Source organism: Drosophila novamexicana, unplaced genomic scaffold (assembly GCF_003285875.2).
Source record: "Drosophila novamexicana strain 15010-1031.04,08,12 unplaced genomic scaffold, DnovRS2.1 tig00002019-arrow-arrow-pilon, whole genome shotgun sequence".
Taxonomy (NCBI): domain Eukaryota; kingdom Metazoa; phylum Arthropoda; class Insecta; order Diptera; family Drosophilidae; genus Drosophila; species Drosophila novamexicana.
This window is the reverse complement of record NW_020824926.1, coordinates 1-140445: the sequence shown is the minus strand read 5'-3', so window position 1 is coordinate 140445 and position 140445 is coordinate 1. Positions and strand designations below refer to the sequence as shown.

The window sequence follows — 140445 nt, the reverse complement described above, 5'->3', positions numbered from 1 at the left end:
GGTGACCAATTCAATCGAAATCAGTTGAAAATGCCTGCCGAGCAGCTGTTTCAGGTTTGTTTTCCTCGCTTTGTAAAACTTTTCTTTTTGTTTCTCAGCATTTCTTCGTCAATGTGGCCCGAATCCGTGCATCAAATCACTTAACAATTGAAAAGCTATTCAAAACAAAGCCAAAACAATTTGTTTCATTTGGCTAGCTGTGTTATTAGCCGAGTTACATTGGGTTAGTTGTTCCAAGCCGGGTCTTGAAAACAGTTTTGGGGCCGCATCATCGCCAAGAAATGGCCAAATGGAGCTGAGTGCTTTTAGTTTTGCGTCTTTTCTTTTTATACGAAAAGCAAAATAAATAAATAATAAAAAGCAAATCAAATGCAAAATTACAAAATAAAATATAAAATAACAACAATGCAAAAACAGCCAGCGTTAGCAAACCAAAAACAAATGCAGCCCAAGAAAGAGACAGCAAAAGCGGTGACGGCGACGGCGACGGCGGCCGCGACAGCGACGCAAGCGAAAACACAAAACGCACGGCACATAAATGCTGTTGCTGTTGCTTCTGCTGCTGCTGCTCTGCTGTCGCCTTTGTTGTTGTAAATAGCACACACACACACACACACACACTCACAAACACACACGCACACAAGCCCAGCAGCGACAGCGACGCGGGCAGCGACCACTGCGCTGCTGCTTCTATGCGCGCATATGTGTGTGCGTAAGTGTTTGCTTCTGCCGCTGCTGCTTCGGCTGCGGCAGCGGCTGCGGCTGCTGCTGCCAGAATGCCGCATGCACGTCGGTCATTTGTATTTGGAAACACAATTCCGTTCCGTCATTTGTATTTGGAACGCCGTAGCAGAAAGAAGGACACGAGCGAATAAGCGACGAAGCGTGCGAACGGAGTGGAGCGGCTATTTTAGCTTTTAGCGCCCTTTTTTGTTTCATTTTCTTTGTACATGTAAAATATAAAAAATACAACATACGGCAAAAATCAACAACATTTTTGGCAACATTTTCGGCAAAATACCCAAAAACTATTTCGGACTTAAACACAAAAAAAAAAAAAAAAAAAAAAAAAACAAACGAAAATTTTAAAACTAAAAAACGAGAAAATTTTAAATGAAAAACACTAAACTAAAGTTTTAACAATTAATAACCGCGTTTTGTATTGTTTTCCATTGTGTTCGTAAACATTTTTTTCTGTTGTTACAAAACCGACTACAAAAAAAAAAACAAAAAACAAATCTAACAAAAAGTGATCTTGGTGTGAACATAATGTTAATGTAACCAAAAAGTATGAATATCCAAAAGCTAAAGGAAAACGCTCGAAAAAACTAACCGGCGAACAGCAGGCGAAAGCGAAACGAAATTGTTTTCGCGCTCGCAAAATCAAAATTCTAAATTCGAACACACGCAAAAAAAAAACACTTATCCCAACAATTCTTCGTTTCGGTTATTTTTTTTATGTTATTATTCTTCAGTTGTTTTGTGTTTCGGTGAAGTTGAAAAAGAAGAAGAAGAATAAGCAGACGAGAGAGCAGCAAGCCGCTAAACACAATAACTGCACAAAGCAAAGGCGCAGATAAGTAAGCAAAAGCAATAACAAGATCAACAGCGACGAAGATGGCGATGGACAGACATAATGTTGATGATCATTAACCACCACCATCATCATCATCATCATCGTCGTCGTCGTCGTTTTTGCCAATCAAATTCATAATTGTTATGTAGTTGTATATACACATATATACATATTTTTTTTCAAGTGTGTGTGTGCGTGCATGTGTGTGAATGCAAAACTATACGAACACTATGAACACAAAGAAATGTGAAAGCAACCGCTGCAAGAAGAGCAAACGCAGCCGCAGCTGCATTTCTAAGAGAGCGCAATGTTAACGCGAAAAAAATGTTAAATAACTCTCAGCACATGTAACTTTGGCATGCCTTGTATTTGTTTTTTTTTTTTTTTTTTTTTTTATGAACAGTGATAAGGAAAAGCTGCAGCTGCGACTGCGACTGCGTTGATTTCTGCTGCCGTTGATACTCTTAAGTGATCAGCATGCACGCGTTTTTTCTCTCTCTCTCTCTCGCCCGTGCACAAAACAAAGAGAGTGACCGTCTTTTTGTTTTGTGAACTAAAGAACATGCAAAAAATGCCAAGAGGCGTACCGTTAGCTGAGAGCGCAAGCAGTGTGTGTATGCGTGTGTGTGTGTGTGTTAGTTAATTAAACGTTTAAATTAATTGAAATGAGAATTAATAATAAAATTACATCAACATTTTTGCAGTACAAATACCAAATACATAAAAACAAAAGCAAAACTAAACCAAACGAACGGCAAACAAGCCAACGAAAAAAAAAATAACAACAAACAACAACAACAACAACAACAACAAAACAGCAACAACAACAAATAAAACAAGAGCAGCTGCAGCAGCAGCAACAAGAACAACAACAACAGCTAGCAACAATTAACAAGCGAGCCACATGAGCAGCAGCGCGACGCCAACGCCGACGCAGACGCCAACGCCGACGACTTATGTAGCGTTACATGGCGAGCATAAAAAGTGAAATGCCGCCACTGCACGCGGCAGAGGCGCTAGCCGCCAGCAGCAGCAGCAGCAGCGCAACGGATAGCGGCGGCGGCGGCGGCGGCAGCACAGCAGCAACAGCAGCAGCATCAGCAACAACAGCATCAGCAGCAACAACAGTTGCTGCTGCCGCAGCTGCTGGCTCTGGCGGCAGCGCGCCCGCAACGCCGAATGCCAATGCAACAATCAGCGCCGCTGCCGACTCCAGTGATAATCAGCCGGGCACGCCGCAGCCAACAACACAGCAGCAACAGCAACAGTCGCTAATGGCTGCCGAGGCACAGCAGCAACAGCAGCAACAACAACAACAGCAGCAGCAGCAGACGTCGGGCATAACGCATCAACCCTATGCGACCCATCACATGTACCCAGCGCAGCAGCAGCAGCCGCCGCCGCAGCAGCAGCAGGTCTATGGCAGCATCTATGCCAGCGACATGCAGCAGCAACAGCAGCAGCAGCAGCAGAGCTACGCCGCCAGCAGCTACATCAACAGCTACGAGCAATTCTATCAGCAACAACAGCAGCAGCAGCAGAGCGTTGTCGACTATGGCAGCGCGTACATTGACTACACGAAAGCCGTGCGCTATCATCCGTATTTGCAGCAGCCGACCTCCGTGCTGCCAGCATCGGCAGCAGCTGCCGCCACAGCAGCAACAGTTGCCGCCGTCGAGGATGCCGCCGCGGTGGCAGCAGCAGTGACAACAACTGCGGCAGCAGCGGGCGCTGCGATGAGTCCGCGCGTGGTCAGCAGCAGCAGCCCCACCTCCACCTCGTCGCATCTGCAGCTGAGCAGCGCCACGCCCAGTTCGCCAGGAGGCGGCTGCAAGCTGCAGTGCAAGAAATGCGGCATACTCAACACCAACGAGTCCGAGTTGCAGGAGCACATCGCCAATGTGCACGGCGAGTCGCCGTACGGCAGCAGTGGCTACGCCAGCTCGCCGTACATCAAGGAGGAGATGCCGATGCCGACGCCGACAGCGGTGGCAGCAGCAGCAGCTGCGGCGGCGGCGGCCAGCGGCGAGCTGCTCGACTTGGACTCCCAGAAGATGGTCTATCATCAGCAACTGTTGCAGCAGCAACAGCAGCAGCAACAACAACAGCAGCAACAGCTGCAGCAGCAGCAGCAACACGATGCCGTTGTCTCCGGGCTGCCGTTGGCTCTGCCAGATCCGCTGCACTCGATGCAGTCGATGCAGCAGCGCGCACTGCACAGCTGGGAGCAACAGGCGCCGCCAGCGGAGGCGGGCCTGCCCGCGTACATGCAGCCGCTGCTGGACAAGTCGCCGCATTATTACGGCTCGCCAAAGCAGTCGCCGTATCCGGCGACGGGCGGCATCAAGCAGGAATATGCGCTGATCAAATCCGAGTATGCCGACTCGCAGCACTATGTGGACAAATCGTTTGATCCGACCGCCGCGGAGGTGACCACCAGTCCCGCCGAGTTTCCCAGCACCACGACAGGCGGCGGCGGGCCACAGGATGGCGTCGGCGTTGGCAATGCGTCCGGCAATGCGGCGCCGCCTTATCGCGGCTTCGAGCCGCCCAGCTCCAGCTCGGTGCTGCCAGCCAACAGTCTGACCGCCAAGGCGGCCACCTGGAAGTCGAACGAGGCGCGTCGCCCGAAGACCTACAATTGCACCGCGTGCAACAAGTGGTTCACCAGCTCGGGCCATCTGAAGCGGCATTACAACACGACGCTGCACAAGAATGCGGTCAAGTCGAGTGGCCAGCCCGATCCGGCCACGCTGCCCATATCTGCTCATCATCATCCCGCACGCGATCCCGTCACGAAGACCAGTCGACGCGGCAATGCTGCCGCTGCAGCAGCAGCAGCAGCCGCAGCAGCAGCAGCAGCGGCTGCCACACAACAGGAGCCGCCAGCGCCGGAGCCGCCCAGAAGTCCGCCCGATTATGGGGGCGGCGGTGTTTGTGGTGCGACGGGCGTGCAGGTGGGCGCCGCCATGTCGCAGTACTCGGCCTCGCCGTCGCCCACCGCCCAGCAGCAGCAGCAGCATCAATTGGTTGCCAGCAATGGTTATGCCAGCAATGGGCATGGTCACGCCCACTATCATGGCCACTACAACATGCAGCAGCAGCAGCAACAAGTGCAATCGACGACAAACGCTTCACCACAGCATGCTAACAGCAGCAGCAGCAGCAGCAACAGCGGCAACAACAACAACAGCGGCAGCAGCAGCAACAACAATCACAACTCCGTTTTAAACGGTCACCCAAACGGGCTAGCAGGTCCCTCCGCCCCAATCAACAACAACAACAACAACAACACACAAATGCCGTCCTCCCAAATGAGGGGCCTGCTGAACAAAACAACAATCAACAACACAACAACAACATCAACAACAACAACAACAATAGCCACAGACACAACTATAAAGATCGAACAAATGGAGGACAGCAACTCAGCAATGGTCATGGAGGAGCAGCAACACCAGCTGGAGGAGGACCACCAGCAGCAGCAGCAACACGTGTTGCAGCAGCAACATCACCCACTGGAGCAGCAACAGGTCAGCTATCTGCTGTCGCGGCCATATCACAGCAGCAACAGCAGCAACAACAGCAGCAACAGCACCTCGCCGCTTACTATTTACCACCACCAGCACCAGCAACAGCTGCCGCTGCAGCAGCAGCAGCTGCAGCCGCCGCCGCTGCAGCAGCAGTTGGAGCTGGACCAGCAGCAGGAGCTGCTGCAGCAGCAACAGCAGCAGCAGCAGCACCACCACCACCACCAACTGTTGCAGGCAATGGATTTCTCGCGCACCCAGCCGCTGCTGCCGCCGCCGCCTATGGCAGCGCTGCTGCCGCCTATAACAATGGACTACAACATGCTGGCTTTGGATATGCAGCAGCAGCACAGCAATATGCTGCAGTGCAGCAGCATCAGCACGCAGCAGCAGCCGTCGCTGCCGGTCACTATTACCACCACGCACACGCCCACCCTCACGCACACGCCCATCCACACGCGCACGCCCACCACCACGCGCACGCCCACGCCCATGCACACGCACATCAATATGGACATGGGATGCACCACTATGCAGGCGCAGCATTACCTGGCACCACAGCCGCTGTCGCCGCCGCAGCAGCAGCAGCAGCAACTGTTGCTGGCGGACAACAACAGCAGCAGCAGTACGGCCAGCAGCCATACGCCCAACAGCATCAGCAGCAGCAGCAGCAACATCAGCAACAACATCATCAGCAGCTCAGCAGCAGCAACAGCGTCGCCTCCGCCGCCGCAGCAGCAGCAGCAGCAGCCGCCGCCGCCGCACATCATCACCAGCAGCAGCAGCAGCAGCAGCAACAACATCACCAGCAGCAACATCACCAGCAGCAACCACACCAACAGCAACAGCAGCAACATCTCCAGCAGCAGCAGCAGCAACAACAGCAGCAGCAACACCCTGCCATGCTATCAGCAACTGCCGCCGGTGCTGGAGCACACAATGAGCTATCACACTATTATTGGTAACGAGCCGGGCGCCTATGATGCCTACACCAGCGATGGCCATCAGATATTGCAGCTGATGCCCGCCTCGCTGTTCGCGCCATATGCCCCACTCTCGCCCTATTCGGTGGCCGCACAGCGTTCGCCGCAGGAGGGCGACTTGCCGCCGGTTCATACGCTGACCAATGCGTTGCAGGCACAGCAGGAGGCGCAGCAGCAACAGCATCAACACCAGCAACAGCACCAGCAGCATACGACTTTAACGCTGCTGGCCACGCCCACACCGTATTCGCCCACAGTAAGCAGCTCGCGTGCAACACCAGCCCTTGAGCTGGACATGGTGTCGCTGATGGCACAACAGCAGCAGCAGCAGCAACAGCAGCAGGAATATGAGCAATATCAGCTGCAGCAGCAGCAACTTGAACAGCAGCAGCATCAGCTCGAGCAGCAACAACTCGAACAGCTGCAGCAGCAACAGCAGCAGCAGCTGCAACAAACTGTTGCCGTGCTGCCCAAAAAGCGACGTGCTGCTGCCGCACTGTCAACAACAACAGCATCAGGAATAGGAGCAACACAGCCGGCGAGCAAGAGACGTCGCAACAGCAGCATCGGTTCGACATCGCCGCACTCGACAACATTGCCATCGGGTCGCATCAAGTGCCTGGAATGCGACAAGGAGTTCACCAAGAACTGTTATCTCACACAGCACAACAAGAGCTTCCACTCCGGTGAGTATCCATATCGTTGCCAGAAGTGCGGCAAGCGTTTCCAGTGCGAGGAGATCTACACCACGCACCTGGGCAGGCATCGCACCCAAGACAAGCCGCACAAGTGCGAGCTGTGCCCCAAGCAATTCCATCACAAGACCGACTTGCGGCGCCACGTGGAGGCCATCCACACGGGCCTCAAGCAGCACATGTGCGATATATGCGAGAAGGGCTTCTGTCGCAAGGATCATCTGCGCAAGCATCTCGAAACGCACAATCGCCCGCGTGTTGTTGGCAAAAAGGCGGCAGCTGTTGCCGCCGCAAAGGCTACGGCAGCGGCGGCGGCAGCAACAGCCGCCGCAGCAGCTGCAGCAGCAGCAGCAGCAACAACAACAATAATTAGTTGCATGCAACCAGACAATAATAAGCTGGACGATGTGGCCGCTGACGATGATAGTTTGCTAGACGACGATGACGATGACGATAATGATGCACAGCAGCAGCAGCAGCAGCAACTGTTGCTGAGCGGGGAGCATCATTTGATCAAGAACGAATTTGTTGATATTAAGCATGAGTACGAGGAGGAGTTTACGGAGGACTTTCAAATTATTGAAAAGGACATTGAAATGTATTGAACGCAGGGGGGCACGGGCTGGGGCATAGCTATATAGAGCAGGGCTGGGTAGGGGGGGGGGTGGGTGGGGCTTTGGATGGGTCTTGGGTCTTAGAAGGGCTGGGGCTTGTCTGCAAATGCTCGAGGCTTTGATAGGCTTATTTCATTTCATTTCATGTCCTAGCACAAAACTTTTGGTAACAACTTTTTATTGCACCAGCTGCAATAAATTGTTATTAATTTGTTTTTATTTTGTGACATTTTTGAAAGTTTCTTACTTTACTTGTGTTGTAACAAATTTGTATTGCACTTGCAGCAATAAATTGTTGTTCGCCTTTTTTTTTCTTTTTTTTTTTTGCATTATTTCATAATCAAAGCCTTTAGCCTTTGCAGACACGCCCACTCAGCACAGCTGTAATTAACAAAACTTTTGCCATATATGAGAAGGAAAAACAAAAAAAAAAAAAAAACACTGAAATATTCAACTATATAAATATATATAGATATATATATATATCTATTTTTTGTATTCGAAATTCCTAATTGTTGTAGCAGCAAATTTAATTTAATGACAAACAAATTTATGTTAAATTGTATTATTATTATTAATTATGAATTAATTATTGTATTATTTCTTGTCTTAGTATATTTTGTATTTTTTTTTTTTTTTGTTTCTATAATTAAGTTTTAAGGCCGCGCATACCTCAAAGACGAGTAGAGAAAAGAAAAGAATCGAAAAGAAAAAACGCTTAAAGAATGCAACACGAAAACACAAATCAGGGCAGAACCATATATCTATATGTCTATATATCACTCTCTCTCTCTCTCTCTATATATATATATATATGTATATGATAACTGTAACATTTTAGGCAACTATCGTATGTCGATCTACAGAGATCTGTTAGCGCACAATTTAGTTGATTGTTTTTTTTTTTTTTTTTTTTTTAATTAATTAAATTAAATTAGTTGCTGTTTTTCTGTCAGCCTGTAAACCATAAACACACGAATGCCATATATAAATATGTAATGCCAATTGATATAAAGCTATATCCTATATATATATATATATATACAAACATAGGTAACACTAGCCTACAAAACGCCAAATTGTCAGCAGAAAGAGAAAACAAAACAAAAACGCAAATATCAGGGATAATATTTACACTTAACAGTTACAATTCTTATATAGACACAGACGTACATATATATATATATATATATATATATATATTACTTGACTATATATATATATAAATATATATATGTAGAAATTGCGTATTATATATATTTATTATGATTAATTTTTAATTTATGCATTTCTTTTGTAAGCCACAAAAATAAACGAAAAATAATCCATTTATATTTATAATTTTTTTCGTTTTAATTTGTTCATAAGTTAAAAAATTGATAATGTTTTATAATTTGCTTTAACGTAATACTCAAAAAAAAAAAAAAAAACAAACAAACAAAACAAAACAAAAAGAAATACAAAATTTGCCATTAGCTTTATGTTTTCATGTTGAAACCCAATTTTTTATGCACAAAACAAAAAACTTCCTTAAAATGTGCTCCATATTTTTATATAGTTTATACACATACATTATTTCTTATTATGAAATTTATATAAATATATCTTTTTTTTTTTGTGTGTGTATGTGTGTGTGTGTAACTAGCGCAACCAATTTTTTAACTATATATATATATTTAGATATTATAATTAAAAAGAGCGCAAAACAAAACAAAACAAAAAAGACAAAGAAAAAAGGAATGCGCGAAGAGGCAGAACGGAAGAAAGAAGCAGACGCGTACCAAACCAAGATCTATAAAAAAGCAAAATAAATTATTGAAAATGTTTCAAACCAAAAAAAAAAATTAAACTTGATTATTTTTCTTATTTCCTTTGTTTATTTCTTATATATTATTTTGTTTCAGTTAATTATAAATATTGTTTGTGATTTTTATTTACAGTTTTTGGGTTTTATTTCTAAAGGAACAGAACAAGTCCCCATTTATCAAAGTTTCAAGTTCAAGTGTGCCGTCTTTATATATATATATATATATATATATATATATGGAAGAAAATCATGTTAAGCTAGAGAAAAGAATTATGTTAACAAGCCGAAACTTTTAGATATTAGCCAGATTTATTAAAGGGCTTTTAGATAAGTATAACTGGCCGATTCGGCTGAGCTACAAAACGAAAGCTCTATATATATTTATATAGCTATAGATATGGTATATATGTATTGGTCGAGATATAGATATATATACAAAGGTGTATATATATGTATAGGCATATACTTATATAGTTTATATAGTAAGTTGTATATATATGTCTATATGTAGGCGAAGGTATAGCTATATATATATGTAGCTACACACATATATGTGCCTGTATCTATATATAGATATATGCACACACTTGTGTAGAAAGTAAGGGCATTTAAAAGTCGCTCAGCTGCGCATCGTGCGCTGAACTTCTTGTTAATTTTGTTAATTATTTTTGTGGAAATTTATTTTTGCTTTTTGGTTGTTGCTGCTGCTAGTTCCACAGAAACTACGTGCGTGTGTTTAAATATTATTTTATTTTTTTTTTTTTTTTGCTTTTTGTTTTTTTCTCGAGTGAAGAGGCCGCATATGAAAGTCGAGACGCAGGCAAATTGTGGCAAGCCGAATTTTAGCGACGCGCCGTTGATTGTGTCCAAGAGAAAGACATGTGCACGTGTAAGCACACATACACACATGTGTGTTTGTGTGTGTGCATTTATAGATAGTTATATATATATGTATATATGCCTATATATATGGCGAATTCGGTTCCGACAACAACAACATGGGGCATAAGACAGCTGCAGCCAAAAGCTTGAGATAGTTTGCTAGCTAGGCTCTAGATCATAAACATATATCTATATATATATATATATATATATCTTTTTGTACATCTCTGGTAACTGGCCGTGCGCTTTATGGCGACATCTAAGTGCCTCGGCAACAAATCATAAGCAGCAAGCAAAGTATCTATGTATCTGTATCTGGCAAATGCCAAAAAAAGAAAGAAAGAAATGAAATGAAAAAACATGAAAACCAAAGACAACGCCAGCAACATAACACGCACACATGTTGCCAGCTGCCTGTCTGTGTGTGTGTGTGTGTGTGTGCAGGAACAGCAGTAAATAGCCAAAAAAAAGTATATACACACACACACAGGCGCAGCAAAGACAAAGTAGAAGAGACAAACGAAAAGTGCGCGCCACAGCAAGCGGCAGCAGAAGCAGCAGCACGAAGCACGCTGCGAGCAGCGAGTGTATCTCAAAGATACGCAAACGCAAACAGCCAAACGACGCGACGCGACGCGACGCCGAAGTTGAAGTTGAAGTTGCGCGCCTGCGCAGCAGCGACGGCAGCAGCAACAACGTCTCCGACTATGGCTATGTCATCATAACATACGACGTCGTCGTTGTCGTTTGTACACTGCGCGAAAGAATCTACCACATAGTATTTACTTTCATTTAGCTGGGCTAGAAGGCTAGAACGACGTTTTAAATTTTACCAAGAACTAATCTGACTGGCAAATCTGTATATAAGCCCTCCAACATATTTAGTTTTATCTTTGAGCAAGGAATAAGCAAACAGTACCCAGAAGTTCGAACCTTGTCCTTTGCTCTATGCTGGCACACTCGCCTCTCTTATATTCATTTATCTATTCAAGAACTAGGCTAACTATCATATCTATATAAAACATTTAAATAGCACATAGTTAATATGATCTTAAAGCAATCAAGCATAGGGGTTCGAACCCTATCTTTCCCTCGATTCTCTTATATCCATTTATCTATTATTACCAGCAACTAATCATATCTATATAAATCCTTTAAATCTTGCGGCTTGAACCGCGGCTTTCGCTCTATGCTAGCACAATCTGTTTCCATATAGAGCTCATGTTCACAAACAATCAATATATCTGTATCTATATATCTATATCTATACATATATGTATATATCCATATCCATATAAACCCTTTAAATAGCACAGATTTAGCTTGGTTTCCACAGCGAAGGGTCTCGAACTCCGCCTTTCGTTTATCTCCTGCCCTACTAACACTTCTTTGACCAAGTGCCACAAATTTCGTTCAGTGTATTCGTATCTGTGAATTTCTACTTGCTGCTGACGCTGCTTCTGCCCTTTGGCTGTTGTTGTTGTTGCCGCGTTTGTTCTCGCTGTGCGTTTTTCTTACGCGGTTTGTTTGTTGAACATCAAACTGGTTTCCTGTACATATGCTCATCCAGCAACAACAACAACAACCATCTGTAATTTTAATTTTTCGGCAAGGCAGAGATTTCGATCGACGACGACGTCGCTGCCCAGGTAGAAATTGTGTACCTTTATATTGTTTGCTTGCGCTGCGAGTGTGTGTGTGTGTGTGTGTGTATCTTGTAGATAGCTCGAAGACAGTAGACACACACACACACACACTCATGTGCTGCTCTCTTTGTTGTGCTTGTTTATGTGTGCGTGTGTGTGTGTGCGTAATCCTTGCTGCCTTTTTCATGTCTTTCTTGTGTTTCGTCGTCTTCTGCTTATGTGTTGCAACAACAACAACAACAACACGAGCAGTTACCATGATTCATAGTTGTTGCCGCTGCCGCTGCCTCATGTATATATATATATATATCTACACATACATGTAGACCGGCTATGTATCTGCAGCTCCTTTCAATGCGTGCCAACAAATTCCGATATATATATATATATATATCTATATACATATATGTATATGTATATATGTATAGAAAATCTTGCATTGCTCGGAGCCAAAAACTCTCTGCACAATAGCTGCCTGTCAAGGCTTTTGTTTGCGTATCTGTATCTTTGCACATGTATGTATCTGTATCTGTAGCTGCGCCTATGTGTGTGTGTGCAAATATCTGTGGCATACATTCTCATAGAACAGCCGTCGCATGTTTTCCTTTTCTTTCTTCGCCTTTTATTTGATGATCGTTGCGCAAATTCTGGACAGGATTCGCGTTTTAGCTGCTGCCCCAGTCCCAGTTTCAGTTCCAGTTGCCGGTTGAATTTGTTGTAGTTATAACCAACTGATGCGCACCGCCTCTTCTTGCCACGCCTCGCCTCTGGGCACATGTGTTTGGCTTCCATCTGAGCTGTTGCTTCGCTCTTTGCTTTCCTTTTGGTTGTTTCGCGGTTTTTGCTTTTGTTTTGCAGCTGAATCCTTGCCGCCCCGCCCCGCCCCTATCATAACTGTTTTACTGTGCTCAGGCAACCTTTTGCCTTGATTCGCCCCATATTAATAAATAATATACACATATATATATATATATCTATATATTATATGGTATATTAGATATCTGTTCTAAATATTGTAATTTATTTTTGTGCCCGCTGTCTGACACTTGATTGACTTTCTTATTAACCCATGTTGCGCCGCGCATTACTGTATTTGAACCAAAAAAAAAAAAAATAGAATGCACAGCAAAAAGGTTAAAATTTGCCTAATTCCAAAGGGTCGGGTCGAGCTCGAGCTCGAGCTTGACATCTAACACAAAAACTCAATCAAATTAGCGGCAAATGTGAATTATGTCAAGACCCACAAACCAACCCCCTCCCCTTCCCACCAACCACGCCCCACCCACCAGCAGAGAGCGACGCATTTTCACATTTTCCACGAAACTGTTAACTGTCTTTTCCATTTGACTTTTCCTCCGAGCCGCATTTTTGGTCTTCTTTTTTACTTTTTGTGTGTGTGTGTGTTTTTTTTTTAATTACCAAACATTTGACAGCATCCTGATGCTTATATTGTGTTGTCTATAAAGTGTAGATACACACACACACACACACACACACACAGAGAAAGAGATTGTCTTAACCTTTTTTGGTTTTTGGCTTTTTAGAGAGAAAAATGTTGCGTGTGAGCGTATTGCTAGAAAAATCAACCCCCGAAATAGCGTTAGATATTTGATTTTTACAAAATTCAATGCCAGCAATAACTAGAAGAAGCAGATAAAGCAGAAGCAGCAGCAGCAGCAGAGCATAGCAATGCCGCCATGCTGCATCATCAACATCATTATCATCATTATCATCATCATCATCATGATCAGCAACAACATCTTGAGCTCGAATCTTGAGCATCTGCCAATGCTGCCTCTGCCTCATGCTCTTCCCCTAATTTCTATCTATCCGCCCGAACTGTGATATACAATTGCCAATAATGGGTAGTTAGAAGGTTGAACGCGTTTCAAATACGAAACAAAAAAATGTTTTTCCTCTCCTTTTTTATTCTCTAGTCTGTTATATAGGGCTTTTACATATACAAGACAATATGATATATATATATTATATCAATAATAATATCAGTTAGGTGTCTGGCACTGGAAATCGAGTCTAAGTTCACAAATCATATCCATGATTCGATCTGAACTTTTATTTATCCACAATTCTTAAGCCAAGCACGTACTTAAGCCCAGACTTGGCCTTAGCTTGTCATATATTGTCCGGCATAATAGAAAATATCTACATTTGATATTTACTCAAAAGTTGGCATATACTGAATGTGGTTAGACAAATGTATGACAGCATATTGGCATATAGAAAAATATGCTTAGATAAGTGTAACGTGGGGGGGATACATTGTCATACACGAACTATATTTAGATAAATGTTAAGCCTCGAAGCTAGATCAAAAGTTTGCACTTTGAATCGAAACATTATTGCAAATTATATCTATCAGCTTTTGGTTCGTCTATTTCTGAAAATGTTTTGGCTTAGGACTTGCTTCAGATTTACAAAAATAAATTGTAATTTCGCGCTGGAGTTGATTTTGAATAGACAAACTCTTTGTATATAGTTCAATGCTGCGAGGTTTGCATGTTGCTTTTGAATTAGTTAAGATTAGAATGTTTATTGATTGCGACACAACAAACTCTTAAGCTCACAATTAAATATAGCTAGAAGGCTTGACTTGACGATCTGTTATTGATATATTTGTATTATATATATATTGAAGCTAAGATATCAAATCATTCAAATAGACTTTTTGTTAATGTGCTCCCCAAACAAATCCTGCTCTTCGGAGTATATAGTAAAAAGCAAGTCATGCTCTTCACACAAGGAGCAGCTCTTTGCTTGGCTCATGATATCACAAACAAAAAAAAAGAAGACAAGAAAAGAAACTTGCAACATTCTTGAACAGTTGCCGTGCATTGTTTTTAGCCTGTTTTTTGATGGCCCAACAATTCCCACACATACTTAGCATATTTATGTGTGTGTGTGTGTGTGTGTGTGTGTATGTGCATATGTTTGTTTAATTATTATTAATTGTTGCAATCAATTCGCAAGAAGAAACCACCCACAAATGCAAATGCGCACACACACACACACACACACGTACACGCGCGCTGTCAGCTGGCAAACAAAAGACTTAGGCAACGAACTTGGCCTTAGCAGCTTCCTCTCAAAACGAAGCGCCAAAAAAAACTGGAGAAAAAACTCAAATAAAATTTTGCAAATAATACAAAAAATAAAGCACACAGGCTGCCAGGCTTGGAGGCTTTATATACGCAACTATAATAAAAATTTATATGTGGCATATGCACACACACGCACATGTGTGTGTGTGTGTGTGTGTGTGAGTGTGTGTGGCTAAGAAGGAGCGTCAAATGGCGCACAGCTGCGCGAAGCCAAGCCAAGCAACATTTGTTGTTGCTCACAAATTGTTGCTACATTTTTGCTGCTTGTTGTTGTTGTTGTTGTTGTTGTTGTTGTTATTATTTCATGTGTGTCCTAATTCCAATTCAACAGAAATTTTTGTCTCACAATCAGAAAAAACAACAACAACAACACCAAAAAAAAAACAAATTTATATATAAAGTAATGCGAAATAAATCTTAGAGCCGAGAGGCAAGCAAAACGAGTTGAAATTAAGAGAAAAAAAATCTACAAAAAAAAGCTTAGGCTAAAGTTTTGTGTAGTTGTTGTTGTTGCTGCTGTTGTTGCTGTCGGCGCTTTATCCGATTTTGTGCTGTGCGCTGCTTGTTGTTTTTTATGACGAGTTTCCGCTAATTGCTGATGCGCTGCAGATTAAATGAAGCAGCGACAACTACAGCAACAACAACAGCAGCTCTGCTCCAATGGGGAGCACGCCCAGCGCTTCGAGACGCAAAATGTCACAAAAAAAAAATAAGAAAACAAAATAGTTATATATCTAAATATGTTAAGCCAAGTAAGAGTACGCTAGTCGGGAGTGCACGACTAGGACTTACCCTGCAGCTAGGACTTGCCCAGGCACATCGGGTCATAAATATGCATCAGGAAGTCGCAGATACTTGCGCCTGCCTGTTGCATACATTTGCACAAAACTAACACACCCTTTCTATACATTTGCTAAGGATTCAGGGCATAAAAACGAATATTAGAACATTTTGACTTGGCAATAGATTTGTTAAGTATATTCACAATACAGATAATACTAGGAATATGTTCCATTAAAAGGCATAATTTCTCAAGCTATGCTAGAGGGAAAAGGTGGAGGAGGTGGAGGTGGACCAGCTTGCAGCATGCATGTATGTATTACAGTAAGGCCCCGAGCAACTGGGCCGATTGCCAGTGAAGCGTGTGTCGTGCTTGTCAGTCAATGTTCTGTCTTATCGACAACCGCATGCGCTGCAGCTAACCATGCATAGCCTATCGATGGGCATTAGACATAGCTGTAGAGGTAAATCTGTGTCTGTGTGTGTGTGTGCGCGTTAATGGCAGCAGCTGCTGTAACAAGTGTTCACTGTATGCGCAGCGCATGTAAGGGTCGTTTTGGTCGAAGCCAAACCCTTGCTGCGGTTGCTCTTTAACGCCGCGGCTGTGGCTGAGTATTTTCCTGAAGCCTTACACTGCGCGAAACGACGGGTGATTAACAAAACGAAAAACATTCCTTAGCCATGGTTATAAGTTCAGTTTTTAATAAAAAGGCTTAGACATAACAGTGGCGTATTATGTTAAGCTGCTGTTATTAACATTATTTGCATTGCATAACATATAGCAGCTGTGAGTACCTGCCACTGTTGGTAACAGTGCTTAACAGTCTTAGCATATGTTAAGCAGCTCAGCGCAATATGCCTTAAAGCAGAATCCATAGGTTGAATATGGACATCGACTTAACATGTTACATGTTTTGTATTGTACTGCATTTAACAGTTGTGAATACCTAGCACGATTCTGAACAGCTATGTTATTAGCTTAACAGTCTAAGCTTATGTTAAACAGATGTAAGCGCATAACTGTTGCCTGTGGCAATGTCAAGTAGAGGCAAGGCGACTTTTAAGCTGAATGTTGTTATGATTGAATTGAACTGCCTTTTTTGCTGCAGTGTATGGCCTGTCAAACACACACACACACACACGCACACACAGTGAAGAAGGGGCAAACCGAAATTAGAAAAGAAAAAAAAGGCGTATCGCCGTGCTTGTTGCCTCAACTCTGGTTGTTGTTGCTGTTGTTGTAGCGCTTAGATTGTGGGCCAGAATGAACGAGAAAAACAACGAAAATAAAAAGCAGTGAATTATACGAATTATAAGAATTACGCTGAAACTGAAGAGAAAGACATCTTATAGATATCAGATTATGGTGCTGCGTTAGCCTAAGCTAATAATGCTAGCACACCTTGTGTGTGTGTGTGTGTGTGTGTGTGCTGGTGTGTTGGTGTGTTGGTGTGTGCATATGAGCATAATGAGCTATAATTGGATTAAAGATTTATTTATTGTATTTCGTTTCGTACAACAATTTTACATTCGCCTGCGCCAGCTGGGCGCTGCCAACAACCGGGCCAACAATCGACAACTGAGAGCTGAGAACTGAGAATTGAAAGGCGAGATCTGAGCTCTCGGGCTGAGAGATCGGGCTCTGGGTATCGACATTGACTAATTAGCGGGTCTCTCTGGATAATTATTATTACTGGCAAAACACATTTGCATTAATCTCGCATCTCCCTTCCTCTCGGCTTCTGCTTCATCACTTATTGTTATTATTGCTCTCCTCTTGTTGCAGCTACCGCCGCATCCAGCAGCCGGCGGCCGACAGTGAAGCGCCAATATCAGCTCCAAGGCGAGGGCCAATACCAGGCGCAGAACCCAAACCAGATGAGGAGTTACAATGCCCAGAAACGGCTCAAAATTTAAAGTAAATTGATTATTTCGGCAAGTCCGGGGCGACGAAGTTTAGTATTATAATTATACCAACTATCTAAATTACGTATGTATTGTACGATTATGTATCGAATAGTTTTAATCTATCCAAAACCCAATCACGATCCCAACCCGAAGACCTCACTCCAAAAGTGTGCGTCTAAAATGTGCCAGGAAGTGCTAAATTCTTCCATCAAAGTTGGCATCGATGTTACGCAACATTTTATGTAGTATTTTTAAAGCACAGCCTTTTGCTGAGCAGCACAATTTAGTACATGTACTAAATTTAGTACAGCAGCTAACCAAACGATTCGGCAGGGTAGCTTTGTGGTTGCTCTAAATTTAGAACACATCCACGCAGCTGTACTAAAAGGTGACAAATAGTCTATTTAGTACATTGTTTTGAAATGTGTACTAAATATAGTACACAACAAAACTAACCAAACGAAGTGTTTGTCATTTAACGCACGCACACGTTATTGTACTAAAATAGACTAAACTGTACTAAAACGCAGTAGTGCGGCAGGTCCAAATATTTTTTTGAGATTTAAAGAAAGCTGTACTAAATATTGAGGTGTCGCAGGTTATGAAACAACTACATGAAAGCGTTCTAAAAGCCGTAGCCAATTTAGTACATGTACTAAATGTACAATAAAAATAAAGGTTCACTTTCAGCAAACTCAATGTAAATGTACTAAATCTCGGTGTACTAAAACAGTGCTAAAATGAATGGAACACGTACATAAGTCAATAATAGCTAGAAATGCATTGTACATATAAAATGTGTATGTGTTATTACGATTATAGTTTCTGATCTAAATTAGTTCACTCGTTTTTTTTTTTTTTGTTTTTTTTTTTTGAAGATAAGCTCCTACATATACATATACTTATATCAACAATGTGCATATCATTTTTTGGGCAAGTTAATACAATAATTAAGCTTAAATAGCAAAGGTTTACTAAAAATAAAAATAAAAAAAAAGAAGGACAACAGCACAAGGCAATAATTTTAGTTCAATTGATTTCGATTGGAATTTTGATTTCAACATGTTTCAACTGTGCAATACAAACAAAAACAAAACAAAGGTTAAAACTAAATTTAATATACATATATATGTATATATATATATACATTTTTTTTTTTATACATACATACATATATGCATATATATATATATATATATGTTCATATATGCATGTATGGCAAATCCTAGTGTAAGCGCGAATACCTCAGCCGATTCTATTTATAGAAAGATATAGCAAAAATAACTGAATAACCATAAATGTAACAAATGATCAACTGCAGCTCAGGCAACTACCTCGTTAACAATAAAGGAAACAAAACTGAAGGAAACAACAAATAAATTTAACAAAACTCTGGCAAGAATATATATCAATTATATAGTATATATATATATATATATATATATTAATCCATATATATATATATATATATATATCTCAAAAATACGTAAAACTTAAACAAATAACAATTTATACGAATTGCAAACATGTTAAATTAAATGTACATTAAATTTAAATTGTTTATATATATAAAACAAATTATATATATACACATATATATATATATACTTATACATATATATTTAGCGCAGCCGCCCCCCGCCCCGCCCACACTTCCGCGTCAGCGAATTTTTTTCCATGTTGTCATCAGTTTAAATTTGAATATTTACAAAAAAACAAAAAACAAACACATTTTGGCCAAATCACAATTTGTTGCACACATGACAACAGGCGTGTCTCACTGGGCGTGGCCGTGGCTGACGCAAGGCGTGGCACTGCCGCCCACTAACCCTTAAAAACAAAACAAAACAAAAAAAAAACAAAATCGAAATCGAAAAAATGTTTCTCATCCTTAAATGTAGTTGTAGTTGTGCATCTATTTCAACAACGAAAACGAATTGAAAATTATTTAAAATAAAAAATATATATATATAAAAGAAAAAAACAAAATTAACGAAAAAAAAACAAACACAATGTTTTAAGCGATCTTTTCATTTATTTTATTTGTATTATTTCCTCTTCAATTTTGAAACTTGAAGCAATACACGAAACAGGCATTTTTTTTGTTTCATTTCTCAAATTGACTTTAAAGCGAAACATATTTAAATTATGTAGCAACTACATGTTAAATTTTAGCAATTAATTAATTAAAAATAACGAAAAAAAGAAGAAAAGAAAACTATGAAAATGTTGCCAAGTAAATGTATCTGAAGGCCGGCAAAATCAGGACAAGGCAAATGGAAATTTTCAAAGCGAACTAAATCAATTTTGAAGGCACAAAAAAGTGACACGAAGCAAAACTGTTAAGCTCGGCCAGCCGAAGTTCAAATACCCTTGCAGACCTAACCTCAAATACGTTATAGCAATCCGTCTGATCCGATATTATCTAACATTGCAACTGTTCTTCCATCAGCCCCAAGACAGCTCTTCCGACTCGTTAAACCTAATGCTGAGTATCTTAATCGAGATGCTTTTTCCGGCAATTAAGGCTATCCGATGCTTATCCCAATAAAAGCTCAACTTGCGATCGATCTATAGATTTATATATATATAAAGATATAGCTATATAGATTCCCATATAAGTCACATCTGCAGCGATTAGAGTTTCTCGTTACAAATTAAGATGGACAGACAAATTGACACTGTTTAACTTGCATACTCGATTGCAGCCGAAATGTTAGGGTATATCCGCTGCAAGCTAGCCGACTTTAAAGCCCTATGCTTCTAAGTAGTATTAAATATCCAGAGCTCAATAACAAATACTAACAATAAATAGACAAAGGAACCGTGTACCTCTCAACACCTGGCTAAGGGCAATTCGAATTTACGATTCCGATTTCAGCTTCGGCGTAATGGTGTGCATGTGTGTGTGAGTGCGTGAGTGTGTGTGTGAGTGTGTGTATTTGTACATTTTTACATACTCAAAGGGAAAAGCCAAGTAATACAATATACAGTAACAATTTTTTGATAGCGCAGCGTTAGAAGGTGCACCCCATAAGATTTTAATGGTATTATAACAAAAGGCGAGAAAATTCATGAAAAAAAAAAAACATAACTAAATGTTCGGTTGGTTTTGCCATTTCGCATACGTATATCAATTTTACTTAAACTATATAAATGTATTTCAAATAAATGGTAATGTGTAGTAAACGGCAAACCGCTCCAAAAAAAAAAAGAAAAAGAAAAATCGAAAAAAAAAATATACATATATAAACGAAATTTGGGGCAACATTCTCAGCAGCAACATGAATTTATGACAACCAGATAAGCAAGGAACTTATATACCAAACATATATATATATATATATACACAAAGCGAGGCATACGTATGCGTGTGCCACATATAAGAAAGTACACTCAAGTACGACTTAGGAGCAGGCATATGTAATACCAAGTACCACAAAGCACACTGAGTACGATCCTGAGAATGTGAGCAAAAACTAATACAAAATTGTCAAAAACCAAGCCAAAACAAATAGTGTGAAAACAAATTATATATATACATATATATAAAAACCAAAAAAAAACAAAAAACAAAAAAACAAAAAGAGAACCGATTTTTTTTGAGCCGAAATAAAGCATAAAGCAATGTAAACTACAAAAAAAAAAGAAAAAAAGAAAGCTCTTGTATTATTTAACTTGGGTGTACTTTGGGCAAGATTTAGTAACAATTATATACATATATATTTATATTTTATGTATATATTTTTTGATATTTTTAATACTAGTTTATTTCAGCTCAACTTAAGGCTGTCAGAAGCCTGAATCGAGATCCAATTAGTGCTCCCCTTAAACATGATCTGTTAAGGATCGGATCAGCCGTAGCCTCGTAGTATTGGACTCTCTCCTACTTAGACTTGGACTCTTCTGAAACAGCCTAGGGTCACATGGATAATATTGGATGTTTACGAATTATTTGTGGGCAATTTCGGCTGCTTACCTGCGAGCTTTGCTTGTTTATTGATGGGGTATTTCGAGCTTGTCAAGACCCCATAAAGTCTCTAGATTAGCTTCAGGAGTAGAGTTGATATAGCCATATTCGTTCGTCCGTCCATCCATCCCTCCATCCCTCCGTCCGTCTGACCATCCATTCGTCTGTCCATGCATCCCTCCGTCTGTCTGTCCATCTAGCATTCCATCCCTCCAAACAAACCATCCATGCATCGATCCATCTGTCCGCCCGTCTGTTTCTATGCGAACTAGTCTCTCAGTCTTAAAGCTATCGTCCTCGGACTTTGCATAGGTCCTTCCTTCTGTTGCAGGTGGTACATACAGATATCGAAATCGGTCGAATGGGACTATTTCGATCAAAATATAGATGCTAATATGACTAACTTTTTGGTTTTATATGCAAAATCTTATCAACATCGGACAACTATATCATATAGCTGCCATAGAAACGATCGGTCGGGGAGTAGGTTCTTGTATGGCTTATTTTACCACATCTACAAAAGCGAAATGTCTAAAAGGGTATCAAATATTCGACGTGCCGTATATAACTTTACAATTTTGGTTAATTTTTAGCAATTATAAAGTACATTGATTATTTAATCTATCGGCAACTTTAGGCGTCTATAGACTTTTAGCAGACACCGTGCATACCCTGAACATACACACTCTCAGCTAAAATAACAGTAGAACCCGCTCCGGGGAATACTCTTTGAAGTAGATGGATATTATGATTGAAAGATAATAATGATGATGTTGAACTTGAAACTCGCTTTCACAAATGACGTAATAGACTACAAAAATAGTTAAGTACACGACTATCAAGCATATGTATGCACTCAAACACACACACACGCACACTGAGGCACTTGTGTGCGCCTCGGGTGGGGGGCAATAGCCGCAAGCAAAGTCAAAGGCAAGGGCAAGGGCAAGGGCAAGGGCGAGTGCCAGAGGCAAGAGGGGAGAGGGGAGAGGCAAAAGGCCGAGGCGCAATCACGCAGACCGTGTCCAATTAAAAGGCGCCGTACATCATTTCGAATGCAGCACCAGCAAAATGGAAAAATCTACAGGTGGTGGCGGCAGCGCAGGCGACGGCGGCGGCGGCGGCGGCGGCGGCGACGGCGACGGCAACATTTCAGATTTGAGTTTCCTGCACGGCGAAAAGAAAATTGAAGAAAGAGACCAAAAAGTAGGCGGCTATCGCCTGCAGCAGCAGACAGGATAGCCAGTATATGGCGACAGCAGAGCGAAAGAGTGCGAGGCAATAGAAAATAGTTGAAAACAGACGGCATTTGCATTGTCAGCTAAACAACAGGTTGCACGCACACGCATGCATGCACGCACATGCTGCTCTTGCTCTGCCCCTCTCTCTCTCTCGCTCTCTTTGACACAGAGTGCGCGTGAGAGCGGGCGAGCAGCGCCAGGACAGCGCAGCGATCGTTTTTGTTTTTTCTTTCATTTCTTTCAATTTCGTTTCGTTGCCGTCTGTCCCGCCGTCTCGCTGTTTCCCCCTACCGTTTTGGGTATGTCAAATTATTGTAATTTATTATTGCATGCCAAGTTAATGAGTCCTGTGTGCGCGCTCTCTCGCTCGCTCTCGCTCGCTCTCAGCAATTTCGCTCTGCCAACTGCTGCTGCATGAACAATGAAAATCGAAAATGGTTTTTCGAAATGCCGAGCGAGCAGTCCGAAGAAGAAGAAGAAGTCGAAGAAGAAGCAGAAGCAGACGATAAAGGAGAACAAAAAGATATTTCAGTGCACACCTTCCTGCATTTAATCCAGTGGAAAATCAAGAAAAATAATGCGACACGCAGGTAGAAAACTGTTCAAGTCCATGTTCTTTGATTGCCTTTTCTTTCAGCTAAGAGTGTGCGTGTGCATGTGTGCGTGTTGGTGTGTGAGTGTGCGCGTCTGCATTGATTGAACAAAGTTGATTTTGTTGTTGTTTCTGATTGCACTCTCCTACGAAATGGAAAGCTAATCAAATTGAGGCTGGTCAAGAGAGCAAGACGAGGGGAGAATTCATTTAAGTTGGATAATAACTGTGTTTTCAGCGGAAAGCTGTGCTCGGATCTTCATTTGCCATTCGCTCTCACACTCACACTCACACACTCACTCGCTAAGCAGCTAATTGAACTGCCCGCCAGGGGGCGCATTTGCAGGCATATGTTAGCCGCTGTTTAGTCCCTTGTTGTTGTCCAACCCCCCTCCCTCCCGCCCCTTCACTCCACCCACACTCTGTCCCCCTACGCTATTGAATCGGAAAACCTTTTAAAGCGCTTTGCGCTGTAAGCAGCGCCTAAAAGCAGCTTACAGTTACACTTACCCACACACACGGGCAAGCACACAAACACTCAAACGCGTGTGGGTGTGCGTGGATGAAAAATTTGTGCATAGCAAAAAAGCAAAAGCAAAAGCAAAAGCAAAAGCAAAAACAAACACAAACACAGTACAGCAGTTGCCCCAGAGAGGAAAGTTTTCTGCACGATTGCGATGCCCTCTCAATGAGTCCGAGACCGAGCCCTATTTACATGCACGCCCAAGGGCAGGAAGCTGGAATAGTCGCCCTCGCCGCCGCCCCCCCCCCCCCCCCCCCCCCCCCCCCCCCCCCTCCCCACACACACTCCGTACATAATCCCATAACTTATCATTGTGCAAGTAATTCGTGTGTGTGTGAGTATGTGACAATTGGTATGTGTGGGTGTGAAAACTACTAGAACTAGTTAGACCAGGCGTTGATTTTGCTAGAGTCGGCAGTCCTGACTAGGCCCAGTGGACTTTGCGAATGCCATACATATGTATGTAAGAACTCCGAATACCATACACAGCTGTATAATTCACTGTCAGGCATACAGATATTTTCTACACTTAATTCATTATACCTAAGCTCTTCTACAGAAGTCTACACTGGTGTAGACCAGGCCCATGTTGCTGTACTCTACATAAATATAACTCTGCATCACTTTTACGAAGTTCTTGGCTATTCTACACAAATTATATACATTTAAGTACTCTTCATTTCACAATACCTTATTGAATATATTTCTACACGTATCTATACTGGTTTTATTCAAACTACACTACTCTACACTAATTGACATTACATCTATACACCTTCCAGCTACTCAACGCGAACTTTACTTGTTCTACACTATATGTAAATTGCCCAACACTACTCAATATAAAACTGTCATACTATTAAATTGGTCTACACAACACCAATGTACTTAATACCAACACCGTACGACTAATACATAGCTCTACGCAACTCTACACTGGTCTCCACTAGTCTACACCAGTCCAATACTGCTTCATATTGTTCAGTTGCAATGTAAAGAGCTTTTGCATAAGTCTACATGACTTTGTAAAGTCTCCACTCAACTCTACATTAGAGCCAAATCTATTTTACCTTCCATCAGCTGGCTCTACTTAAACGATTCGACCAACTGACCGCACAAACGACCATTGCTCAACACTGATTTATGCCTACTTGCCAGCGTAGCGCACCGCGATAACAACAACAACAAGACAAAGAAGAAGAAGAACAACAACAACATCAACATATTGATTCAATACAATAGTATATGTAAATTTTTCATAGATTAAATATATTTACATATACGCACAAGACCTTGAAAGCCGCTCAACGCACATCACTCCGCCTGCTTTTACTCTTCCAACCAACCACCCTCCCATCACCCCCCTCTCCCCACCACCCACCCTGCTCCATGTCAGTGACAGGCAGAGAGTCGACATCCTGGTCTCTGTGCTGTGTCCTGCGTCCAGGAGCTCTGCTTCTGTTTGAATAAAACGCATTTTTCAAAGCTTGAGCTAAAAATGCCAATGTATGTGTGTGCGTGTGTGTGTGTGTGTGTGCATGAATAATGTACATATGTGTTCGTATATATACAAATACAATTTACATATGCGTGTGTGTGTGCGTACGTTTTAGGCGTTTTGGCCAGTTGGCAAACAGAACGTTTGCCGACGAGGCTCAGGGGCGGCCCCAGGGCTCGGCTCAGTGCCAGTCAAACGCCAGCCCTCCGCCCCTCCTCCTCTATATAAACAGCCCCAACTCTGTGCCAATATTGAAACTTTCAACTACACACACACACATGCACGGGTGTGTGTGTGTGTGTGTGTGTCTGTTGGCGTGTGTGTGGACCACTTTCATTTTTCACCCACACAGAGCGAGGCCCGGCTAACTGCCGGCTGGCCTCCTGGTCGAGACGATAAAAAAGCTTAGGCTTATGCTTTCGCACATTTTAAGCCACCCTCCCCCCCCCCCCCCCCCCTGGCCGCCCACCGAAGAGTGCGGCCACTACAAGAACATAAGGAGCGTCTAGTGCATGGCATGCGAAATTTTTGGCGCGTGGGAGGGGGAGGGGACTGCTGTATGCGTATGTGTAAAGGGGGTAGGCGGCAGCAGGCTGAGACAAGTACAGTAAAAGCTCTGCCAAGCGAAACTGTTAAACATTTTGCTTTTAATTGTGCTTATATCTCATGATTAATAACAGTATTTGTTTATATAATTTAAATATGTTCAAGATGCCAAAGCCCGCGATTTCAATGCTGTTGCGTTGGGCAAGTCCGTACTGTATTGCGTTGCAGCGTGTGCGTACGCCTTTGGCTGTTTTCACTGTACATGCGACAGCGCGCACATGTGCCCATGACGTACTCCCGTGCCACATGCACCCTCTACGGCCCCGCACCCTTCGCCAATGGCGCAGCCTGCGGCTAAGCTGTCCGGCAACGAATTGCGTTTTGATTTTGCATGGACTTTTAGCTAAAATATATATAAAAAAAATAACTGTATATGTTGTTTAAAATGTAAAGCACGCATGTGTGTGCACGAGTGTGCATGTGTGTGCGTGTGTGTGTGTGTAGCTGATTTGATTTAAAAATAAATAGGGTTGACTTTAAGTTTTTGGCTAGCAGACTTAGGAAAACGCAATAAATAACGGCAAATTCATTGGTCTTATGCTCATGAGCATTCGCCGCGGAACAACTGAACACGGCCCAAAGGATATGCCGGATATGTGATGTTTTTCATGTATGCAAAACTATATGCATGCTAATATATATGCAAACACACTATGAGCACACAAGTTTGGTAATTAATCGTTTGGCAGTCGACACATTTGCTTTTGATCATAAAAAAGGCATGTTTTCCTGTTGAATAGCATTTAAATTTGCCGCCATTTGTCAACGAAGAAACAGCCTTGCCAACTTAAAGTTTGTGCGTTGCCAACCATGTGTTAGCTCTCAATGCGTATTTGCTAGTTCAATTGCAAAGAGTTGGTTTAGCTCATGAACCAAAAAGGCTTATACGTTTTCTTATAAAATGCATCATATTACAATTATTTGTACGCCGCAGCTCCATAAAAAATAAAAGTATAATATTGTGTTGAAGAGTACACACTCGCAACACAAAATATAAAAATATATAAATAAAATACCAAATTTATTTATACATAATAATGCAATAACTTGTTCAGTTGCATTAAATAAATGGTTGTACAATTTAATAGCAATTGAAATATATTTGTTTTTGGTCTATCTAGACTATTTAAGCTAGGCGGTAAAAATACTGAAATCGAACAACACGCTCATAATTGTAGGCCCAAGGTTCAGCTCATTTGAACCAGTTCCGCTGCATAGTTCTATCGATACAAAGCTAGCGCCAAGCGAAAACAACGTTCGAAAAAAACTGCTCTGCTCTGCTCTGCTCTGCTGGCAATATAAATCGAAAGCTGCAGTTAATAAAAATAAATAAAAAGCGTCAGGGAATTCGCGACCATGACTACGATTCGCGGTCACAGCGCTGGCCACACAAATAGCAACAGCATCAACAACAACAACAGCAACAACAACCAGAATGGCGACTCGCCGCTGCAGGCTGCGCTGCCAGCGCAGGACGCGGCGCTTGCGCAGGCAATTGGGTATGTGCGGGAATTTAGCAGCCAGGCGGCGGCTTATCATCAGCTCAAGACGGAGGAGTCGCTGGTGCATCTGCTGCGCAGCATCGCGCTGCTGGGCACAAAGGTGCCGCCGCATTGCTATGCGCCCGCGCCTGGTAATCTGGAGCTGGCCAAGTTCTTTGTGGACCTGCATGCGCTGATGAGCGCCCTGGACGGCGACAGCGATGCCCTATGGAGCTGCGTCACGTTGCTGCAGCACTGCAGTCGCAATCTGGAGGCGCGCAGCGCCATTGTGCAGAAATATTGCTTTGTGCCGCTGCTGGGCTACCTGCTGAAGCGGACGGTGCGGCCGGAGCGTGTGCAGCGGCTGTTGCTGCTGCTGCAGGATCTGACATACGGCATACGCATTGGCTGGGAGGAGCCGTATCTGGTGGTACTGCTGGAGCATCTGGTCGAACTGGTGCACAGTGTGGAGGACTGCGATCCGAATGCCACGGACGTGGACAGCACACAGGCACAGCTGGCGCTCTCCATACTGGTCAATCTGTGCTACAAGAACTTCGTGGTGCTCTTTCTCTTTCTGCGCAGCGTCAACATATCCAGCTTCAGCCGGCGCATACAGAACTACGGCCTGCTGGCCTACAAGATGCTCATCATCCTCTCCGAGGATGTGCACACATTCGAACAGCGCGAACTGCACACATTTCTGCGAACCGCCTTCGCCGGCATGGAGGACTGCCTGAAGCAGTGGCATGTGCCCCAGCTGCGACACATTGTCGACTTCCTGCTGGACGCCCAGTGCCATGCGGGCCTGCAGCGGGCCATGCTCAGCTATGCCCACTACTGCGAGGACATTGAGCGGCTGCTGAATGTGAGTTTGTGCCCGTACACGTATTTAGGCTGACAACTAATTGCCTTATCCCCTTATCATTTGCAGCAAATAGAGGCGCGTCGCCACATGGACGACTCCTCCAGTGAGGACACGCGCAAGCAGCAGCATTGCTGCATGGAGCTGATCTTCTGCCTGATTAGCCATGTGCTGCAGCTGTCCGAGAACAACAGTGTGATTAGCCTGGATGCCATAACAGCGCGCCTCTATGAGCTAATCTGCGACTGGCTCGAGTCCGAGCTGTGCGGCGTGGCGGCCATCGAGTTGCTCAGCGTGCTGCTGCGCCTGGGCAAGCGCGGCGCCGTCTCGCAGCTGATAGCACGCGAGCCCGCCAACGTGGTGAAGCTGGTTAACAGCGCCGAGCGCAGCGATACAAAGCCCGCCCATGTGACAGCCATTCTGCGGCTGCTGCTGACACTGCTGCGCGAGTCTAAGACGGAGAAGCTGGTGCTGTCCAAAATATCCGAGTCCTATTTCGATAAGATTCTGGCAGCGCCGCTGAGCTTGCTGCCGCAAATGCTTAGCACACAGACGCTCGCCCAGTCGGAGGTGGAGAAGGCCATCTACTGCCTGCTGCTGCTCATCAATTTCGCCAGCATCGCAAAGAAGGCCTATTGGGACAAGTGCTGTGCTCTGCTGGAGCTGCCGCAGCTGCAATATGCCCTGGCACGCGCCATGCTCAGCGGCAATGAGCAGCTGGTGGCCGCCATGCTGCAGATAGCACAATTCGAGCACTTTCCCAAGGCAGCCGTGGCCAAGGTAAGAGCAGCTGAGGTGCAACTTTCCACTTTGCCACTTACCTTCTGCTTGCCGCTTTCAGTTTGTCTCCAGCATTGGCAGCAATAACAGGCAGGCGAATCCCAGCCCTGAGCAGGCGGAGCAGTGGCGCAATTTGAGCGCAATACTGAAGAGCCATCGCACCTTTATAGACAAGGAGCTGGCGCAGCGCGTGAATGCGCTAATCGAGAGCATCGGGCAGACAATGCGTCGCAATGAGCTGCACTCGGCGCCCGTGTCGCAGGTGATCGAATTGTATAACCATCGCATCGATAGCCTCAACTGTGCCGCGCAAAACATGCAGCAGCGCCTGGAGCAGGCCAGCGTTCAGCTGTGCCACAGCACGCAGCTGACCAATGTACAAAACGCAGAGCTGGAACGCTTTCAGACCAAAAACTTTGAGCTGCTCATCAGCCAGGAGCGGTAGGTACTCGCCAGAGCAACAAGTGGAAACTGCAGCTAATCCTTTACTGTCTTTTTGTACAACAGACTGCAAACGCAGTGCAAAGATCTAAAGGCCCAGGCGGGGCAACTGAAGACAAACCTTAGCGATCTACTCAAACGATGGTCGGAAACCTCCGAGCAGCTGCAGGCCAGCGAGCGCCGTCTCTCGGTCAAGCAGTCGGAAATTGCGGGCCTGCAAAGAGATTGCGAGGAGCTGCGCGGCAATCTCAGTGCCAAGAGCGAGGAGCTATCCAAACTTGAAGCGCTGAGCAAAGATAATGTTAGCAAAAGCAACTTTTAGCAGTCGACCCTCAATATGATTTACTAACACCCGGTCTCTGTTTGCAGTGCACACGCATCGAGAAGCTGAAGAAATCGGTGACTGCCTATGAGCAGGACATCAAGGAGAAGCTGCGCACCATTGAGGAGCGCACCACAGAGCTGGCCAAAACGCATAAGGCGCTCGAGGAGCAGCGTGAGGCGCGCAAAAAATCCGAGGATTTGGTTAGCGTGCTGGAGACGCAGCTGCAGGAAAAGAAAGAGCAAATCGAGAATCTCGAAATGGAGCAAAAGGAAACCGAAGATCTGCGCAAGACAATCATGAGCCTAATGGAAAGCAAAAAGCCCAAACGCAAAGCATAATCCATTGTTTTAATCATTTATTTATTTCTACAATATTGACTTAGTTGTGTGTTTAGAAACAAATAGGCCTGGTAATACAACACAATCACAATCTTACAATTTTAATTATACAGCTAGCGTTTTTTTTTTTTTTCCATTAGCAACTAAATATACAAATTATACAAAATTGCATGACTGAGCCTACGGCAAACAGAATCGATCGAAAAATTGTTAACTTTTATCAATGTGGTTTTCCCGTTTGAGTTTTCATTTGTAAAAATTAAAAGCCTGCAAATTTATTACACAACTGAAAGCCAGCCAAACATTTCTTTTATTGCTGGCATACAAATTAACTATTCGTTTTATTGCCGGCAATAAGTTACAAAATTAAAAAGTTGTAAACAAAAATGTTGCCCATTTAAGCGATAAAAAGTATTATTTATAAACTATGAATCAAGCTGGGTTCCAATAGGGTTCCGAGACAGCTGCACATACTAAAAGAAGCAGCTATGACTAACGCCCAATAATTTAATGTATATTAAAAATCTATTAAGCTCGAATTCTGGTTAGTACAGTGGTCGCTCGTATATCCTGCAGAGTTGAGAAAAGACTAGAGATTAGAATTGATCTTGCCAATAAATTCGACGCTTCGCATTTAAAAGTTGTATTTATTGTTTTCAGTTTTGCACTACAATAAAAGCCATACAATTTTCATTTATATAAATTTATTAATTATGCCTGTGTTATATAGAAAAATATGCCTCAAGTAATGCACAGGCTTGCCAGCTAGAAACGTCTGTGCGAGGGACCACTGTATTGAATTATTGTACTATAGTGTGTTTAAAATTCACATAGAAGCCAAAAGCCTCTGGCCCCGCTCTGTATTCAAATAAAAAATCGTTCCCTTTTTTTTTTTTTTTTTTTTTTTTTTGTATATACATTTTAATGCAAGCATTAACAATACAATGCGATTGATTGTTGCTGAAGTGCAAATGAAAAAAAAATATACATTGTATTGTACAAATTCCAATTTAACCGAAAACAAATGTATATGGGGTGGGGGAACAAAAATAATATATTAAATATAAATTACAAGATTACAAGTGCATATACATGGGAGTTGCGTGTGTGTGTGTGTGTGTGTGTGTGTGTATATATAGATTTACTAAATGTTCGCTAATTATTTAATTCGATCAATCGACGATAGGCTCTTAAATAACTAACACCAGCTTCTTTACTCGAACAGGATAATTGAGGAAAACTACTTGAAGTGAAAATCTCAAGAGTGGAAAGCGCGCAGCAGAAAGAACAAAATTACAAAAGTCCGAATGAAGATTAAAACCAGGGTAAATCAAAAATGAATGTCACGAAACTAAAAGATATATGCAATCATATGTATATATATATATATATAAGTGTATATAGAGCACTATGTACAGCATTTACGTGGGAATGGAGTCGCAAGTGAAGCAGGGGCTTTAACAACAACAAATTGGCAAACTTGAACTAAGACTGTGTAGATTTCGATTAGGTATAAGAGTGTAGGTATTCAAAGTGTGTAGTTTGCAGTGTGCGTCTGTGTGTGTGTGTGTGTGTGCCCCATGTGGCGACTGCGGCTCTTACGAACCGAAGTGCTCCTTGTCCTGGTCGATGGGCTCGAACTCATAGCTGCCACGGCCATCGAATTGCAGATAGTAATCGTGATGGACCCAAAGCGATTTCCGATGAGATACAGTGAACAGAGTGATGCCCACCTCGCGGCAATAGCTATACATCTTGCCCTCGACATCCACGGAGACGGCGCTGGTGCACTCGTCCAGAATGGCGAACTGCGGCTTGTGATAGAAGAGACGGGCCATGGCGATGCGCTGCTTCTCGCCGCCGGACAGCACATCGATCCAGTCCTCGATCGCATCGAGGCCATTCTCGCGCTGCTCCAGATATGTCAGCTGGACAATGTCCAGGAAGTGCAACAGATCCTCATCCGATTTACCCAGGCGGCGCATATCGTCGCGCGTGTGCGGATAGATGATCTGCAGAGCGAGAAAGCAAATGTTTTAATACGCTTCAGTGTGAACGAGAGAGCAGGACGAGGGATTACAGCAAGCGGACGAACATCACAGCTTTTTATAATGAAAGCTTTAAGCTCAGACAGGCTTTCGATTAATCGAGCAATTAATTGGATGGAAGGGAATAGCAATTGATGCCTTATGCACAAACAGCACAGGTTAGAGTGAAAGAGAGAATATACGAGAATACATTTTATATAGTTTAATGTGCTTTCAATTAAATAGAGAATAGAAAGAATAGATGCCTTTTGCATTTATGTAATTTAAAGAACTTAGAGCAGATAAAGAATTAAATTAGACCAAGACTGAAAGAACAAAATTAATCCAGTTTAGAGCTTTAATAAACTTTCAAGCAATGACAAAAGAGGAAGAGAGAGAGAGAGTGAGAGAGAGTGTGAGAGAGAGAGAGGGAGAGATGGAGAAGTGACAGAGCTGGCCTAAAGCTTTCACGTGTGCTTTCAACCAAACAAGCCATTAAAGAATACCGGAAATCTGGCTTAAAGCTTTCATAAGCTTTCAAACAAATGATGGTATGTAACATAAAAATGCAGCAATAGATGTCAAAATATGAACATCGTTCGGAAAGAAGCAATAAATCTGAATAGAGCTTTAATGAGCTTTGCGACAAAGTGAAGCAACACTAGGAAAAGGGAGAGACAAAAAGGGGGAGAGTTACGGATTTTGTGTGTTTTGCTTAAAGCTTTTCGAATGGAAGAATGATAAATTAATGAAATATTAGCTTTAAGCTTTTACCTGATCACGCAAGCTGCCCAATGTCATATAGGGGCGCTGGGGAATGTAGAAGAGCTTGCCACGCGATGGCTTTGTCACCTTGCCGCCCCACGTGGGCCACAGCTCGCCGAGAATGCGGAACAGCGAGGACTTGCCACAGCCATTGGGACCGCAGACCAGAACATTGGTGCCAGATCTGCGAGAACAATAATCAATGAGATGCTGCGTAACAGGCGCAAGACACAGAAACTCACTTGACTTCAAAGGTCAGCTCCTTGAGCAGGACATCGCCGTTGGGCGTCACCAGAGGCACCTGCTCGAACCGTATGATATTATCCTCGAAGCACATGACGCCCTTGTTGGGGCCAAAGCTGCTGGCGTTCGCATCGTTGCCGCCATTCTGGGCGATGCTGTTGCCATTGACCATGGTGCGCTCGTAGGTGCCCTTGTTGAGATCGCTCAGCACCTTGATCAGCTCGGTCATGCGCGCCGTGAAGCCGGCCAGCCGGGACATCTCGCGTCCGGCCAGCACCAGACGGCCAATGGCCTCCGCCAGCTTGACCAGCATCCGTCCGTACGTGTAATAGGCCTGCAGACGCTGCCCGCTGTTCTCGCCGGACAGCAGCGGATGGTTCTCGGAGAAGAAGGGCAGCGAGACCGCGTAGAAGCCCACAATCGAGGCGAAATCTGCAAACGAAATCAATTCAATTTTGCAATTAAGCGCAAAACAACTGCAAAACGTAAAAAGCCATCTTCTATTTCTATGGGCGCTATATGATACAGATCTGTCCGATGTCTGTCGCCGAAGTTTGAATACCCTTGTGAAGCAAATGGCAAACGAAATTTGAGGAGAATTCTAAGTTTGCTGAAGATATCTCGTAAAACAGAATACTGAACCGATGCGACGGGCAACAAGTTAGCAAGATACAAAAATAAACAGACAGACAGACAGGGCTTGGACCTGATCGTGAATATATATATGAACATATATATACAATATGGGATCAAAGATGTCGACTCGGCTGGCTTTACTGATTGGGAATATAAATATATAAATATCATATAAATACTTCGAGGTCGAACACTGTCTCCGATGCGTTAAAGATTTTGAGCAGCGGATATTATAAATTGTTCATGAAATATGGAAAGGAAACATCAAATATGGAAAGGAAACATCTCCAATCCCATAAGGTATATTTATGCTAGATCAGCATCCGCAGTCATGTCCGTCCGTTCGCCCGTCCGTCCGTCCGTCTGTCTCTCAGTCAATCGAGAACCTATCCACCTAAACGACACTCACATTTGCCGACAATGTTGTCGATGATGCCCATGCTGACACGGAACTCGAGGAACTTGCGCAGATGGGAGCGCAGCTTGGAGTAGCTGGCGAGCAAGGTTAGCTTCTCGCGCACGTTGCCCTGGTAGAAGGCGACCTCCTCGGAGTTTGTGATCAGCCGGCTGTTCACGTAGCGGAATTCGCCCTCCAGCTTCTGCTCCTCGACGGTCAGACGGCCGGTGGGGCGACGCAGTCGGGTCAGAAAGACGCCCGCAAAGAGCAGATAGAGCATCAATATCGACGGCGTCTTGCCGCCCAGATTCACGGTCAGCCTATACACATAGATGAATATGTCCAGCACCGGTTTGCTAATGTTCGAATACAGATCCGTAGCGCTCTCGCAGAACTTGTCAATGTCCGTGGTCAGCAGCTGATCCGCGTTCGCTATTCGGTTGTCCAGATTCGACATTTTGTAGTACGTGTAGCCACTGGAAGAGCGAGAGGAAAAACAAATGTAAAAACATGTCGATTTTTGTGGTATTTCATGGAGATATGAGATCTAAAATATGCATTTCATAACAATTGGTGAAGTCGCTGGCTCGAACCAACCACCTTTCAAATGCTTTAACCTAGATTGCGGTTCAAATCTTGGCTAACTTCTCATATACTATATATAACTTTATATATGTCCATTTTCAAGGATTTCTTGCACCTATAATATGCATTATGCTGCTGCAAACAATCAAAAGTGAAGTTGCTGGTTTGAACCAGCTACGTGCCTTTGATTTCATTGAGTTCTTGAACCGGGTTTTCCAACTCCTTGTACCTAGATTGTGGTTCAAATCTTGGCTACATTTGATATTTTTAGCTGCCCATTCTACTGAAAATATTGGAAGTTTTATATATATTTTCATAGAGAAATTGCGGGCTAGATTTGTTATCCACCCAAAGTTGGCATTTACCAAATGTGCTTTAATAAATTCAATGTTTGGGGTCCAAGTTATTGCTACTCCAAAAGTGAAAAGTTTTGGAATGTAGGACGAAATATTTTTGAGAAGCATTTGCTTACGTTGGTTTCTAGTGAAAAAAAACGGTTCAAACCCAGTTTGCAGGTTTCATTAGAGTTCGTTTATAGTAAAAACAAGCATTGGGTTTGAACCCGTTTTTGGGTCAAACCCAGTTTGGAGTCCTAATTAGTGCATTTATTTTTGGAATAACATATCGCATCGCTTTTCTTATGAACAAAAATTTGTTTCATGCTAAAAAGAGAATTGGGTTTGAACTGGTTTTGGTTCAAACCCAGTTTGCAGCTATGATTAGCGCATATTATTTTCGAAAATAACATATCGAATCGCTTTTCTTATGATCAAAACTTTGCAATCAGACTGAAATATGTTTGTGCTCGTTGGAATCTATATGTTTTAATAAAGCTCGAATAGAACTAAGCTTGAACTGTTGAATCATTAGTGTAACTACATGAAAGTATAGTTGATATTGTGCAAAAAAGCTGAATATAATCATACAGAGATTAGTAAGACGGTGCACACTAGAGCCCAGCTCTGGCTCTGCCAGTCAAGCACTCTCCACTCGAGAGTCAGCCTTAATAATATGATAATGAAAACGTTTCGATTGGAAACTATTTATTGCAACGTTTAAGCATTCATTTGTCATGGGCATTGTTTAAAGAGCTGTTAAACAGGTATTATATTATACAGGTATTCGATTTATAATTGGGGTCTACTTACTTGAGGTACTGACTGTACAGATGATGCGTTAGGTTTGTGCGGAAGCGCAGCTTCAGCTCGCCCAGACTCCACTTGAGCACATTGGTGACCACCGAAATCTGTGCACGAGAAGAGGGTTAGCACACACCTGGACACGCCCACACGAAGGCAGAAACTTACGGCTGGTAGAGCAGCGAGATATTTAAGCAGCGCCGTCTTGAACTTGGCCCGGTTCATATGTATTATGGTGCTCTCGACAACGGTCGCATTCTGTATCATCCAAATGTCGCTGACGGATCGGCCGATCAGGGAGCCGGCGATCAGCAGCAGGAGGCCCGTCTCGATGCACCAGAATCTGGGTATAAGTATGGCTGTTGGCATAACGAACATACATTAAGCAGACGAATCTATACTCTATATATTTATATATATATATATATCTAGGGTTCACTTACGCAGCAGCTGTCGCAGCTGTTTAAAGAATACTGAATTCACGTGCGCCTTGCTCGACTTTTTGTCCTTCTTCTCCGATATGGTATACTGAATTTTATCCTCATAGCCCGATTTCCTGCAAAAACAAATTCCATCAATTGTTTAATCTCTCAGCAATTGTTCATAAATATTTTACTTCGATATCTGCTCTAACTTTCGAAATATCGATAAAAATCGATTGTCAAATATCGTTTTTCAGGCACAACTCGAGAAATATAGAAGCTGGATACAACAAACTTGGGAGGTAAGCTCTCGTCTAGTATTTATAGATTGAAAGCTTTTCACTTTTTGTATACCTTGGCCCAATTTCGCATAAATTGAAGAAAAACTCATACTTTTAGGCAGAGTCTATCGTTAAGCTCTCAAAATTTCATAGTAATCGGACTCTAAGTGCCGAAGTTAAATAAGAATACAATACATGCCAAACATGGGAATCCCACAGATATATATGAGTGTATATATATGTATATGTATATGTATGTGTGTAAGTAGAGAATGTTTACTTAGGGTATCTGCTAGTCGGGTCGCTGTCTCTAGAGCTTCCCCGTTTGAAATGATGTTACAAATCAGAGATGGAACGCCGCACAGATATCGAAGCATCGATTTTTCAGCGAAGTCCTGTACAGTTGCACCAGATCAAGAAAGGTTCTCACCTCGTATATTATCGTAGGGTATCTCCACAAATTCCATCTCCCAAACCTATTTAACGCTCTTTATCAGTTGAAACATCGAAATGCGGAAGTCTGAAACAATGAACGATTTTGGAACTTGTTCACAGATTTGATTGATGTTCTGTGCGCAGCCTATCAATTAGTCTTTAATAATTTGTACTTAAGGAAGTCATTTGGCAGCAAAAGTGAAAGCTCGTTTTAGCCGGTTCAGAAGAACTGATAAATCATGAGTGAGATTTAACTAAGAACTGGTTCGGAACCAGTAAAATGGGAGTATGCAAAAAATTGGCCCCAAATAACCTAGTCTTTTTTAGGGGCTATAACTAATTTCTTTCAAGAACACTTTGCTTTAAAGACCAGTGTTGATAAGGTTATTGGCTACAATTGCAGCAAAAGACCAGTGTTGTTAAGTTTTTTAGCTGCAATTGTAGCGAAGAGAAAACAATTGGAGTATATAGACCCTAATTAGCCTAGTCTTTTTACGTGCCAATAATTTGCTCTTTCTGCACTTTACTTTAAAGACCAGTGTTGATAAGGTGTTTAGCTTCAATTGTAGCAATTAAAGACTAGTGATGATAAGGTTTTAAGTAGCAATTGTGGCGAATGCAAAGTCTAAAACACATTTGTTAACTACTTTTGAAATAGATTTTACCCACTTAAAAGCGCAGTTGTAATTCCCATTAAAATGAGACATGAGTCGGCTTTGATTGCAATTTAATTGTCGCGTGTACCGGAAACTCAAGCAACGAACGACAGCATAATGAGGTAGGTCCATGTGTATATCTATATATGTATATATATATATCTATATCTAATCCGATGCATCATTAGCGCAGCACTTAATCAATATTGAAGTGCGGCATCTTCGACTTTGCAACCTTTGCTTGGCCTTAATTGCTTTGCCCGGATGCGGATGCACTGCAGCCGATCAATAGGGCAAACCGTTTCAAATTTCATAGACCGCCGCCTCCGGTTGCTTATCATGCGGGTCGTGGTATTCGTGGACTGTGGATTGTCGTCTTGTGGGTGGCAGTCAGGGCAAAGTGCAAAGTGCTCGCCCATCCGTCCGTCCGTCCGTCCGTGTGCTTATCAAATGGCCGGAGCCGTAGCCGAGGCGGAGGCCGAGGCGGAGGTGTCGCCTGCCGCCGGCTGCCAAATTGCGGCTGGTTTCATAAAATTTTGATGATTGGCGATGACTTGCACTATTTGCTCATATATTCTTCTTCTTGACAGGTTATTGTTGTTTTCTTTTCTTTTTTTTCTCTCTCTCTTCATTTATTTTTAGTGGTCGTCGAGTTTTTATTGTTGATTTGCTCACTTCTATCAATTCCAACGGATTTACACACACGCCCAAACATATGTATTGTGTTTATATTAAGGCTGCTAGTATGTGTAAGTGTGTGTATGTGTGAGGGGGAGGGGGGTAACGTGTAACACGTGTTCGGGTCCGTAGGTCGGTCAATCGCATTTGATGATCAACGATGCGCCGTCGCCAATGCTAGAGATGTGCATGTGAGATCGTGAGCGGGCACGAAGGCATTTAACAACACTATAATTGATTCCAATTGGAAACCCCTGGGCTCTAAGTCTTGGACTTTTCGTGCTGTAATTGAAACACAATTCAACTCTTACTTTCTCCTTGGCTACAAATTTAAAGCAAAACTAATTTTGAAACCATTTAATATATGTTTCAATGAGTTTTTGTTGATTTTAATCAATTCGTTTCGGCGAATTGAGCGCTAGAAAATCCAACGAAATGCCATATTGCTTCACTTTGCTGTGTCTGGTTTTATCATAGTGCGTTTGTCGTTGTTGTTGTATGTTTTATCGTGTTCTGATTGGGAACGAACAGCTGCGCTTGCGCCCATCTCTAATCGATACTTTGGTCTGATTGGAAATTTTCGCTTTTGCTATCAGCTGCTTTTCCTGCTGCTAATCGCCGTGATTAATCGACTTAAGCAAACGCTGCAGCACACATGGAGTACAGCATAGTGCAAAGGGCCTTGCAAACGCGGCAGCAACAATTTGTTATGCGCTTGGCAAGGCAATTAAGAGCAGGGTAAATTTGATATGTTAATTTGGTCAGCATTAACCAATAGGAAGGCAGAGAGAGAGAGAGAGAGAGAGCGAAAGAGAGAAAAAACAGTGTTGCATAGTTAAAATATATGTTCACACACATTTGCATAGGTGCGTGCGTGTGTGTGTGCATGTCCATAGGGGCAAATGCGACGATCGCGTTTTCGGTTTTCGTCTATTTTGCCACTTGAAGTTTGGCCAAGCAAATTTGTTGATTAACACAACAACAAAACAGCTAGAGCTAAAGAGAAATAGACGACGACGTCAGAGACACAGACACACACATGTACACAATAAAGGTGCATGTATGTATTGCTGCCGGTATTTTATTAACAACGCCGCGTTGTTGGGCCAGCAACAAGACAGACAAGTTAACACACACATGTTAACATACACATATACGTATGTATATATTCATATATGGGTGCATGTGTGAAAAATGAACAGATTCGTAACGGCAACTTTTGCCGTGGGTGCAAAGTTCAATATCATTTCGAATGTCTCATCAATATACATTGGCATATATAAATACATATGTATATAAAAATGTAGTCAGACAGATGCTTTAAACTAAACCACTTGATAAAATGTTCGTTAGCTTAAAGCAAGCTGCTTCTTCTTTCTACTTGCACTATGCCAACCGTTTGAATGTGTGTGTGTGTGTGTGTGTGTGTGTGTGTGTGTGTGTGTGTGTGTATGTATGCATGCATGCGAGACAGGCTGCATATAAATATATATTTAATTCATTGAAATGTGCTGTTCATTTCACGCCCAAGCCAATTTAACGTTAATGTCAAATTTGACTGTTCCAGCAGCAGGTGCATGTGTCAGGCGCTTTGAATTACGCAAATTTAAATGCATATATTCGGGGCAGCAACAGTTCCACACACACACACACATACTCGCAGGAGCAAACAATGCAGTTTAACAGCAGCAATCACTGTTAAACGCGAATCTGTCAACTAATGCTGCACTCTTATACGCATCGATATGCATGTACATACATATGTATGTAGATGAGTTGATGTACAATTTGTATGTTTGCCGTGAACGGGCGTTTTTGTTGTTGTTTTCTTTTACCGTTTACTATTGCCGCAATATTGTTAACATTCATGCATGCATGTATGTTTAATACGCTGAAACATTGCGCAACAACCGGCGACGCAAAAAATGTTATGTACCTGTAGAATGCCAGGCGAAGATAAACAAAAATTAACATTCATTCTGGCGAGTGTGTGAAATCCAAAGGCGGAACAGCCGAAGGTGCCCGGCAACAATATAAACTGAAAACCTATCATAAAAAACAACAACAACAACAACAATACACATATGTATGTATGTATGTATATGCGTACATTCATATGCCGAAATATGAAGGTATATTAATGTTAACTTGATTCTTATAAGCAAACGATTTCAATAAACAAAACAACAAAATGTACACATTTATTTGTTACTCTCTATCTATTTACCTTATATCAAGTACAGATTTGTTACAATTCGACTGCAGTGGCAACTCTTGTGTGCGAACCAAATCGAATGAACTTACTAAATTGGAATTCACATATATACATATGCATGTATGTATGTCTGGCAACGCTTTAACAGTCTTTTCGGCTATGTTACACACATACGCACACATGTGCATACAGCCATCTGTAACAGCGCAAGAGATGCACAAGCATACTCACCCACGCACACGCACACACGCACACTCGCATGCAAATTGAGAAATGTAAACAAAGCAAAGCGCCGGCAAGTGTCTGTGAACTGTTTGCATGCACATATGTATGTACATTTATGTATGCATGTGTGTCTGTTTATATTCATTTCGATTGCATTTTAGCTTCAGCCGCCACCGCCGCCACCACCGTAGACGATGCCTCATGTCAAAGTTGTTGCACTTTGCAACACTGATTTGCATAAAAGGCCTTTTATCACCTCCCGCTACGAGGCGAGTACACGAAATTGACAATGCAAATCGATGTGCAAAGGCCGCGAAAGGGGAATAGACAGCAAAGTAACCCGATTTGCCAACAGGTTGACATTGTTAATTAAACAGTAAGTGCTATCAAACCGAATCGACTTGAATTAAATCTGTTTATTTCTAGTGTAACCAAATTCGAACAGTTTACAACACTTAGTTTAGTTAAACAAAGTGTGTTCCCCTGTATTCACACTTGATTTTTTAGCCCAAAAGTAAAAGTATACTCAAATGATTTGATATTTCGTACCAAAAATGTTCACAAGTAAATAGTCTTCTTGCCTGTGTTATGACTCAACGTTTAGATAAGAACCCCCATACATAAAACGATCCAATGTTATTGCACATTTTATGGCCCAAGAAATGTGTCAATAGGTAAACGGAAAATAATTCAGCAAATGCATATATACAAACATATCTATCACATATCGTCGATGCACGAGTGAAATATAGTCTATATAGTCCCAACCCCAACAAAGCAACTACTTAGTCTAATTGTGAACGTCATGCAAACAAAATTTGATCGCAATTTCAATTAATTAGACCAAATGCTTTACATACACGCAGCTATATCTATGCGGATGTCTATATATACATATATGCATATATAGATATATGTATGTGTGTGTACAATCGCAGCTAGATAACAACATTTTAGGGACAACGTGCACAAGTTAAGCGCTAAAACATTTAACAACAGCCACTCAGACGGCTGAGTGTTGAGTTTCGGCACCCGCCGATTAGATATCGGGTTTATGGCAAAAAAAAAAAAAACAAAGAAGAAAAAAAGCGACCTTTCCACTTGTCGGCACGTGAACTCCAAATAGAGTGAATTATTAGCAGCTGCATGGAGAGCTTTTACCGACTGGCACGGGCCTCGAATTACGTGTACCTCAAACAGGGCTAGCAAGCAATTAAGCCACAAACGAATTAAGACTTTCTACAAAAAAAAAAAACCCTAAAATACCGATAATTTTGGTAAGCTAAGGACAACATGACCCGGAGGATCAAGTTCCATTGGGATGTCCCTGACTCTACAAACGAATAGATCTAATAGATCCATAGATACAAGTATCCAGATCAGGAATATCTATATATATATATGTGCAGCTACACGTCATGGAATAAGTGTTGGCTAACCAATTTCCTAAGGCTAAAGGTTATAAAAACCATTAAACAGGCTGGTCACATTAACTGGACGACCCCTTTTTAAATGAATGTGATAAGAAAAGAGAGAGAAGAAGACAAACACAAAAGGGAACGCCAACTGCGCGCACTCGATCAGCTGGGGAACAATCACGCTCGATATTACGGTTGTTGCAGCTCTTGTCGTCCTTGGACGGCAGAGCTGCAAAATGGGCCAAAGAAAATGAAAAAAAAAAACCAGTTGGGAGCACAAGCGACGCATCGTACGATCCACATTCACACAGACACACACACGCAATAAACACACGCACACGCACACGACACGCACAAGCATACCGCAATACAAGCGAACGCGCTGGCCTGTGCTGCCATGTTGGCCATTTTCTAGCTGGTGCTAGCCCTTTTTAAAGACAATATGCTTTTAGCCTGGAAAACGGTTTATTTTAAACTATGTTACGAAATGAACAGTAAAGAATGCAGGTTAGGACATTGCGTTCTATTTGAAGCATCGCTTATTTACACCTGGTTTTTAAAGTGCGATAAATATGAATAATATACAAATATTAACCTAGTGGAATATCACATTTTTGATTTGTATTTCCTTAAGAAACCAAACACACTCTCAAAATATTTTGCCTTTATTTTAGGCTATTTTAGTTTTTTTTTACGCTTCAGATTCTCGCAACACTGCGCATACAAATAAAACATCAAATTCAAAGTTTTCAATGTCAGGAACTTTCGTAATGCAGCCAAGACCTTGCCCAATATGTGTAGGGGCTGTTCAAGGGGGGTACTCACCTCTTGTTATTGGATAGTTTGCCATATGCGATTATCCATAGAGCTGCCGTCATGCCAGCCGCGCCGACAATGGCGCTCTGGTTTTGCGCTAATTTGCTCAGAGCCGGAGCCATTTTGCACTCTTTCGCACACACACACACACGCACGCACGCAGGCACCGACGCGCTCGCTCGCACTCACGTGGGTGAAAGCAGTAAAAACAAAAACAAAACAAAAAAACAAAAAAAAAAGAAGTGCGTTTGTTGTTGCCTTTCTGTTATTTATCCTGTGTGACAGCCCTGCGCTTTCGCTCGCCCAACAGCCCTGTCTCCAGTAAGTAACTCTATCGCAGTGTATACGTGTGTGTTTGTGTTTGCGTGCGCGTGTTAGTCGGAAATTAAAACTTTCGCAGACCTGGCGTTGCACTATTATTTACATAGGCATTAAATACTAAGCATCGCCTTTGGCCAGCAAATGCACTTGGTTGTTGTGTCCGATTTGATTTATATTTTTTGAATTGAATATTTGTTTGAACGCACAACGGAACTGGCCAAGTGGAAGAGTCAATCGAGTGAGCTCTTGTACAATACAACTGATGAACAATTAACAACAGTTAGTTATATTAATATGCTAGACTTGATAAAAAGAATTTCGTTTTTTTTTTCGACGCTCCACATCCGCATTTAAACGAATACACGTTCGAACTCCGGCGAAACAACAACAAATGCGAGCATTTGAGATGTGCGCAATTAACTATTGATGAGCGGAGTGTAAAAGGCACAGACCGAATGCCAATTTATCGACAAGTCTGGAGTGTTGACAAACAGCAAATGGCCGCTGTTGAACAACACTGGCGCAAGAGACTCTGCCAGCTGATTTCTGGTAGCGCTTGTTATCGATATGTTGTCGCTGCTGCTGTCAAACAGCTGATCGCACAATTCCCCATAGTTGCATGCAAATTCAAAACATTGGAGCACACTGGCGCTATTTTGTTTGCCAAAGCTAAGCGTCACACACACACACACACATAGGCAGACAGTTACTGCTACTTAGGCGACAAACACCTTGGCGAATTTATTTACGAAACTTTTTGTGTATAGGGTATGTATATGCATAAATGTGCGCAGATGGGTTTATTAATAATTTTTTCGTTTGCATGTGTGGTTTACACACACACGCACGCGCACATACATGTGTGTATGTAATCAATTTGATTGCTCGCTCGGACCGAACGCAAAAATCACAACAAACAAACGGATTGAACATCAGCGCCAGTTGACATCCACACACAACAGCAGCCGCAGCCGCAGCCGCAGCCGCAGCCACCGCAGTTGCTACCACGTTAGATAATCGAGCAACGACCCCCCTCTGCCCGCTTACCCGACGGCCGGTCGTGACAGCGTTTAATTGACCAGGTGCGTAGAATTTGAGCCCAAAACAAATTGCAGAATGCAAAAATCGATTTTATGCCAAGTGGACACACTGTGCGGCCTGTTCTTAAACTATTTACACACACACACACACACACACACGCAGCACTTACGCGAGAGCAATTGGCTCCGCAATCTCCACAAAAAAAAAAAAAAACTAGAAGAGGAGAAAAAAAAGGCCGCTTGGGGTTAAGTGCGAGCGGCTAACGAAAATATAATGTGCGTTAAATAGTCATAAATTGTCGCTTCTGATTTTGTTTACCGTTTTGCGTGTCGTCGTCAATTGAATTGCGTGCGAAACACCGCAATTCGCACCAATTTTCCCAATCAGCCGAGCAGCTAAACAACGAAGGCAACAATTCCAATTAGATTTGCTGATGTGTCAGCTGGAATTGGCGCCAGCCTTGCTTTCCCAGCTAAATATTAGTTTTGGCATTTAAGTTGTCTTTTTCCTTTCGCAGTGCTGCGTTTTGATTTGTTTATGTTGCTTTTTTTTATTTTATGCATTTCACTTTTATCTTATCTGAGGCGCATGCCTTTTGCATAGCGCACAGTCTTATTGGAATAATGCAATTGCCGCAGCGTCCATTGCGTAACCTGTTGTCCACAGTCCAATCTGAACAGTCAACAAACATGAATTAAATAATATATTTGATTAAATACAGCTCAATATACACGCATGCTAGCATATAAATCTATTAACGCTTTATTGACGCTCCCTTTAGCACCTGGAGAAGCTTTGATATCGGCATATTGATTATTTCTTAGTTGTTGTTTATTTTGACACACACACACACACACACACACACACACACACACACACACACACACACACACACACACACACATGCATGTATTTGCCTGGCTAACATTTCATATATGCTTAGATACACAGAGAGAAATTTAAATCAAAAAGTCACAACATTTATTACATGAGAAAAGCTTTTTTTATGTTATGTCTTAGGCCGTCTGAAATTTCTGACTCAATATGAGTTTTATTTAAAAACTAGTGATAATAGCAAAAGCTTTTGCCTTTTTTCACCCAAAATATTGCAAGTAAATAATATTAAACTGAGCTTTTGCCCGAAAGCGATACTTGAATAATTGAAATCAACAAAAATGTTGCTACTTTCATATATATTAAAGCTTTAATCAACTTTTTTAATTTCAATGTTTAAAGCTTAATTGAGTTTTTCGCTTTAATATGCTTGCTTAAAGCTTGCTCCATCTTAAAAGCGAGTTTTTTTTTGTATCATAAAAAGTAGAGCTTTAAAAGCACCTGAAAGCTTAAACCACTCCATATACATAATTTATTGCTCTAATAAAAAGTGCGTTTTAAAATATATAAAAATTAAAGCTTGAAACATAACTGCACTTTTTGAGAGCTTAAAGCTCCGCAGCTGCTTAAAATTCAGCTGTAAGCTTTTACTCTTCTTTCTTGTTTTGTTTAAGTTGACGTTCTAGTCCATTGTCCAAGTAAGGAGCTTTACTTGAGTTATTCAACGTATTCAATGTATTTCTGTTGCTTCGAATTCCCAAATAGTTTTTGCATTTCGGCTCTTTTCTTTTTTTGTTTTGTGTAACAAATATTTCTATATGTATACTGCGTATCATTTATACCGCTTATTGTCATGTATTTCAGTATTGTGTGTATGAATTTTGGCAAACACTTTCGTTTCATAGAACTGTTCTATTGCGCAATTGCGATTCCAAAGTACACTTTATTGCCAACAATACCTTGTTCTACATCTGAGAATATATATATGTATATGTATATAGAAAGAATATATATATAAGGAATCTATAGCATAAGCTGAGATCTGCCGCTGCGGCTGGGACGTCACTGATAAGGCTGAAAGTCAAAAGTACATGAATTTTGATAGCAGCATCTAATAGCACGTGTGTATATAGCACACATAAGCCCATTAAATCATATGTGCACATAATCCGTCTTCTATCTAAATGGCCCCAACTAAGTCTTCGAGGAGCAACTGAAAGAAAATAACAAACAACACGATAAGCCAACAACAGGTGTTATCTAAACAGACACAGACAGAGTCAGACGCAGACTGTCAAAATATTCCTTAGATTTGTTTTGAGAAGAAGGCAAAAAAATGTTATTCAAATTCTTATTGATGATCGCATTTATCGATACTATCGCAATTGGTCAAGCGGCGAGCATGCCAAATGAATAACAGTGTGACCATGCTCTGGCATTAGCAAAATGCCTTCAGAGCACTTTGTCCGTTACAAAGCTCTAAAGGATTTGGATCATTCAATTTATAATTAGCTTTAACCAAGCAATTGCGTCTTGGCAACACAAACGACATACGAGCTGAAAAACCGGTTAATTGTTATTTATATAATTGAAACGCTTGATTGTAAATAAGTTAGTATGTGTGTGTGTGTATACACAGGCTATACAATTATTTTCTTATCGTGTGTGTTTGATAACAGGCCCTCAATAACCCAAAATAAAAATACATATGTACATATATAACATAAAAAATATCTCACACCAATGGCAAGGTCGATAGCAATACCAATCCGGCTGGTTTGCTTCTTCAACTCTTATAAATCAAGCTTAAGCGCACGCTCTTATACGCATTCAAGTCGGGCGTGTGTAGGTATGTATATGTATTGGTGCTGGTGCTGCTGCCGCGTCGATTTTTGCACTGGACATTTATTCATACCGTTTTTTATTTCTCTCTCTCTTTCTCTCATTCTGTTTGGCAGTGTGCTTGCAACAACAGCGCTTTAGCTAAATATTAAATAGGGATACCAAATTAACTGTTAAAGATGAGTCGTCAATTGTTAAGGAATCCGTCAACGCTGCAGCGTGCCGCTAATGTGGTTGCGATGCCAGCCAGAGGAGCAGCTGGCCTGCTGCCGCATCTGGAGCGTAACAGCAGCCAGCTGCAGCAACAATGTAAACTAACGGCAAGTGTTGTCATTCGCCGCTGGAAATCGCTTCTACATAACAATAACAGCGCTCAAAAGCTACGGACGACGGCTACAGTCACAACGACAGCGACGCAGCGTCGCAGTCAAGCTGAAGCATTGAACGCGCGTGGTAGCCATTCACCGTTTGACGCTCCTGCTCGGTTAGTAGCCTCATCATATACATTTTTTTTTGTATATTTTATTTTGTTTCGTTTCGTGTTTTGTGTTGGCGATTTGAATGTTATTGTGTTTCATGTGGCATCAAAACAAAGCCAAAACCAATTTGCATTTAACATTAACATTTAATTAAGTTTGCTTTCTGTGAACTTGAACAGCGCGTAATCAATTTTTGATTTCCTTTTCTGTTAACACACACTTTTTGCAGCTGCATGTCCACCAAAGCCCAAATCATGAACGTCTTGCAATTGAACAACATCAATGCCAACTATGTGTCCATGGAGTATGCGGTACGTGGCCCGATCGTCATACGGGCCGGCGAAATAGAGAAGGAACTGTTAAAGGTAAGCCCGCTAAACCCCTTTCAGCCCGCCAACAACAACAACAGCAACAATAACATACACGCACGCACAGAGCGCTCTGCCAATTTACGTTGCGTGCTCAGCCATCACGCCATCTAGTGTGCGCTGCTGTGTACTATTCGGTCTTCACGCCGTTATTTTATTTTTTATTCCTCTTCTCTTTTCTAAAGTGTTTCGGTGTTTTTTTTTTTTATTCGTTCTCACCACGGTTAGCAAATTATTTACATTTCGCGCACCTGTTTTACCTCGAACATTGCGTCTGTATGTAAACCTTCTCAATATTTGTGTTTGCTTGGAATCTGCTTAAGAAGTTCTTTTTTTTATCTATTTATCTAGTTTTAAAGAAGATTTTAGGATGTCTTTTTACTCAAAAGCTAATAAGTTTAACAATTTTTATGGGCATATTCGAATCTCTTATGAGGTTCCATATTCCAAATTTCGTATTAAAGAAAATGTTCCTTTGTCCCTTAAATAGCAAAGATCTGATGCTTTCTTCTAGGGGCTTTCTAAATTTGAATATCCGGATATATTCTTAAAATTCAGCTCACGAAAATATCCTTATATAAAAAGAGTACCGTTATGGAATCCTACCATGCATATATGTATGTACATACATTATGTGTACACACTAATTATTATAGCTGTACTCGAAGTATTGCCGATTTAAAACTTATCTGGAATGCGATAAGCTCTTGCTATTGTTCTACTGCAAAACTTGACTGAACAAACCGGCTTGTCCATAAAAAAACACTTTTTATCAAATTGTTTGTTATAGGCTTTAATTATTGCCCCCGGGTCTTTGACTCTCGCTTTGTTTGTTCTAGCACTGAGTTTAATTCTCTGTTATTGGGGTCACACTTTTTCAATTATCTGCTCTTCAAATTCAATTCAGCGCTCGGCTTAAGCTCTAAATTCTGTTCATCTATTTATTTTCCCCTCCCTTCCTTCTTCTCCTCCTCCTCTTGCTGTTTCGGTCTCAAGGCCCGAATCTGGTTTCCAAGTTCGCTGAACGTCCTTCAAAACACCGGCAGCATCTGCTGCCGCTCTACAGGGGCCTTTCTTTTCGATTATATAAGTCAAACCTGCTTGCTCTTGGGCAAGGGGGGGTGGTGAGGGGGGGGGGGGGCGTATGGATGCTATTGGGGGCGTTGTTATCAAACAAACAAACAACAACAATCACAACAAACATGCGCATGAGCTGTGGCTCTCTCTCGCACACACACACACACACACACACACGTACATATGCATAGTACAGTGGTCACTTGATAAGTGGAACCTGCGGTAATTGAAATTGTTTCTAAGTTTTTGCTTACTTAACCTTTGACAAAAATTCATAAATGGGTATTTCATAATTTTGGTAAAAGTGTAAAAAAAAGTTTTTATCTTTTTGAAAAGTTGTTATTCGCATTTATTACAACGGGCAAGTTTATGGAATAATCGCCCCATTAGCAAATTAGTTATATGTTTATAAAATGGAAAACAATAATTAAATGCCTAGCTATATCTTTGCAACAACTGCAAATCTTTATTTATAACTATCCTTATTATAAATACATATTTTTTTTTTTTTTTGGATTTTTGTGCATTTATACATTTTATATATTTTTTACGCCAGTTCCAATCGCCCGTGGAATCGTTGCGTTCTTGGCAGCGAGGGACTACTGTACAGTTCCATATTGATATATGTACATGTTGTGCTCTTTGTTGTTGTTACTTTTCACGTTTGCCTTTTTGCAGTGCTATGCAAAACAATATTCTCTTCGAATTTGATGGCAGTGCGATTACCTCTCCGCCCCTCGTCACGCACACTAAACTGCATAATGCTAATGTGTGCGTGTGTGTGTGTGTGTGTGTGTGTGTATTGCATCAATTCATTCATTGTTTGGCTGACATTTTAGCTCTTTATGACTTTATACATTTTCCCCTGCCTACTGTTGCTGACAGTTGCCCCTTCACCTGCAGCCGTCCCCCTCATCAGCATTATGGCTCATTTCCTCATTCGCATCACTTATACTTTCGCTTCTTCTTCCTCTTGCTCATTGTTGTTGCTTTTGCGTTCTATCAAACGCGTTCAGCATCAGCTCTCCAGCTCTTGCTGTTGCTTTGTGCTTATGATAAACTTGGCAGCCATTTGACAGCTTGCCAAATGGACAATCGAAGCGTCTATCCATACCAAATGCTTGACACTGTTACTCACATACATACAAACAAAGCTCTGATCTCTTTACACAGCGTGAGCCGCGATTGGAAATAACAATGTACAAGCATTGCGCTGTTAGCAGCATGTTTAATTTGCATGTTATGTTATACATATTAATTGAACATTCTGTTAACTTGTGCGCAATTAGCAATATGTTAGTGTGTGCTAACATGCTGCTGGCTCTTACGAGTTTGTAATCTCATGATGTTAGTAACATGCTTCGACTCTGTTCAGCTACTCTTTTAAAGGTTTCGCGTATATGGCAAGCACTGTTAAGTTGCTGTTAGGCTTTACCAGTTTTAAACGGTTGCTGTTATTAACATGTTTTTAAACTGTTAAGTAACTGTTTGCTTTGTGCATATTATATATCTGTGCGTGCTGTTACAATCAATCGTGCGCATTGCCAGCAAGCTGTAATTGATTGACGTGCTCAAATGTTTACTTTTCATTCTATATATGGAAGAGAAGAATGTGTAAATAAATGCACATGATAACTAGTCTACCTGTTGCACTCATTTGGTACAGTTTGTCTAATTTGAGCCACTTTTTAGCATAGTTAATTGACATTGATGCGACCCCCAGCTCTCATTCTGGTACTTTATTATTCTTTTTACCTACTGATGCTCTCTGAGCTGCTCGACTGTCATATTAGCAAATGTACATTAACAAATCGAAGTACGTACCTAACACACCTATACACACACACACACGCCCCCTATTGATAGATAGGCGGCTGTGTGCGTGTGTGTGTGTGTATATATTTATATCTGACAGGTGGCTGCGGTTGATTGCGATGAGATATAACCACAAAAGGTTTTCGCTTACAGTCTCGACTGCAAACTCAATTATCAATACAGGCCATTGCACACACTCACACACGCACACAGACAGGTGCATATGTCACTGTTAATGTCCGTTGAAATGTGTACACATATAATTACCTGGCCGCAACTTTCAGTTCAGGTGTTTGGGCAATGAGTAGCCAGAAAATGAGCTCTTTTTGCTTTTGAATATAAAATATGTTTTGGCTGACCTTTTACTTTAAAACATATTGCACAAAAATCAAATAGACGAAAAGAAAACGGTTCGTACTTGACGAATCTATAGACACGTGCTATTAATTTGAACAGCTTTCCATCTGCCTGAAGTGGTTGGGAATTACGCAAACAATTTCGGCAACAGTTGCATTTCAACAGTATTCACATTAACCCCGTGCGACGCCGGGTAATTGCTTTAAGCAAACAGTTGTTTCGACTTCTTTAAAGCTCTCGAACTATAATTTGCCTAAATAAACAAGTCAAACAATCGACTATACGAGTCGGCATATACCATACTATATATGTATGGCATGTTAATAAAAACTTAGTTGAGTGAGGGACCCAGCGGGTGGGAGGGAGGTTGAGCAGCGGTCAGGGCAACAGCTCGTATGAGTAATTCCTCATTTGGATTTGGATGTGGGAACAGAACAGAATGCGAGGCGAATCACGAACCACGCGAATCCAAACCGAATTCAGTCAGGCGTTAAGCTGATATAAAAACAACAACAACAAAAACTCAAATGTACAAATTATAATGGAATAATTAATGTTAAGATCTAGAACTGATAATCGGCTGCTTATTTACAGCTCACAAATGTTAAAGTTGACAGCGGTAACTTACACTGAGTACTCTCCCTCTCCCTCTCCCTCTCCCTCTTTCCTTCTCTTTCTCTCTAGTGTCATTATAACAAGGGGGCGCGGCATGCCGAAGTTCGAATACTCTCAGAAATGCCTGTATACAACAGCTTGTTTTGCTACAGAGCTTTTTAGCTATAGCATAGCATCGGACTACTATATCCTATAGATCTATATAGTCTCTATGCTATAGCTATAGCTATGTTCCTATAGAGCTGTATGATAAAGCAGTCCGATCTTGAGAAGTTATTGCAGATATGTATATGAACATCATCTGATTTTTTGGTCAAGACATCTTGAAAAGCTGCCTCTTCCTATATAGTTTTTCGATATGTTGATAAGTATTTGCTCATATATTCTTTGCAAGAACTTAAATTTTAACCGAACGTATCTGGTATAGCTATATGATCGCTTTGTCCTGCCCGATTTCGCCATGTATATATTTAAAACCTAAATATGTGCAAAATTTGATGAAAGATAACTTTTAAAGCAAGAGATTGCTTTTGCATAGAACCGAACACACATCTATATCGACTCAGATCAACCGTTTATAATTGAATCGAGAATATATATATGTCGAGAATATATGTATATGTACATATATATATCAAGAATATATAAATTTCAGTCTTTTCAGTAGTCTCGATACTTATCGATTTTGCAATATATATCGAAAGCTTAGTCTACAGTAGTCTCGGTACTTATCGATTTTGCAATATATATCGAAAATTAAGTCTCCAGTAGTATCGGTACTTATCGTGCCCGGCAAAGCCGGGTAACGATTGTAGGTAATAATAATAATTGGAATTCTATGTCCAAACCAGCCCGATTCTAGTTCAGCGACTAATAAAATCGTTGTTCCGCCAGTTAAATCTATTTGAATAATTGAATGCTAGACCGAAGTATAATTTAATATAAAAAGAACCTATATAATTATAATTATAAATAACTGATTGTTTCTGGTGGCACCTCCTCTAATGAGGCCAGAAAACAACCAGTCATTAGTCATTAGTCATTAGTCACCAATTGCGCGAACTGTAATTTGGCTAATGCTTTCAATAATTGACGTATATTTTGCAGGGTGTAAAGAAGCCATTCGACCGGGTAATTCGGGCCAACATTGGCGATTGCCATGCGATGGGTCAAAAGCCGTTGACCTATTTGCGGCAGGTGAGTACAGGCATGCGTTACAGTAAACCCTCGACTTCAATGACAATTGTATTGCTGCAGTTAATGGCGCTGACCATGGAGCCACGCCTACTGGACTCTCCCGATTATCCTGATGATATCAAGTCGCGCGCTGTCGATGTTCTGGCCGGCTGCCTGGGTGGCTCTATGGGCTCCTACACCGACTCCGCTGGCATGGAGTTTGTGCGTCGCCAGGTGGCCGCCTTCATTGAGAAGCGCGACGGCGGTGTGCCCAGCGATTATCAGAACATCTATCTGACAGGCGGCGCCTCGCCAGGCATCAAGAGCATTCTCAGTTTGCTAAAGTGAGTATCTCAACGGGGGGTTAATATCGCCAGGAAAGTAGTTCGAATCCGATTCGTTACTTAGTGCCGCCTTTGCTGCGGTTCGGTTCATGAACCAGATCTTAGGCAACTGTGAATCCAGTTCTGGATTCGAACCTTGGCTCTACATATTTTTAAGCAGAGAACCGAAAATATCGTGAGTTTAAAGTAAAGATTTTCAACAATATTTGCAAATATTATATTTATTTCATTTTGAACTAGTCTATTTGAAAAAAAAAGGAACTAGTTCGGTTCATTTTTAGCTTTCTCTGTTTAAGGTTCGGTTCGTGGCTTATGAATAATACCAAGTCCGGGCTTGAATTGTTTTTGAACTAATTCTTTCAAAAAAAAAAAGGAAACTAGTTCGGTTCATGGTTTATAAATAATACTAAGTCCGGGCTTAAACCTTTTTGGCTCAAACCCGTTTTCTTAGTTCTAAAATAGCTTTAAATCAAATAACTTTCTTTTCTTTCACTTTTGAACCAGTTTCAATAATGAAAGAATCGAACCAAGAAAAAGATGAAAGTATAAGTTAAAATACTTTAAAACCCTTTCTGAACCGGACTTAAAACATGTTCCGAACCGTTGCTGAACCATTTGTAACTCTTTAAAGCAAATTGTTTGTAATATATTTTTGAAAAACATATATTAATGCTGTGTTTTGTTTTCCTTGACTGTTAGCTACCAGGAGAATGGTCAGCTGCCCGGCGTAATGGTGCCCATCCCACAGTATCCATTGTACTCGGCGACCATAACCGAATTGGGCATGTCCAGGGTGGACTATTTCCTGAACGAGGACAAAGGCTGGGGTCTTGATCGCAAGGAGCTGCAGCGCTCGTTCGATGAGGCGAAAAAGCATTGCAATCCGCGCGCTCTGGTTGTGATCAATCCGGGCAATCCCACCGGCCAGGTGCTGACACGTGAGAACATTGAGGAGATCATCAAGTTTGCGTACGATAACAAGCTGGTGATCCTGGCCGATGAGGTGTACCAGGCGAATGTCTACGACAAGAACTCCAAGTTCTTTTCGTTCAAGATGGTCATGAACGAGCTAGGCGAACCGCATCGCACCCAGGAGCTCATCAGCTTTCTGTCCGTCTCGAAGGGCTATCTCGGCGAATGCGGCATACGCGGCGGCTACATGGAGGTGGTCAACATGTGTCCCGAGGTCAAGGCCGTGCTGACCAAGTCAATTACGGCCCAACTGTGCAGCACCACCGCCGGCCAGGTGGCGATCAGTGCTCTCGTCAATCCACCGCAGCCCGGCGAGCCGTCCTATGAGCTGTTCGAGAAGGAGAAGTCCGCTGTGCTGGATGCGCTCAAGGAACGCGCCGAGCTGGTCTACAACACGCTCAGCAGCTTCGAGGGCTACACGGTGAATCCCGTGCAGGGCGCCATGTACGTCTTCCCCAAAATTGAGATACCGCCCAAGGCTGTGGAGGCGGCCAAGGCCAAGAATATGCAACCGGATGTCTTCTATGCGTTCGAGCTGCTCGAGACGACGGGTAATGTCAATTCCAATTGAATACAAATCGACAAATTGATATAACCATTTATCCAATTGTTCCCCAAGGCATTTGCATTGTGCCCGGCAGCGGATTCGGCCAATTGCCCGGCACCTATCATTTCCGCAGCACCATATTGCCGCAGACGGCTCTGCTGAAGGAGATGATGGAGAAGTTCCGTGTGTTCCATGCCGATTTTATGAAGAAGTACAAGTAGATGCCATCTGCCCCGCGCTCTTCAACCATCCAGCAACCAAATTGAGACGTGAAGCAGCTTTTGATTTTTTTTTTTTCCCAAAATTATAAAGTGTATTTAATAAAACATAAAAGTAGTGAACAACTTATTTATAATAGTTGAGCGAGTTCCTGTACTATCGCACGAGTTCAACCGTCTATTCGGATTATATACAACAAATATATATACATATACAAATATATATATATATATATATATATATGTGCCATATGTTTATGGTTTTGAAATAGAATTGAGGCATATTACCAAAATTGACAATAATGTTTGTTTGAGCAAAATAGTTACTTGTTGCTTGCTTTGTTGCCATCATTTGAGATTGTTATAAAAATGTATATATATATAATACATATGCATTCTACATTTGATGTTCCCACTAAATGTTATATATATTGTACTATTGTTATAGAAAAATTATGTATCCCAAATACAATTGGCATTCAGAATTTACAAATTGGCTTTTTGCGCCCAAAAGTGCGCAACGCGCATTGCAATTGCTTTTTTTTTTTTTTGGTTCTAAACAAGCACACTAGCAGTTACCCTGTAAAATGTCTATCTACTATATATAATCAGGCCTCACATATTTTACAATCTTTAATATCATCTCTATTTACTAATCGTTCATTCTGAGAAACTCGTAATATATAGTTCGAGAAATATAGATGTACCAAATATCAAAACTATTTTTGTTGGGCCTTAGACAGACTTCCCTTGCGGTACTAGAGTTTTCTAGGCTACATATAATATAGATATATATATATACTTGTTGTAATTACGTTATAGCTAGCACATCTTTATCTGAATCTTAATTCTTGAAAATAGTCCTAGAAATGGGTTTACAGACAGGGTATAGCAAATTTATGTATCTTCAAAATCGATAAATATCGCTTTGCAGTCGCAGTTTGTTTTCTGTTCTCAGCATAACTTCAAGATCGAAGATCAAACGAAACTATCGATCAATTACGTTTCTTCAAAATCGATAAATATCGCTTTGCAGCCGCAGTTTGTTTTTGTTAGCATAACTTCAAGATCGAAGATCAATCGAAATTATCGATTACTTACGTTTCTTCAAAATCGATAAATATCGCTTTGCAGTCGCAGTTTGTTTTTGTTCTCAGCATAACTTCAAGATCGAAGATCAAACGAAACTATCGATCAATTACGTTTCTTCAAAATCGATAAATATCGCTTTGCAGCCGCAGTTTGTTTTTGTTAGCATAACTTCAAGATCGAAGATCAATCGAAATTATCGATTACTTACGTTTCTTCAAAATCGATAAATATCGCTTTGCAGTCGCAGTTTGTTTTTGTTCTCAGCATAACTTCAAGATCGAAGATCAAACGAAACTATCGATCAATTACGTTTCTTCAAAATCGATAAATATCGCTTTGCAGCCGCAGTTTGTTTTTGTTCTCAGCATAACTTCAAGATCGAAGATCAATCGAAATTATCGATTACTTACGTTTCTTCAAAATCGATAAATATCGCTTTGCAGTCGCAGTTTGTTTTCTGTTCTCAGCATAACTTCAAGATCGAAGATCAAACGAAACTATCGATCACTTACGTTTCTTCAAAATCGATAAATATCGCTTTGCAGTCGCAGTTTGTTTTTGTTCTCAGCATAACTTCAAGATCGAAGATCAAACGAAACTATCGATCACTTACGTTTCTTCAAAATCGATAAATATCGCTTTGCAGCCGCAGTTTGTTTTTGTTCTCAGCATAACTTCAAGATCGAAGATCAAACGAAACTATCGATCACTTACGTTTCTTCAAAATCGATAAATATCGCTTTGCAGCCGCAGTTTGTTTTTGTCCCCAGTTCTCATATAGTTGCCATAGGAAGAATCGGTCGAATAATGCATTTTTTATGGAAAAGTTTTCTTCTTTTTTTTTCAAGATATTTTCAACAACTTCAGCAATTGCGAGCTTCGCTATTCTACACAGATATCTATCAGTTCGTCAGCTATATGTGTAAAGTGTATTTAGTTTTCGATGTGTTCCAGACGAGAAGTTAAATTAGCGAAAACCATTCAAAATTATTGCTGTCCATTTCAGGACTCCACAGTCCACACAACCAGGCCTCCTTGTCTTTATATATAAATGATTGATTCAAACGCTTTACGCATTGTATTTCATAGTTTTTATTATGTTCACCTTAAATTGTCATATTTTTTTTTTTACAATTTGTGTCGATAGATTACGAGCAAAAAAAAATACAGGTGAAAAAAAAAAGTATAGAAACATTCACAAAATACTCGTACCTTCCGCTCCGTCTAGTCAATCCGATTGCAGGCTGTTGTTGTTGTTGTTGCTGTTGTGTGTGTGGTGTGTGTGTGTGTGTGTGTGTTGTGTGTGTTGTTGTTGTTTTCTATAAGTTTCTCTCTCTTTAATCTCTATGCACTTACATCTAGATACGCAGCAACAAACTCTGCTTAAACTCGCGGCTGCCTTCAAATAAATATGTTGTTGCGGCTTGGTTCGAAATGTTTCATAATTATAATTAAATTTGTATTTTTTTTTTAATTTTGCTTCTTTTTTTTTTTTTGTTCTTTTACTTATTTTTTTTTATTTGGTTTTTCTTGTTTGTTTGTGAGGAGCTGATTTTGTCGTCCGAAATTCACAATTGTACACACACATATATATATATATATATATATATATATATACATATATATATACATAATCCGAAAAAAAAACTGGCTGTAATAGGAATTTTTATTATTTTTGTTTTATGGCCACACTCGCGGCGCCTTTACACATGTACTAGTTGTGTGTGAGTGTGTGTTTGTGTGTGTGCGCGTGTGTGTGAAGCTGTGTCTGTCTGTATTTGTGTCTGTGCGGGTGGTTATGTGAAGAACTGTCTTATGAGCTGCTGCGCTGATTGCAGCTCCACCTAGTGGCGATCCCTCGAGTCCGAGCGGCTGCGTCGATCCCGTGAGAAACTGCGACTGCGGGTCCTTGAACGTCTCGGGGAGCGTGACCTGTAATTAGATGGTGTTTTGGTGGTTGGGTGGGGCGGGTGATTGGTTTATGTTTATTTAAAGCATTAGGCAGACAGAGCAGAACGAGTGAGTCAGACACACACACACAGAGAGCGAGACAGTGAGAGAGAGAGAGCGAAAAAGAGAGAAGAGAGAGAGAGAGAGAGAAAAAAAAAATACAAATTAAATAGATTTTTAACACTTGCGTTTTGACACAAATTATTATCATTATTTTTTGTTTTTTTTTTTTTTTTTATATATTAACAATGCTGAAAAACTGTGCCTCCATTTCAGTTTTGTGTTATTCTATGGAGGAGCTGAGGGGAGTTTTGGTGGTTGATTGGTCGGTGGTGCTGTCACAATTTGTTGTGGCTGTGGCTGTGGCGCTGCGTTGAGCTGACCTGAGCTGAGCTGAACCCGTTGTTGGGCTACTTGGCAGGGAATCTTAGCTATTCCTTGGGCTATATCCCAAAAAACATACATAAACACAGTAGTAGCTTGTGGTGGTGGTGGTTGGTGGTTGGTTCTTGGTGGTTGGTGGCTTTTTGATGAGCGGAGCAGACTGAGAAGACTGTTGTTCTGGCTGTTTGTTGTTATTGTAGTTGTTGTTATTGGTGAACTAAAAGTAGCTGTTGTTCTTGTTGTGGTGATGGTGGGTTTGTTGTTCTTGTATTGTGGTGTGGTGTGGTAGTTTGTGGTGTGTGTGTGTGTGTTGATGCTAATACTGGTTTTCAACACATTGCTTGAAGCTGCGCTGCCCATACGCACACACATGTACAGACACACAGACGCGCACGCTCACAAGCACACACACACACAGACGTGAAGAGAGCGCGGCTCAAAACGCAGCAGCTGAAGAGAGGGCTGATGAGCTGAAGAGAGGGCTGAAGAGCTGAAGAGTGAGGAGTTTGCGATCCTCCGCAGTTGTTGTTGCTGCTGTTGCTGCTGCTGCCTCTGCTGCTTCCGCGTGTTCTGTGTGTGCGGTACTTTTTTATCTTTTCAATCTAACTGCTGTTGTTCTTGTTCTTGTTGTTGTAATAAAGCAGACAATTAGCGGGTGAGTGTGTAGAGGAACAACAACAAAAAAAAATGCATGTTAAGTGAACGATAACGATAACAAAAAAAAAAAAAAAACCAAGAAAGTTCTGTTAGCTTCGGCTTGCCGAAGATTAAATACCCTTGCAGGCATGCGGCAGATGGCATATATAATAAAAAACTACAGTGATCGCTGCTCAACTAGAAATCGAGACACGTTATTTTATATAAAAAAAAAAAAACAACAAATTGTTTGCAACATATTAAATTTAGATTTAGACACTTGCCAGCTAACAAATGTATATTTAGGTATTTGTTATTATCAATTTTATGTGCGAGCGTTTACTGTACTTTGTATTGAACCAGGACCAAGACAACAACTCTGCGACTTGACTATATATAGCAATATATGGTAGTCCGATGCAACTCTGCCAAGTGACCAATTGTATTTATGATTCATCTGAACTGAACTACATTGCATTATTCTGCAGTTGCGATAGATAGATGATATATAGTGATACGATGATTCAGTCAATCTGCAATATATGTATGTATCTGCTACTTTTGGCAAAAAGAAGGTTCATCGAGATAGCTTCGCTGGGAGAGGAGTTGGCTTAGGATACAGCTAGAAGCACGGAGGAATATGGGTTCGATCTGATCGTATGTATCTCTATCTATTGTGACCTGCTGCAAGGGTATTACGAAAATGGCAAAACGATAACAAAAGAACAAAATAGGAAAAATATACAAAAATATAAATAAAACTTGCGTTATTTCTTTTTTCTTTTTTTTTTTTTTAGCTACAGCTAAAAGAAAAAATGGGAACAATTTTACATACGCTTTGCTTATCTTTTGCTTTTCTTTTTTTTTGTGGCAGTTGCTTTGCGTAATAATCGGAGGTTGTGGTTGGTTGTTGTTGTTGTTGGTGGTGATAATTGGTGGTTGTTGTTGTTGTTGTAGTAGTTGTTGTTGTTGTTGGTGGTACGCTTGCGGTTGCAGGAGTTGTTGCAGTTGAAGCTGAAGTTGTTTAGGTGAATAGTGAAGAAGCGCAGCGCAGGCTAAATTTGAAGATTCATAAACATTTTTGATGGAGATGCTCGACGCAGGGTGTGGGGGGATGGGGTGGCCAACCCGGGCATGTTGTTGTGGAAGGGGTGCAAGAACTGAGATGAGCCTAGGAGCTAGAGCAACAACAAAAGAGATGGTTAAAAACAGGGACCCCAATGCATGTTGCATGCTACATGTTGCATGTTGTTGAAGTAGCTGTTGTTGTTGTTGTTGCTGTTGTTTCTTGGTGATTGTTGTTGTTGAAGTTCTTGCTTGACTGTTCTTGGCTGACTGGCTGATTGGCTGCTTGGCTGTTGGTCGTTGTCGGTGGCAGGCTGGCTTATAGATGACATAAGATGAGGTACTTTTTGTTTTTGGGGACAGAAGCAGCTGTGGTGTGGAGGCACGACCGAGGCTGAGAGGCGTTGCAGAAGACGCGTCTAGGACTGCAAGTTGAAGTTGTCTACAGTTGTTGTGGCTGTTGCAAAGCGTTGATCGATTGACTGGTTGATTGACTGGTTGGTTGGTTGGTTGGTTGGTTGATTGATTGATTGATTGATTGATTGACTGGTTGGTTGGTTGTTGGTGTAATTGGAGTTAGATTTGATTGCTGCTGGGTCAGTAGTTGCACTTGCTTGTTGCTGTTGTTGTTGTTGTTGGTGGTGTTGTTGATAAGTGTTGTTAATAAATGAAAGAGCAAATGGTCGTTGTTGTTGTTGATGTTGTTGTTGTTGTTGGTACGATACGAGATGAAGTATGAAGATTGTTGTTGCTGTTGGTGAAGTTGCGACGACAGCTGCAGTCAATTAATTGATTGACCGACTGATTGACTGCTCTCACGGTGACACGAGGCACTTGCAGATATTTGTGTGTGTGTGTGTGTGTGTGTGTTTGGTATGAGCATGAGTTAGAGTGAGGGAATGTTGTATTGTGTTGCAGTTGCAGTTGTTGCTGATGCAGATTGTAGCTGCTGCTGCTGCAGTTGGCTGCAGCTGATGAATGGTGATTGGATTGCCCCTTGGCTGATAAATAGATGCGTACGTTAAGTACATAATGTTGTTGAGAACTTGCGCAGAGGAACTTGTGTTGTTTTCGTTGTGATGTGTTGCTGTTGCTGTCGCTATTGTTGTTGTTGTTGTTGTTGTTGTTATTGCAGTCAGCGGAATATATCGTATTTGTTGAAATCGACAATTATCATAAAGCTGCACAATTTGGTTGGGCGTGTTGTTGTTGTTGTTGGTGTTGGTGAAATGTGTGTAAGAGGAGGAGCAGGAGCTGTTGTTCTTGTTGTTGTTGTTGTAGTTATGAGACGTGAAGTTGTTCTTGTTGTTGTTGTTGTAGTAGTTGTACTTGTTGAAGGAAGAGGAGGAGTAGTAGAAGTTCTAGTAGTAGTAGTAGTAGCTGTTGTTGTTGTTGTTCTTGTTGTGCTTGTAGTAGAAGTAGGCTTTATCCTGCAAAATGATTGTGAAACCACATTAAAACTGAGCCCCAATCCTCGATGATTTTTGTTTCTATTTTTATAATTTTTTTTTCTTTTTACTAAACACAACAAATTTGTACAACGGCCAGGCCGCAATTTCGAGTAACAAGCGGGCAAACGGGTCGGGGAGGGGGAAAATCTTCTGCTGCGGGGTGTGTTGGCGAAACAAATGAAGTACGTAAAGAATAAACAACAAAAACAAAAAAAAAAAAAAAAAAAAAACAAAAAAAAATAGAACGCATCCATTTTGAATCTGAGCGTCCAACCCTTGTTTATCGATTAACGATACTCGGACTTGTGAGATTCTTTTTTTTTTTTGTGCACACAATTGATGCGCACGCTACTGTAAATGTGTGTATGTGTATGTGTGCGCTGTGCTCACTTTTACAACCGGTACTGCAATATTTCTTGTATGTATACGCACATTGGCGGGCCCGTTTCATATACATATATTTTTTTTTGCTTGCCCCAAATCGATTTTTCATACTTTTTTTTTGTTTTTGGCCAGCTCATATGCAATGCACAACGTTTTCGATGCCACATATGCACACACATATATTTGTACATACATATATACAGAATGGCTTATACATATGCGAAAAAAATTTGGTGATGCACGGACAGTGCAAAGGGGGAAGATCGGAGTGGTACTCACCTATAACGTCCGCCAGCATCGCCAGCGCGAGCAGCTGCACCGCCGCCGCCACCGCTACCGCTGCGGCCACCACGACGGCCACCTCCGCCGCCACCGCCGCCGCCACCACCGCGTCCTTCGCGCGAACGGCCAGAGGACATTTCGACGCGTATGCGTGTGCCACAGCAGCGTGTGCCGTCAAGACCGCGTGTCGCATCCTCAGCATCGCGACGATCCTCGAACTCGACGAAAGCAAAGCCAGGCGGATTGCGGGCGACCCACACGTTGCGCAGAGGTCCGTATTTGCTGAACGCGTTCTCAATCTCATGTTTGGAGGCCGAGGAGCCCAGATTGCCCACGTAAACTTTGCAGGCCAAATCCCATTCACGATAGCGGGGCATGGTGTGTTTATATATATATATATATATGTATGTATGGCTATATGTATATATATATATATATATATGTGTATATAAATATATACGTAGAAAGCGTTTGCTAACTTTAACTAAAGTTTTTTTTCTTTAGCCAAGTATTAATTGCGTCTCTAGGTATACACAATTTTTTTTCGCTGGCAGCAGGCAGACACAACCACGCTTACGTAGAGAAAAATTAATTTGTGATTGTGGGCTAAAAACAAGATGGCAGCCAATTATCGATGTGCATTCCAGCCAAATCGATAACATTGACTTATCGCTGATAGCAGCCCTGGTATTTTGACAGCACAGCTGAGCTCTACTATTATTTAATCGCACAGCGTTTCGTTGTATTTCACAAAAACTTCAATAAAACAACACAGTACAAAATGGCTAAAAGCCCCGAAACCGTTTCTCTGGACCAACTGGACAAGGATCAAATGAAAACGGTAAATAACGCGGCGCATTTGATTGATAAATCCACTGCAAATGTGATGCAATGCGCAATCGAATGTGCCGCCCGAATGTGATTATTGCTGGCAATCAAACTAAACAACGTGCATATAGTTTTCAGATTTCCTAATGTCCTACAACAAACTTTCCGAAATGTGCTTTACGGACTGTGTACGCGATTTCACATCACGCGATGTCAAAGACTCTGAGGTAAGCGGCAAACCCCAAATTGAACTCTGGCTAAAGGATATATCATATTGGTATTTCTTGATTTGCAGGAGAAATGCTCGCTGAATTGCATGGAAAAGTACCTGAAGATGAACCAGCGTGTATCGCAGCGCTTCCAGGAATTCCAAATGATTGCCAACGAGAATGCTTTAGCCATGGCCCAGAAGACCAACAAGCTGTAGGGCACACAGTTCGAGTTACTAAGTAGTTTAGTTAACAATACAAATTCACACCGATAGCGAAGCTGAGCTAAAAAAATGCATTTTTGTTGCATTTGTATGGGTCCTTATCTAGCAATTAAATAAATACCAAAATAAAAGCAATGTAAATGATAGTTACGGTTGTTAGTCGTATACATAATGTACTTATTTATTGCTGCTGTCCTGGTTTGATGTCAAAGGCAGTTCAAGGATACAGTTCCGGGCTCAAATCTCAGATGGATCTGTGCACCTGATGCCATAGTCAGTGCTATTTCAAAGTTGGCCTGATGCTTTACTCGTGTGCATGCTTGCTCTATCTCCCTCTCACTCTCTGTGTCTTCCTCTTTCATTAACTTTAGCATCTGCTTCTGTTTCGTGCACATGTTCTTAAACGTTTGTCAGGCCGAGAAAAACAACTATTCACTTTGATGAGATTTATAAAGATAACTAGAGATCTCTTATTTTATTAATTTATGAAGTTGTTGACGACGGACACATATGTGTTCCTTATGATAATTGCAAGTTACAAAAAAAAAAGAAGGGGGACAAATGTAGTTCCGTTGTGCCACACGGCAACGAAGGGAGAAGGAGGTGGGAGTGATTTAGCAGTTCAGCCTCATAAATAGTATTTTTAGAATTGGGCGCCGCGCAGTTGCTTATGTGCTAATGTCTTAAACTACGTTTAAGTAACGCTGACAGGGGCTGTAATTATACGTTAACGAACTCGACATGATATCTAGCTATACACACTCACACGCACACACACACACACACTAGCCAGTTGTCGATGCAAGGACCTCGGTGATCGATTACATTATTACATATGCTATAGAAGCCATCGCCTGCGGCTTGCTATTCAATACTTAGGGCTACACACGCTTTATTGGCCTGGAGCTGCAGGTACGCTCGTGTGTTCAGTGGCTGGTGCCGCCCGCCTCCGATGGGAAACCCTCCGCCTCATTGATCAGTGCATATTCGAGAATGACGCGTCCCTCTTTGTATCTGGAAAGGCAACAATATTGTGGGTGAGCGAGTTAGCCCTATATACGAATGACAAGAGAACTATTTATACTTTTGCGTCTCCTCGGTGGCAAACTCATACATCCAGCCGAGCTTGGCGCCACAGTTCTTGCACATGACATCGCGCACCATATGACGGCCCGTGAGCATCACGCGCTCCTGAATGGCGCTGAACGTCAAGTTGACCACGCGCTTAAACAGATAGGCGCGTCCTGCGGATAATACATATATATATTACAATCAACAAACAAGCTGAAACAATAAATCGTGTATACTCTTTGCTTACCCGTGGCGCCAGTGAAGCGTGTGCTGATTAATTGGCTGCGATTGGTCAAATTGGTGTGGCATTGGGCGCAGTTGAACAGCTTGAGGCCGCCAAGGTGCTCCAGAAAGATGCGGCCCATAGTTGTGCGTGTACTTAATTCTTTTGAGTTTTTATCAGAGCACTTCTATTGTCCCTGCCTGAGAGTTTCCGCTTCCCTTTGCGTTCGTTTACCTGCCTTTAATTGCAGTGTTTGCGTGTGTTTGTATATATGTGTGTGTGTGTGTGTGTGTGTTTGTGCGTGCGTTTCTTTGTTTGCTGATGCTGAGAATGTTGAGAAATTGTTGTCACGAAAGTGTTATTAATAACAGTACGCAACGAGCTTGCGTATACTTTTGCGCAGCGCTGCTTATCTGCAGTGTCTTTTTGTTTTTAGGCAAAAAAGAAAAACAAACTTACAGCTGTTTGGAAACTCAACCAGTTGCAAAAATGTACAACAATACAATAAATATGCCACACAGAGCACAAGAAACTGTCGCTGACTTTGAATTAGAAGACAACTTGCCAATTACGACGCCTGTGACAACAACAAAAAAAATAAAGAAAATAGCACAGCAATAACAATGCAACGCTTTCTAGGGCTGTCGCACAAGTATCGATACTGTGCTGTTATCGATATTGTATTATTTGCGACTTTTCATAAGCATTGCTGTGCTTTTCGGTTAAACACAAGTTGCAGCACATTAAATTGATCGTTTGTTATTTTAGTTATATGCTAGTCAACTTGTAGCTGTTAGCAAATGATTTAGTTGCACCAATGATAAGCAATCGAGTAGTTAAAGTACTCGATATCGGTTCAAATGCTGACGCCCTGGTCAACAGCTGTTCACTACACGTGATTGTGCAATTGTTGTTGCTGCGATCGCCGCCCACCTAACGCTGCGTGGAGAAATCTATCCGGCAGCGTTTGGCGTTTTTCAAATATTTGGAATAATTTCGATTGGAGTTCAGTATCATGTGTTTTAAAATTCAAATATAATAAACTTTCCTGGCCACCACAAAATGGAATCCGAAGACTAAGAGCGCCTGAGGAGACCATGCTAAATTTCATTTCAATCGCTTAGCTAGTGCGAATCGGTATTTATCACAACGACAAGAACCGAAAACATCAGCAAAAGATGTACCTCCTGCGACGAAAACTACGAATCCTGCTCTCTCGGGGCAGCTACAGCATATTCCGGCATGCGGCGACGGGAGCTGGAGGCGGCGCCGGCGCCGGCGCGGGCGCGGGTGTCAGATCTGGAACACTGCAGAAAATGCGCGAATGGCACAGCAGCGCGTTTAGTAATAAATTTCTACTATTTACCAACGTTGGCATTTCGCTAACGCTCAGCTCGGTGGGCGACATCCTCGAACAGCAGCTGGAATTGTACAATAACGAGATCGAGACATACAGCAGCACACGCACCCGGCACATGGCGACGAGCGGCGTGGCCGTTGGCATCATATGCCATTATTGGTATCAGATGCTGGACAAGTATCTGCCCGGTCGCAGCATGCGTGTGGTAGCCAAAAAGATTGTTCTCGATCAATTGATCTGTTCGCCGCTCTACATATCCGCCTTCTTTGTGACGCTGGGCATACTGGAGAGAAAGGACGCGCACGAGGTGTGGGAGGAGATCAAGGAAAAGGCCTGGAAGCTCTATGCAGCCGAATGGACCGTCTGGCCGGTGGCGCAGTTCGTCAACTTCTACTGGATACCCACGCACTATCGCATCTTCTACGATAATGTGATCAGTCTCGGCTACGATGTGTTCACGTCGAAGGTGAAGCATTCACCCTCACATCTGCCCATGACCACCGGCACATCATCGACCATGAAGAAGCTGACAATGCAACAGGCCTAACTTATTTATACAAAGCCTTTTCCTTTTCATTTAGTTTATTTAATATACACCCAAACATCTTGTAAATACTGTATGCAATTTTTTGCAATGAGCTTTAACAGCGCGATAAATGTACCTTGACGCTAGCCGCGCTGCGGCTGCTCTCTCAATAATAAAAAAAATGGGCCAAAATGCGGCGACAATCGATCAAACCAACAAAACTGGTCTCCATGCCAACTAGATCATTGGCCATCATTGAGATGTGCTCCGCTGTGCTGTGTTGTCTGATGCAATTCGATTGCGGCTGCCAGTCACTTGTCTGGCAACAGTTGCAACCGGTTCCGACCAACACTTGCCCGCGAGTCGGTGAAGGATTTTTCGAGCACAACGACCGCTGCCCAAAATTGGTCTTTGGCAATAAGTCTCGTTTGTCAGCTGCGCCAAGAAAGTAACTTTTGGCATCTCTTGGCCACGATACGCTCGAGCGTTCCACTTACCAGCTGGAACGGAAACATGTCGCAGCCACACAGATTTGGCTATGTAAATGACAATGATGCGAATGACGCACGCTTTCAACTGTTTTTGTTTTTGTTTTTTTTCTCTCGCTGATAAGATTCTGATTGGGATGTGCCGGCAGGCAGCAACACGCCATGCCACGCCTCGCATTTGATAAGCGCCCCTCGGTTGCCAGCTACGAAAGCAACAAGAATTGACTTAAAATTTTAGCCGCAGTTAAATATAAATCAGAGGAACCCATCCAAAAGCCGATAAGGCGCATTCACAGATAAGGCACTGTCACGTAAATTTAATGTACCTTCATCCAAGTGTTATATATATAGATACATACATAAATTTGATAGTCATATATACTATGCGGACAGGCATATCCATTAATGAAATGCCTATCTCAAGCTGTGGGGGGCATGACGAACGGAATCTTATCGCAGCCGTTTGCAATTCGCAACTTGTGCTTCACATTGATAATGAAATTGGTTTGTAAAACAAATCAACGCCAAGAAATATGAACAATAATAATAATGACAATAATAATAATAATAATAATAGCTGCAGTATTTAATGAAACGTTCATATTTATATTGACAACGAGCTTGATAATGCACAGATAATCAAACGGTCGCAATTCCCGGTGCCCCGCCTAGGGCCTTTGGGTAGACCCAGCAACAGGTGATCCAGTCACAGCAAAGATTTCGAATTTGAATATATGTACATATGTGTTGTATATATATATATATATATATATATATATATAGTTCGCATTTCAATTCTTGCTCCATGCCAATCCCAACGCGGGCTTGGCGATTGTAAACTGGTTTTCGTAAGATTAATTTCCTTTTCTTGTGTTATTTTCGGGGCAAATTGGCAAGAGGAAGAAAACACGATATGAGTTAGCAACCGAAACGTGATTGCTAAAAAAAAACAACAACCAGGCCTCCAAATGAACGAAAGCTCATTAAATATTCGAATTCAAATACGAACCGTCGAAACGTCAAGTTTCGATTGGCAAAAAAAACTGTCATTTTGCAATTGTTATCGATAACTAATCAATTTTAGCCAATCGAACGCCCTTATTAGCCGAACGCTTCCTGCGCTAATGTCTAAAAGTACGTATTATCAGTTGATAATTATTTATTAATAACACTTTCTTTACGTATTACGTATTATCGATATTGGCTTTGGGGGTGTATCGAATTTGATTTGGGCCAACCGCATGTTTGCGTAAAAAGTTCGAGAACATGCATATGTACATATGTATATATTCAGCCACAAGGTTGTTGCCAATGCTGTAATTCTAACCTAAAAACAACAACAGAAACAAAATTCCAACTTGTTTTCGAATTTACTGCAAATGACGTGCGGTTTATTGTTGGCGTCGCCATTGACCGATCGCACAACAGCATAAAAACACGTAAATAAAAGTGGGGTAAATGCGCTTATTTACAAGATGCTGACAACAAAATGTACCTCCCCCCACCCCACCGTTATGCGACATGCGGGCGGGCGGATGGCGCGCTCACGAAGAACGCACGCGGATTGGCCAATTTTCTGGGCTCGTCTGTTGTGCCTCTCAGCGATAATAGCAAAAATCATACACAAATATATCGCGAAGCAAATAAAGAAAGCGTCTTTGCAAAGAGCGCAGATCGTATAGCAATTGCGGCGGCCGCATTCAAAGAGCGCGACACACGCGAACCAGTTTTGTAAGGAATTGCCAGTATGGTCGCGAAAGAGAACAATTTACAGAAGCGCACAGATATCGATGCATACATACATACATACATGCATGCATATGTGTGTAGATAGCAGCATTTAAATTGGACACTTGTACGTTTGTATGTATGTACTGTTGTCTGTTTGTGTGAATATTTGACTTGTTGGGTGAGCAGATTATTGCGGTTTTTTTGTTTTTTGTTTTTTTTTTAAGGTTTTTTATGCCACGCGCAATTTAATATGAAACAAAGCAAACCAGCTCAAAATTTGCCTAAAGCTCAACTTCAAAATACCTGTACCTGGTATCGATTACTTTATGCATTAGCCGTGTAGCGATAACAGTGTATATTGATGCCTTTTAAAATATGCAAATCATGTGGGCGGTTATTATGCAGCTTTTATTAAAATAAACAAGGGTGATTAATAAAACGGTTGTTGAGCTTAAGCAGGGCTACCATTTAAAAGTTAATTAAAGAAAGTTAAATGTGAAGCCTAGCTATATAAATTGGTATCAACTGGTATAAAACACCTGCTCTGCACTACGCCCATACCCTATACCCTATAATGGATGGGTCGTGTTGTATATATGTTAAGTAAAATGTTGTCTTAACATAAACGGCCGCTGTTACCCTATATTGGATATATGCAAAGTAAAATGTTGTCTTAATATAAACGGCCGCTGTTACCCTATATTGGATGGGTCGTTGTGTTGTATATACATATGTAAAGTAAATGTTGTCTTAACATAAATGGCCGCTGTTACCCTATATTGGATATATGCAAAGTAAAATGTTGTCTTAACATAAACGGCCGCTGTTACCATCGCAAGGCACACGTGTCGTTGAGTTTCTCAAGCGTCGTTGAGTTTCTCAAATAAGCGATTGACTGGCCGATCTTGACTTATATAATGTCTGCATATATATGTATATTGTTGATGCTCAACATTTTTGCTTTGCATCTATCTCTGCACGTGATTTAAACGCGAGCAAGTCCATAAAGTTGACAATTTAAAGATCATAAAATCTTTTAGGGTAGACAATAAAAACCGGTTGTTCAGTTGAATTATTTTTGGCAAAAAGACGGCGAGACCTGCATCAGCTTTATCAGTTCCAGCTACCCCCCCCCCCCCCCCCTCACCCCCACCCCCACCCCCCCTCCCACACATCGTGGCGGGGTTAATAAATTGTTGTTGGCATTAGCCTTGAAAGCATTGCAGAATTTCGTAAAAACAAAAGCAAAAGCCAAAAATATCAGCGCATAGTTTTTTTGGGAATGCGAAAATATCAATTAGAGAGATAGTCGGGACAGCTGGAGAGAGCTCTTGTCTAGTTATCTATTTTTGAATGCCAAAGCCAAAGCTCGGCAGTTAACATGAAAAGCACAGCACGGGCCTGCTCGACCTTGGAAAACAGCCCAGCATGGAAAATCATCTCAAGAAAATACAAAAAAAAAAAAATAAAAAAAAATACGCAGCACACGTAAGCAAATAAATCAAGAAGCGCCCACGAGTTCTGGCAATCGTTAAAAAGCCAGACACTTGTACATATATATAAATATATATATATATATATACATATTAAGCATATAGGAAAGCTTTCTGTGGATCCCAAATGGAGGCTAAAAAGTGCACCGCAAAAAGGGAATACCATATTCAATTGACTAACTCAAAGCATCAGCTGCTTCTGATTCTGAGAGGATTCAAATGCTATATCTTTGGGGCTCTTCATCAGAACAGACTTGAAGCAAGGCTTTTTGTCGTATATTTTCGGTATTTGTTTGAGACAATTTCATTTTTCATTAAATTCTGCCCGTTCTACTGAAAAATTGCATTGTTGTGCATATTGTCAACAAGAAATTGCGGGCTAAACTAGATATCTAATCCTATATAGGCCTAATATAATTGGAGTCCTCCAGTGTCTCTCTGAGAAAAAAGATATAATACATATTAGGCTTTCCTTTAAGCTTGAATCATTTTAAATAAAATTGAAACTAGAACTTGAAGCTTTGTTTCTTAAGCAAAGTTGCATCTATAATTCTTTATAATATATATATCTTTAATCGATTTCTGGTATTTAAATAGTTTTGAGCTGTGGCGCATTTGAATTCCATTAGCGTCTTCATGTCAAATGCAAATAATTGAATTGTTCAGTTAATTCAGAGATATTCGTCTGGCGGCATCAATCAAATGACTTGCAAGAGCGCTTATCGCCGCAGGAGATACTGGGCCGAGCTGTTGAATGATCTGGCAACATTATGGTCGCGTTGTCATTGTCGGGCGCTGATAAAACCAACAAACTGATCGCGATCATGTGCCCTGTGTGTCAGCCGAAAGTTGTTTGCTTTGCACTATTTCTCTATGCCCTGCACACAGTTAAGCACAGGGCATTCCGGTTGTGACCAACGGCATGTAACTGTCAACAGGGTGGCAACTCTAATGCCGTTAAGTATATTCTCCCGTTAGGCATTAAATGATCTGGCAACTTGGTTCTTGAATTCGAAGCCTTGGCTTGGAGCTACTCTGAGTCCTCAGGGAATGCTTCGCAAGTTAACAGAGCTTTGGTAAGTAGATTATATATTCCTTTTCCATACTTAATAAGGGGTGAAGTGAAGAAGAAGCACAGGTACAGGGTATGCAGCACACAGACACGGAGAGTGTACAGAATGACAAGTATTCGCAGGGTAACTGCTAGTCGTGCATGCTTGTATCTTGTTGTTGTTGCTCCTGCCAGTTATCCAAGGTATCTTTAACCGTGCCACGCTTTATCTGCATTTGATGAACGACCACAGCAAATTTGTTTTTGCTTTTGTTTTGGTTTGCCTAGGCCCGGAAACTTCTAAGTATCGTGGAGTGTCGTGTTGCCACATTTTTATTATGTATACAGTTCGGTTTTTTGGCTAAAGGGGTGGAGGGGGGGGGGGGCGTCTTTAATAAATAAGTGCTAAAAGAACGCGCAAACAAATGTGGCTAAAGATTCTCAAGTAAACACACACGGGCACACACATACATGTGCGTAAATAACTATGTGTGTGTGTGTGTTGGGGGTGTGTGTGTGTGTGTGTTGGGGGTGTGTGCTGGCTGCGTTCTTTTCTGTTATCTGTTTTCTTTTTCATATTCTATTTATCTGTTATTTTTTTTGCTCTGACGCAAATTCTGCAGAAATGCCAAAAAGAAAAAATGAAGACAAACAACAGCAAAAAACGAAAGAAAGCAAAAGTTCTGTGGATTGTACAGATTCATAGTATTACGTATATATATATGTATATACTTATATGCAAATATATATATTATAGTTAGGAAGTTAACTGAATTGCCTGTAAAGCAACGTGTTCATAACCTCAACATGACAATATTAACAGTTAATTATTTGCTAACATTGTTATGTTGTTAACAGCTACAGTTACACTCATTAACAGTTAATTATCTGTTAATGTTAACCTCAGCCATGTTGAAGTTATGAACACGAAGCCTTACAGGCAGTTAATTAACATGCAAATTTTAAGAGTTTGTCTATATAATTTAATATTATTGGAAACACATTTAGGATAATTTCTTAAGCTTTTGTGTAGAGCTCTGAACAGAAGATCAAACAGATTTCAAGATTGTCCAAAAACTGTTAGAAAATTCTTAAATGAATATTCGCAAATATTTTTGAAGAAGTTGTAGAAAAAATGTTCCACACTTGCGAATCGAATTTCCAAGAAGCCCATCTTTGCATGACCCTACCTGACATCTTTCTTTTATATATAATACTTAATCTTTTCTTCAGAAAATATTCTACAAATCTTTCACATACATATATTTAAGCTTGAAAAACATATATGTATATGTATATGTATATGTATATGTATATGTATATGTATATGTATATGTATATGTATATGTATATACCTTGATTGCGTTGCCGGAGACCCCTTTAACCCGCATCGAAATGGATTTGCATTGCGGCGACAGAGAGAGTACAGCCCGACGAGACATATAGACACGATGTCAGCCCAATATCGTGCTACTTAGCCGGGAGTATAGGTAAGTGCGTTCCGAGTATTACGCTTCATTCAGTATGCTATTCCGTTGTAAATTTGTATGGATCGACGTTTGCTTACGTCATTGGGCAGAACTAGATTCAATTAAAGGTTTAGTATCTGGCGGATGTGCTAGCTAGCAGATAGTTCAGATAGTTATGTTAGATAGTGGAAAACAACAATATGATAAATTCTCTTCAATTCCTACAAAAATATTTACCGTGAGTATAACAATAACACTTGCAGCTGCAATGGGGGTAGGTGTGGCGTTTGGGGCTTGGCGGGCTTGGGACTTGGGGTTGGGGCTGGGTCTTGGGTCTGGGGTTGGGGTTGGGGTTGGGGTTGGGATGTACTTGCTTGACAGCGCGATGACGCGCTTCGGTTATCAAGGTGAGAGCTGGCAAAACAAAATGCTTGTAAGTGTGAGCAGCAAAGGCAAAATAACAAACAACAACAGCAACAACAAGAAGAAGAAGAAGGGGAAGAAGAACAACAACAGCAAGTGCTCAGATTGCGCATACGACGCGTGTGCTGCGCAAAAATCAAAACAAAATAAATGTGAGTCAAAGAAAAACTACTAATAATAAAAAAAAGTGGGCCCGTTTGCTGGCGAACGCGCCTCCAAAAGCATACACACACCCACACCCACACACACACACACACCCACACACACACAGCAAGTTGTTGTTGTTGTTTTTCTCAGTTGGGCATCAGCTTTGCATTTCGCTGTCACAGCGTTTGCTGCACGCGCCTCCGATTGTGTCACTTGATTTGCCACTCAATACACACATACACACACACACACACACACACGCACACACACACACGCACACACACAGCTATAGATAGACAGCCACGAATTACTTTTGTATACGACAGTCATTCATCAACTTGTTTTTGCCTTATGACAAACAAGTGCGGCAACAACAACAACTGTAACGGCAGCAACAAGTGCCACATGCTGACAACAATAACAGACCATCATATATACCCTATACATAACGCATGCATTTGTTAACAATATCTTTATAGCTCATAAAAGATCAAAACAATAAACAGCTAAACAAAAAAAAGATTTACAAATTGGTTGTCAGACACGCAGAAGTTGTCTTGGTTCGAACCAATTACTTTTCTTTTTGATACTAGCCGTTAGGCAGCCGGTTCGAACCTTTGGGTTATGCACAGTTTCAAATGAAATAAGTTAGTTTATTAGTTTTATTATAAATATATATAAACAAACCGAACCTGAAGCCCAGTTAACTGTATCGAATCTAAAAGAAAAGTAATTGGTTCAAACCAGTTGTAAAATGTTATTAATGTAAATCGTCAAAAAAAGGGAAATTCTGGACTTAACTCTTTTCGGTTCACTTAATGTTAAAAATGATGTCAGTGCCCCAAGAAAATTGGTCGATGGTTCGAACCGATTTTCTGTTCAGTTCGTAAACCTGGCTTTTAACATAAACAAAAAAAAAAAACAGATACTGGTTCATAGAGAATTCAATTTGGTTATTTATGCTTACCCGAGGGATAACATTTGATATTTTTTATAATTTACTGAAACTGGCGTGCAGGGTATTTGCTGGTCGTGCATTTGTTTTAACCTGTTTTCCAAGTGCATATTTCTTTTAATGCTCTTGATTATTCTGTTTACTTACATATTTTTAATTTAATTGAATTGAAACGCCCGCTGGCAACAGTTCATAGAATCTAGATGATAATGTCTGAAAATAGTTATAGTAGTTTTTTTTTTAACATTACAAAAATTGAATATAAAAATAGTTTATAATTATACCAATAAAAGCAGGCAGAACACCTGTGCACTCTGAGCCTGAATGATAATGCTACCAAGCATTTGTTTTTGTCCAATCGACAAAAGAAATAATTAAAAATCAAATATATTTAAAAATATATAATAAATATTCAATTTAAAACTTACGTAAAGCATTTGTATAGAAAGCCGTGCACTCTATCTTTTTCAACTTTCACCTTGTGTCCTATTCGCAATCTGTTTACTGGCAGCACGGGTTGATCTTCACAGGGGGGAGGGGGTGGGGGGTGGTGGTAATATATAATAATAATAAAAAATATAGCATATAAGATGCTTAAATAAGTGATATATATGTGAATATATCCCTGTACTGATATTTCTTTACCATGAGAAAATTCCAACAATTTGTATTTAATTTTCTATATCTTTCAAAATTGTTCTTCAATCAAAAAATGCATATTAAAAGAATATTCTCACTGGAAGCAAGGTAAAAACGTTCTCCGCTGGAAACCAAAAAAAAACGAATATTCGCTGGAAGCAAGATACAAAATTTCTCACTGGAAAAAAGTTCCCTTTTATTTAAGTCATGCCTTGATAAAAATTGGAACATTTTTAGAAAAAGCATTTAATTTCCAGTCTTCTTTTGCACAAAATCCTTGTTGTTATTATTGTATTATTTTTCGTTTTCTTCTTTTTTTTTTTTTTTGAAGTTTTTCCATTTTTATGGAAGGAAATTCACTTTTGCCACTTGACAAATGATATGATAAGGTGTATTAACTTGGTTTATGGTCAGTTCCCGATTACATAAGTCGCACAGCCCGACTTCCCTTCAGGGAATAAGACGTATAACTTTTATTCAAATACCCAACGATAAGCACTATCATGGAGCTTACAGGCCCTTTGTGTCAATACGTTCACACCATAAATGGAGCTGGAAGAGATACACAGATTGTGTGCGCTATCCTTGGCACGCTGCCCCCCTCCAATGAAGGTCACAGAGCGCTGACCCACTGAGAGCCTACACACACATACCCATACGCACACAGTTACATACATAGTATTACATGATGTTCTGGGCATATCCAGCTATGCATTGAGTCAAACATTCCGTACATTGACATTGGAAATACGCACACAACGAAAGTGACGGCGTGTGCGTGTGTGTGTGTGTGTGTGTGTGTGTGTGCGTGTAGTCGCATCGCGTGATCACGATAAGCTGGTGGCAAAAACTGCTTGTAATTCCGCGAGCAGCAAAAAGAGAGCGCCCAAGCAAAGAGCAAAGAGAGCTGTAAGAGACGCAACTCTTAAGTGAGCCGAGGATAGAACTAGAACTTGATGGAAACAAACTGTTATGCATGGCAAATGCTGCAGCGCAATTAACAGTTATGGCTGATGCTACAGAGGCTGTTGTATTACATCAGCCAACTGCAAATGGGAATCTTCGGTTAAAACTTGACATCTAACACACACGTTTGGCCCGGCAAATGTATGTACATATATGTATGCATGGCCTGGGAAGTACAGATTACGCAGACACCGCGGCTTATCAGCGGGAAATTAGTAAAATAATAATAAAAAAAAAAAAAACCAAAACAAAATGCTCAAATTACCGCTAGGAAAAACAACGAAATGTGCACATCATGTTGTCCAGGTGCCAGATAAGCAGCAGCAGAAAAAAAAACGCACTTCTCTTCTATTTATTTATTTTTTATACCCTGAACCCATTAAAAATGGGTATAAGGGTATATTGTATTTGTGCGAAAGCCAAATGTATGTAACAGGCAGAACGAAGCATCTCCGACCCCATAAAGTATATATATTCTTGATCAGCATCAATAGCCGAGTCGATCTAGCCATGTCCGTCTGTCTATCCGTTCATCCGTCCGTCCGTATGTATGAACGCAAGGATCTCAGAACCTATAGAGACTTGAAACTTTAGATGTAGGTGCTCCTAGTTCCCGCGCAGATCGAGTTTGTTTCCGATAATCGATAACTTACTCCGTTTCCATGCAATCGATAAAAATCGACATCGATATCCTGTTTCTGGGCAATTTTGGTAAATAATAAGAGCTATAGCTTCTAAAATAGAATATATATATATGCATTTAATGTTGGAAGAAGAGGGTTCAGGGTATCCCCTAGTCGTGAGCTCCCGACTAGAACCTCTTACTTGTTTCATTCTATTTTATATGATAAACAGGAAAAAATAAATATGATATATGTATGTACACATACATATATACATATGTATGTTTGTGCTGGGCGCAGTTCCGTTCAGGTAGAAGAGTCTTGGTCAAATCAAGAAGAAGCAGCATACAAAAAAAAAAACAAAAGTGAAAACACGTGTGCGTCAGAGCCGCAGAGTTTTTTTTTTTTTTTTTTTTACCTTTTCCTAGAAAATGCGTTTCAATATAGCATAGACATGGCGCCATTCCAATACCAGAGAACGACAACAAGATATTTAGCTTTTGTACATATATATGTACATATCATAGCATAGAGTATATATCGTATATATCGTATATATCGTATATATGTTTATGCCTGGGTACTTTTGTACTCGAGCGAGTTCCTTGAAATTGTTTCAAAACAATTTGTTTTTGTTTTTGTTTCAATTTGACAAATTGCGTTTTGGGCAATTGTTTATCTATTTTATTAGTTATTAAATATACATTTTTTTAAAATGAATTTCATCTCCAGAAGTTAATATCATTATATTATATAGTTTCCCCAAACTTTTATCATATTTTAAGATACTTCAAGTTCTGTCTCGGAACCACTTTCGTATTATAAACCCTGCACTAAGTGTTTATTTAATAAGCTAAAGTCTCGGCTTTTAGTCCGTTTTTTAATGGTATTTGAACCCATTTTCAAGTTCTTAAGTCTCTGAACCTTTTTGGCAACCGGAACTAGCGAATCGAATTGAACTGAAAGCTCATGAAAAATGTAATAAAAACTTATACTCAATATACTTGTACGTTATGTAACAGGATGTTTTCCAAAATTTGCCGAAATTTCCTAATATTGTTTGTAGTACAAATTATTGGCAGATTCAAAGCATTGTAGGGTATTTCTAATGCGTTATGCTTCACATTCTTTGGCACACATTTGGATGAGGCAACATTGACAATGAGTCATGGGTATAAGGTTCATCCTTTTGATAGACTTTCGCAATTAAATCCCCAGCTAGTTAGCTGAGATAACGTATTACGTATAAGGCTTATGTAGGTACACATATGCAGATATCTATATGCTTACGACCAGGGAGCGGGCATTATGCTTTGCTTATGAAATGTGTAACGCATGGTAGGGTATATCTGCAGGCCTATATACTATATATATTCTTGACCAGTATCTGCCGTCTCTCTCTCCTTCTAGGCGAGATCTGAAAGCCACCATCAAGAGGCTTCGCATAGATGCGTCTCTCTGGCAATCGGAGTCGGATCGGTCCACTATATGATATCATGAGCAGGCTCTGTCGAAAGCTGGAAAGCCTTTTTGGTTTTCTAGAACACTTGACTTAATGCAACTACATTTACATACTCACATTTGCATATTACGCATTTGAACCAGTTCATGTTGTCTAATGCAACATACCATAATATCCTTTAGCTAGGGCTCAGATTGTCAGTTCCTTTAGAGCTTGAATCGCTTGAATTTGATTATGGACAACTGTATTGGTTTTTAAGATATTTTCAACAAACGAGCTTTACAATTTTCCTCATATATGTATTTGCAAAACCATAGGCAGTAGCTTTGCAAGGGTATCTAGTCTTCGGCGTGCCGCAGATTGCCTTTGTGTTTTATGCCCTGAACCCATTAAAAATGGGTATAAGGGTATATTGTACTTGTGCAAAATCCAAATGTATGTAACAGGCAGAAGGAAGCATCTCCGACCCCATAAAGTATATATATTCTTGATCAGCATCAATAGCCGAGTCGATCTAGCCATGTCCGTCCGTCCGTCCGTCCGTCCGTCCGTATGTATGAACGCAAGGATCTCAGAACCTATAAGAGCTAGAGACTTGAAATTTTAGATGTAGATGCTCCTAGTTCCCGCGCAGATCGAGTTTGTTTCCGATAATCGATAACTTACTCCGTTTCCATGCAATCGATAAAAATCGACATCGATATCCTGTTTCTGGGCAATTTTGGTAAATAATAAGAGCTATAGCTTCTAAAATAGAATATATATATATGCATTTAATGTTGGAAGAAGAGGGTTCAGGGTATCCCCTAGTCGTGAGCTCCCGACTAGAACCTCTTACTTGTTTTTTTTTATTAAATTTTAGGCGGCTTTTAATCACAACATTTCCCAAGCGAGTCACAAGTCTTATTATTTAAATTAATGTATATATATGTATGTTAATATATATGTATATATGTATATTTGTGCATTGGAAAAAGAGGCACGTACGTGTGCAATCCGGGCCTGTGCGCAGTTCCCGTCATCTAATGGAAAAGTACGCACAGCGCAGAGGCGAACAAAGAACTTCGGCGTAAAGCTCAAGAAAAAAAATAAAAAAAATAAAATAAAATAAATAAAATAAAATATATATGTATATGTATATAAGAAAAGAGCTTTATTCGCGACAGACAGCGATATTTCAAAAAGCCAAAGAAAAACAACAAGAACAGAAAACAAATTCAAACGAAATTGAAAAAGTATAACAGAAAATAACAACAAATTTAAAGTAAATATAAAAGGAACAAAAAAGATGGCAAAAAGTTCGTTGACGGCAAGCAGCAAAATATCAGCTCAGTCGCTTTGACGCTTTGACGCTTTGACGCTTTGTCGTTTGGTTCGTTGGATCAGCCGCAAAGCAAAACTGTTGCGCCCAAATAAGTACGTGGTAGATGCGCACTCCCCGCACACCGCACCCCGCACCCCGCACCCCGCACCCCTCACCCCACGCCCAGCCAAAGCACGTTCCAGTTTAGTTGTCTCCCTTGGCCGTTTGTTGAGCGAACGTCTGCGTTTTGGTTTTGCTCTTAAAAATGGCCGCCGGCCGCATTGAACGGTAAACGTACGCTCCCGCTCAGCCAGCAAACGGCGGACGTCGCCGTCGCCGTCGCTGTCGCTGTCGCTGACGTCGACGTCGACGTCGTCACGAGCATTGCTCTGGCTATAGATAGAGGCGCGCATAGCGCCAGGAGCTCAGTTCTTGCAGAGACTCTGCGCCGTTCAGACGTAAAGTGCGATCAGAATATATATATAGATATATAGAAGCAAATAATAAGAAGAAATACAGAAAAGACAGCAAATCAGCTCAGCCTATATAATATATGTATATTCAGATACATATATTTATATGTATTGACATTTTTTTTTTCTATGCTACAGTTCTATGTTCCCTGTTGCGCACTGTAGACAGAGTTTAGCCCCAACTTTTGGTGAACAGTGCAAAAAGCTACTAAGCAAAAATCCATAAAAAATAATTATATATATATATATATAGATATATATATAGAAGTCTTAAATATTCGTGTCTGTGTGTGTGTGCGTGCCGGAAAAGTGCGCAACGCTTTTCCTTAACTTTTATTTTGTTTTGTTTTGTTTTGTTTTTGTTTTTGTTTTTGACACCTGCGCGCGCTTCCACGTGAATCGAAACGCTTACGAATATGACGACCAAAATGGCCATAAATGCAAAGGTTGGTAAAAACTTAGGCTTAACTACTTTAAGACATTGCGAAATTCAAAATTATGTCAAGCTACATTTCAAATTCATGCTCAAATTTTTGCGACTGATAAAGCCGGAAAGTTCAACAGTTGGATCAACAACAACAACAATTTAATCATTTATAATATTAATAGAAACAACAACTCGAATATTAAGACAAAGTCAAATATGGCAAAAAAAAAAGAAAAGAAAACAGAAACACGAACTTGGCAACAGGCTTTGCTCAACAAGTGTCCAACAATAAATGAGAATGAAAACAATAACAAAAGCCTGAGGACTGAGCGAGGTTGACACGCACAACAGTTACCCTGTAAAACGCCAAACTAACCATATATCATATGCCATAAACAGAGACTTGAGCTATTTCTATGAAATATGCATAGCAAATATTTGTACATATATATTACAGTTACTTCTATTAGTTTTCAATTATTAACCAATTCAAGCCATACTTGGTATACATACTAACTAAAAACGAATACTAGTATCTATTAAATTTAGTAGCTCTAGCTCTGATAGTTTCCGAGTTCAATGGGTTTATGCCTGGGATATGCCTATAAACTACTTGAAAAGGAAGTTCTCTATTGTACCGAAAACAACATTCAAAATGTACAAAATGTACAAAATGTGTATGTGAATAGCATATCATTCTTTGAGCATTTGCCCAGGTATTGGATATTCTTATGTATTTCCTAATTATGCTACGCTTAAAGGAAATCGTCCATCATGTTTATAACAAATGATTATTGACAAGTTTTGATTATAAATATGCAATTTCTTTTTATATATCATTAAATAGTTTTGTTTTTTGTTTTTGTTTCTTCTTGACATGCGGCTTACTATTTATAAATGTTTAGACATGAGACTCACATTGTTATTGCATTCTGTGCGCTTATCGGCGGGGATTCGCTTTATGATAAGCCGCGGCACATGCTGGCAGCCCCCATTCCCCACCTGACTAGCCACGCCTCCCCCCACCCCGCCCTCTCGCGCGTGTGTGCGTGTGTGTGTGGATGTCGTGTGTGGCATATGCCAGAATTGGACGCCGCAGACAATCCGGCTGCGATTCGGTCTCCGGGGTCAGACGAATGTGCTTGAACTAGTTTTTATATTTTTCGAATTCGAATTCGAATTCGTATTCGATTTGCTTTCGAACTTTTTAGTGGCTGATGCAATGCGTCTTCTTGGTTTCACAGTCTTCTCAGTTTTTCGGCAGGTATTTTGTTGATGTTGGTTTTTTTTTTTTTTTTTTTTTTTTGTGACAATTTTGGTTTTCCGGCATGAAGACACCGAGCTCGTCGATTTCATCAGACACAGGCCAGAGCATATATATTTATTATATTTATTATTTGTATTCATATAAGTTGGATTAACAGTTTTGATTAGTGCCATTCGAAATGGGTTCAAACTTTCTGACCTCCTGTAATGTGAGAGCGTAAACTGTTTCGCAAACTCAATAATACGATGACTAAGCTGATTTGGTTCTATTCTGTTTTAAAAATGAAATAGAATTGTTTTCAATATTAGTGTTTGAACATAAACCAGGGATTCGAACCGGCGGCCTGCCGTTTTAGTTTTCCAAAATACAACGTACAACTTTCGATTATAGGAAAAGTTACAAAAATTAAAAAAAACTAGCAACAAATGAACTTGGATTCGGATTTGAAAATCTGTACAGCTTTTAAGGAAGAAGAGACAGTAGAAGCGAGAAAGGAAGTTAGGGGAAGTTAAGCTGCTTGAGTTGTATAAAGGATTCAATTTAAAGTAATAATATTGTTAAAAAAAGAAGTTAATATATAATTAAGTTTTATAAAAGAAAGTTTTAAGTTTTTCATTTGATTTAATATTCAAAATAATATATCTATACCTATACCTATACCTATACCTATCTATATATATAAATTTGATGATATATGGAACTATTCTGATTTATTTCCTTTTCCCATGCCCAAAGGAATCAGCCCAAAAAGCTTGCGTTAGTTTCTCTCTCTTACACTTCGGTTTAGGAAAAGTTTTTTTTTTCGTAAATATTATGCCTTAAGTCAATGCTCTGGCTAATCGGGCTGTAAGGCACATGGCATATGGTAACGATCGAGAATAATGAAATGCTAATGCCTGGAATTAGTTACGATCCGATTTAATGCCTCACTTTTGTGTACTTTATGCAATTGGCATTTGAAATTAGAGCTGCCCGTGGCCCACATTAGCACGCATTAGCGACAAAACCTATACACCTGATATATGTATATATGTATATATATCTGATATATATATCTGATATATGTATATGTATATGTACTTGCCAGACAAAGCAGAGTTCTAAGCGACGCCTTGAGGTTGTTGAACGACTCTTATATCGTATATATGCCTATAGATTGATACTATATAGACTTTCTCTCCTCTCCTTGCCTCGCCTCGCCTCTCCTTCTGCTCGCTTTCTCTGCAGTCTTCGGTCTGGCCCTGGCTCTGGCTCTGCTATGCAAATGGCAAGGTTCGGGTTCGGGTTCGAGCCGGGGCCAAGTCACAGTCCCAGTCCCAGGCCCCGGCGTAATGTCTATGCAAAAATTTCGGGTCTAGCCCGATTAGCATTCAATTTTGAGCAAATGCTAATTGCCAGCTCCAAAAATCGATTTAACTTTAGCTTGTTGATATTGAAATATAGTATATAGTTTCAGCAGGAATATTGTCTGCTAAACTGATTTGCATATCTAGAGAATATGACTGGAGCTTTTGCATTAATTTGTTGTTGTTGTTGTCCTTGCAGGATATATTCCGCAACCAGCATCGGCTGATCCGCTTCATCGAGCAGTCCATACGGCTGTGCAGCAATCAATCCCTGAAGACGGCCCAGCAGCAGCAGCAGAAGAACGCTACGCCGGACTTTGAGATCAGCGCCTCGGTCAACACGGAGTACACACATGCGCCGGAGCCGATCAAGCATGACAAGGATCTGGGCCATATGTTCAAGGCATCACAGCTGGCCGTACGGCTGGCGACACCGCAGCAGCTGCAGCCCAAGCCGGACAACGATGAGCAGCTCGGCTTTGGCAAACTCTTCACGGATCACATGCTCAAAATCTATTATCACAAGAGCCTGGGCGGCTGGCAGAAGCCGGAGATAACGCCGCTGGAGAATCTGGTTATGCATCCGGCCGCCAAGGTGCTGCACTATGCCGTCGAGGTAAGTGTTAATCCAACATCCAATGTCATGCCCGTCATCATCATGCTCCTCGTCATCATCATCATCATCATCATCCTCATCCTCGTCATCAACATCATCTTCGTCTGATCCCAGCTGATTGGCTTGTGCCGTCTCATCGTTGCAGCTCTTTGAGGGCATGAAGGCGTACCGCGGCATCGACGGCAAGATTCGCATCTTCCGGCCGGACATGAATATGGCCCGCATGAATCTGGCCGCGCAGCGTTCCGGCTTGCCCACATTCGAGGGCAAGGAGTTTGTCAAATGCCTGTCCCGTCTGCTCTCCATTGACTCCGAGTGGGTGCCACACACGGAAGCCGCCAGCCTTTACATCCGACCCACACTAATTGGCATCGACGTGAGTAACAGAGCTTGCCTTACCTTAAGCTTGGGCTCCAATTCGAAATCCCTTTGCAGCCCACCTTAGGCGTCGCCTCATCCGATTCGGCGCTGCTCTACTCCATACTCAGCCCCGTGGGCAGCTACTTCAAGACTGGCAGCAACGGCGCCGTCTCCCTCCTGGCGGATCCCAGCTACACACGCGCCTGGCCCGGCGGCGTTGGCAATCGCAAAATGGGCTCCAACTATGCACCCACCATCAACGTACAAAAGGAGGCCGCCGCACGCGGACTCCAGCAGGTGCTCTGGCTATATGGCGAGGATCATCAGCTGACCGAGGTGGGCACCATGAACATCTTTATGTTCTATGTCAACGATCAAGGAGGTGAGTCTCATTGCCCTAGTTCCTTCCCCTTTCCCCGCCTTTTCTCTAGGGAGTTAATGTTTTTCTCGATTTACAACACTTATGCATTATTTTATTGCTACAAATGTGAGATGCATCTGTTCCCTTCGACTTTACTCTTCGTGCTCTTTGTATTCAAAACAGGTTTCTCAAGCTCATTCGGTTGACATTTGAAACACGTTTCGCAACACTTTAATGTAGTTGGAAACCGTTATTTTGGTCTAAAGTTAAATAGATTCTGGCTTTTTATATCAATCCAATCAATGTCTGTCTGACTTTTCACATATTTCATTTGTAATTTGGTTTCCATTTTCAACACGCATTTATCCTCTTTTTCCTTCGCATCTGTATCCGTTTAAAGCAGGCATCTTAGGAAGATTTTGCAACACTGAAGCAAATGATTTTGAACTGATTTATCGATAAGCTAATCGATACATAATTTCAGTTACATATTTGATGATAATTGATAGCTGTGAACTGGGAGGGAACTGATTCGATTATCATTTTCAATTGTTTCCATTTTGTTCTCTCTTTTTTTTTCAGAACAAGAACTGATTACCCCGCCCCTGAATGGCCTCATACTGCCGGGCATCACGCGCGACTCGATTCTGGCCATGGCCCGACAATGGGGCAAGTTCAAGGTGCGCGAGGGTGTCTTCACCATGCCCATGATCAGCGAGCTGCTCAACCAGGGACGCGTAAGTAGACCAAGCTTCGCGCCCAGTTTTTGATTTGCATACTGATCTCGAATTCGGTTCGGTTCGCCTTCGCAGCTGCTGGAACTGTTCGGCACGGGCACCGCCTGCGTGGTCAGTCCCATAAACCGCATCAACTATATGGGCCAGGATCTGTACATACCCACCATGGAGCAGGAGAAGCCCGTGCATGAGCTCATCCGCGAGACACTCGCCGATATACAGTACGGCAAGGTGGATCATCCCTGGGCCGTGGTAATTGACTAAGCAAACGATTATCCACACATGAAAAAAATAAAAAACGAAAAGCCCAACCACCAGCACCCAACTGGTCCTAGTTGTGGGTCAGCACAGTTGTGTATTAGTAGGTTATAGTTCCAACAGTTTCTGGGTTGCCGATGTGCTCGAATTTTTTATTTGTTGCATTTAGCGAGTGTTTGCACAACATTCGATCTATACGTAAATCGCATATATAATACAGAATACATATCTATATACAATATATGTACATATATATAAATACTTTTATGGCTAAGTTAAGGGCCGGGCTTTGCACCCATGCTATATAGTTACTATATATGATATACTTTGTATAAGACGCACTTTTTTAGTTTTTAATTTGTAATTTATTTATGCCCCTTTTTTTTTGTTTTTGTTTTTGCTTGTCCACACCATTATTATTTTACAAAACTACTTTATACTGTTCGGGATCAGATCAGAGACAGAGCAATTTTGCTAGAATGAAATTTCAAAAGATTTATGAATGCCTTTTGCATGCTTTTACTTCCAAATCAAACGAAAATCGAACGAAAATAAACAATAAAAAAAAAGATAAATAAAACAAAAAAAAACAAAAAAAAGCTAAAAAAATTTCATATCAAAAGTTAGGTTCTGGAGCATCCAAAGACGCAGACCTAAAAAGAAAAAAAAAAAATATTAAGAGGAAAGAAAAGAAGAAAAAAAAAACAACAACAACAAAAACTAATTAATTTTGGAAACGTACCGGAGGCAAATGCATTTATTAGTCAATAAGTTGCCAGAGTCGAGTCCAAGTTTGACAAAAGCGCTAAGACACATTTCTGGAATGTATTTTATAAAGTTATCTGTTTGTAAAAATGTTGGAGGTAAAAGCAGCCAGGTGTGCTGCAGAGCAAGCTGTGACTAAACTATTGTGTCTAGCTATTAGTCAAACTATCTATACACAAAACCTATATGTATACGAAAACTAAACCTTATCATATTATTAAACCAAATCAAAGCATAATAAAAAATCAAAAAAAAAAAAAAAAAAACACAAACGCCTAAAGCGAGAAAAACAAAAAGTATATGCGTTCAATTTAATTCAATATACTATTCTCAATTATAAATATATATATGGTAATAGATACATTATGTGCATAACAAGGGTATTTACATCCATTTCAGGGGATTGTCAGCAGACTAAATCCAAAGTCATTTAATGCAAAAACATAGTTCACGTTACTTGAGCTGAGAATTGGAGCATTCAAAATGATCGCGTTTAAATCAGTGTGTTCCAAGCAAAAACGCTCCGATATCCGTCTGGTGCCCCCTGGTATATGAAAACTTCCGATTCGGAAACGCACCTAGAGGAAAGTCGGCGACGTTATAAATATACAGACTGCAAATTACAAAGCGCGATTTACCAGGGAAACCATCATAATCGTCTGGCTAGACGTCTTCTAAACAGGAGTAGGTCTCACCCAATCGATCTCCCAGATCAATTTGTATAATAGACTTCCCAGTAGAATACGTAGTTTGTAAGTATTCATATAAATTTATGTTAAGTTAAAATATTCATGTAAATTTATGTTAAGTTCAAATAAAGCTATAATATAAAAATAAAAAAAAAGCAACAGCGTTTCATTTCAACAATTATTTAAACTCAGCGCAAAAGTATGCAACATAAAATTTGGGTTCTTTTGCTGTAAACAGATCCCACACATTCTCAGCACACGTTCCACAAATTGGATAACGACATATCAAAATGTCATACCTCTGCGCGGAGATATGTTGTTCTTAGAGCGGCGGAGATATGACGTTTGAAAACGACATATCTCCGCCGTTGATAATGGCGAAATTATGTCGTTTTGAAGCGACATAGCTCCGCCGCTCTAAGAACAACATATCTCCGCGCGGAGATATGACGTTTGAAAACGACATAGCTCCCCTTGCTGTTTTGTCGATTTGGGTAAAAATTTAGTTTTTGAGAAAAGCGTGATGTAACCCCTTGCTGTTTTGTTGATTTGGGTAAAAATTTAGTTTTTGAGAAAAATGTTATATAAGATTTTGAGAAAAAACGTTGCTTTATTGTCAATTTTTGTCGATTTGGGTAAAAATTTAGTTTTTGAGAAAAAACGTGATGTAAACCCCTTTCTGTTTTATCGATTTGGGTAAAAAACGAAATTTTGAGAAAATATGAGATGTAACCCCTAGCTGTTTTATCGATTTGGGTAAAAATGTAAATTTTTAGAAAAATTTTTTATAAGATTTTGACAAAAAACGTTGCTTTATTGTCAATTTTTGTCGATTTGGGTAAAAATTTAGTTTCTAAGAAAAAAACGTGATGTAACCCCTTGCTGTTTTGTCGATTTGGGTAAAAATTTAGATATGACGTTTGAAAACGACATAGCTCCCCCGTTGATTATGGCGAAGATATGTCGGCGGAGAAAAAACGTGATGTAACCCCCTGCTGTTTTGTCGATTTGGGTAAAAATGTAAATTTTGAGAAAAAACGTTATGTAAGATTTTGAGAAAAAACGTGATGTAGCCCCTTGCATTTTGTCGATTTGGGTAAACTCGTTTAAAGATTTTTTGAATACCTCGGGTAAATATTGTCTGATTTTGAAATGTTCAACCTTTTTGAATTCGTACGATTTGCTTTTAATTGAATCTGATATCAAATGCTACTAGCTAATATTGGCAGATTAAGCCAATTATATATAACCAAATGTCCACTTAGTAAGTTCTGTCGCAGCCTAAAAGTATGCCACAACATTTTCAGCACAAATTTTAATTTGAGGCCAGCTCTAATTGCTAGTGCCCGACTAGGCGATTCCCTGTAATCAGCGCCGGGCAATTTATGCAGAGAGTATGCAGAGAGAGAGAGCGTGAGGGAAAGAGAGAGAGCGAGAGAGAGAGAGAAACAAAAGTTAATTGCACGTACAACAAATATATATTTATGTATTTAATGAGTCTTGGAAGCTTGCAATAACTGCCTGAATAATTTATAGTTCTGTGTGGAATAGTTAGTGTATACACGGAACCAGTTGAACCAATTGATAAGCTACCTAGCCTAGTCCAGTTTAGTTAGTTGGTTAGTTAGAGCGTTTAGTGGGTGTGGGTGTCCTCACTGTTTATGCCGCATGCGGGCAAATTGAAGGTGAGGCGCTCCACGTGGTTGAGCTTGCAGGGTCGCACCTCGTCGATGATGTCACGGGACTGGGCGTGAAGGACACGCATGCGCTCCTCATCGATGCGACGCTCCATGTCCAGCTCCATGTCTTGGAGGGCCTGCTTGATCATGCGCTCCTCCTCAATGGCAGCGGCACGGACTCGCGCATTGTTCACAATGTCGGCAGCGATGCCGTCGTAGGTCCTTGCGCTGATGGCATGGCTGGCGGCCTCCTTATCGCTGGCCTGTTGGTATTGGCGCTGCATGAAGCTGGTCGCGTCGGTTTTGATTGTCTTGGCGAGTGCCTCGTCCTTTTCGCGATAGAATTGCTGCTCTTTGCGCTGATTGATCAGATCCTTGGCCACCTGTAGCTTCTGGTTGTGACGCTTCTGTATGTCCTGATGGGCGCGCTTCTTTTCGCGCGCCTGCCGCTCGCATATCAAAATGTCGGCCAGCATATTATCGCGCGCATCCTTTTTGCTACGAATCTCGCTCAGCTCCTGCCCAAGCCCGTCACTGATCAGGCGACGCCGCTCAATATCGTCCAGGCGACGCTGCAGCTCCTTTTTGATAAAGCTGCCGGTTACCGGGCCTAGTGCCTCCATCACGATCACGTCCAGCTTGTCCGGCTTGTCGGGATTCGCCTCGCGTATGCTGCGCTGCAGCGCCGAGAACTCGTCCAGCATCTGCTTGAGCTCGATTCGCTTTTTATTACGCTCCTCGACCGCCTGCTGTAGATCGTTGGCATGCGCCATCTCGTCGTTGTGACGCTTCTGGCGGCCCTCCTCCAGGTCGGTCAGCTGCTGTTGCGCCCGTTCCGCCTGCAGTTTGCGTATCTGGGCGACCAGCTGTTCGCTGTAGTTGTGCGCCTTCTCCTGCAGCGCCCGCTGCTCGGCCAGCTTCTCTACGCGCACCTGCTCCCTATGCTCGAGCGCCTCCTTGCGCTCGTCGGCTCGCTCGGCGCCGTGCTGGCGTATGTTATCGTTGCGCTTCTTTACCACGCTCAGCGTCGTCTTGGCCCGATCGATTTCAATCTTGAGATCGCGCAGCCTCTGCGAGTTATCGTGCAGTTGCTTGCGGCGCATCGCCTCCGCACACTCCCGCCTATTATGCTCGGCCATCATGCGTGCGATGATCGCCGACTGGCGCTCCCGCTCCTGTATCGGATGATAGTTCTTGTTGCGATCATCGGCTATCTGCTGCACCTGGTATTTGACCTCCCGGTAGAGGCGATTCGTTGATGTCGACGTGGCCAATACCAACGGGCAGGCATCCACCTCCTTGGCCCGATCCCGATTACCCGGCGGCAGGCGCTTTAGGCGCCCCAACATATCACCCACCGGCTCCTGCGGCACGGTCGCGAACAGCGACACGCGCGGATCATCCCAGGCGCCGTACTGTATGCGCGACGGCTCGATGCGTCGGCGTCTGCCTCTGCGCAAATTCTCAGCCATGGCCTCCGCTTCTCGCCGACAGCCAATCGAAACGAAAAGTTTGAGTTTACGTTTTGCTGTCTGGTTTGTCAATTCCTTCCGTATTGTGTTTTCTTATAACTATTTGTTGTGTTTTTTTTTTTTTTTTTTTTTTTTTGGGAAGCTCTTACTCTCGAATCATCCGAACTAACTCCTAGGTGTGTGATCGAAACTGAACGAAACGTGCTGTTGAACTGATTCTCGCACGGCCAAGGCCCACTCACTCCATGGACTGACAGCTGACGAACGGGTAAACCTGTTCTCCACCTGCCACAAAATGGAACCCCTCAAATATGTTATGAGGCCTATGCTTGATGGCGTTTCCGATTACAGTTATATACTATTATGTTATGCTTTGCCAGACTTTACCAGCTACATATATATTTTCTTCAAAAACCCAATTATCCATATTATATAGATGTCCGATGCGAATTAGATACATACCTAGATTTTTCATCAGTCGTGCATATATATAGTGGGCCGATCCAGCTGTTCTCGACTAGAGCTGGAATCGCATGCTGAATGGGCGGGATTGGGCAGGACCCAAACAATTATTTATGCTAAGTCCCAAAGCATAGTGATAATTATATGAGTACAGTATTTTCTATGTATATAATTTTAGCTCAAGCAAATATAATTACGCTTTCTCAAACCGTTTCCCAACTCGAATATTTTTCTAAACATAACCCAAATCTTGCTCAACAGCTTATTTATATTGTTTCTATTATTAGATTTGCAAAGTTCTCTGACATTGCGCTAGGGTGGCAAGGCCATAGCTGTCTGCATGACAGGGTGGCAACGCTGGCATTCAAATATCTTAACATGCATTGTATGTGGCTGCTAACTTTACCAGGCACTTGATGACGCCAGCCCCTAGATAACACGAGACGAGATTAAATAAAAAGGGTTTCATATATATTATTTTGTATACACTTAGATAATAATCTTTTTATTTGTAACTTCTTGTATTTTCAAATTTATAATTCAATTTTTGTTGTACATTTCGCAATTTGACATTTGACTTGAAGTTTAAACATGCATGTTTTGGTTCGGCTAGGATTTTTGAATGTTTTGTTTAAATAACTTTTTCAGTGTTTACAATTAGAATGATGTAGCAAAGCATACTAAGTACTCGCACACACACATTTAAGACTAGTAAGAAACACTATAGTCGGCCACTGCACGACTATGACCACACCCTGTACTCAGTTCAGGGCGCAAGCACTAAGCCAGACTGTGCGAAAGAACGGTTAAATTCACTAGATGAAATACAGATAGGTATGCTATATTATTATAGAGTATTGGCACACCCTTTCAATGGGTAGCTACACATTAAATTGCTGGATACCAGATTCGTAACGGACATACATTTTAGGTAATAGTTTAATTGGGCCTCCTATATGTTCTATACTCATAGTATATGCTAGAATTAGGCTTACAAATGATACCAACGGCTAAATACATAATACTTTCAATTGAAAAGATTTTGTTCATTTGCTTTGCTCAAGACAACATATGGCTCTTAAGTTTAATACTCGATATTTCTGGATGGACCATACAATATCAATTGCTTTGCAGCATTTTTGACGGCAACAACTTTCACTGGCAGAATTTGGAAATCCCTCCCCGCCCCTCTCGTTTAACTTGTTAGTAATCCAAAATTGTGTATGTATAATATACTTTTAGTTTATAATTCTCAACTCGTGCCGACATGCGCAATCTATGCGTATAGCTCGCTTGCTCGCTCTTTGTCTCATTCTTTGCCCTGTTTCCTGTCTCTTTCACAATCGTGTAAACTCGGAATTAATTTGTTTTTTGTTTCTTGTCAAATTTGTAATTTAAACACTTATGATTTTTAAATTATGCCCTACTTTTGTCTAAGAACTAGCATAACCTTTAGTTTTATTGTTATTCATTATTTGTTGTAATCTCATGTTTAAAAGTTGACCTTTGCTGCACGTGCGGCAGTGAGCGGAGGGCTTTCACGTACTGTACTTAAAATCTCAAAATTGTATGCCCGCAGCAACAATTCGAAAACACATTCAATATAATATATACAAACTGTTTTGGTAAAAACTGGAAACTATGCCGAAATTGACTGAATGTGTACTCAATTCTACAAAAACCTAACTATAATTCTTTCGAATAATGCCAAATATTAGCATATATATATAAATAGCTACATATATTTATAGGTATCCCCCGCAATTAAGATGGGGCTGCTGTGGCTAACAAGTTCTGTTTTATTTCAACTTTACTTTTGTAGTGAGATCTATTTAGTTTATATCTTAACTTTATGCTACACTCAGATCTATTCGAGAATCTATTAAAGATCTAAAAAAAAATATAAATAAACATACAATTTGGCTGGAATTGCGCATGTGTTGCAACTGTTATCGACCTATCGATAAATCTTAATCGATGTATATAAAAATTAATTATTATTTAACATAAATGTAATTTGTTTAAAGCATAACAAAACGAATGCTCTGTGAATTTTGATTTGCTTGGTTTTTTTCATTTCGAATCAAACAATTGATTCGCTTTCTGCATGCACGATAACAATAGCGATAACGATAACGATAACGCAACGATATCGATAGCTCGCTAATGTGCAAGTTTCGCTTTTTGTTCAGTCACAATATCCCTGTGCCAGACAACTACAACTATGCCCAATAATCTACTTGTTGTTGTTCTCCTGCAACAGATCCTCGAGAGCCCCATTGAGCCGACCCTTGCTGAGCGCCTCCACGAGCATGTGCAGCCGCTCCTCCCGCTCCGAATGACGCCGCTCGAGCAGCGAGACCTGAAATGGCAACAATTGTTCAATTCAAGGGTATCTAATAGGGCAATGCTGTGCACCACCTTGGCCTTCAGGGCATAGTAGTCGACGGGCACCTTGCGGCGCTTCTGTGTGGCGAACGCCTCCTCGCGCTCATTTAAACGCTGCTGCAATATGCGCACCGTCTCATTGCAGGAGGCCAACTCACGCTCATGTGCGCTCTGCAGGGTCTTTAGCTGGGGAGAAAGACAGACAGAGAGAGGGATAGAGTTGAACGTAGCTTCCTTTGGATCTGCAACAAGTGGCACTCACATCCTGCAGCCGCTTATCGTGCAGCGTTTTGTAGTCCGCCTCCAGTAGATGAAACTTGTTCTGTGCCTCTTTCAGCGCCTGATTCTCTGTGGTCGCTGGCACATGATCCGGATAATGCTGATGATAGTGATGATCATGTCCACGTCGCTGGGCGGCGCCTCCACTGGCCGACATGCCGCCGCCGGCGCCGCCATGAAGTTTGTTCTCCAAACGCGAACCTGCAAGAGGATAACAAAAATGTTCAAAATAAATATAATTTTAATTGAACAAAGTATTCCAGAAATTAGTCATAAAATGTGCTAGTAGGAAATATCTGCCAAAGAGCATATAGTATATATTCGTGATAAGCATCAACAGTCGAGTCGGAATGGCCATTTCCATCTGTCCATCCGTCTTTCCCTCTGTTCATTTGACTGTCTGTCTGTCCCTTAGTCTGTTTCTATGCAAAATAGTCTCTCAGCATCGGACTATAGAAAGAATCGTTCGACAAACTGTTTGGTTTTTTTAAGATATCTTCATTAAAGTCAGCATTTACGTATTTCACGCTGCTCCTCACGTATCTGAAATTCCACAAGGGTATTTAATCGAGAGCCGTTCTCTTTTTAATTCCTATCGATCGTGCTTAGAGCAACCATCTGATATATAATAAATGAATAAAGTCTTAATGAAAAACCAGCTCGCTTAGGTTTTTTAGCTTTAAATTGCCTTTATGTATATTGATGGAAAAGAGCTCTGAGAAGAGCAAGATTCGAACCAAAAACCTGGCTTCACAAGTTGGTTTCGTGCCGTGAACCGAACCACTTAACATTCCTTTCGGGCTCGTGGACTTGATTTAACAGCTCTGTTAACACTAGAGACACACAAAGTACTGTTAAACATATTAAGGTGAACTGTTAAACAGTTGACAGAGTACTGTTAAACAGATTAAAGTGCACTGTTAAATAGTTGACAGAGTACTGTAAACAGATTAAAGTGTACTGTTAAATAGTTGACAGAGTACTGTTAAACAGATTAAAGTGTACTGTTAAATAGTTGACAGAGAACTGTTAAACAGATTAAAGTGTACTGTTTAATAGTTGAAAGGGTATTGAGGCTTGTCACGGGGCTGCGAGTTCAATGCACTACCCCAAAAATGTTTTTCAAAGCGAAATTTTCAACAAAATAAAATCCCAAATTGAATGTAACTTTAAAGAAGCAACAACAACAACAATAATAACATTAATAATTAAATAAGAGTCTGAGACTGATTGCATAACCAACAAAATTTGCATTTGAACACGCGTTGAAAATTAAAACAAAGTTGTTGTTGTTGTTGTTGTTGCTGCTGTTGTTGTTGTTGCTGGGCTATTATTAGCACTGTTGAAAAATAAATAAACAAGCAGCAAATGTAACAACATTAAAGAAGAAGAAGCAGCAGCAGCAGCAGCAACTAACAAGACATGAAATTATAAAACGCTGCGCGCACGCGCAAACGACAACGCGCTAGCCACGCCCCCTGCCACCTGCCCCTGCCCCTGGCTCGCCTCTTGAACCGGGCCGCCACGCAGACAACGTCTTTGACTTTGACTTTCGCTTTCGAATTTTCTTTTTCTCTTTCTCTTGACAAAATAAAAAACTAAGCAAAAAAATTCAAATCGATGAAATGTAAATAAAAAACGAGTTGCCCTCTCGCCCCGCCGCGTCCCGCACATGCAGGTGACATAACCAACTGGCCAGCGGCCTGGGAGCACCGAAGAGGGGGACGGGGGGAGGGGAACGCAGCTAGGCAAGTTGTTAACGTGTTTAGTTTTTGTGGCTGGCGAGCTTGGAGCTTGAAGCGTGGAGCATGTAGCTTGGAGGTTGCCCATTTGAAATGAGTGCAAAAAACAAAAAGTTGTTGCGGTCAAAAGGCCGCCAGGTTGGCAGGTGGGGTGGGGGGTGGGTTGTGTGGCTGCCAGCGCTGGACAGGCATGCAATGATTTATTCCAGCAATTTATTTGCGTGTCTCTCGAGTTAAAGTCTTGTACGTGCTGACGAGCAGAGAAAGTCCATAAATTACAAAACGACAACAACAAAAACAATGACGACGACCGAGTGACACACACACACACACACAGACACACACACAAAAGTCTCTCGCTGTGCATAGAGCCAGGCAGCTTTACCTGGACTAGCAACAGCAGCAGCTGCTCCCGCATGCTCCCGTTCCCGCTCCCGTTCCCGCTGCAGTTTCCTGATGGTCTTCTTGCAATCGTCCAGCTCACGTGTCAGGCGCTGCATGGCCTTGTTCTTGAGGGCCAAGTCGATGCGCATGCTGCGCACCGAGCTGAGCAGCTGTGTGTCCTCCTTGTGGCCGGGTGGCTGCAGATGGCCATGGCCATGGCTGAGCAGTGATAATGTGGACTCGGACTGGGAAATGGGCAGCTTGGAGTTGGCAATCGCCGGATTGCGTCGCTGTGCGCCGCTCTGCTTCGAATTGGGACGCGACGTGTTCGGCGTCGAGTTGGCCGTGCTGCTGGTGCTGCTGCTGCCGGCCGAGTGCAACTGCTGCTGCTGCTGGAGCTGGAGCTGCTGCTGCAGATGTTGCTGGCAGCTGATGCTGGGCGAGGGGCAGCCAATGGTGTTGGTGCTGTGATCCCGCATGGCGCCCGCATCGCTCGCCTGCGTCTGAGTGCCCGTGTGGATGGCCTTGTTGTGGCCAAGAGGCTTTGGGTCCGTCTGGGCGCCGACTGCGTCCGTTTGGGTGCAGTTGTTGTAGTATCTATCGGCGCGCTTCTGCATGAAACGATCCAGTGTGCGCACCTGGGATTCAATTTGCTCGTTCAGCTTCGTGTTGATCTCCTGCAAGCTGCCGGGCGGAGGGTTTGGGCGTTAAGACACGCTGAAAGTGTGTGGCGGAGAGACAGAGACAGAAACTCACCTGAGCACCTGCGTCTCCAGGTCGGCAATGTGCGTCTCGTATTTGGCCTGCACGGAATTGAAGCGCGCCTGCACATTGGCCAGTATCTGCTGTGCCTTGCGATCCTGCTCCTTGGCATCCGATTCCAGCTGGGCAATGCGCTGCTCCAGCAGCTTGCGGCTGTTCACGTTCTCCTGGTCGTTCAGCGAGCAGATGCCCGTGCTCTTCGAGGCAACTGCAGCAAAGCAATTCACACACATAGGTAAGCTGGCGGGGATTGGCCCTGTTGTGGACTCACCTATCAGCGCCGAGACAGAGTCGGGATGCTTACGCATGAGTATGCGCTCCATTTCGCGGCACTGCCGCTGCAGATCCTGTATGATGCGTGCATCCTTCTCCTTGCCATCGGCTGCGTGCCGGCGCTCCTGTTGCGCCTCCTCTAGTTCGGCGCGCAGTGAACGCTCCAGCTGGATGGCCTCGTCGCGATCCCGGCGCGCCGACTGCAGTTCGCTGCGCAAAACGCCAGCGCATTCGTGCAGATGCTGCACGTCCAGCTTGAGCATCTCGGACTCCTCCTGCAGCCGGCCGTTGTGCTCGCGCAGCGCGCGCTGTGTCTGCGAGAGCGATTCGCTCTGCAGCCGGACCGAGGCCAGGCGCTCCTCGGTATCCTTCAGCTGCTCCTGCAGCTGGTCGATCTCGTTCTTGAGCGCATGCTCCCGCGACACGCTGCACGCGATCTGCTCAATGGGCGAGCTCAATGTGCTGACCAGATGCTTGGGCGAGCTGCCCACCGCCTTCTCGCTGTAGCTGGCCATCGGGACGATGGGCTTCAGCTGTCCGCCGCGATTGGCCGGCTGGACGGGATTGCCTTGCCCGGAGCTGCGCCGCGAGCCGGCGGCCAAGTCCTCCGCTTCGGTTAGCTCCTCCATCTGCAAAATGACAAATTATTTTTCTTAATTTTTTGTTTTCTTATTTTTTCAATTTTTGCGGATTAGTCGAACAGTTGCCGCGGCATTCGTGAAAGTGCGCCTGCCAAGTGCCGGGGCGCCTTTGGGTGTGTCAAGTGCGCCGTGTGCTAACGGCAACAGTCAACGCCGCCAAAATAGCAACAATAACAAATACAACAACAACAACAACCAGCAGCAACAACAACAACAACCCGCAACACCGGCAAACAATGAGCAACAGCGGCGCGCGCGTAGTTTCTACGCGCCTCCTCCAACCCAGACCCCAGAGCCCCTCCCCCTTACGACCGCCCTGTCTCTGGAGTGGCGGGCGAAAAACAAAAAAATAACAACAAATCAAAAACAACAACTGAAAACCAGTCGAAACAACAACGGCAACAGCTACGCAACCAGCCCGCACAGTAGTGCCAAATCAGGCTAAAACATCGTCAAAAATTTGATATGAATAGACAAATAATAATAAATATATTAAACAATAAATATAACTTAAAATGTAAATATAAATGCATGAATTTCCAAAATATTATAATTATATTAATTAATTAATATCAAGCATAGTTAGAAGACTTTGTTATAAAAAAAGCTAGCCCAAGAACTAAGAAAGTCATTTAATAGTAATAAACCGTCGCCTAGAAATTATTACTAAAGGTTTAAAAAGAAACCAAAAACAACGTCAAGAAATAAGAATAGGTAGGCCTCCGAGCAGGGACAACGACTACAGCTGTTATTTTGCAGTAGAGGCTATTTAACAGTGACTACAACTGTTAATTTACAGTAGGCGGCCGGGCAGAGATTGTAATAGATTCAGATGGAATTTAACAGTGGCTAGAACTGTTGTTTTAAGCGTAGATGCAATTTAACAGTGACTAGAACTGTTATTTTACAGTAGATGCAATTTAACAGTGACTGCAACTCTTATTTTACAGTAGACACCCGAGCAGAGATTTGAATGCATTTTGAACCACTGTGCTTCGGTTCGTGCCCTCGCTTACGCTCGCTTACGTGTGTACGTGTGTGCGTGTGTGCGTGTGTGTGTTGTGTGAGTGAGTGTAAATATGTATTTAACAAGGGTAAGCGATGACGATTTAGACTACAACGAACATAATTACAATGATGTGGGTGTGCGGCAACAACAACAACGACAACAACGACAACATCGACAACAATTGCTGTTAAAATAACAATAATAACAATGCACTCAATGAAGCAGCGGAAATATTGGAAGAAGAAAGTTGTGTGTGTCCCTTCTGTCCCCAACCGTGTCTCCACCCACGCCCCCAGCTCCAGCAGCGCACATTGTCCGAGCTGTGCCTGTGTCTCTGTGTGTGCAGCGCTTTTTCAAGCCTCATTACAAAGTTTGTTTTTTTTCCGTGCCTGCCCATTCGCTCCACTTGAAACACTCTGGCAACACTCTCGCTTTCATCGCTTTGCTCATTTGGCTGATAGATTCTATCTGAAAGGCAACTGTCAAAGCCCCATATTGGTAGCTGCATTCCGCATCCCCAGGCAAGCTCACCAGCTCGTCAGCTCGCCAGCTAACCCATATTTTGGGCTTTTTATTTATATTTCTTCGTCTTGGTTTTGTTTCTCATATGTTAATGATGTTTATGTGTACGTGCATCATATTAGTTTTATTTTTTCTTTCAATATTTCTAGCTAATCCCACTTTCCATTTCATTTAAAAGCCGCTCAAAAACGAAAAACAAAAAAACTAAAATATTTACAAAAATTATGCATAAGTTTAACACGTTTTTTCTTTCAGAGAGCATTTTGTGAATGACGCGCGTAACTTTTTCGACTGAAGGATTGGAAAAGAACAAAGCTTTTCCTCAAACTTTCAAAAATATCATATCGAATATTCTGTTATTTAGAGAAGCAGCTGTGATTTTAAATGGAATAACAGATGCCCTGCTTAAATTTACGAAATGATTATGCCAAAAGTATGCTACAATTGGAAATAGCTCAGAATTCTATGCCATGGTTAAAAAGAAACTTGAGGATTACTAGGGAAATATAACTCTTTAGATATGTAGACGGGGAACTATTTTGGGTTTGACAAGAAACTCACTGAAGACCGAAAATGCCTAAGAAAATATTGGGCGGAATTTGTAAAAGGTTCTTGATCAAATCTAATGGAATACTCTTGTTTATTCGGTTTTATCGATAGTATTTCGATAACATTGTTGCTTTAGTGAAAAATAAGAAAAACCTTTTAAAATTAACAGAGAATTTGAGAATGTTTAAGGCACATTCGTGTTGAATCCAGCTTGATAGGAGTATCTATCGATACTTTGTACGTTATGTTAAAATTTTATTAGAGACTAGCGACTAGTCGATAGTATTATCGATAATCGATAGAAAATTTCCGGATAGAAAATATGTTTAAGGATTTTGCAAGATTCGCAATTGTATAGCTTCTGTCTAAAACAAAAACATATATATTTTTTAAATTTATTTTTGAAAAGACATATATTAATTTTGTTAATATATATAGTTGATTCTCCGATGATTCAGAAAGTGAATCTTTAAGTGGATGGAAAATTGGCTTATCTCGAACGATCGAACGGCAATCGAAACACATGAATCTTTGCCTCATTTACAATTACTTGTAAATACTCATAATGCTAAGTAGATATATTTGTGCCCACATATGAGCACATCAATGAGTATTTATGAGTATTAAGGACAATTTCACTACTTGACAGCTGTTCGCATTGGTTACTTCAGTCAACTGTTGATTATTTGCAATTACTTCAACTCTCTTCGCTCTTCCTCAATTGACAATTGATAAGCTACACACACGCACACACCAACATGTCATACATATATATGTGTGTGTGTGTGTGTGTGTGTGGTCATATAAAGTGAAAGGAGCGGCATTTGAGCTGCGATTGATTGGATAGCGAGAGTAGATCAGAGCAGAGCAGAGCACAGCGTGGGTAATGGCAATAACAACTGCTACTGCTGCTGATTGGGTGTGTGTAATTGTGTGTGTGTGTGTGTGTGTGCTTGGCTCGTTCAGAAATCATGTCAATGCGTACAAATTGGAAATCTTTAAAGCTTGCGAACTTTTCAGTACTCACAGATGGGCGAGATTAACAATCAATCAATTAGAGTAGCTGAGACAATTTCATGTGTATTTCATGTGTTGTAGGTGCAAACTCTTCTGTCCCCCACACCCTGCCCTTCTCCAAAACCCCTTTAACCGCCAGCAGTCCACAAGCTGATTAACAATGGAAAAAACAATAACAATAAACCAGAAATCAATTGGCACGCGGCTTCATTAACACATCACGTTGAGCGCAAATTGCAAATTGCAAATTAAAATCGGTTTGTTATCGATAACTAGTTCGATCGATTGAAGATCTCGATAGCAGCTGGTCGGGTGGGCGTTGATTGTGCACATAGAAAGTCGAGCAAGAATTATCATAATCATGATAATGAAACAGGTGATTAAATATATTTATATATACTTAAACCAGCTATAAATACTAACAACGATAAATACTGTTGATTCAATTCATTTGCAACTCTCTGAGACAAGATTAATAGCGTATATACATATGTATACATATATATATATATGTGTATATATATATATATATATATATATATATATATCATATATATGAGTAGAGAGAGAGCTATTTGTCATTTGTGTGAAGGCTTCTGCAAATTTAAAAACAATCCGATTATGCCCAATGTCCTATATGATTAAATACATATGAGTCCACACATGATCTCCGTATATCGATATATACCTATATTAATGCATTATTGTATGTATATATTGATTACAATGTATTATAAATCACAAAGAAAGCGCACGATGGGGATTCCCCCTGAGATAACATAACGATAACTATAAATATTATTTAACAAAATGAAGGTACAGATTCTAAGCACAAGCTTTGCGCTTGGACATTATTTATTATCAAATGAATGAGTATAATATGAAGAAGAAGAAGAAGACGCTGTGGAAAAATATAATTATTATAATCAACCCCCGAAAGAAAGCGAGAGCGGGCGGCATAGCCGTTCGCGTTGCCGTTGGCGTTGGCGTTGGCGACATTTGTCTGCGATCCGATCTCAAAATTAACATAGAAGATCGGACAACAACAGCAACAGCAACAGCAACAACAACAATAATATACAACGGTCGTCGCATTTATGAAGAGATTCATGCAACCGATAAAAGCGGGCGACGCTGTGGCAACGCCGGCTCACAAGGAAGAGACGCGTCGCTGCTCGCGTCGCAGTCGCTGCCCGCGTCGCAGCTGGCGTTGACAGCGAGCTGGATGCCTGTCCAAGCAGCGAGCGACGGCAGCGCCGCAATTTACATACATAACACGATTGCTACACACACACACACACACACACATAGACACACACTCGCTTGGAGCTGACGTCGCTGCTGACTGCGCCGCCGAGAGAAATATCGAAAATGAAATGGCAATACTTTCCCAGCGTTGGTATAAAAGCGCCACTCGACCAATGGGACATGTCTCATTACGGTTTACTGTTAGATCTCGCTAAGATGTACGACGGGAGATCAACAAGAGCAGCATTTCAAGCAACAACAACAACAAATACAACAACAATAACAATGATGACAATGGCAACAACAGCTCTGCTGTTGCTGCTGTTGGCGGTCAACCAGGCGGCGTCCATGTCGCTGGATCGTTTGGCCCTGGAACGGAACGAGCTGCCCCCCGCTGCTGCTGAACTGCAGCAGCCAGGTGCGGCCAGCACACTTGTTGTGGATGACATGAAGATGGCCGCACTGCCGGCGCATGGATCTACGGATATGTATATGCTGGTGCCGGAATCAGTGGCCAGCCAGCTGGACGATACGGAGCATGTGCATCGTAATACCATCGAAGCCGATGCCGATGCCGATGCCGAGGCTGAGGCAGAGAATGCAGCCGTTGGCGAGAGCGCCGATATGCTGATGCTGGAGAGCGATGATACGCCGGCCATGCAGCTGGTGGAGCTGCCCAGCGATATAACCGTGGCGGAGCTAAAGACCGAGACGCAGACAGAGACAGCACAAGCAGAACTGGAGCTAGAGGCGGCAGCAGCAGCAGAGCCGGTGGCAGCAGAAATTGCATCGCCGGAGCTGATTGAGGAGCATGTCGTAGAGCAGCCAGTGGAGCAGTCAGTGGAGCAAGTGCAGCAACAGGCACAGTCACAGTCGCAGTCAAGCAGCCAGGAGGCGCAGCTGGAGAATGCTGAGGCTATGGCAGATGCAACCACCGAGGCAGTGCCGGCCAATGAGGAGACACAAGCGGATGATGAAGTGGTGCCCGCTGCAACCGAGGAGGAATATACCACGCCAGCTGCCATAGATCAGGAACCGGCAGAAGCAAGTCAGCCAGAAGAGCAACAAGAGTCGGAACCGGAACCAGAGTTGGAGTTGGAGTCGGAGTCGGAGCCGGTGGCACAGGTTCAACCCGAGCAGGAGCAGCTGGCTCCAGAAGAGACCAAGTCCGAAACAGAAGCAATTGCCGAGAACGAAGTGGACACCACCGAGTCATCAACCGTGCTGGAAAGCATGGCGGCGGGCATTGAGGAAGGCCTCAGCGCAGCCACGAGCGAGCTGCTGCCCGAGGAGCTGAACGTGGCCGAAACCCAACAGGATGAGCAGCCAGCCAAGGAGCCATCAGTCGAGCTGGAGGCACAAACTGCAGCACCCGAGCTCATCGTGGAAGCGGCAACTGAACAGTTGGAGCAGGAATCCATGCCAACGGCTGATGATGCCGCGGAGCAGCCAAATGCCGAACAGCCAGTGCCAGAGGAAGGAGCTCCAGTGGACGCCGAGCTGGAACCAATGGCAGATGCTGAACAGGAGCCGCAACCCATGGAAATCCTTAGTATGCCCGTCGTGCAGAACGAGGAGGAAGCTAGCAAGCCGGCCGCTGAAGTTGAGACCGAGATGCACAAGGAAACGGCGCCAGCTGTGGAAGAGCTGGAAAGCCAGCCACCATCCATTCTGGCTGATGAAATGCCCGATGCAGTTGCGCCAGTTGCTGCAGCTCCGGCAGAGCCACAAGCTGAGGCTCAGCCTGAAGCCCAAGACGAGCCTCAAGCTGATAAGGCAGCTGAGCCCCAAGCTGAGCCCCAGGCCGAGTCTGAGCCATCGATCCTGACGACCATCATACCAGTCGCAGTGCCGCCGCAGTTGCCAATGCTGATCCAAGAGCCGGAACCGGAACCCATTCAGGTCGTGGACAGCGTGTTGAACTATGTGAATGCCTCGTTTGCGCCACAGCAGCAGCAGCAGGATCAGATGCCCGAACAGGATCTGGAGCAGGAGACAGCCACAGAGAGCGCATTCAGTGCCCAACTGCGACGCTACGATGGCGCCCAACTCTGGCGCATTGTGGTGCAAACGGATAAGGATAAGAAGCTGGCCGATGAGCTGCAGTCGAAATATGGTAAGTGCCACATGCCACATTCCACATGCCAGGCAATTGAATAACCCACAATCTCTCTCTCTCTCTCTCCCACAGACGGACAACTGTGGAAGGAGGTCAAGCAGGAGGTCGACTACCTGCTCAAGCCGCAGGTGCTCGCCGCTGCCGAGCGACACATACGCGCCGCCAACTTGTCGCGCATCGTGCTGATCGATAATCTGCAGCAGGTTATCGAAGTCGAAAATCCGCCCGCTGACAAAATTGCCGAGCTCCAGAATCGAAAGGGTGAGTGCAAAGTTGGGGGAAGGGCCGATTTTGTCGCAAGTGTTTTTTTTTTCGGTCGCCTTGAGCTCAGGTGTCGCCATAAATGAGCTTTTAATGCAGCCAACGGTTGGGGCGTGTGAAAAGTCATAAAGCGACAAGTGACACGAAATCAAGAAGCAAGGCGCAGACGAAGACAGCAAGCAGACCGACCAGACGCTACCCTGTACTCAAGGCACAGATTCTTTACTGAGTCGCCAAACTAGCCGCAGCTAGAAATCGATATTTATCGAAAGTGAATCGATACCTAGAATTATCGCAAGGAAAGCTGCAACATGTTTTGCATATAATATGTTTCGGACCGAGGTCCGAAGTCCATTTTTATCGAAAGCGAATCGATAATTATCGGTTTCGTAAAAACGTAAAGAATTATCTCAAGAAAATCTGCAACTGTAACAAACTTAGCCGAAGTAAGCAATCGATATTTATTGTAAAGTGAATCGATAACTATCGGTGAATTATCGCTAGGAAAGCTGCAACATGTTTTGCATATAATTTACAAATCAGATATCGATGAATTATCGAAAGTGAAGGGGGCTAACTATCGATAAAAAGTTGACTCCACAAATCGATATTTTTTTACTTTTTCGTATATAATAGGAATTATCGAAATAACAGTTAATAGGTTTTGGCCTTTAAAGTCTTTTTCTCTATGGGGCCCGCTGCGACTATCGACTTAATGATACCCTCTTTTTCTCGACCAACTTTGAAGGGGTATAAAAACAGAACGAACAGAGTGTGAAGGTTGTTGAAGGTAAAGCAAGACTTGGCAAAAGGGGTTGCAAAAGGAAATGAGACATCGCGACAGTTAACTGAGTGACGGCGGAACACTTGTGACAGCTTTGATATGCCCCGCCACGCCCACAAGCCGCCCTCTTTTGGCTGCACTTGAAGCTAGCCATGAACTTGGAACGCACCGCGACGCCTTGACTGAGATGGGAATGGGCAAGGGCAGGGGCAGGGGTAGGAACTTGCAAGACACTTGTTTAATCAATAAACGGCAGGACACGCAATTTCCTTGAGTCGGTGCAGGAATTGAGCCATTTCTCCCAATCGCCAAGCTATATTCAGGCACTTGACACTTGCCCTTCGAGGTTCGTAATTCGAGGGAGGGGGCGAGGTCAGGTTGAATGAACTGCTCGGTTGGGGTTGCCATAGTTAGTTAGCATACGCTCGCTCAGTCTGGCAATATTCTGTTCATATTCCGCAGGACATCGCCTCACCTGGCAGGCCTATCATCGCCTGGAGGATATTCACGGCTTTATTGATTACATGGCCAAAACGTATCCGGACATTTGCTCCACCGAAACCATCGGCCACTCCGTAGAGAAGCGTCCGCTCAAGATACTCAAGTAAGTTCTCCGACGACGAGGAGCTGCTGCAGCGTCCACCAGGTCTTAAATGTTCGCTTTTCCTTGCAGAATCTCCAATGGAAATGCACGCAATCCCAGCATCTGGATCGATGGCGGTATGCATGCACGCGAATGGATCAGTCCCGCAACGGTCACCTATATAGCCAATCAGTTGGTCGAGGGCTGGGAGGATCTGCCCGAGCATATGCGAAACATTAACTGGTACATCCATCCGGTGGCCAATCCCGACGGCTACGAATACTCCCACACCACGGACCGTTTGTGGCGCAAGAATATGCGCGCCCATGGACGCCAATGTCCGGGCGTCGATCTCAATCGTAACTTCGGCTACAAGTGGGGCGGCAAGGGCACCTCGGCGAGTCCCTGCTCGCAGACATATCGCGGCAGCAAGGCCTTCTCGGAGCCGGAGACATTCTACATATCGAAATTCATAAGCGGCTTCCCGCGCGACACTTTCCAGGCGTATCTGTCGTTCCACAGCTACGGCCAATATATACTCTATCCCTGGGGCTATGACTATCATCTGACCAAGGATCGCGCCGATCTCGATCGTGTGGCACGCCAAGCCGGCTCGGTAAGTAACTGCTCCAGCTAATCCCAAACGCTTGAACTCTTACGATTTTCCGCCTCGAACAGATCATCACCAAGTCGTCGGGCGTTAAGTATACGGTGGGATCTTCGGCCACAACGCTCTATCCGGCCGCCGGCGGCTCGGACGATTGGGCCAAGGGCATTGCGGGCATCAAGTATGCCTACACCATCGAGATGGGCGACACGGGTCGCTACGGCTTCGTCCTGCCCGCCCAGTTCATTCAGTACAACGGCAAGGATGGCTACACCTTCGCCGATACGGTCGCCCGCGCTGTTGCCCTGGGACGCACAACGGATGCCAGAAGCAGCTCCAGCTCCAGCAGCAGCCGTCGCCGCCGCACTCGCTAGTTGCCTGAACTTAGACTTAGTTTAATATGACTTTTTTTTTTTGCGTTCAATCATTTTTTTTTTTTTTTTGAATGTTATTTATACGAAACTATTTATTTATTTATTTATTTGTAACTAGACAAATTGAACATTTCAAAATAGACTGAGACATGTTTATTGAAAAAAAAAAAAAACTAGATATAACTTGGGAGTTACGGGATCATCGAGTTGTGGTACATGAGAGGTAAAACCTGGAGAGTTTGTAGTTCTTTTATCTCCTAGGATCCTGAGTCATTTACTTTTTCTGTCCATAACCAGAATCTCCAAGAGTAAAGAAATGGAAACCCGCTCAAAACTAAATAACTATCTGTTATATAAAATAGATATTTCAAGCTGGGTTTATTGTTTAATCGCTTATTAAAACTTCTTGTTGTGGCATCTTAGCCATAAATTTGAAAGATTCAACAAATTACCGAGCGTGAGAAAGTTTGAGCTCATTTATCTATTTGAGCTTAGATCACATTGGAATTTAAATAAATGAACGCAATTAATCGATTTCAAACAAAACTGAACACGAATTTCGGGTCAAGCGTTAATAAATACCACGACGAACACAATTATCGGCGCGATCTCTGAAAACATATTAAGAGCGCATTCCAAAACGTAAATACCCTAGCTCGGAATGTGCAAAGGTCACGAAAGGTGACTAACCAAAGGCACGATCACAATTTAAAGCTCGTTCTTTGACAACTTTGAAAACAAAGTTGGCAAGCTTTTAAAAAGGCATTCAGATATGTGCATATGCCACAAACATAAAATATATATATCCCAAACAATATATATCTGAACGAAAAGAATCTTCTTGCTATATTAGTCTTGTATAGGCTTCGAGCTTTGAAAAGAAGCCTGAAACTTCAAGTAGAATTTTGTTAAGGTCTTGAAGCTGATCCAAATATTTATATATATTGAAGGAACAGCTATGAATAGGTACAGGGTATTAAGAGAGAGGGAGAGAGAGAGAGAGAGAGAGAGAGAGAGAGAGAGAGAGAGAGAGAGAGAGAGAAAGAGTGAGAGAGAGAAAGACTGAGAATTGCAACAACTTTTGCGGTGAATCGTGTAACTAAGTATAAATAGCTTGGCTTGGTATAACAGTATAACAGTTATTTATAACATTTCGAGCAAAGTAAAAGTTGAGCTATGCAAATTTGTGGCCCATTCTGCGTGTGTGTGTGTGTGTGTGTGTGTGTGTGTAAGTGTGCGTGTGTGTGTGTTAATGTGATGAAGAATTGAGAACAGACGCAAAACAGCGAAAAGTAGCCGTTACTTGATCAAACCGTATCGAACGGCCGCACGGGCAACATTCGGCACATTGGACGCTTGCAAAAGCCAAGCAAATAGAATGCATTACGCATACGCACTGTGTGCCGTTGCACTATGCGTGCCACAGCTGTTGGCAGCATCATCATCATCATCACGTTACGATTTCTTTGCGCGCACCGGCGACAATTTGGTGCGTTTGCCCTTCTTTGGCGGCGGCGTCGCCCAGCTGCTGCGCTACCTGCGCCCCATGGAGCTGGCGGGCGGCATTGAACGTCGCTCGGCGCTGCGCATGGCGCTGGACGAGAACTACGTGAGCTATCGGGGCGCTCAACTCTGGAAGCTCAACTTCAATGGCACACGCAAGCGCGGCGATAGCTCGCCGGATGCCCAGTTCAATCAATTCGTGGAAGACTTTGGTGAGTAGCGAAATTGGCAGCGGGAGAGAGACCCCCTGAGGGATCTCGATTTCAATCAGACCATCTGCAGACACTGAAAAAACCATCAATCGATTTGACAGACATTCTAATTAGGCAGATGGTCAAGAGATTCGCGTACTTCCTGTTTGCTGATTGGAAGCCAAGAAATTGCGCTTTAAAATGCCGAAGAGTGAATGCCCTTACGGCATCAATTATTTCTTAATATATATGTTGTACGGTTTGAAGAATGATTGACTGACTGACTGACTGATTGATGACCAAGCAGCTGGACAATAAATTGGCATACTGCCTGTTTTCTGATTAAAAACCAAGAAGTTGATATATATATATTTTACTATTTGGTAACTGATTGACTGATTGACGGATTGATGATCAATGCAAAGCTCACACCGTTAAAGCTACGAAGCTGCATTTTTTACTAGACAAATGAATAATATTCTTAAAAACAATAAAAAAAAAATGCTACCTTTGGACTGCTGTTGATTTTTCTTCCTGATCAAAAGCCTAGCTTATTATAAAGTCAGAAGGTAATAATAGTTTCGAAGAACATAAAACCCCAACGAACAGTCAGATATGCAAAGCAAAAAATTCGCTTAACTGTAGTTCAGCCAAAATACACACACAGACTGGGGATCAGAGGTGGGCTGTTGACCTCTTTACCGAAAGAATAGAATAGAACATGTCAAATAGTATCAAACGCCCAGCCGCTGGCAGTGAGTAAACTAAGCCACAAGTCACTCGGTCAGTCAGTCAGTCAGTCAGTCAGTCAGTCAGTCAGTCAATTAGGCAGTGAGCCAGTCAGCTAGTCGCCGGGTCGGGCAACAGGTGTTGTTCACGCATAAAATTGACATTAATCAAAGAGCAAGAAATTCAGCGAATCTCGACCTTCTGCCAGCAAATGCGAGAGTGTGGAGAATTAGTTCTGTTTGTGTGGCACGATCAGCATGATGTTGATGTTGATTATACTCTTGATGTTGGTGTTCTCTGCCGGCAGTCGTGGCAGTGCCCAGTTAATACTGTGGCGCAGCGTTCCGATGCCGGCTCTCGCGGCCCTGCCCGAGCTGTGGACGCTGAACAGCAGCGAGCTGTACGAGGCGACGTTTGAGAGTCTGCAGTGGCTGTCGCCCACCGATCTGAGACGCTTCGATTTCCTCTCGCCGGGCTCAACGTATCAGATCAATCGACGCTATCGCAATGATGCATCCGTGCGTCGCTACTACGGCCATCAGCTGTGGAAGCTGCATGAGACGCGTCTCGGCCAGCCGAAGCTGCGGGCATTTTTGCGTCGCTTTGGTAGTGCCAAGACCCACAAACATGTTCTACGATCGTTCAGCTCAAAATGTCTATCTTACAGGCAGCGAGGTGTGGAACATCAATCAGGATGGCATCGATATAATCATCGAGCACAAGAATGTGGCGGCCGCACAGCAATACATGGAGCAGACCGCCTTCAGCTATAACATCATGATCGATGACATCGAGACGGCCATCGATGAGACCTACACGGAGGTCAACGAGGCGGATACCGATAACACGTTGGCTAACTACTCGCTGCCTTGGCTAAACCGCGAGAGTGCACTGCTCACCTGGCGAAGGTACCACGATCAGGGCGATATGCAGCAGTTCCTTCAGAATATATTGGAAACGCACTCCGAGCTGGCGGAGATCGTGCAAATTGGTCTCACACGCAACAAGCGACCGCTCGAGGTGCTCAGGTCTGTAAACATTCAATGTTATGTGCACTGTTAAGGTTACTGTTCATGTTATTGTCTCTGTTACTGTTTATGTTATAGGCACTGTTAAGGTCTATGGTAATGTTATTGTCACTACTATTGTTACAGTTTCGACTTAATGTTAATGTGACTGATGTCGCCACAGTTTCCACGCCTAATGTTATGAGCACTGTTAAGAGCACTGTTCATGTTTATGTTACTGTAACTGCTACAGTTTCGATTGTTTAAGTTATGGGCCCTATTTAGATCTCTGTCGAGGTGCTCAGGTCTGTAAACACTCAATGTTGTGTGCACTGTTAAGATTATTGCTCACGTTAATGTGACAGTTTGAACTGAGTACTGTTAAGGTCTCTGTTAATGTTATTGTCTCTGCTACTGCTACAGTTTATGAATACTATTGAGGTCTCTGCTAAATCGATATTGTAACAACTCCTATTACTCTAACACTCTTGATCTTACACTTTTACTGTCAATAATAGAAGTTCTTTCCACAGAATCTCGAATGGCAATTCGAATAATTGGGCCGTTTTTGTGGATGCCGGAATGCAGGCGCGCGACTGGCTCAGCCCTGCAGCGCTGACCTATGCCATCTCGAAGCTAAGCTGGCTGTGGGAGCAGGGTGAGGCGGATAAAGCAATGCGTCACATCGATTGGTACTTTTTGCCATTGGCTAATCCCGATGGCTATCAGTACTCGCGCCTCACCGATCGCCTGTGGACCAAGAACCGCAATTACGATAGCGCCAGCGGCTGCTATGGCGTCAACTTGGATCGCAACTTTGACTATGGCTGGGGCCAGGCGGGCTCCACGTCGAATCCATGCAAGAATCTGTACCACGGCGCGAAAAGCTTCTCCGAGCCGGAGACGCGTGCCATACGCAACTTTTTGCTCGGTATGCGCGACTATTTGGGCGCGTATGTGTCCTTCGGTGGCTACGGCCAGGCGATCACCTATCCCTGGGGCGATGCTGACTATGTGACCAGTAATCAGCGAGAGCTGCGCCACACGGCCCGCCAGGCGATCCTCAATTTTCGCCGGCTCAACCATGCCGAGTACAGCATGGGCAGCAGCTATCGCCAGAAGCTGGCGCGATCGGGCAATGCGGCCGACTGGGTCCAACAGCACATTGAGCCGCAATATGTGTACAATGTGTTCCTTAAAGATCAGGGTCGCTATGGCTACCTTATGCCGCCGCACTACATACTCGAGTCCGGGGAGGAGGCCTACGAATTTCTCAAGACCATAGCTCAACAGCTGAACTGACAACACGAGAACTATTTTTAGCGACTATTTTTTTTTTTTTTATATATATTTATTATGGATTATTTATTATATTTTTCACTTATTTATTTAACTTATTTATTTCTTTATCACTTATTTTGTCATTCGAATATTATAAGAGCACTTGTATCTATTTTCTTCAATAAAGCCCATATGATCTTTTATATCTGACGAAAGATTTTCCCCCTTAACGACCCGGCTAATTCCTAATTAAAGAGAGCTGATTCATAAATCCTACAAACTTGTTGATGAAAACTTGATTCATAATATAACAATAAATTTTATTTGAATTCTGGCATTTTTTCGTCTTTGTTTTTTTCAAAATCTGCTTTTTAACGCAACAACTTGTGGTTTTTTATGACCTTATCATAAGAAAGTTTTAAGTGTTATCAATTCAGTTTCTCAGCTTTACTGACTATTTACATAGTCTTGCATAATAGTCAAATTTAGTTTAATTGAATTATCTACAATCTCAACAAAAACACAAGTTGTTTCCTCACGACATAAGCCCGCCACGGCCACGATCAACGGCGGAGTTTGAACTGCTTGCTCGCAGGGCAAAAACTGTGGCATGCTTTTAGGCGAGGCACTTAAAGCATAACTCAACAGAGTTTAGCCAGAAAAGCCAGTACAATTAAATCTTGATAAATAAATAAATATTCAGCAAGTGCACAAGCGTTTTGTGGCAAACTTGGAAAACTCCTGAGGTCCAACTAAACGCAATTGTATTACGACCAAAAAATGTCAAATTGCTGACAACAACAAACAAATGTTCAAAATAAACCCAAAATAGAAAGCAGTGAAGAAAAAAAAACTGTAAAAGAGCGCGAGAGAGCAAGCAGAGCAGAAGAGCTGATGCTAGAGCGAGCGCGAGCGCGAGTGCGAGCGTTGGCCGGACAGCTAGTTGAACTGGGTGGAACTTTCACTTTCAATCGCGTTTTGAAAACTAGTAAAGAAAAAATGGGGGAAAAAAAATGTAACGACAAATGGCGCGACGACGACGACGACGGGCACCAAGATGTTATTCATTTATTTATTTACTTAACATGCATATATAGAAATTATGCGGATCAGGCGAAAGGCCTGCCAAAGCTCAAAGCGCGCAAAGAAAGTGATTTAAGCGCTGGAAAACAACAAAAAAAAAAAAAAACAAAAACCTGCTGAAGAACGGCCAGAGGCAAACAGATATGCACGGCCAACAAAATACCCTAGATTCGCAAACAATGAGCCGAAAAGCAAACAATTCGCACAGATTATTGTTCAAGTGTGCGTCTGTGCGTGTGTGTGCATGTGCCTGCCTGTATGTGTGCGTGCGTGTGTTCTCTTGGTCAAGCATGAAGCGAGTATTGAATGAAGCTCTCGACTGTCGATTGTTTGAAATTAAATTAACCACATAAAGCTGCTGCTACAGTTCCCAAAAGGGTAGCACACACAAAAGTGAAAATCGTATGCAGAAGCGGAACAAAATGAGCACAACAACAATAACAAATACGCAAAATACAAAAAAGCCAGCTAGCAGCAGCAGAAGAAGCACAAATTATAAACTACAAAGAAGAAAAAAAAAAACAAACTTAATTGGTGGGGGCCATGTTGATCATCATTAAAGGCGAAAGAAAGTAAAAACAAGTGGGTCAAAAATTGCGCCGTCATACGCGCACACACACACACACACACACACACACACACACATGTATGCATGCATATATATGTACATTTAAAACTTGTAATAGTTGGATGTATGTGTATACAAAATGACATATTGAAAAACACATAATCACGCACGCACGCACGCACGCGCATACATGCATACATCTGCACAGTTTGACATGTGTGTGTGCAGCAATTGAATCAAATTTACAACAGAGCACAATGCCTTTCAAATATATGTATACGCATACATGCATCTCAGTAAGCTTGCATGTATCGCTGCTGCTTCTTGCACTCACTCACAGATAAGTCATGCATTTCCCAGCTCTGAGGTCAGCAGGTAAAACCACTGATCAAAAGATTATGCTTAATATTTCAATAATTATAGCTATCTAGCTGTAGGTTTTCCTAGTTAATTTTTTTTTGCATTTGTCGAGTCTTAAAAGTTCGGCTTAGCAACAGATTGTTTATGGCTTGGCATTATGTTATACATTAACATTATTGTGTTATGTTATTTGCAGTATCAAAAGTATCATCCTGTAATGAGTCATTTGGTAAATTCATTCCAACAATGATGACTGTTCTTTAAAGTCATTAAACTTTTTGTTCGTATTTGTGCTGTTTATGAAGGAATATTATTGTCAGGTATTTCAGACATTAGCAGTTCTAGCTTTAAACTGGTGAGAGTATATACATATATATATATGGTATATATGTATATCTAAAGGTTGCATGTTATCGTTTTACAATGTGTGCACAGAGTGTACAAATTATATCTGTGATGACAGTTTGTTTACTTTATTTTTACTTTTCTCACTTAAAAAGATAGCCAATATTCAATTTTAAATGATGAATTGCACAAGTTATTGAGGCGAGTAAGTGAACCAAGCAAGAATGACAAGAATGATAAATAGTGGAAGTGCATACAGACACATATGCATATAAAATGACTATTGGATATGCATGCATACATGTATGAATACTTATGAAATGCACTGTGCTCAAATCAAGCCAGAGCAGGCGTTCGTGCCCGAAATAGAGGTGTTAATTTCGAATGGACTATTCCGTGCTGTTACGCTGAGCGCTGCGAGCGAGTGGCTTTCAATGCAAAGCTGGAGATACACATTAAAAGCAGAAACAAAAAAAAACCATTAACAGTTGCGATGTGGCTGTCAAACTGTTGCCTGTACAAGTGCAAAGTGCAAAACGGACGCCAACTGCACGACTGACTGTGCCTATGCATGTGCATGTGTGTCTGTGTGAGTAATAGATTGACTTTTGATAAAGCACACGAAATGCAACAACAGTAGCAGCAGCGGACACATAAGCAGCAGCAGCAGCAGCAGCGGGCGCAGCGACGCATCACATTACAGCACGACGCAAAAGAGAGTCAATGTCGCTGACTTGCATTGCATAGCAGTGAGATGGGAAGAGTGTAGGCGCAGCAACAACAAAAAATTACTCTGACAGCAGCACACACGCACACATGCGCACATATGCACAGGCTTCACAAATTTATTGTTGTTGGTTCATGTTTTTTTTTTTTTTTTAATTTTTTTGATGCGTGACTCTCTCGCGCTGCCTGTAAGCGCGTCGCTGCTGCTGCTTGCTGCTTTCTGCCTGCTGCGCCGCCGCTGCTGCTGCTGCTGTTACTGCTAGTGCTGCTGCGACTACTGTTGTTGTCAATTCATTCAGTACGCGCCGATCGCTCCAAGATCGGTCGTCAGGCAGCAGCGCAATTTTTTTTTTCCCAAAATTGCTTTTTTTTTTCACTTTCTGTTGTAATTCTGTTTAACGTTTGTTTTTTTTTTATTAATTTTTTTCGGTCTCTTTTTCTGATTTAGTGTGTGTGCGTGTATTATTTTGTTCCGTTTGGTTTTATTTTGGTTTTTTTTTTTGTTGTATTTATTTTTTATCGGGAAACGGCCCTCGGCACAGTTGCCTGGCTGGGTTTTATATAAAAATTGAAGCGACACAAAGGCAGCATTTAGTCTGGATCCGTCAGTGAGCTGCTAAGTGTTACAGTCAAACACAAACACACACACACACACATACACGCAAAGGTGTGTCAGCAGCAGCAACTGACCGGCAACTGCAGCATCCAAGAAGCGCAGCAGCAGCAACGACAACAACAACAAACACAGCGAAACGAAAAACGTAAGCTAAATAAATGAATTGAATTGTGCGTGTGTGCGTGTGTGCGTGCGAGCGAGAATGCAAGAGCGTTAATGCGGATGCGTTTCTGAATGAGAGAGGTCATCCATGATTAACGTTTGCATGTAAATTAACATTAACATTAACATTAACATTGCGCTTAAACTTTTAACTGCAACGGGCTGCGACAAGTTTCTATACCCTGTATGCAGTGAACAGTGGACTAACAAAAATGGGTATAATGATGTATGTAACGGGCAGAAGATAACCGATACCCGATACCCAATATCCGAACCCGATACCCGATTGAATATATACAAACATTTACATATACTAAATTAGAATCAATAATTTTTTGGTGTGAAAAGAATAAGGGATAACAAATTTGCAGGAAAACTTCTTCCCGCCTATCAAAAAATCGATAAATATCAACGATTGTAAGATCTAATTTGACTATTCCGTATACAGTATATATGACGGCATAACAATTCTGTGCACAGGGTATTTCGCAGTCGGGCACTCTTACTTATTTATGACTCGTCAAGGGAAATGTTAAGTCGCTCCAGTTTTGGAGCACAGCACGAACTGGCGATAACATCTGGGACACGTGATCGAAACGAAGGTCGGGCTATTCACAATAGCTCTGCCCCACAAGATTCCATTGCTGCGCACAACAACCTAAATGTTTGCTTAGAACCAGTTCTCTGGGCCGCTTTCTGCACTAAAAAAAAACAAAAACAAAAACAAAAACTAAACAAATCAAATAGACGATAATCCAAACAGGTCGTCGGGAGAAAATTAGCACAATTGCGTGCTAACCAAGAGCGACAACAGTTTCGCAACCGAAACTAAGATTCCGATTCAGATTCCGATTTGGATTCCGTTTCGGATTTGGATTCCGTTTCGGATTTGGATTTGGATTCTGAAAGACTGCGCTCGTAATTAGAATTCAATCTCAAAAGCAAAAAAAGGGGCCAAAAACAATATTCAGTTGCCTCGAGATTGCGCAAGTGTCTTTCGCATACAAATGGATTCATTCCGAATGCGTTTCGAATCGTCGTATCGCATAATAGACCGCAATCCAAGCCCACCCACTTCCCGCGCTTGGCATAAAGCCCAAATGCGCGTCTCGAATTGATCGTCGACAGTTGACGGACTGACTGACAAAAAATATATGCAAATAAAACCAATTGCAGCCAAGCTATAGAAAGCACAGCGTGTCCAATTGCCGATAACATTGAACTTGGCCAAGGCCAAGACACACACACGGACACAGGAAGCCGTTGTCCAAAATCAACCACAACAACAATATATGTATATTACTTGGACTTGCCTATTTATCATCATTTCATGTATTTAAAAATGCAATTGCAACATTTTGTTAGACTCTGTCCTGGCATTTCATACAGGGCTGCAAGGCCGCAGAGAAGTCGATGGTTCAAATCGTAAAGCCTTTGGGTTTCTTTCGAAAACCTCGTTTTTCAACTACTCGAACCCAGGTTTTGGTTCAAAGGTTTGGTTTTTGAAAAGCTTTTTGGACAAATGCCCAGATTTAAGACTCGGTTTACCATAAAAAATTATTGGGAAAATCGGTTTGAACCGGTTTTGTTAAAAGGCGGTTTGAGAACTTTCATTAAGGAAGACTCTGGTTTAGCAAGGGTATGTAAGATTAAACTAAATAAACTTAAATAAATACAAAATGAAATCTATAAAAACCAAGATTCCTGAAAGATTCGAACTGTGAACCGGGCCACTGACAATTCGTCAGATTGGGAATTACAATATTTCCCCTACAGATAAGGTTGCTAGGCAGCATGGCAGAGCCTTTCGGAATTGTTGTTAAAAGTGGGAAAATTGCAAATAGATAACCTGTGATCTGTGGAAAACTACTCCATGTTGTCTCTATATTTATGAGCTACATATCAGAGCTAAGGCTTTGAAAATAATACTCCTGAGACCTTGGTTATTCAATCGAAGAGGCTGATTGTGAATTGAGGACACTGTGAAGGTCTTGCCAAGAAGTTGGGAAAACCAAACCAGTTTCACACAAACTATTTTCACCCGTTTTTCCAAAAGAAAGCTCAGATTCTTAGCTTAGATTGTTGATCAGTCAGTCAATCCGTCAATCCGTCATTTGGCTCAAGCTTTAGAATTTTTAATGACTGCACAAATTATTATATAAAATCTATAAAAAACAATTAGGTCATCGCAATGTATACAAAAAAGAGCTTCATTTCCGTTCGTTTTTCATATCATAAATTAACATTTTTAACGATTTACAACACTGGCTTGCAATTAGTTTTCGCTGACGTACAAAAAATATATTGCGAGGATTTACAACTATTCTGTTATAAGATTTATCAGTTATTATTATATATTATTATATAGATTGAGATTTACAGCTCTGAGTTAAACGATTTTGCAACTTAGTATTGAGCATTAATTCAATTGTTAAAATCAATAATGGGAAAGTTTTCAAAGTTCCTTTCCGATTTCCCATATCGTAAACGTGAATTTGTAAAAATATCCCATCCAGCTGGATCGCAAACAACTGTCAATTTTATACATTGGAAACATTCACAAAATCACAAAACAAAACCAATCACATTAGTTTTCCAATATCGTAAATGCACAGTTCTGGAATACAACTCCATGCCAATATACGATATACGTGAATGTTAATTTCGTGTAATTACAATTGCGCTCCATATAAGCAAGACTAGTTTTATGAACGAGTTTAGTTTCCCTTTTTCTGTTAACATTAAATTGGGAAATTTGTAGAAAATCATAAAATAAACCCTCATTAGTTTAACATATCGTAAATATAGTACTTCTAACAACTCGTGTGTGCTCTAAACTGTTTTCATGAGTTATTTGTTTTTTTTTTTTTGTTTCGAATATGGATTAAGGAAAAAAAGGTGACTCGATTAACAAACTAAGTGGCGAGTGCTATTTGTATTCATTTGAATAGAGTCTGCGACCCAGAAACTCAACTAAGCGTAACGGGGGCGTGGCGGGGCGGGACGAGTTGGGTTAATTGGGTTTGTTAATTACTTAGACGCTAGCTGCAGCTCGTCGGAAGCTGATAAGTTATCATTCCACACAGATATCGCCGCTAGCTGACAACTAACAACTGATAGAAGGAGAGATGAGTCAACGTTTAGGTCAGCTGATGCTGCTCGGGATGCTGCTCGGCATGGCGAGTGCGACAAACAGCACGCTGGCTTTTCAGGGTAATGAGTATCTGAACGGGATACCGGAGCGCTTTGACGAGACGCAGCTGTGGCGCGTTCACAACATGAGCGATGCCATGCTCCAGAGCATACCCGTTGGCCAGGTGCTGGAGGAGAAGTTTGGTGGCAATATTTGGAAGGAGAACTCCAAGTTTCTGGACGTCTCCATTGGCAAGGAGCACGTAAAGGCGGCGCGCAGTTTTCTGCAAGCCCACCACCTCGATGCCGAGGTGCTGTCGGACAATGTCCAGTCCCTGATCGATCAGGAGCTGCTGGAAGGCATCCAGGCCACACAAGCCCAGCCAGGCGCACGCTCAAGTGAGTAGAGAATCAATTCGAATCGTTAACCAAATCGAATTGAATGTCTCCCCCAACAGAGAAGGCCTCACGCAGCGGCAGCGGCATGCATTGGAAGGACTACCACGATCTGGAGACCATCTATGCGTTTATGCGCGAAATACGCGCCAAGTATCCGAATATATGTCGCCTCTATACCATAGGACAGACGGCCGAGAAACGCGATTTGAAAGTCTTGCGGTATGTTAAGCGAAAATACGAAATGTCTTCGGAGTACCGAAGATTGAATACACTTCCCAGCAAAACATTAAAGATATAGGTTGGTCCGATTTCGAAGATGTCTGTGCTACAGTTTGTCACATATTTCATAGCCAAATTCCTCTGCAAGCTGATTTTCCTGTGCCGCCCGAAAGTAGGCTACATTCTGTTAGCTGCAAATGCAATACACTTGCAGCTGTTAACTTAACAGAGCCCACAGCTAGACAGCTAACATTTGTATTAAATGTTAAGATAACATTCTGGGCGCTATTAAGAGGGATGCTACATTTTGGCAACTGTTAAGCAGCACAGAAATTTCCAAGCACCGCCTAAAGCTATGCTGTGTTTTTTTTTGTCGCCCTTGCAGCATCTCGGAAAATCCGCGCGAATTCAAAAAAGTTTGGATCGACGGCGGCATCCATGCACGTGAGTGGATCAGTCCGGCAACAGTTACGTTTATACTGTACCAGCTGATGCACAACTGGGAGAATCAGCCGGCGCATATACGCGGCCTCACCTGGTACATAATGCCCGTAATGAATCCGGATGGCTACGAGTACAGCCGCACGACGAATCGACTGTGGCGTAAGAATCGCTCGGCATCGCGACGAACCAATTGCTTTGGCGTCGATCTGAATCGCAATTTCGATATTGGCTGGACCGGATTCGGTTCCTCAAAGGATCCCTGCAGCGATGTCTATCGCGGCAGCGCAGCCGCCTCCGAGCTGGAAACGAAGGCCGTTTCCGATTTTCTGGCCAAGCGCAAATACAATCTGGAGGCGTATCTAACCTATCACAGCTACGGCCAAATGGTCGTCTATCCGTGGGCCTACAAGGCCGTCAAGGTCAAGGACTCGAGCGTGCTGCAGCGCGTCGCCAGCACCGCTGTCGATCGCATTGCCCAAAAGACGGGCAGCAGCTACACGGCGGCCGTCACCCACGAGGTGCTCGGCATTGCCGGCGGCGGCTCCGACGATTGGAGCCGTGCCGCACTCGGCGTTAAATACGTCTACACCATTGAGTTGCGCGATCGCGGCACCTACGGCTTTGTCCTGCCGCCCAAGTTCATCAAGGACACCGCCCTCGAGGGCTGGACCGTCGCCGAGACAGTTGCCCAATCCATCGGCTGATCCCGGAACTATATCTAACTAGGTGTAAGTGTCTGAGCGCAGCTTCGCGCTTCTCTATGTGTGAATGCCTATTTATGTATGCATGTACATTGTACATATGTAAAAACAAATAACAACAACAACAAAAAATCAATAATAAATATATATATATATATACTTGTATCTATAAATCATATTTAATACATGTTCTTTTTATTTCGCTTGGTTCGGGACAAAACCAGGGCTGCAAAACGGTTCGCAGCCGAACCAGTTTGCGTCTAGTTCCAGTTCTTATTGCAACCAGACTATTGAAGTCGATTAATTAATACATTAATCATGTTAACGTATATAAATTGAATAGATTAAAACAGGATTCGATGCGGCGGGTTAATGTTCAATTTTCGACCAACTGTTCATATGGATATATGATACAATTGTCCAGTTCCTAGGCAGTTTAAGGTAGTTTATGGGAAAAATAGATATTTCCCGTAGAAGAACGACCATAAACTTAATATTGTCTGACCTTCAAGGCAGCAGCAATTTCTAGTTAATTTAGCAAAAAGGAAAGCAAATGTTCATATAAAAAAATAACCTACATTCAGTAGCATAGAGAACCTGTTTCACGAACCGAATCTAAAGCTGAACCGTGAACGGAACTATAACGATAAGGGATAACAGCAAAGGCTGCTAAAGGAAATCCAATCAGACAAACGGAACATGGGCAAACTGAAAAAGTCTCCGATTGGAGAATGCTGTGGAGGAGGCATGCGAATCGATAGACTCACCGTATCCTCGTCGTCATCGGTATTGTCGAGCTGTTCCAGCTGCAGCTGAGCGAAGGCGTCGCCGTTGTGCGTGTGATTGTGCAGATCCTTGGGCGTGGACTCCTCGGAGATGACCGATTCCGAGGGCAGGTTCTCAACAAACGCCACAAAGTTGCCCAACGGCTCGGCTGGCGTCGACGCCGACGTCGAGGAGCCGCCCACAGATTTGAACTTGTTGTTGTTGTTGGCTTTGGCATGGCTTGGACTGGTGGTCCTGGTGGTGCTCGTGGTGACGGTGGTAACATGCTCGATGCGGCGCGTGAAGCGCGTGTTCAGCTTGATGCTGTTCTGTGACGATGACAGCGACTGCGGTGATGTGGTGGAGGGCGTCTTCACCTGGACATTGGCATCGATGTCGCCGTCGCCGTCACCGTCGCCGTCACCCAAGCGCAGCTGTTGCTGAATGAGACGCTCCGCTTCCAGCAGCAGCTCATCCACGGAGCGAAGATCTGTGCTGTCGGCGAGTCGATTGACCTCCTGGAATATGCTATCCGGATCGGCTGGCTCGAGGTTGCAGTCCTGCTCCTTGGCCAGGAACTCAATGATCGAGCTGCTGCTGGTGTAGTCCAATGCGTTCAGATCCACGCTGGCCGCATCTCCGCTTGCCTCTGCATGTGCTATGGTCACACTCTCGCCGCCCAATTGGCGCGCCCGTCCGCGCAGCGACGACGACGCCGACGCAGACGCCGACGCCATTGGCTGCACCTTGGACATGTCCCAATTGCAGCTGTTGCCTGCGGATTTCACCCCGGTTCAACTGCTTCTTCTAATCCCTATTCTTTTGCGTGTTATTGTCTACGCCTGGCGCCCACACACACACACACACACACGCACACCTGCGCTGCGATGCGTTTTGTTTATTTGTTTGTTTGCGTTGTTGTTCTTTTGATTTTGGTTCTTTCTTTTTTCAATTTACAGTTTCGATGAAAATTTTGCACCCGACCGCCGACGTTGCCGCCGTCTCACTCAATTTAGTCTTTACAGCAATGCGTATATAAAAAAAAAGCAAAATAAAACAACATATATATATAAATATATATATATATATTTGTTACTTTTTAATCTCGCTTCATTTTTCCGTCTTGTTTGTACAATTGCCATAAATTACGACTACTGTTCTTTTTGTCATTCACGTGTACACGTTACGGCTCCACAGCTAACAGCGCTGCTCCACACTTAACAGAGCTGACAGCTGGAAACAATTTAGCGGCATTTTATTTATTTCAATTCCATGGAAAACTATTTTATTGGGCAACATTTTTATTTGTTTCTCAATTGTTTTTATGTTTGCTTGTGATTTACGATCAAATTTGTAATATTTTTTTTTTTTGGCGCTGAGAGCAAATGTTGTTGGCTGTTAAAACATTAACATAACATTCTATTTTTTTTTTCTGCAAAACAAAAAACCAACTTTTAATGCAATTTGAACATTTTTTTCGATTTCCAAGTAGTGCCTTATTGAAATACAACATAAATTCATTTCTTTTGAATTTTTTTTTATATATATATATTTTTTTTGTTTACTGCAAGAACAATTATTATATGTAGTGTGTAGGGTTTCCTTATATATAGTTGTTTTTTGTTTTTCACATTATCGACAATTTTAAAACAAAAAAATAAATACATATATTTTGTTCCCGAAATTGAGTTTTTTTTTTTGTTTTGTTTTTATATCTCTCTCTGGTTTATATCTCAGTTGTAAGCCTAAATATGACATTTTTCATTTAAACATACACATACATACATTTTTAATTATGGATAGAGTTTTTTCTCGCTTAAAATAACTATATTTTTTTTCTGGTTTGTTTTTGTTTGCAAAACATTACATCTTCTACTTTATACATGTACAAGTATGTGTGTGTGTGTGCTTATAAATACATATATATATAGTTAAAAAAAAAAAAAAAGAATTTTTAATTATAATTAAAATAGTAATAGAGCATAGAAACATTAAATAAAAGCTAGATAGCATTGAATAAAATCGTTGAATAAACAATATGTACAAACGATTATCTGTGTGTGTGTGCGTGAGTGTGTGTAAATATATAATAATAGTTGCTAATATTGCTTATGACTATATAACGTACAGATTATCAGTATTTAATTTGGATCTTTGAGTGTGTGTCTGTGTGGTTGTGGTTGTTGTGTGTATGCGGATGTGTGTGTGCGCGGGTGTGTTTGTAGTTAAAACGCTGACCATGCTCATTTGCTATCACTTTTTTGTTTTAAATACAATACAATTAAATATTGCGAAGCTAAGCTGAAAACCCAAGGCAGAGCCAAGCAGAGCACAGCAAAATATTATAAAATATACACATATATATATATATATATAAAATTGTGTGGTGTGTGTGTGTGTGTGTTCACATACATATACGTAATAGGAAATAAATAATTATGTATATAGGCTGCAATTGTCAGCAATTACAAACAACATAAATAATTATTATTTTGGTGGCAGGCTTTCAGTGACTGGCGGCGGCGACGGCTGTCTTCCACAGATCTGGCTTACTGCTCGTCCGGCATTGATTATCTATGACTGCTGTAGGTCTTGAAGACACGTGGCATGCTGCTGCCACTGCCACTGCCACTGCTGCTGCTGCTGCTGGCGGTGGTGGTGGTGGTGGCTGTGTTGTTGCTGCTGCTGCTGGCGTTGTTGTTGCTGCTGCTGCTGCTGCCAGTTGCAATGCTTATGTTGCTGCTAGAAGCATTCGCATCTAGCGTGTGCGCCGCTGCATCATTTGGCTCATGATGATGATGATGATGATGATGATGAAGATGATGATGATGATGCGTCGTCGTCTCTAGATTGAGGGGCATCGGCATCGTATGATCCTCATCCGCATGCTCATAGATATAGTCGCGCTTCTTGAAGTTGTCAATTATCTTCTTGGTGGACTTCATGTGCGCCACAAATGCGGCCTCCAACTGTTGCAACAAATAAATATATGTTACCATGCGATATTCAATAGAAGAAAATATTTATATAAAGCGATTGTTTACGCACACTGGACGTCAGGTTCATAAAGGTGTGATATTTCTCCAGCACACCAACGATCTCCTTAAAGCTATTGCCACGCAGCTGCCGCCGCACGATTGTCTCATACTGGTCGTTGTCGGTTATCAGGTTACCAATTAATATCGCCGCATAGCTGCCTTTCAGCGTGTGCTCCATGTGATGGCTGGCGCGTTGCACAACTGCAATTGTTCAAATACCATATAAATATATATTTATATATATCAATTGTATACTATATTTATAATTATATTCTACAGTTTATAGTATAGTATAGTTTGTCCGGCAAAGATTTGCCTTGCAGCCAGTTTTTTCAATGCAAATTAACATTAGATATATCAAATGTCGCTTCTCCTGATGCATTTTAATCTATTTTAAATCTATATGCTCGTGTCCATTGCATTGCATTTTTCTAATGTAAATATTTAAAGTCTATTGGCGAGTTCTTTGTAAATAAACTGTTCAGCTTGGCTTTCATTGCCAGACTACCCCCTTTGCCCAGCCACTGTCATGGAATGTGCCAAAGATACTCGAATTTCATTGCGTATGGCTGGCTTTTCTTTAGAATCGATTTGCATGCTATTTATATATTTGTTTCCAGCATTAACGAATATCAAATATCCAAGTGTGTATCCCGATCTGTTATAACTTACGATTGTTGACTGTCTCCTCGACCTCCTCCTGCTTCTTTTTGCTCTTCTCGTTGCTCTCGAGGAAGGCGTCCGTGTTCTTCTCCACAAGTCTGCACACATAAATATGAAATGAGCGAATTAATTTTTGATAAAGTGCGAAATGAAGCTGTGAAAGTAACGCACCTGGCCAACTCCTCGCACTTGTAGAAGTACTCGAGCAGCGCCTGAACCGCACTGACCGCCTGATCACCGGATGTTTTGGGATTGTCCGCCACATATTCGGCCGGCGCATGGGCCTGCATCAGTGTGGCACGATTGGGAGGCGTGTGCATGCACAGATTGATGAGCAGGGTCAGCACCTGGCGGAGTCAGCACAAAACATGTTGGTTAAATATCATGAATATATAAGAATTAGATCAACTCACCAGGATGCTCAACTCGAAGACACAGCGATCCGGAATGTAGTTGGACGCAAGCAGTAGCAGATGGAATGATGTCTCGATGACATCGCTGCGCTTGCCGAGCAGCTCGGCGCCCAGCGAGGGCTGCGCCTCGTTGAACGTGTGCGTCAGATTGATGAGCACCTTCATGACGGGTATGAGGAGTTCGCGCATCGCCACGCCCGGATGCTCCTTGCTGCTATTCTGTTCGGCTGTCGAGGGATGCAGCAGCAGCTGGCGATCGCACAGGCGGTAAAGAAAGCACAGCGTATCCACGGCCCGTCCCTTGGCATAGGTGAGCATATACCGCTGATTCGCCTCATTGTGCTGGGTGACATTCTCGAGGACGCGCAAACAGCGCGCCACCGTTTGCATATTATCAAGCAGAGCTGGCTCCCAGGCGACCAGGGCCATGTCCGTGGCAGCTGTGGCAATTACCGGCTGACAAAAATCGGATATTGTCTTGATAATATGCTCCAGGCCGCCAAGTTTGCGTAGATCCTCTTTGAACCATTCGCCCGCACGCTTTGAGGTTAGCGAGAGCAGCGTTTCCATCGCCAAAGTGCCCACCGTTATAGACTCGACATTCAGATGGGTGCCCTTGCCCTGGGCCTTGATCTCCTCGCATAGTTCGCGCACCTTTTGCTTGTTCCTCTCATAATTGGGACGGTCTGTGTGCGCAGCGACGCCCACGCCTTCGGCTTCCAGCAAATTGATCATCAGCTCGAGCGAATCCCGATCGAGATCCATGTTGAGGCCCTCCTGCGAGAGTATATACATAATGGCCGAGGTGCACAGGCCCAGGCTCAGATCCTTGTTGGCATCCGATAGCGCCTATGCAATTGTATAGCAAATAATTCGATTATTTATTTAAGATAAAGGACACCCCGTCTCCGTCTCCGTCTCCGTCCCTGTCCACTCACCTTAAAGAACTTGGTGACGACGCCGTGGGCGCGCACATGCATACGAAAGGCGGGCGTCATACATTTGGTGGCCAGCTGCAGGGCGGATAGGCAGCGTGTCGGCGGTGGATTGTGCGGCTGCAGTGCATCCAGTATGTACTCGACATCGTCATACATCTCCTGGTACTCGCCAATCTCCTGTATCTGATGCGCCGTCTTCACATTCCGCACCACCGTATAGTATTCCTTTGTTTTGCGATCCACGCGCAGACCCGTCCGCTCACCAGCACCAGTACCAGCGCCAGCTGCAGCTCCAGCCGTGCTGCCGCCGCCGCCGCCGGGACCAGCTTCATCCGGACTCGGTTCCAGTTCAAGGTCGAAGGCATCGCTTGACGCCGCCGCCGAGGATTGCCCACTGTGTTGCGGCTTGGACTGGCGCGTCAGTTTGCCCAGGGCCGGACTTTCGCCGCGCAGCGCGGAACTGCTGCAGGTATTGTTGTTGGAGTTGCTGTCACCAAAGTCCCCGTAGATGGCATCGATGGTGGCCACTTTGCTGGCCAGCAGGCTGTCCGCCTTGGCGCCGCCGCCCGCTGTCGTCGAGGCGGAGGCATTGCTGGCATCGCTGCCGGTACCGCCGCCGTTGGCCTCCAGTGCCGCATCCCAGCTGTGCTTGTACAGATGTCGCTTGGCCACCGACGCCTGCTCGGCCTGATCGGAGGGCACCAGCGCCCGGCTCTTGAAGATGCTGCCCTTCTTCTTGGAGATGACCAGTTTGACGGCGCCGCGCTGCGTCTCCTCGCTGCCGGTGTTGGCGGCACTGCTGGTTGCTGCTGCCTCCGCAGCGGCAGCGGCAGCTGCAGCAGCAGCAGCTCCAGCGCCCGCCACCTGCGTATCCAGGGTGAGCGTGCGCTTGAACTTGTCCTTGAATTTGTAATCACGCGGCGGCGGCGACGAAGAGGAGCCATCGTGCTGCAACGAGGAGCTGTTCGATGTATTCGACAGCTCATCCATGCCCGGATCAGGCTCCGCGTCCAGGTCTACATCCAGATCCGTGTGCGGCACCTTGGCCGGCGTTGGCTGGCTATCGTCGTTCAGCTGCGCCTCCTGCTGCTGCTGCTGCTGCTGCTCCAGGAGCTTCAGCTTCAGTTGCTCCGCCGTCGCGGCATCCGCTTCGCCCTGTGGCAGCAGCTGCGTCACCTGCTGATTTTTCCGCTTGCGTCCATAGCTACGCGTTCCGGCTCCGGCGGCTGTGCTGCCTGCGCCATAGTCTGTGGTGCGACTGGCCTCCGCTTTGGCGGACAAGTTGGCGGCAATTTTGTTGATGTTGTTATTGTTATTGTTGTTGTTATTATTGCTGCTGGCCAAATTGTTGTTGTTGGCGCGCGCAGCGGCACGTCCGCGTCGCGGCGGCGCCTCAGCTGCCTCCAAGCACTTTTCGGGCGACTCGACCAGCTCCATTTCCGTTTCCATTCTCTTGCTGCCGCGCGTGCGTGTGGCACGCTTCGTGACCGCGGGCATGGACGTGGACGTAGACGTGGGCGATGATGCCTCCAATGGCTTAGCGCGCGCTCTGGTGCGCGTCTCCGTGGGCGTTGGCGCCGGCTCCGCATTGCTATTGCTATTGCTATTGGACTTGCGCGCACGTCCGCGCGTCGCCCGCTTTGGCTGTTTGGACTCGGCGGCCGGCTCGTCGACGCCATTCAGACGTGGCACCACATCGCCGCGCAGCACAGAGAGTATGTCCTGCTGCAGCGGCTGCTCCACACGACTATGCAGATCAGCTGCTGAGCCAGCGACTGTGCCGGGTGCTGCTGCAGCAGCTGCACCCGTATTGTTGCCATCGATGGTCATCATCATGGACTCCAGGCGCGACTCAATGTCCGAGGGCGGCGCCACCAGTGAGGAGTGCTGGCTGGTCTCTAGATCGCTGGTTATGACACTAGAGCCGCGGCTGCGTATTACACAGCTCTCCTCCTGCACCGCCTGCGCGAGCAGCTGCGGCGTGCTGTTGCCCTTGGACGAGATGCTGCCCAGCACCGACGACTGTGAATCGAAGTCGTGATCGGAGCGTGTCGTTGGCGATATAACCGACCCCCGCAACGGCTGTATATGCGTCGGATGCGGCTGCTGCTGCTGTTGCTGTTGCTGCGGCTCGCTCAGCGCCAAATGCGGCGAGGGCGTCTTAAACTCCGTATTGGCCAATTCGGCGACCGACGCAGTTGGGGCAGCAGCAACTGCAACAGCTCCTGCTGCTCCTCCTGCTGCTGGTAGACTGGGCTGCAGTTGCTCGACTAGCTGGGCGTGCTTTAAATGTTTGTGCTTTTTACTTTTAGATTTCTTTTCGCTGCGCGACTCCTCGCCAGCGGCCTTTGCTGCAGCGGCGGCGGCTGCTTTGGCGATCGCGTTCCGTATGACGTCCGTTTTGATGATCAGCTTCAGGCGCTCCTTGGGCGGTTTGTCTGGTGAGATTTTCACTGTGCAATAATTGATTTCAGGCGGTTCTTCCTCTTCGTCTTCCTCCTCCTCCTCGTCCTCGTTTTCCTCTTCTTCTTCGTCGTCGTCGTTGTTGATTTTCGCGTGCGCTGCGTGCGTCGCTGCCTGCGTTAACGCTTCGCTGCCAGCTGCTGCGGCTGCGTCCTGAGCTTCTGCCGCTGTCGGCGGTCGCAGCGGTTTAACAGTTATTTTTGGCGTACTTGCAGGAACTATGGCTTCTATTTGATCGGGCAGCGCATCGCTGGGCGTCTCGTATGGCTGCTGCTGTTGCTGATGCTGCTGTGCAGGCGAACTATTTGGCGGCTCCTCGCTGTCCGTGCTGACTAAACGTGAGGTGCCCTGCAATTGAAAACGGCAAATGATTTCATTGTTTATAACACAATTCGATCTAACTGTGTGCACTTGTGGGGTACGTTGTATTTTCTCAGCCGCAATTAACACTTTTGGCTAACGGCAGCGACAACTGTCGCGCAACAGACACAAACAACAACTGGGCCTAAGCGGCGGCGGCAATCAAATGAAAACGTTGTTGAAAAAACAAAAACAGAAACTCAAGCAAAGAAATAAGCGACAAAAAAAAAACTCCGTTTAATGTAAAAGCGCGCGTAATTTAACACTGGCGCTGCGCGCTGCTTGCTGCTTGTTGTTATTGTTGTCGCTTTCTCTTTCCCACACAGCGCTTAAAGAGCGCTTCCAGCCGACATGTTGTGGGGTGCGTGAATATATGTATATATATGTGTGTGTATGCGTGTGCATGTGTTTGTGTACGAGAGCGAGCGAGAGGCAGGCAGGGATCGTCTCTCGCCGAACGCGTCACTCGTGCGCACAGTGGTTAAGCAGACGATGAAAATATGTCAACTGCGCACAAATGCAAGTCGCACAATTTATTTTCTTTTTTTTTTGCATTTCTTGCAAAAGTTAACATTATACTGAATTTATGATAAACAAAATTTTAATCAATTTGTATTGATTAAAAAAAGCTAGACATTAAATTCTTGAATTTATGCGCAGATCTCGTTTGGGAAAGTATAATAATATCAGGCAATTATTTCTATATAGAATGGTCAGGATATTTTGGAACTTCTAGAACTAGGCTCTGCTCATTTTTTAACCAAATTAGCAAATAAGTTTTCCAGATCGGAGCACTATACGTACGATATGCCGGCGATTGAGTTAAATTAACAGCACCAAGAAAATGCTCTTAGTATATCAGGAAAATCTTATCAACGTTGGGCTATTTTACCAATTAGATCCAATTGGACAAATCGCTGGGATATAGGGAAATCTCATTTCTATATAGAACAGTTTCTATAACAGTTTTTAAAGCTTAAAGACGTTCTATTAATAAACGCGCGATTTGCAAATTCCACCCGCAACTGTGGAAAATTGGCGGAAAACGGAAAATATTTTGCAGGCCATGCGATTTACTTCAAACGCATCTTTAAAATGTTTTAAACTCTCTGCACAATCCACCCCCACTTGGATGGAAAATGTAGGTCAAAGGTTGTACATGCAAAAGTTTACCTTCAGCTTTAAGCTTCACAAGAAGGTACAACTTTTGGTTCTTAAATAAATATAGCTCTAGATGTCAAGATTGCTATCTAGACCGGAAAATGCCAGCTAGTCTGTTATTTATCTGCCTCTGGCCATTTAATCTTCGGCATCCCGAAGTCGTAGGCTTTGTGGCCTTAGCACCGGGTGAGATGTGATCTCGTCAGCTCGAAACACTCACTTTGGAAATGCGCAGAACAATTGGCGGATGTTCGGGCGTGCGGGAAGCACTGGATGAGGCGGATGCAGATGGCACAGTAGATGCGGCCATTGTGGAAGCTGAGCCGGCTGTGATGCCAACGGCTGCTGAACTGGGCGCCGTTGTTGGCGGAGGAAGCGCTGGATTGCCATCTGTTGCTGCTGCTGCAGGGATTGCGGCTGTGGCTGTGGTTGGATCTGGGGCTGCTGGTGTGGCAGCATCCTGGGATGCGGCTGTTGTTGTTTCGGACGCACGCGTTTTGGGCATCACCAGATCCTTGATGGGCGTGGGATAGCGTTCGTCCTCGTCCACTTCGCAGTAGTTGACCGCTTTGCGGGCCCGTCCCAGAATACGTGATGGCGGCGCCTCGGGCTTTAGTTTCTTCTCCTCCTTGATCTTCTTCTTCTTGCCCTTGGGCTCAGCCGTGGGCGATGCGCCCTTACTCAGATCCATTTGATCGGCTGCATCCAGGGCCAAGCCATCGCCTATTTCGGCGGCGCCAAACGCACCTGGCGTTAAGGCAGCCGTCGTCGTTGCCGCCGCCGCCGCCGCCGTCGTCGCCGTTGCCTTCTTCTTGGGCGACTTACGCTTCCGCTCAGCGGAGTTGCCTTTGGCCAGCTTGAGCTTGATGGGTTCCCGTGTGGGCGTCATGGCCGCCTGATCCCGCATGGGCGACGTAGCGGCGACACAGTGCGGCAGCTGTTGTATTATCTGGGCTATCACCTCGGGCGGCGCCGCGTTGCGCGACTTGAAGAACTTCTTGGGCTTGGGCGGCTCCGGCACCGACACGGACATATCGTTCGGATCGTGATCGTGTGTAGAGGCCGGACTCTGGGCGGGACTGGCGGCGGCCGCAGCAGCAGCCGCCGCAGCGGCCATCGGATGCAGCGCGGATAGTGTATAGGTGCGCGTCGAGGTGAAGCCCATCTTGCCCCATTTGCCCACCGTGCCGACCGAGCGGGCCACCGTCGGCCGATTGGTGTTCTCCTTCTCCTTGCAGAGCGAGTCCAGCGGCACGACAATGTTCTTGCCCCAGCGCGACATCTTGACAGGCCGAGTTCCAGTCGGTTATGCGAATACTTCCTTCCCTGCGAGTTTCGCCTTTTATTGCGATTATTTTTCTATTGTTTACAATTCGTTTATGCGATAGTTGGCGCGCGTGGCCAGTTGATGGCAATTGCAACAATTACACTGCAAGTGGAAACGGTAAACATGAGCATTATTATCAAAACTAACTAATGCCACATTCAAACTATATATACACATATGTATATTAAAATTATAAAATAAAAAAAAAAAAACACTCTCAAGCGGAGCTTCCCGCAGCAAATGTCAAGAAGCAACAACAACAAAACACAACAAACGAGTTGCCGTAAGCGTTGCGTGCGTGCGAGCGAGCGCACACTATTGTCAATTGCGCGCACAGTGTGCGAGCGCAAACGATTTACCATTTTAATTATTGCCAAAAACAAAAAGAAACAGAAATGATACAAAAAAAAACACACACACAAGAGTAACAAATCAATGCACATCAACTTATTTGTTGCACTTTGAGTTGTTCTATTTATATTTGAAGTAAACACGCTTCGTAAACTGTACAAACTGTATTCATGTTTGCTGCATGCTCACCTGAAACAAAACATTTGTGTTGCGGCCAATGTTGATTGTTGTTTGTAGTTGTTGTTGTTGGTTGCGCTGCGTTTATTGCGTGAATGCATGTGTTTATGTATATGTGTATGCATATACATGCAAGCATACATATGCATATGTATGCTCGAAAATCTCTGTTGCTCTGTATGTATGTATGTATGTGTGCGAGCAGGAATGCAATAAAACAGAAACAGACAGAAACGTCGTCGTCGTCGTCGTTCGCTTATTGGCGCAATTTTGTGTTGCACGCGCGAATTTTCTTAGCTACTTTTCACGTTAAGCGCACCCGCACCACACCAAGTTAATAATAATAGCTAACGCACTGTTGCCGCTGGCTGCCCAATGTGCATAGTTAGTGGCAATTGCATGTTTTTTGTTGCACACATTTTCCACCACTTTTAACGCAGCAGCATACGAAAATCGCAACGAATCAGGTACAACAACAGCTACAGATTATATACATACAAATCACTGTTTGTGTGTATATTGAAATTATTGCACATTGCGAACACACAAATTCGAATACGTTCAAAAATGCTGGTTTGCCGTGTTTTGTCAAAGCAATTAAAACCCTTTAAAAACACACAAAAATATTTAATTTTTTCTTCGCAACTACGTTTTAGAGTGACCAAATTTTGTTTGCGTTGTTCAGCTTGGCATTCGCCACGAACGCTCAGTGTTGTGTTTTTTCCATTTACGTTTCGCATTTTTGCGTTACGCGCTGCTCAATTTGCGTTCACGCTACATATTTGGCGTACGTTGTGCTGCCAACTTAAAGTGAACGCAAATTTGCGTGCAGCCCACTTAAGGTTAGTGCGCAATTTGCGCGCAGCCAACTTTAAGCGTTTGTCAAATTGAGTTTGAGCGCAGCCAACTTCAAGTAAGCGCCCAATTTAAAGGTAGATTTGAATTGCATACGTTTATTATGATTATTTAATTATGGTTTATTGATCAGCTTAATGCTATCTGTAACGCTCTGCTGTCCATTCACAATATACGCCAGCGGATCATCTTTGCTCGACTCCATCAGATGCTCGCACAAAGTTTGATTAATGGCAAACATGAACGACAAGTCAATATCATAGCGTGGCAATTTCTCTCTAATAAAACGCTCAAATTAACGTTTGACATATGCATTTGAGTTGTTGTGCGACTCACCTCAAAAATGTAATCACATTATCGCCCAGCGTGGGCTGCCTCGACAGCAGCAATGCGGACAAATATCGCGGATGCTTCTTCTTCTCGGCACAGTGCATGATCAGACCCCAGTTCCTATAATCCGTGTCCAGCACATAGGTGTTGTAAATGCCCTCGTCTATGTGTGAAATTTTATAATATATATATTTAATACTCAAGACAGGCCTGGGCTTACATATGTCCTCGGTGTGCATCCAGTGGCCGGGCGTGCCAAAGTCCGGTATCAGCCACGTGATGTTGCCCTGCAGCTTCTCGCGCAGCGGATCTTCGGCAAAGATGTAGCTAAAGTTCATGGTTATCTGAGGCGGATATGAAAAACATGTATGTACTAGTAGAATAGCAGGCATTGACCGGCATTGCCCGGCATTGCCCGGCACAAGTGTCACTCTACAAAATTTAGCCGTCGCTTTTCCACTTTTCCACGGGAAACAATTGAATTTTTTTTTTGTAGAAATATGAAAAAACTTTGAAGTCTGAAGAGGACAAAGTTTCGCATCACAGAGCTTCAGAAATGAGAGTTTAAAGCCAATCGGATCAAAAATAAACTTTTTCACTCATTTTCCACACTTGCGAGTGGAATTTGTCAAAGTGTTCGAATAGATCAAGGGCAAGTCTAGCCCTACACGGCTTGAGCTCTTCATAGCCAATCCGTCAATCATTCAGTCAGTCAATCAGTCAGTCAGTCAATCATGAGATTGCTGTACTTACATGCTGGTCCTCGCTGGAAAAGGCAAAATTGCTGCGCATGCACGCATATTCGGGCAGCTCCTCCGTGGAGGCATAATATTGGACCACATGCCAATTGCCCATCATTAGCTCCAGATCAAAGTTGCGTATGGCGCGCACCTGTTGTGAGGGTGGTAAAGAGGGGACGGTAGTGGTGGGAGAGGGGGGGGGGGGCGGTTGGTAGAATGGTCTCTTATAGAAAGTAAACACATAAATAAATCAGAATAACAACAGCAAAGTTTTCATTGAGGCAAATGTGCGTGCCAGCTGAAATTAAGCCACACACACACGCACACACACACACACACGCACACACACACACGCACGCACACACAAATCTAGTTGCATGTCACTTTGTGCATTTGTTCAATTTGTTTCTCGCTTTTGGCTGTGCGTCTTGCAACTGCCACAAAATAAAAATTAAAAAAATGGAAAAAAAATGAGTAAAAACAAACTACAAACACAGAAACAAGTGTAAGCGTGCCACAGTCGGGTCTGTTCGACTGCCAGATACCCTATGCACAGCAACGAGTTGCCGTAACATCAATTTACACATATTTCTCCAAATTCCATTTCCAGATTCCTATCAGAAAAAAGTATTCCTCCACAACTAACTGGATTCTGCTCCGATTCTTATCGGATTTCTAGATTGGCACGAATCTTTTTCATTTTGAGGGCAAAGCGGATATATATATATATATATATATTTAGTTGAATAAATATTAATGCTTTACCCCTGAAGAAGGTATGAAGATTGTTTATTTATCTAAAATTGATATTTCAATTGGAGATATGGAGATATGCCCAAAGTGCGGCGCTTGCAAATCGATATTTATCGATTTTATGGAAGAAAAATAAAATTGCAAATTCGAAATCTTTTGATTGATTTGAATATGTAAATGGGCTTCGACCTCCGATTGCCAGCCAGGCGAAGCGTATTGTGAGTTTTCAAGATCTGTGAATTTGAGAAGAAATATTCACCAATTTTCCACGCTGGCGGGTGGAATTCAGCACCTAGCTCTTCATCACCGATCAAGCAATCAGTCTGGGCAAACAGTTCATCTATATCTATATCTATATCTATATCTATATCTATATCTATATCTATATCTATATCTATATCTATATCTATATCTATATCTATATCTATATCTATATCTATATCTATATCTATATCTATATCTATATCTATATCTATATCTATATCTATATCTATATCTAGATCTATATCTATATCTATATCTATATCTATATCTATATCTATATCTATATCTATATCTATATCTATATCTATATCTATATCTATATCTATATCTATATCTATATCTATATCTATATCTATATCTATATATATATATCTATATCTATATCTATATCTATATCTATATCTATATCTATATCTATATCTATATCTATATCTATATCTATATCTATATCTATATCTATATCTATATCTATATCTATATCTATATCTATCTATATCTATATCTATCTATATCTATATCTATATCTATATCTATCTATCTATATCTATATCTTATATCTATATCTATATCTATATATCTATATCTATATCTATATCTATATCTATACTATATCTAGATCTATATCTATATCTATATCTATATCTATATCTATATCTATATCTATATCTATATCTATATCTATATCTATATCTATATCTATATCTATATCTATATCTATATCTATATCTATATCTATATCTATATCTATATCTATATCTATATCTATATCTATATCTATATCTATATCTATATCTATATCTATATCTATATTTATATCTATATATACAATGTCTACTGCCTGTTACATACGCTTGCACAGCTGGAGTATACCCTGTTTTATCTATTTTGTCACGGGTACAGGGTATATACTACAAAATCCGCTGCACTTGAGCGCCTGTCAACGTTGCGGCCATGCCGATGGCGACACCGACGCCGACGCCGCTGGAAACAGCGACTGCGACGGCGACGGCGACAGCGGCAGCGACTGCGACACACGGACGTCGGGCACTTAGAAAGTGTGATTGATTTTGGCATCAGTGTGCGCCCATTTCTTTGCCCCCAGACACATTCTGAATGAGAGCCTGACTGACTCGCATATTGATGAGAGAGCACACACACAGACACACACACAGACACACACACACACACACACACGCACACACGGGCATGCAAATGTTTTGTGTACACTGAGAAAAATCTCGCTATACTCTACTTGCATCAAGATCAAAGTTTTATCGATAACTTTGCATGCTATTGTGACATCGATAAATATCGATTTAAATTTTTGTATGGCTTTTACAATTTCTACAAAAATTGGCAGAAACTTTTTTCAGTGCACTGGACTTCTCCCTAAGTACAGCAAATTGTGGACTCGTAGGTGTCTTCTCAAGAGAACTTTCACTGTACGACAAAAAGAATTTTGTTGTCTTCTTTGTGTCTCGAGTACTGGAATGTGGGAAATATTTTATAATTCCATGGCTGCACTGTAAAAATGTCAACAGATTTCCAATGACTTTATCCGCCAACCAATTTAGCCAGCTTATCCGCTCTATACAGCTTATCCGAGCTATCCAAGCTAAGGCCCATTTCGCTTCTACTCACATTTGGACATTTCTTGCGCAGATCCGTGCGCTTCCGGCCGAGCGCCGTGTAACTGTTGAACTTCATCCAGGCCGTGGCGCTGGGCAGCTCCGTCAGGTCGAGCAGCAGCGGCAGCAGAAGCAGCGGCAGCACCTGAGCTGCCCTCTGCGCGAGCAACATGCTGCAGCGGATAACGTTGCGCTGACAATTGGCACTTGGATAAGGATATGTTTGTTTTTGTTTTGCTTATCCGCAAATTGAGCGTTGGGGCTTGAGACGCGCGCGCTGTCCGCTGCGTTGTGGCTGGGGCACTGCGATGCCGTTTCGAACGGATGCCGCGCAGCGGATCCATTCTTGGCGGATAAGGCGCCATATACTAAGTATATAAATACAGTTACATACATATGTGTATGCATGCGTATTACACAGTGTTCATGTAGATTTTTATTAAAATGTTGCGCGTTGTTTTTGTCGCTGTGGCTTGTTCATTATCGTAGCTGAAAATAAAACGCGCACACATACACATGCATACATCGGCTAGTGTTGGCAGTTTAGCTATTTTATAGCTAGCTTCAGCGGCCCAAAATTGCATTAACTCGCGCTTAACTCTGTTCTAGCTGAACAAAATTAACTTTGCTGTTAAATTCATTTGTTGTTGTTTTGTCACGTTACAGTCAATAACAATTTAGCTTGAATAATTCATTTTTCAGAACATGCAGCTTGTTTCTGGCTAGGTACTTTGGCTATAGCTATGCACTGGGCCTGCACTGATTTAGTGATCTAGCGGTACATTGCGAATCAGTTGGAAACAGTGGCGCATACACTGACAACAATAGGCGCATGTGCATGCGTGTGTGTGTGTGTCTGTGTGTGTGTGTCGTGGTGTGGCAATGCGTCATATTTTTTTAATGGAATATTGATATTGGAATGCGTGTAGGCATCCAGCAAATGCCGTCGCTCTCAATCTTATCATTTCCAGCCGCATACACACACATACATGCCTGCCCATATGTGTGTGTGTGTGTGTGTGTGTTGAGTAATTAATATTTGTGCCGTTTTCATGGCGCTGGCACCACTGTGCCACTGTGCCCTTTGGATTCGTATTTTCGTATTTTTGGCTGCATTTCGAGTTTTGGCGAGTTGCGTCTTAAGCACATTTTGAGTTTAGTTTTTATTTTTTGTTGCCTTTTGCCAATTTATGCGGTTTTCACTTGAGGTTGTCGCCTGAGCGCATTGATCTCAGTCCGTTCCCTTTGACGTTGTCTCAAGACCCTGGCAACAGGCTGCACAAGCACACATACATATACATAAATAACTTTCTCGCGGCACTTGTTGGCCCTCGCGAGTTAACGAGTGGAGGAGGTGTGGGTTGGGGGGGGGGGGGGGGGGGGATTCGATGATAAAGATGAAATCGGTTTTTTGTTTTTCTTGGTGAGACTGTTGAAAAAGGTATGCAGCAAACAGGAAACACAAATTTATTCTTTACGATCGCGAGAACAGCCTTTGGACACTTTCTCTTTATTGCGAAACTCGTTGGGCGGCATTTTCACGCAGCCATCGCGACATTCGACATCCACATTCACAGCATCCACATGCACATCTACATCCACATTCATATACACATTCAGCATCCACAGCCCAATCCACAGTTGACATCCTCAGCGCCGCCGCGTTCGGGTTCTGCCTGCAGGTGGGGCGTCAACGCGGACGTCGAAGCTGACTGCGCAACGTCTGCGTCTGCGCGCAGCGTCTTCACTTTCCTTCTTCCGCCAGCGCTTGCGTCCGCGTCTCTGTCTGGTTTGCTCAGTTGGTCAGTCAGTCCGTCTGTCGGGCAGTCAGTCAGGCAGTTGGCCAGCCCAAAAACGGCTCAACTTTCGACGTGCTGCCGCTGCGGCGCGACGGCGACTGCATCGCTTGGCCATGGCCATGGCCAGTTCCGGCTTTAGCGGTCATCTCTCTGCAGACGCAGACGCAGACGGAGACGCAGTCGTCGGCCAAACGGACAGACGTCTCATCCAGGCGCGACGCACTTAAACGAAAAGCCGCTTTTTTATGTGCGCCAAAATGAAAGAAAGAAAAAAGAAAAGAAAAGAAAAGAGCGGCCAGCGCGAAAAAGGCGAGAAAACGACCAACGAGAAATGTCTCCTGATCGCACACAAGCACACACACAGGCACACGCACACACACACACACACGCGTGCGTACTTACATATGTCTGTGCGCTGAAGATGAATGAAAACAAGTCAAATGAATGCTGCAGTCGAGAGTGCTCGACTAGCAAATGCCCTGTATGCTCATGCCTACATGCATGGTTGAACAAATATATGATAATAAGTTTATTTTTTAACTACATATGTATTAGTTATAGGATACGAAAGCATATTCATAATAAGTGATAAGAGTATTTAATAAATAAAATATATGCAAAAGGAAGTTGGCCTGCCTCTTTTGTCTGTGACAAACATTGGCAACGGTAGATGTTACCCCATCGTTTTCGGGCACAGGGTATAATGACTTGCAATTTGCGCATGCGCCAAGGGCGTAGACGGCCGCCAGCCAACCCATATCGAGACTCGTAATGGTAGCTGCCACTGGCTCAAATCACAATGCGTGCAACATTGTTGCAGTTGCACTTTGCAAATGCCTGAAGTGTGCCAGTGCCAACGGAGACGCAGCCGGGTGGGGCAAAGGAGTGGGTGACACTCGCAGACTGTCTACAATCTGTAGATCATATTTTGTCAACAAATGAGCAATGCACTGCGCAAAAATTGAAGTGAATTGTTCAAATGTGTTCATTCATTAAGTATAAGAAAAAATAAGAATAAATATACTTATGTATTGTATATGTTCACACTTAAATACTTCAGTTGAAACGCTTAAGATTTACCGTGCTGTTAAGCGTTGCCACCTGGCTAGGCAAGGCACATCTGGCAGCATCAAGCACTTGACACTCAATTGTGAATTAAACAATTTCCTTCAATCGCCCTGCCAGCCTGTCAATGCGGTGCTGCCAACTCGGCGCGATGTAAATTGCGCAGAGTGAAAACGAAATTGCAATTTAACTGCTTGTCAAAGTAACATGAACTTTGACAGCTAGCTAGCGAGCATGTGCCTAACACTCTAAATATAAATACATATGATTGTGAATTGTTAAACTCAATTTGATAGAGAAAGTCCTACGAAAATATCTATCTAGAGTTCAATTATATATAGTATAGTAAGTCGGAGCATTTCGAATGTCGCAATTGATTTAAATAAATGCAATGTCCGCGTGCCGTTGACCACTGTGCGCTGTGCTCCCGATTTCTCAATGAAGCACCGTGCTGGCCATTAACATTTTTTGGACATGCCAAGACTGCAATTACAACAACAACAACAACAACAACAACAAGAAGAAGACAAGAGACTGCACAAATAAAAGAGAAAAAGTTGTGCGTATTCGTAGAATAAGCCAATGCTCATGATGATGTTGCTCTGTTGCTGCCAGATGATGATGATGATGATGATGATGTTGATGCTGAGATGCTACACTTGAATGCCTGAAATGCCACGCCCAGTAGCAGCAGCAGCAGCAGCCACAGGTGACAAGGCAGGTGGCAGCGCCTCGTCTGGAATGCCAAACGTTTATTTGTCGGTAATTAAATTTGAAAATGATTTAAATTTCACCAGCGAATATTTGGAATTGGACTTAACACTTTCTTCTCTTGGCCAGGCCACGTTCCTAACACCAAACCCAAAACAAAATCCGAACCCAAGCCACAGACACACACACACAGACATACACACACGCACGCACGCGCGCGCGCATGCGCACAGACAGACACAGTTACAGCCTCTGGCCGGCAGGTGGGGCCACCCGCAAGCGCAGTTTTGTACGTTGCATGCCCGCCTCACCCCGCCCCACCTCCACAGCATCTCGGGCTCCCAAGCGCAATTCAATGATCAATTCGTCTGATTGGAAGATTTTGTTTTCTATTTGCAATTGATTGATGCTCTTTTCTTTTGGCTGGCAGGCGGCAAACGCAAAGCCAAGTGTCGTTAGGCTGCACATGGCCAGAAAGTGTGTGCGTGTGTGTGTGTGTTTGTGTGTGTGTCCATATCCCATTAAGTTTTGTTTGGCTCAATTGAACTGATGAAGAATGCCAAACTGGAAGTGCTTCTCAATGCATACAACAATTGTTGCTTGAATAATCATCATTGTGGTTGCAATTCGTTTTCTCGATTTGCTGGGCATGCGGATGTCTATATTGAAAAAGTGAAAATAAGTAAGCTGTGTGGGGTATTCGAGTACCCAGATACCAATTTTGCAATTCACATTTATCAGATGTAACGCTTAGTTTAGTCAATCTATAAACATATATCAATCGAATATTTCCAAGTAAATATTTTTAGGGAAATATATTTCCCCTGATTGATCTTAAAGGTCTTACGGATTATTCGTTTCCATATGATCAAGTGATGGATGAACGTGGCTTGATGGATCCAACTTTAATTTACTTTAAAGTATCTATATTTGTACTTATAAGTGGTCGTACATCCAGATGTACGACAACAAGTCGACAGTTAAAATCTAAAGAAGACTGTCTGAAAAGCTGCACAAAGTTCTTAAGCTTCACTTGTGCATACATCTTGATGTATGTATGAATGACTGCCTACAAACTTTTAAAGCCATACATCAATATGTGCATATAAGCTAGTAGAAACTGTTCCGACCATACATCAAGATGT

At 42.6% G+C, this 140445-nt stretch overlaps 16 protein-coding genes across 18 annotated transcripts; 9 read left to right on the top strand and 7 right to left on the bottom strand.

Moving 5' to 3' along the window:
- The first annotated feature begins 2544 nt into the window (after positions 1 to 2544).
- LOC115768809 (AF4/FMR2 family member 4) lies at positions 2545 to 17561 on the top strand. Its single transcript, XM_030713506.1, is given in 7 exon segments — positions 2545 to 4644; positions 4678 to 4738; positions 4741 to 4783; positions 4785 to 5013; positions 5404 to 5511; positions 6010 to 6775; positions 17419 to 17561. Coding segments are annotated over 7 exon segments (3438 nt in total). The 3' UTR covers positions 17550 to 17561.
- A 9668-nt stretch (positions 17562 to 27229) lies between these two features.
- LOC115768805 lies at positions 27230 to 31309 on the top strand. Its single transcript, XM_030713501.1, has 5 exons — positions 27230 to 28319; positions 28386 to 29096; positions 29158 to 29537; positions 29604 to 29838; positions 29907 to 31309. The coding sequence occupies exons 1-5, from the start codon at positions 27327 to 27329 to the stop codon at positions 30198 to 30200; spliced, it is 2613 nt and encodes an 870-aa protein (XP_030569361.1). The 5' UTR covers positions 27230 to 27326; the 3' UTR covers positions 30201 to 31309.
- A 29-nt stretch (positions 31310 to 31338) lies between these two features.
- On the bottom strand, positions 31339 to 43907 carry LOC115768806 (ATP-binding cassette sub-family D member 3). The gene is made up of 8 exons (XM_030713502.1): positions 43148 to 43907; positions 36436 to 36548; positions 36161 to 36351; positions 36002 to 36099; positions 34281 to 34744; positions 33235 to 33667; positions 33002 to 33176; positions 31339 to 32212 (listed from the first exon to the last, which is right to left on the bottom strand). The coding sequence occupies exons 1-8, from the start codon at positions 43258 to 43260 to the stop codon at positions 31799 to 31801; spliced, it is 2001 nt and encodes a 666-aa protein (XP_030569362.1). The 5' UTR covers positions 43261 to 43907; the 3' UTR covers positions 31339 to 31798.
- A 206-nt stretch (positions 43908 to 44113) lies between these two features.
- LOC115768807 (alanine aminotransferase 1) lies at positions 44114 to 55677 on the top strand. Its single transcript, XM_030713503.1, has 8 exons — positions 44114 to 44227; positions 44396 to 44541; positions 47293 to 47660; positions 47885 to 48020; positions 52995 to 53084; positions 53145 to 53407; positions 54107 to 54930; positions 54999 to 55677. The coding sequence occupies exons 3-8, from the start codon at positions 47356 to 47358 to the stop codon at positions 55145 to 55147; spliced, it is 1767 nt and encodes a 588-aa protein (XP_030569363.1). The 5' UTR covers positions 44114 to 44227; positions 44396 to 44541; positions 47293 to 47355; the 3' UTR covers positions 55148 to 55677.
- Positions 55678 to 57364: 1687 nt separating this feature from the next.
- On the bottom strand, positions 57365 to 63010 carry LOC115768798 (RNA-binding protein 1). The gene is made up of 2 exons (XM_030713494.1): positions 62386 to 63010; positions 57365 to 58168 (listed from the first exon to the last, which is right to left on the bottom strand). The coding sequence occupies exons 1-2, from the start codon at positions 62763 to 62765 to the stop codon at positions 58081 to 58083; spliced, it is 468 nt and encodes a 155-aa protein (XP_030569354.1). The 5' UTR covers positions 62766 to 63010; the 3' UTR covers positions 57365 to 58080.
- An 87-nt stretch (positions 63011 to 63097) lies between these two features.
- On the top strand, positions 63098 to 63777 carry LOC115768799 (mitochondrial import inner membrane translocase subunit Tim9). The gene is made up of 3 exons (XM_030713495.1): positions 63098 to 63229; positions 63348 to 63443; positions 63512 to 63777. The coding sequence occupies exons 1-3, from the start codon at positions 63170 to 63172 to the stop codon at positions 63641 to 63643; spliced, it is 288 nt and encodes a 95-aa protein (XP_030569355.1). The 5' UTR covers positions 63098 to 63169; the 3' UTR covers positions 63644 to 63777.
- A 320-nt stretch (positions 63778 to 64097) lies between these two features.
- On the bottom strand, positions 64098 to 65561 carry LOC115768802 (protein yippee). Of its 2 annotated transcripts, XR_004018621.1 has the most exons (5): positions 65403 to 65561; positions 64968 to 65267; positions 64734 to 64893; positions 64416 to 64663; positions 64098 to 64363 (listed from the first exon to the last, which is right to left on the bottom strand). XR_004018621.1 is itself a non-coding variant. In XM_030713497.1 (4 exons), exons 2-4 carry the CDS (start codon positions 65083 to 65085, stop codon positions 64576 to 64578), a joined length of 366 nt encoding a protein of 121 aa, XP_030569357.1. In that variant the 5' UTR covers positions 65086 to 65267; positions 65403 to 65561; the 3' UTR covers positions 64098 to 64575. The 2 variants fall into 2 exon arrangements, 1 of the variants encoding a protein (XP_030569357.1); XM_030713497.1 differs by having other exon boundaries at positions 64098 to 64663.
- A 235-nt stretch (positions 65562 to 65796) lies between these two features.
- Positions 65797 to 67011, top strand: LOC115768800 (mpv17-like protein 2). The gene has a single exon (XM_030713496.1). It carries the CDS (start codon positions 66122 to 66124, stop codon positions 66848 to 66850), a length of 729 nt encoding a protein of 242 aa, XP_030569356.1. The 5' UTR covers positions 65797 to 66121; the 3' UTR covers positions 66851 to 67011.
- A 13016-nt stretch (positions 67012 to 80027) lies between these two features.
- LOC115768803 (branched-chain-amino-acid aminotransferase, cytosolic) lies at positions 80028 to 86097 on the top strand. Its single transcript, XM_030713498.1, has 6 exons — positions 80028 to 80498; positions 83292 to 83708; positions 83854 to 84084; positions 84144 to 84450; positions 85012 to 85166; positions 85242 to 86097. Exons 1-6 carry the CDS (start codon positions 80469 to 80471, stop codon positions 85428 to 85430), a joined length of 1329 nt encoding a protein of 442 aa, XP_030569358.1. The 5' UTR covers positions 80028 to 80468; the 3' UTR covers positions 85431 to 86097.
- A 2255-nt stretch (positions 86098 to 88352) lies between these two features.
- Positions 88353 to 90235, bottom strand: LOC115768810 (golgin subfamily A member 4). The gene has a single exon (XM_030713507.1). The coding sequence runs from the start codon at positions 90027 to 90029 to the stop codon at positions 88512 to 88514; it is 1518 nt and encodes a 505-aa protein (XP_030569367.1). The 5' UTR covers positions 90030 to 90235; the 3' UTR covers positions 88353 to 88511.
- Positions 90236 to 90991: 756 nt separating this feature from the next.
- LOC115768794 (centrosomal protein of 162 kDa) lies at positions 90992 to 121177 on the bottom strand. Its single transcript, XM_030713490.1, has 7 exons — positions 120267 to 121177; positions 96318 to 96948; positions 96041 to 96254; positions 95286 to 95968; positions 93142 to 93359; positions 92913 to 93065; positions 90992 to 92853 (listed from the first exon to the last, which is right to left on the bottom strand). Exons 1-7 carry the CDS (start codon positions 121017 to 121019, stop codon positions 92728 to 92730), a joined length of 2778 nt encoding a protein of 925 aa, XP_030569350.1. The 5' UTR covers positions 121020 to 121177; the 3' UTR covers positions 90992 to 92727.
- LOC115768796 (carboxypeptidase B) lies at positions 104201 to 106067 on the top strand. Its single transcript, XM_030713492.1, has 2 exons — positions 104201 to 105668; positions 105731 to 106067. The coding sequence occupies exons 1-2, from the start codon at positions 105123 to 105125 to the stop codon at positions 106031 to 106033; spliced, it is 849 nt and encodes a 282-aa protein (XP_030569352.1). The 5' UTR covers positions 104201 to 105122; the 3' UTR covers positions 106034 to 106067.
- LOC115768797 (carboxypeptidase O) lies at positions 107412 to 110765 on the top strand. The gene is made up of 4 exons (XM_030713493.1): positions 107412 to 107752; positions 108764 to 109062; positions 109124 to 109484; positions 109997 to 110765. The coding sequence occupies exons 1-4, from the start codon at positions 107412 to 107414 to the stop codon at positions 110763 to 110765; spliced, it is 1770 nt and encodes a 589-aa protein (XP_030569353.1).
- LOC115768795 (carboxypeptidase B-like) lies at positions 114552 to 119636 on the top strand. The gene is made up of 4 exons (XM_030713491.1): positions 114552 to 114587; positions 117691 to 118135; positions 118195 to 118354; positions 118740 to 119636. The coding sequence occupies exons 2-4, from the start codon at positions 117733 to 117735 to the stop codon at positions 119500 to 119502; spliced, it is 1326 nt and encodes a 441-aa protein (XP_030569351.1). The 5' UTR covers positions 114552 to 114587; positions 117691 to 117732; the 3' UTR covers positions 119503 to 119636.
- Positions 121178 to 122230: 1053 nt separating the features above from the next.
- Positions 122231 to 131217, bottom strand: LOC115768808 (protein wings apart-like). 2 transcript variants are annotated; one of them, XM_030713504.1, is made up of 8 exons: positions 131168 to 131217; positions 129521 to 130729; positions 125317 to 128127; positions 124379 to 125227; positions 124137 to 124312; positions 123975 to 124063; positions 123313 to 123503; positions 122231 to 123233 (listed from the first exon to the last, which is right to left on the bottom strand). In XM_030713504.1, the coding sequence occupies exons 2-8, from the start codon at positions 130580 to 130582 to the stop codon at positions 122835 to 122837; spliced, it is 5577 nt and encodes a 1858-aa protein (XP_030569364.1). In that variant the 5' UTR covers positions 130583 to 130729; positions 131168 to 131217; the 3' UTR covers positions 122231 to 122834. The 2 variants fall into 2 exon arrangements, with proteins under 2 accessions (XP_030569364.1, XP_030569365.1); XM_030713505.1 differs by lacking the exon at positions 131168 to 131217 and having other exon boundaries at positions 129521 to 130735.
- Positions 131218 to 132118: 901 nt separating this feature from the next.
- Positions 132119 to 136010, bottom strand: LOC115768804. The gene is made up of 5 exons (XM_030713499.1): positions 135739 to 136010; positions 133094 to 133231; positions 132561 to 132684; positions 132347 to 132503; positions 132119 to 132288 (listed from the first exon to the last, which is right to left on the bottom strand). Exons 1-5 carry the CDS (start codon positions 135895 to 135897, stop codon positions 132126 to 132128), a joined length of 741 nt encoding a protein of 246 aa, XP_030569359.1. The 5' UTR covers positions 135898 to 136010; the 3' UTR covers positions 132119 to 132125.
- Positions 136011 to 140445: the final 4435 nt, after the last annotated feature.

Coding starts and splice junctions, on each gene's coding strand:
- LOC115768805 (XM_030713501.1), top strand. CDS start 27,327: ATGACTACGATTCGCGGTCACAGCGCTGGCCACACAAATAGCAACAGC. Junction 29,097..29,157: donor CCAAGGCAGCCGTGGCCAAG/GTAAGAGCAGCT, acceptor TGCCGCTTTCAG/TTTGTCTCCAGCATTGGCAG. Junction 29,538..29,603: donor CTGCTCATCAGCCAGGAGCG/GTAGGTACTCGC, acceptor TTTGTACAACAG/ACTGCAAACGCAGTGCAAAG.
- LOC115768806 (XM_030713502.1), bottom strand. CDS start 43,260: ATGGCTCCGGCTCTGAGCAAATTAGCGCAAAACCAGAGCGCCATTGTC. Junction 36,549..43,147: donor AAACTATCCAATAACAAGAG/GTGAGTACCCCC, acceptor TTGTTTTTGCAG/GAAATCGGGCTATGAGGATA. Junction 34,745..36,001: donor CTGTACAGTCAGTACCTCAA/GTAAGTAGACCC, acceptor TCGCTCTTCCAG/TGGCTACACGTACTACAAAA.
- LOC115768807 (XM_030713503.1), top strand. CDS start 47,356: ATGAGTCGTCAATTGTTAAGGAATCCGTCAACGCTGCAGCGTGCCGCT. Junction 47,661..47,884: donor CCGTTTGACGCTCCTGCTCG/GTTAGTAGCCTC, acceptor CACTTTTTGCAG/CTGCATGTCCACCAAAGCCC. Junction 53,085..53,144: donor CGTTGACCTATTTGCGGCAG/GTGAGTACAGGC, acceptor GTATTGCTGCAG/TTAATGGCGCTGACCATGGA.
- LOC115768798 (XM_030713494.1), bottom strand. CDS start 62,765: ATGCCCCGCTATCGTGAATGGGATTTGGCCTGCAAAGTTTACGTGGGC. Junction 58,169..62,385: donor GATGCTGGCGGACGTTATAG/GTGAGTACCACT, acceptor ATCTAATTACAG/GTCACGCTCCCCGAGACGTT.
- LOC115768799 (XM_030713495.1), top strand. CDS start 63,170: ATGGCTAAAAGCCCCGAAACCGTTTCTCTGGACCAACTGGACAAGGAT. Junction 63,230..63,347: donor ACAAGGATCAAATGAAAACG/GTAAATAACGCG, acceptor ACGTGCATATAG/TTTTCAGATTTCCTAATGTC. Junction 63,444..63,511: donor GCGATGTCAAAGACTCTGAG/GTAAGCGGCAAA, acceptor CTTGATTTGCAG/GAGAAATGCTCGCTGAATTG.
- LOC115768802 (XM_030713497.1), bottom strand. CDS start 65,085: ATGGGCCGCATCTTTCTGGAGCACCTTGGCGGCCTCAAGCTGTTCAAC. Junction 64,894..64,967: donor ACGCTTCACTGGCGCCACGG/GTAAGCAAAGAG, acceptor TATTATCCGCAG/GACGCGCCTATCTGTTTAAG. Junction 64,664..64,733: donor GCCACCGAGGAGACGCAAAA/GTATAAATAGTT, acceptor TTGCCTTTCCAG/ATACAAAGAGGGACGCGTCA.
- LOC115768800 (XM_030713496.1), top strand. CDS start 66,122: ATGTACCTCCTGCGACGAAAACTACGAATCCTGCTCTCTCGGGGCAGC.
- LOC115768803 (XM_030713498.1), top strand. CDS start 80,469: ATGACGACCAAAATGGCCATAAATGCAAAG. Junction 80,499..83,291: donor AAATGGCCATAAATGCAAAG/GTTGGTAAAAAC, acceptor TTGTCCTTGCAG/GATATATTCCGCAACCAGCA. Junction 84,085..84,143: donor CCACACTAATTGGCATCGAC/GTGAGTAACAGA, acceptor ATCCCTTTGCAG/CCCACCTTAGGCGTCGCCTC.
- LOC115768810 (XM_030713507.1), bottom strand. CDS start 90,029: ATGGCTGAGAATTTGCGCAGAGGCAGACGCCGACGCATCGAGCCGTCG.
- LOC115768796 (XM_030713492.1), top strand. CDS start 105,123: ATGTTCGCTTTTCCTTGCAGAATCTCCAATGGAAATGCACGCAATCCC. Junction 105,669..105,730: donor TGGCACGCCAAGCCGGCTCG/GTAAGTAACTGC, acceptor CGCCTCGAACAG/ATCATCACCAAGTCGTCGGG.
- LOC115768797 (XM_030713493.1), top strand. CDS start 107,412: ATGCATTACGCATACGCACTGTGTGCCGTTGCACTATGCGTGCCACAG. Junction 107,753..108,763: donor TTCGTGGAAGACTTTGGTGA/GTAGCGAAATTG, acceptor CTCTGCCGGCAG/TCGTGGCAGTGCCCAGTTAA. Junction 109,063..109,123: donor GGCATTTTTGCGTCGCTTTG/GTAGTGCCAAGA, acceptor TCTATCTTACAG/GCAGCGAGGTGTGGAACATC.
- LOC115768795 (XM_030713491.1), top strand. CDS start 117,733: ATGAGTCAACGTTTAGGTCAGCTGATGCTGCTCGGGATGCTGCTCGGC. Junction 118,136..118,194: donor CCAGCCAGGCGCACGCTCAA/GTGAGTAGAGAA, acceptor CTCCCCCAACAG/AGAAGGCCTCACGCAGCGGC. Junction 118,355..118,739: donor CGCGATTTGAAAGTCTTGCG/GTATGTTAAGCG, acceptor TCGCCCTTGCAG/CATCTCGGAAAATCCGCGCG.
- LOC115768794 (XM_030713490.1), bottom strand. CDS start 121,019: ATGTCCAAGGTGCAGCCAATGGCGTCGGCGTCTGCGTCGGCGTCGTCG. Junction 93,360..95,285: donor TGCTGCTGTTGCTAGTCCAG/GTAAAGCTGCCT, acceptor ATCCTCTTGCAG/GTTCGCGTTTGGAGAACAAA. Junction 92,854..92,912: donor ACTATGCCCTGAAGGCCAAG/GTGGTGCACAGC, acceptor TTGCCATTTCAG/GTCTCGCTGCTCGAGCGGCG.
- LOC115768808 (XM_030713504.1), bottom strand. CDS start 130,582: ATGTCGCGCTGGGGCAAGAACATTGTCGTGCCGCTGGACTCGCTCTGC. Junction 124,313..124,378: donor TCTTCGAGTTGAGCATCCTG/GTGAGTTGATCT, acceptor TGACTCCGCCAG/GTGCTGACCCTGCTCATCAA. Junction 123,504..123,974: donor CGAGGAGACAGTCAACAATC/GTAAGTTATAAC, acceptor GAACAATTGCAG/TTGTGCAACGCGCCAGCCAT.
- LOC115768804 (XM_030713499.1), bottom strand. CDS start 135,897: ATGTTGCTCGCGCAGAGGGCAGCTCAGGTGCTGCCGCTGCTTCTGCTG. Junction 132,685..133,093: donor TTTCCAGCGAGGACCAGCAT/GTAAGTACAGCA, acceptor TATCCGCCTCAG/ATAACCATGAACTTTAGCTA. Junction 132,504..132,560: donor GATGCACACCGAGGACATAT/GTAAGCCCAGGC, acceptor TTTCACACATAG/ACGAGGGCATTTACAACACC.